The sequence below is a fragment of the Rhyacophila brunnea genome, unplaced genomic scaffold (genome assembly GCF_057557595.1).
Source record: "Rhyacophila brunnea isolate RB1 unplaced genomic scaffold, BYU_Rbru_1.0 scaffold_3, whole genome shotgun sequence".
NCBI classification, from domain to species: Eukaryota; Metazoa; Arthropoda; class Insecta; order Trichoptera; family Rhyacophilidae; genus Rhyacophila; species Rhyacophila brunnea.
The window spans coordinates 17,419,864-17,534,195 of record NW_028232965.1 but is presented as its reverse complement, the minus strand read 5'-3'; the positions used below and the strand labels follow the sequence as shown (position 1 = coordinate 17,534,195).

The 114,332-nt window shown below is 32.7% G+C and overlaps 6 protein-coding genes across 6 annotated transcripts; 1 reads left to right on the top strand and 5 right to left on the bottom strand.

The window, feature by feature from the left end:
* Positions 1-7,279: 7,279 nt before the first annotated feature.
* Positions 7,280-15,859, bottom strand: TpnC25D (Troponin C at 25D). Its single transcript, XM_085952756.1, has 5 exons — positions 15,812-15,859; positions 13,663-13,834; positions 9,407-9,509; positions 8,969-9,117; positions 7,280-7,530 (listed from the first exon to the last, which is right to left on the bottom strand). Exons 1-5 carry the CDS (start codon positions 15,812-15,814, stop codon positions 7,502-7,504), a joined length of 456 nt encoding a protein of 151 aa, XP_085808882.1. The 5' UTR covers positions 15,815-15,859; the 3' UTR covers positions 7,280-7,501.
* Positions 15,860-29,561: 13,702 nt separating this feature from the next.
* LOC147067987 (basic juvenile hormone-suppressible protein 2-like) lies at positions 29,562-34,994 on the bottom strand. Its single transcript, XM_085952755.1, has 5 exons — positions 34,885-34,994; positions 32,112-32,245; positions 31,159-31,995; positions 30,906-31,063; positions 29,562-30,738 (listed from the first exon to the last, which is right to left on the bottom strand). Exons 1-5 carry the CDS (start codon positions 34,964-34,966, stop codon positions 29,700-29,702), a joined length of 2,250 nt encoding a protein of 749 aa, XP_085808881.1. The 5' UTR covers positions 34,967-34,994; the 3' UTR covers positions 29,562-29,699.
* Positions 34,995-43,558: 8,564 nt separating this feature from the next.
* On the top strand, positions 43,559-46,911 carry LOC147067986 (basic juvenile hormone-suppressible protein 2-like). The gene is made up of 5 exons (XM_085952707.1): positions 43,559-43,666; positions 43,960-44,093; positions 44,216-45,049; positions 45,144-45,301; positions 45,467-46,911. The coding sequence occupies exons 1-5, from the start codon at positions 43,660-43,662 to the stop codon at positions 46,503-46,505; spliced, it is 2,172 nt and encodes a 723-aa protein (XP_085808833.1). The 5' UTR covers positions 43,559-43,659; the 3' UTR covers positions 46,506-46,911.
* Positions 46,912-50,762: 3,851 nt separating this feature from the next.
* On the bottom strand, positions 50,763-71,471 carry LOC147067985 (uncharacterized). The gene is made up of 13 exons (XM_085952556.1): positions 71,369-71,471; positions 70,022-70,155; positions 67,183-68,016; positions 65,992-66,149; positions 65,200-65,447; positions 63,060-63,272; positions 61,932-62,316; positions 60,531-60,535; positions 54,999-55,106; positions 53,159-53,292; positions 52,212-53,048; positions 51,970-52,127; positions 50,763-51,862 (listed from the first exon to the last, which is right to left on the bottom strand). The coding sequence occupies exons 1-13, from the start codon at positions 71,451-71,453 to the stop codon at positions 50,902-50,904; spliced, it is 4,260 nt and encodes a 1,419-aa protein (XP_085808682.1). The 5' UTR covers positions 71,454-71,471; the 3' UTR covers positions 50,763-50,901.
* A 5,309-nt stretch (positions 71,472-76,780) lies between these two features.
* On the bottom strand, positions 76,781-88,546 carry LOC147067984 (arylphorin subunit alpha-like). The gene is made up of 7 exons (XM_085952043.1): positions 88,444-88,546; positions 85,669-85,802; positions 82,459-83,292; positions 81,414-81,571; positions 79,839-80,086; positions 78,025-78,237; positions 76,781-77,331 (listed from the first exon to the last, which is right to left on the bottom strand). The coding sequence occupies exons 1-7, from the start codon at positions 88,526-88,528 to the stop codon at positions 76,943-76,945; spliced, it is 2,061 nt and encodes a 686-aa protein (XP_085808169.1). The 5' UTR covers positions 88,529-88,546; the 3' UTR covers positions 76,781-76,942.
* An 8,450-nt stretch (positions 88,547-96,996) lies between these two features.
* On the bottom strand, positions 96,997-101,960 carry LOC147067983 (hexamerin-1.1-like). The gene is made up of 7 exons (XM_085953150.1): positions 101,853-101,960; positions 100,192-100,325; positions 99,266-100,090; positions 98,884-99,041; positions 98,538-98,785; positions 98,022-98,234; positions 96,997-97,594 (listed from the first exon to the last, which is right to left on the bottom strand). Exons 1-7 carry the CDS (start codon positions 101,932-101,934, stop codon positions 97,158-97,160), a joined length of 2,097 nt encoding a protein of 698 aa, XP_085809276.1. The 5' UTR covers positions 101,935-101,960; the 3' UTR covers positions 96,997-97,157.
* Between the last annotated feature and the right edge of the window lie 12,372 nt (positions 101,961-114,332).

Below are 114,332 nucleotides of genomic sequence, written 5' to 3'. Positions count from 1 at the left end.
CCGTAGCAGCAGTAGTAGCAGCATCAGCAGCAGCAGCGAGAGCCGCGAACGACGATTCAGGCGTAGAGGTATTGACAGTCGTGAGCAAAGACGTCGCCATGATATGTGGCGTCGATTCATGACACATACCAGAAAAGGTCGCAGAAACAGTGTGAGCCGTAGCGGCAGTAGTAGTAGCAGCAGCAGCAGCAGCAGCAACAACAGCAGCAGTAGCGAAAGCCGCGAACGAAGATACAAGCGCAGAGGTTTCACTAGTCGTGAAAACAGAGGAAAGAGAGGCCGAAGATCGACCAGCACAAGTCATGAACGCAGACGTCGGTACAAGAGTATCGAAAGCCGAGAAAGGCGAGGTCGACGTGATATATGGCGTCGATTTATGCACCAAGTCAAGAGAGACCGCAGCAGCAGTAGTAGCAGCAGCAGCAGCAGTAGCGAAAGCCGCGAACGACGAACCAGGCGTAGAGGTATTGACAGTCGTGAGAGAAGACATCGTCGTGATTTGTGGCGTCGTTTTATTACACATGCCAGAAAAGGTCACAGAAACAATGTGAGCCGTAGCAGCAGTAGTAGCAGCAGCAGCAGCAGCAGCGAGAGCCGCGAACGACGATTCAGGCGTAGAGGTATTGACAGTCGTGAGCGAAGACGTCGCCGTGATATGTGGCGTCGATTCATGACACATACCAGAAAAGGTCGCAGAAACAGTGTGAGCCGTAGCAGCAGTAGTAGTAGCAGCAGCAGCAGCAGCAGCAGCAGTAGCGAAAGCCGCGAACAAAGATACAAGCGCAGAGGTTTCACTAGTCGTGAAAACAGAGGAAGGAGAGGCCGAAGATCGACCAGCACAAGTCATGAACGCAGACGTCGATACAAGGGTATCGGAAGCCGAGAAAGGCGAGGTCGACGTGATATATGGCGTCGATTTATGCACCATGTCAAGAAAGACCGCAGCAGCAGTAGTAGCAGCAGCAGCAGCAGTAGCGAAAGCCGCGAACGACGAACCAGGCGTAGAGGTATTGACAGTCGTGAGAGAAGACATCGTCGTGATATGTGGCGTCGTTTTATTACACATGCCAGAAAAAGTCACAGAAACAATGTGAGCCGTAGCAACAGTAGTAGCAGCAGCAGCAGCAGTAGCAGCGAGAGCCGCGAACGACGATTCAGGCATAGAGGTATTGACAGTCGTGAGCGAAGACGTCGCCGTGATATGTGGCATCGATTCATGACACATACCAAAAAAGGTCGCAGAAACAGTGTGAGCCGTAGCAGCAGTAGTAGCAGCAGCAGCAGTAGTAGCAGTAGCAGCGAGAGTCGCGAACGACGATTTAGGCGTAAAGGCTATGGCAGACGCGAAAGAAGGCACTTACACAAGATGTGGCGCCGATTTTTAAGGCACGTGATGAGAGATAGCAACAGTAGTGGCAGCAGTAGCAGCAACAGTAGTAGCAGCAGTAGAAGTCATAAAGAAAGACGCAATCGAATTAATAGTGGAAGTCGAGAACATGGTGGCAAGAAATTGCATCCTGAGATTCATGAAATTCGGTTGCATGGGGCCTCTCCTGCAGGTGAAAATAATGGTGCTCATTCACAAAAGTCTCCATTAGAACTTAGCGAGGAAACCATGAAACGCCTTCGTACAAATGTTGTTTAATCGAATGCCGATTTGATCTCAATTAATTTCTAATACAATGTTTTTTATGACCGACCGCGCTTTGACAATTGATATGTGAACGTACTTTTTTATATATTTAATTAATTTCACATTATTTATGTGATAATATTTTATTTTAATGACGAATTGTATTGTTACATTTATATGTGAAACCCTATTTAATCAATAAAATTTCCTCTTACTAAACATATTTATGTATCGAGGACAAAAGTAACATTTCTTTTTTTTCATACTTGTGAATTTATGTTTATTTTATTTCTTTTGTTGAGACTATCTCAAATTAAAATTCAAAATTATCATATACATGTTCATCAATAAATGTATGATTTAGCACATTATTAACTACAACACGCACATCAGAGTGTTATTCAGAACTAAATATATTCCAATATGCATTGATTGTGTTTTCATTATGAAGTAATATTGGATTTACACATACACAGATTTAGTGTTGCCACACCAGTCAGTACAGCAGTAGGTTTTATATTAGTGAATATTCATACATGACAAGCTAGTCTATCCCAATTTTCAAACACAGTAAAACACCAATGTGACATAATAGAATCTGCCAATATTATAGGACTATAGCTCATAACCTCCAATTGGTACAGACAGAGGGGCCTGAATAAACTTTCAATATTCACGGAAAACCCTTGAGTCAACGCCGATCAATTTAGTGGACCAAAAAGTACGATGGTACTACCTAGATAGTTACTATAATGTTATGAAAATCAAGTGTAATAACTACATAAAACACCGGAAAACACAAATACCATCATGAATTCAGTCGATAGGAAACATAAAATCTTTTATTTTGCATCAGCCAAATCCTTAGTGTTTCTTTATAGATGATTTTAATCCTTAAAGCATTTTAATGATTTTATTAAGTAAAATATTATATTTAAATGACATCTCAATCAATGACATGACAATCTTAATATGATAAAATATATGAATCACTTATATTAATATGTAAGTCGTGTTTAGTGAAATCGATATCAAGCGAAGCAAAGGGAGTTGGACATAATTGTCATGCATGTAATAATGGTGCGTTCCCACTCATTTCGATAAATCCACCCTCGCCATTCTGATATTAATCCTATTTTTTTACCAACCATTAGTGCAGTGTTCCTAGATCGTGAGAAATGTTAATAGTAGATGACGGAAATAGTACCAGGGAAAATTCATCCCGAAATGCATTAAGGGAAGAACGATCCTTCTTATAATTACGATAAAAACTATTTTTTTATGTGGAGCGTTGCCTGTTGTAAATATTTTCAATGTTTATTATCTATAAAGATAGTTTTCAACATTCATAAACCATTTCTCGCGGAATTTCTCATTAGTCCGGAAAGGTATATAATCTCACCTGAACTATTTTGAGCTACACTTGAAGACTTATATAGATAGTTTGACTGAAGTCGCGAAGCAATCCTCATCTAAAGCTTTGTCTACATTTGACCAATTATTCATCTTACATTTTTATCTCAACTTCTTAATTATGGTTTCAACACCGAGTAGTTTTGATGTTTTCGACCGCGTCAACTGTCTACACTTGTATGTCAAATAGTTTTCAATTTTTCACAGAAAGCAGTGTTGTCGTAGTTTTATAATGTTGATTATAATATAAAGCTGTAAAAATTACAGTATCTAATTTTGGCTTATTTGGCATACAATATTATTATAGTATAATATGCTATTATACATTTTTCGAGGAATTATCCGGTTGGCAACACTTATGTAATGTTGAAAAGAAGTCCACCGGTGATGGTTCTACGCGCGCTAGTTCTTTAATCACGAAAAACGGCCATTTTGAAATCGGTTTGAGGCAGACAATGCAGTGTGTCGGTTTTTTATTTTTAATATTTTTATTAATTTTGGTTCTACCAAATTCAACTCCGTTTGATAGTTAAAAAATATTCAACTTGATTGTAAAGTCGGTTATATTATTTATATTTTTCTACCAATTTTAAACATATTTTTTTAGTAATTCCAATGGTTTTAAGATAATTTTATTTCACCATTTGCTTTTTCTAATTATTTACGTACCTATATGTTAGCAAAAAATAAACTATTCGCAGCTTTAAAATGTGCTTGGTGTTTTATTCCTCGATTATCTCAAACTGAAGGATTATGTTGGTAACCGACTTTGAAACCAATAGCCTCATATCTTATGTATGTTTGACGAAGCTATTTGAAGATTAAACCTGAGTCGGAGTGCTTTGAAAATCTGAATAATGTGTACAAAAGTGATCTCCCATTGTATCTAACATGTGAAATGATCAGCAAGTATGTATACGCCGTAATCATACAATAAAAAACAAAGATATACGATGTCATTGAAAATTTCTTTTATTTTGGTCGAAGTACGTGAACGTCCTCAAACTTGCGCAGCTTGCTTGGATCAAATCGGAAATGAAGAAATGGTACAACACCAGGGATTCGTCGAGTGTCTATGTGTTCTTTATTCATAATTTATTGACTAGCAGATTACATCCAATCGAATTTGATACCCTTGATTATAAAATTAGATCACATATTAAAAATGTAGTACATAAAACCTTTATAGCTCAAAAGAGTAAAATTGATCGATTGGTGAATGTAAAAACTACGTTAAAGGTGAATGTTAATATAATTGAGGAAAAAATAAAATTTTCTGAACGATTGGTGAACACAACAACTGTGGATTTTAATGAAGATGAAACGACTTTTTGAAAAAAAGGTCTTAAATATTGTCCTAATCTTCAGGTAACCAATAAAGATTTAGAAAACATGTGGGCATTGATGTTGACATCTCTTTAAAGTTGGACATGGCGACGCGATACTTGTGTTCTACTGTTTTAAAGAAGGAATTAAATAATATTAATAATAATAATTATAATCATTCAGAAATTAGTGCTGTAAAATCGATTAAAAATAAAATAAAATCTTGTAATTTAGTGATTTCAAAAGCAGATAAAGGCAACGCCACAGTGATTGTGAATAAGAGTACTTATGTGGAAAAAATGGAAGATCTTTTGTCGGGCCCATCATTTGTTGTCTTGAAACGTGATCCCACTATGGTTAGTGCAGAAACAGTAAAAACATTAATAAATGATTGTAATGCATGCCTACCAACTGAAAGGTTGAAAAGAGCATATAAACAAATGAATCCGCAGTGTCCTAGATTGTATGGTTTACCAAAAATCCATAAAGTAAATTTACCACTAAGACCAGTCGTTTCTTTTAATTCTGCGCCTTCATACAAATTAGCTAAATTAGGTAATAACTTGTTCAAATATAAATTACATTTTATACCAAAATTTACAATAAAGAATTCTTTAGATTTAGTTGATAAAATCAAAAATGTTGTGGTACTTGTGAATGCAAAACTCGTGTCATTTGATTTTGTGAGTTTATTCACTAGTGTCCCAATAATGGATTTGAAATCAGCAATCTTGAACTTTATAGACATGAAGAATCTTAATCCATTGTTGACAAAAGACATAAAATCTGTGATTGATTGTTGCATAGATTAGAATTTCTTTAAATTTAATGGAACCATATATCGACAAATTGATGGCTTGGCAATGGGTAGTCCCTTATCTCCTATTTTGGCAGATTTCTTCATGGATATAGTCGAATCTAAGATTAGCAATTTAAAGTCATTTAGAAATATCATTTACTGGTATAGATATGTAGATGATATCTTAGCTTTGTGGTCAGACACGGAAAGACAATTAGATATTTTTTTAAAAGACATAAATAGTATTAATAAGTCAATTCAATTCACAATGGAACTAGGGAACAGTACAATTAACTTCTTGGATTTAACAATCAATATTACAAATAACAAACATACATTTAGCATTTTTAGAAAGGATACCTTCAGTGATAACATTATTAATAACTCTTCTAGACACCATATCTCACATACATTATCAGTTTTCCATGCTTTTATACATCGTTTATTAATGGTTCCTATGTCCGAAAATAGTTTTGCTTTGGAGTTAAAGACGATTAAACAAATCGCTTTTAATAACGGTTATGACTCACGTTTGATTGATCGCATTCTGGCTAATAGATCTAAAAAAATAGCTTTATTAAATGTGACTTCTGGCTTAGTGATAGATGAAGCCAGTGTTAAAAAACGCTGGGTTAAATTATGTTTTCTAGGAAGAGTGTCTGAGAATATTTCAAGAAAAATAGATAAAAAACTTTTCAATGTAACATTTTACAACACACAAAATTTAAATTCAATACCGGTGAATACTAAAGATAGATTAGATAAACTTAACCAAAGTGGAATTTATCTATTAAGTTGTGACTCTTGTGATGCCAGATATGTTGGACAAACGGGACGTTCTTTTAATACTAGCATCAAAGAACATTTAGCCTGTGCCAAAAATGGTAATGCATCTTCAGCTTTTGGAAATCATTTAAGTTTAAATAATCACTCTTTTAATATCAGTAAAAATTTTAAAATCCTGCATTTGAATGAGAAATCTATAAAATTTGATACACAGGAAATCCTAAAAATTATAGGTATAAATTTTTGCCCAATTCTAATTTGTTAAATGATCAATTATATTTTGTGTCTTCTCCATTATTATACCCTATTTAATATTTGGGATTGTCATAACATAACTTTATATATTGTACATTATTTATTATTTTAATTTTTATTTAATTTTGACTCATATTTTGGTTGTATTTGTTTTTTATTCGATCTCACTTCAATTGATAATATTGTTTTATTTTATTTTTTATAAATTTTTTATTGTAAATTTTGACTAATCATAATTATTTGTTGATATTAATGTTATTGTAAGTGTAGATTGTTTCATATTTTGTGCTTTGTTAATATTTTAAATAATTTGTTTAATGCCCCTGACGTAGTATGAAATATTAATGTCCAACCTCATTAGTTTTAAATTAGTCTGTTATTGGGAAGGTATTATTGGACGGATAATTATTATGTACCTATTGTTATATTATTTCTATCGCTTTGAATTTTGTTTGATAAATATTGTTTAAAAAACATGTATTCAGTTGAAAATGTCCCACTGAGGTGGACGAAACCGGTCCTAATATATAATTAAAGTGGAATAAGTACTATAAAAAAAATGCGTTTTATTAAATAAAAACAACAATGTCTTTGAAAATTGAAATGGACAGGATACATGGCTCGAAAAAGATACAATCATACAATAATACCCAAAAACGTCTGGAAGACTTGCATACTGCGGGATAGACGAGAGCAGGACTTGTGGTGGAGGGGAGCGGACCGGAATATATCTTCGGTTCGTAAAACTCCTTGAGACTCTTGCTCCGTTTCGTTAAAAATGTATAAATTGGGTTCTAATTCGTCAATCATTATTAAGAAAATGTTCAATTCATTTACATTACCTAATTATTAACGTTTAATATGAAACACATGGAATTTTATCGAGCGCTCCAGGAATTAAAATTTTCCATTTCAAGCGCTGGATGAGATAGTTAAAATACGTGTCAAAGGAATGCACAGGACCGAGTGGAATATAAATAGGCTTGAAGAGGCCATTATACAACAGTGAACTGTATTGGTCCAGACTTTTAACGATGATTGTGGTTATTGATAAAGAAAAGTCTTCGTTATAACAAAAATATTTTTATTTTATACAGATTGACAAAATGCGGAGTTTAAAAAATTTGGTGGTCATTTATATAAAAAATAATGAAAAAACATAAATTTAACAAATACAATATAAGTCTAAAATACAAACTAATAACGAATATTTATTATTAATTCCTTAAAAGCAAGTACTTATTTGAAATGATAGAGATTTAGAATAATAAATTAGGTATCTTGTTGGTTTAGTCTCCAGTCATCATCTCCATGAACTCTGTTAAAAAAAGAGAATAAATTTATTAATATTAAAGAATTAAAGTATCTACATATAATATGTGTTACAATCTTATCGTTCAATAAATACAATCAGTAGGTAGCGTAAGTGGCTACATATCTATAAATGTTAATAATAAAGATTAATAATACGAGTAATACCGAATTTCGATTTGACATAAATAAAAAGAATTTCAAATTAAACACATTTTTATTTTCTAGGAAAATCGTTCTCTTTTTAAATTAAATATAAAGTACATCAAACCTATGCACCATTCAAAAATCTTTTTAACATATTAAACTATATTTTAAATATACAAATAATATGTAACGATAAGATAAAAACTTTTAACGAATGGATTTTTTTTAATATAAAAAAAATATTTATTTATTTTTATAATGTTTTGAGATAGGTATGTATTGATTAATTAATTACTTTAAAATGTAAACTATCAATAAACGGTAATACGTTGCTTCTTACGTATTCTGTTGATAAATCTTCCTAGTATCACTAGGAAAGTGCTATATACTAAAGTATTATACCAAGGCTGGTTCGGATTAGTCGAGTAGTTTAGGCGAGTCTCGAATGATTTAGTTACCACTAAATGATTTAGTACCTAACAAAAAAGTGTTCTAATACAGTACATAAGTGAATGACGTGTCAAAATGAATAAAGCACAACGTAACAAAGCAAAAATATATAAGTTAATAATTTCATTTGTAATGGCTATATCAGAAGAATTGGAGGAAGAAATTCTACGACAACTAATTAACTTGACTAAAGATTATGTATTCAAACTTGTTTCGTGGCTTGTTTGGTATTTGGTGAGAGGTGGTGGGAGCCATTACTCGACCGACAAATTAGAACAAAATGGATTGACTCGACTAAATTTGTCTGTTTATACGCGTTTAGTTACTAAATTATTACTCTTCACTCGACTGAACTACTTATCCGAACCGGCCTTAGTCATTTACATTTATGCATATAATATGAAAACTTGAATAGTAACGAAACTAACAAGTCGTGAGAAAGAGTAAATTATATAAAGCACAGAAATTACTTTAATTGAATATTGAATGGAAATCTATAAAGACCTAAGAGGTGACGTTGTCACATTGAAAGAAAGAATTAATACGGATGTGCCTCACTGGAATAATATAAGAATCGATACTTAGAATTGGTAATCAAATGACAAATTAAAATTCAAATGCGAGACTGTTTATGGTCCTCCCTTTAAAAAGCATTCATATTTTGTACCGATACTGATATTGTATCAAAATATCAGTAACTAAGTACATAATATAATTTTATATTGAATGGTACTAATAAAAGGTTTTGGGAGTACATTTTTTTGATAACAACACATTGCTATTTTTTTCGATATTATAACCATAATTGGGCCACTTATGTATATAAAAGTAGGTGTATTGAAACTAACCGTCGAAGTCCACAGTTCCTGAACCGTCAGTATCAATTTCAGCAATGATACCATCCAAATCTGTGCTTGAAAGCTTGTCGTCAAGGGCTCCAAGGATCTCCTTCAAGGTAGAGGTGGTGATGTAACCGTTTCCTTCACGATCGTACAACCTGGAAGAGTATCCAAACATTATTAACTGAATAAAAAAATAATTAAAGAGCCATAGAGCCAAAAAGAGAATATTATTTTGTATCTTAAAATATGATTTACAATAACACGGATATTTAAAAATGGTTTTATAATTTGTACATAATTATTATTGCATAACATTGCCACAGATTACGTGATCCTTACAAAAATACTCCTCTCTTGTATACTACAATTATATGTTTAATGGACGTGACAATTCTTTAAACAAATTGCAAAACGTCTAAATATGTGCATGGTATTTGTTATTACCTGAAGGCTTCCTTCAACTCCTGCTGCATAGCTTCAGCATCTTCTTCTTCAAGGAAGTGAGCGGCAATGTTGCAGAATCCATCGAAGTTGACCTTTCCGGTGTCTGTAAAGAAATTAAATATTTTTATCAATTAATTTACAGCATCAATTAATTTAATGCGATCGCTGTTTGGGTACACTCGAGGTGTTCAAGAGACAGAATGAAAATTTCTTCATACTGAAGGATTCTGAAAGTATCAGGTATTAATTAAAAATGTAAATTAATATGGTAGATAATATTTTTATGTAGGTTTTTATTTATTTATATATATATATATATATATATTGTATAATGTTTTTGATATTGTAATGTCTATATAATGGGTACATATTTCAATAAACTAATGTTCTTAGTATTTTCATCGTAGGGTTAAAGTAAAAAAGTAAATATTATGCTATCTTTACAGGCAGTATGTACAATATTAATTATGATGATGTCATTACATAGTCATACTATATTATGTTTACTATTTACAGAAAAAATAACATAATATTATAGTATATTATACAATACTTATTTACTTGAGACTTACTTGATGGGTTTGTCCATCTGGTTTATCTTGGGTATTCTAATTATAATTTTGTATTATTAATCTGACGATATAATATATTTTCCCGAAACTGTTGACTCGGTCAAATTAGGATTTTTTTTTGTTAAATCATTATATTAAGGCATTTCAGTTTAGAGGATTTAAAAAAAATATTGGAAATAATATACTGAATCACCAACAGGCTACTGATTTCAAAAGCGAAACTATAATAGGTACCTATTACCAGGTGTTTTAAAATGTATTTGAGAGAATAACCATCAATCAATATACCTAATAATACTTGTATGAAACTGTAGTTTATTTAATTTATACTATAAATACATATATTATACTGTAATATTACGTAGTTAATATTATAGATTAAATAAAAACCCTGATGGACTGCACTGTAAATACATAATATTGATGACCGGATATACTATGGTCCGTCACCGCTGCGACGTCTCCAGAGATAGATATAATCGACGCCACTCGACGCGTGACGCGTGCCGTCGCGGCGCTCCTTTCCACGCAATAATATTCGTCCCACTTCCAAGCTGACTAAAATAACGCCGAGTATATTTTCGGTTACTGACGATATTGACATCGTTTGCGAGATTTTCAAACCCTAATAATAATACACAGTCTTGTAGCCGTTGCGATGTTTTTTATAAAAGCTCTGCTCGTTGGCCTTGCGTTTTATTGCCGATTTTTCTGAAATATGCGGTTGAGGTATATTTTTTACGGCTTTTAAAAATAATACGAAGATTATTATATGAGTTTTCGAAAGTATCATTTATATAATCAATCATTGGAATATATCCAAATTTTCATTAAAGGCATTGTCATGTTTGTTCTGTAACAGCTTTTTCCGCTTTCTGTGATAGATTTCGATATTAAAACATAATATATATCTATACTACATATTATATCTACTTGTTTATTTCAATTTGTTATTTTTTTAAGTTTTAAGTTTTATAACTAAAAAAAATACAAGACAAAATATTAGTTTATGGACTATATTCTCCGTGGTCGGTTTCCAGATATAGATGTAAATAAAACATGGACCTCGCAGATTTACTTTTCGAGACAATTGACTGAAGTGTGTATCGGTAGTATCTTAATATCTGCATATCTGGATATTTAAGCTCAATAATACATACTATGAATACAATGGAGTATTAAAAAAATAATCAATAATTATATTTGGCAGTTCTTGTAGTAAAAACATTATTAAGTACATACACTCAAATGGATCATTTGACAATGTACATTTGAGTGGATGAAACGGGTGTGTTCAAACAAGTTCTAATCCCATAGACACGATGGAATTTATAAAGTTGGTTTTTTTATCATTATGTATATTGAACATACATGTCACATGTATGCACGAAAAAGTACGACACCCGACGGTACTTGAACCTGTAAGGGTTTGCGCTAATGTGCTTTACCAATTAAGGTACGGGCATCCTACTTAATTAGAACGAATTTAACTAACAGTTCTTAGATGAAATGTTTATCAAATTGCGTTAATATGAATAATGTAAATACTCTAATATAAAATGATAGTATAATAATTATGAGAAGTATTAAAAATGATTACAGATAATTGTACGTTTGAGACTACTAACGGAATTACATCAATCATAATAATAATCAATTATTGTATGTTTGTGATAAATGTTCTCGAGTTGCATTTGGTACAGTTTACTTTTAGAGAGAACACAGTAATAATTAAAAAAGTGATTCTGAAATCCGTCGACAGAGGAATGCAGATGATTCGGGTTAACTAAATTTTAAGCTTGTTGTTTACACAATATTCGATGTAATATTATTTCATCAAAGCATTAGTGAATCTTATAAAATAGTGTAAACATTACTTAACATTCTGGCCAAATTTCCAAGCGATTCATTCGCAAATATAAGAGTTATCAATGAGAAATTCCATTGCAAAAATCGTTCGGGAGTTTTATTAAGTCTTGGCATAGTTTTACATTTATTAATATCGTTTGTATAAACATTAAAGAGCACGTGTTAACACAAAAATAAGACCAGTCAATGAGTTGAGGATTATAATAGCTTTATCTATTATAAATTATAATGAAACTGTGTTTTTCGAAATTAAAATAATCAGAGATTAAATGCTGACATAAATGATTAAGAAATATCGTATATTGTGTGAAACTCAATTAAACTCTTTTGAAAATACGTAATAATTTGTCAATTGGAATGTTGACATCGGAAATGCCTCAGAGACTCATACCCATTAAAGAAATTCTATATGAAATCTTAGACAAAGTGGGATTCGATGACACATCTATCGCTTGCTGAGCGAGTGCTTTAACAAATTAAGCTACCGACTCATGTGGCCTTTTCGCAGATAAGTCCTAATAAATTATATATTCGTGAGGTTACTGCCAAAAGTTGATAGGTAAGTCTCAAAATCACGTTATGGAGTAATTACAATTTGAAGGTTGACGTGCCCTCTAAAATCAGTCATAATGCTAATTTATTTTTACTTTACATGCATGTTTTACATATCGGATGACCTTGATTTTTTTTCTATCATACATATTTATATATAGATACATACTCCGTTGTTAACTATAAATACCTAAATTACCGACATACCAACTTTTGGCATCAATCCCACGATATTCCGTTGACATATGGCTACCATAATTGTAATTTGAATCATTATTATTAACCAAAATTGATTCATAGATCGTGTCAGGATCGCTACACTTTTTAAATATCTTTGAATTTATATACATATATATTTATTCAAAACTGAATATATTAAACAACATCTAAGAATGTAGCCTTCTTTATTGAAACTACATAAACTTTGTATTTAATGAATGTGATTCTTTTGTATATTAATATTAAAATCAGTTATGCGATATAAAAAAGTTGTGCATGTTTAATTTTTTTTTATTTGGAATGATTCGTCATATTCTATTAGTTGGTGAAGTCAATTTAGTAGGTATATAATATGTATGAGTTTTCAAAACCAAAAATATATATATATATATATCTATTAATTACCCAACGAGCTACATTATTGTGACCTAACGCTAAAGTGTTAACATATTTTTATTGCATTTAAGCGACACCAAATGATTCCGTTTATGGTTTATGTTATTTAGGATGTAAGTATTCAAGACTGAACTAGAATAACAGACGGAGTAATGTGTGAAGTTTATATTAATTATACTGTTTGATAACGATTCCATATTGATTTTAGTATTGTTGAACTTTGAATTTAAAAGGACAAATAAATTTAATTATTTATTAATCTTAGTAATTTTTTTCATTTTTACTTTTGATGTAAGTATTAAAAAACTCAATCTGTAGAACAGACTATTTCTTTAACTACTTAGGTTTTCACCAAAAGCGCTTTCCTTAAAGCTTATAAAGCCTTAGTTTTTTTCAAAAAGTATAAAAATCTTCAAACGATGCGTATAAAAAATCGTGCGAATATAACTTACTATATTTGATATTATAATCAATGGTAGTTTATCACATAATATGCAACATTTACTTAAAGAGTCCTCCAAACTTGTCAGCACGTCTGACCGATACTGGATTTCACTATATGTAGTAGGTACCTACATTTTTTTAAATACTACCCCATTATCTGATGGTTAAATACCATTATATTGTACAATTAAAAATCGTGCTTACTTTCTGGGTCGTTCTCATCAATGAGCGCCTGCAGCTCGCTGTCATCGAACAGCTGTCCCATGGTGTTCAGGATGGTGGAGATCTTCAACACTTCAATGTAACCAGACTTGGTGGTGTCAAACATCTGGAAAGCCTTGCGCATGATGGCCATCTTCTGTTCATCATCGGAGTCCTGTAATAAATAACATAGGCGATATTGTTATCATCAAAATATATTACACCTACATACCTACTCGTGTACATTTTCAACATTGACTTATACACGGACACAGTATTACATTTAAAAAAAATTAAATTTTCCAGTGTACAAGTTTTCACACATCGACGTGTATTTATAAAATGCATTTTTATTGTAGTGTGGGCAGAATTAATTATGATATATTTAAGTAGGCACATTAGCAGAATAGGATAACAATGATATAAAAATATTAACACCGATTATTAGCAATATCCATTATTGAAAATTAAGTAAAGGTATTTTTTAAAACACAATCAATATATTGATTTGATGCCAGATTTATATGAAAAAGTTCGTACACGAAGGCGTTTTTATTTTTCAGATAATGTGTGTAATAATATGCAATGCCTTTCCACCAAGAATTGACAGTCAATACCATTAAAGAAAAAATACTGTGTACAAGTAATAAGTCAATGTTATTCAACACATATTTTAGTTCTCATTGGTGATCAAAACCTTGTTTTAATTTAGTCATGCGAATTGATTTAATTAGGTTGGATTGATACAAGTATTCAAAATGCTGTTATATACCTAATACTATTTCACCGAACACATAAATTATAAAATATTACATAAGTATTTATGTTAAATGTTATTCAACCACAAAAAACAGTAATGACCGTATTTAAATTAATTTCTGAGCTTCATTATGCATCAATAGACATTTATGATTACTGTTTTATTAAAAACAAACATAGCCGGGAGGTATCTACTTATAAACTGAATATAGAATATAAAAATTCAATTTCCGTAAGTTAAAAAAATATTTAAATTCAATTAAAGAACACAGTTTATTTGTTGATTCGTTTCCCTTTTAAAACCGCCGTAATGAGTTAGGTACAATACCATTATTAATACAAAAGTATATCAATATGTGGTACGGTTTTATTCTTTTATTTGTATTTTGAATGAATAGAAATTTTCTCACTTCATATTATTATCTATTCGTACGACAAGTATAAAACTATGTTATGTATACCACTTATGTAAGCAATATTGATATATTTCTTGAAACTAAACTGAACTGCACTTTACAGCTACAGTACATATTCACTTAACCGGTTAAGTGCCCAACGCGTCTTTGGACGCCCTAATTACACCAATTCTTATGTTAATTACTATCAATTAACTAATTGCGGCATAGAAAGGATTAAATGAGGACTGGTTTCGTCCGCATTATTTGATATTGTTAATGAATTGTTAAAGAATTTACGCATCTATTTATACAGAAAATAATTTGCTTAATGATATAAAATAAATCGTTAAATAAGACATCAAAACTAACTACATGAATTTATTTAAAATCATTCCTTAGGTTCATGCAATACATATTCTTACAGCTACATATTATTATGAAATAACGTCGTTTAAAATATCAATATTTACTTATAGATAATATTTGTATCATCACCTAAAGATAATATTTGGAGAATTAATACAATCGACCGAGGGTATTTAATAAAATTTAAACTCTAGTTGATTTAAATTTCGTGCTTTTAGATTTGAATAGTTTTTTGCAATCATGGTTTCACCTTTCGGTATCTTCATGCACTATGCACAACGGCGAAACACGGGTCGCAAAAAATGATCCAAATGGAAAAGTACACAATTTAAATCAAATATAATTTCATAGTATTTGCCTGTATTGATTAACTGTATTTTTTGTATTTTTAGTGAAGTTACACATTAAAATATATGAAACCGGTTCTGATCTCCATTAAATAATGTGGATAAACTAATAAGTATATTATATTATATTGTTTTTTTTTAATTATATTATCATTCGATGCTTCAATATTTCGCATACCACTGTAAACAATCCCAAATCATTTTATAAAATAACTCTTTTTTATCACAATTAGTTTAAAAAAAAATTGTGTCAATTATATCGCAGGATTTTCGATTCCTCACCATGTTTGTGAAGGATGAGTAGTCACGGCACTGAGTAATACAGACACTGGAGGGCCGCAAAGCTAAGTGGACCTTTATATGAGACGCCTCCGTTCCTACTAAAGCTCGGAGTTTTAATAAGAGGAGCTTTTTATTATTTAAAGTTCTTGAACACTATTTTAATGCAAAAATTACTATTAATCATGCTGAATTCAATAATACGATATATTTTATATTACATTTATGTACCTATATAGTTAATGTAAATAAATATTTGTATTTTTAACAAGAATTATCTATTAACCATTCTCTAATCTCTATAAATTTGAGCGATAGTATATAAGAGTATATTTACATAATATTAAGGCAAGTGTAATGTGTTATAACTTATTGTTTCTAATTTCATGTCAAATAATTCCATCATGTATTTACAACCTATTTTACTTTCCCTTAATTGAAAAAATAACTGTCAATAATATCCTCATTAATCGTACCATATCTCACTATGCTAGACATTAACACTAACCTAGACCAGGAAGAAATAATATTATTATTAAGTATAATAGATTTCATATAACTGTTTTTAATAGGTTGGTAGTAAGGATTGCAATCCTAGACAGAATTCATTTTGAATTGTGGCATTTTAGAATTGACGAGAAGATATAAAATTTTTTGCCTACATGTTTGTTGTATTTGTATTTACATTTAGAGATATATTTTTTATCGTAATTGTATTGTAATGGATGAAGTTTTATCTTTTTCTAAAATAAAATGAAATGTACAGGTACCGTATTCACGAGAAAATAACTATGTACATACTTCCTCAACCTTTAGTGTAAGTTATATAACAATACCCAATATAGTGATGTAATAATGTCTAATTAAATATTTGTTTTATTCAACGAACAATTTACAAGATTTGAGTATGTAATAAAATTCTATATATTTAAAATACATCATTAGAAAACACCTCACATAATATATACCTACTTAAAAAAAATTAAAAAAATACTACACCCGATGCGACTTGAACCTGTAACCACTGAATTCGCACTAAGGTAAAGCACGTAGGTGCGAATTCAGTGGTGACAGGTACAGTCTCGTCGAGCGTCGTATTTTTTCAAAAAAAAAAATCTAGTGGGTAAATATATTTATCTATTTTTTGTTTGTTTGGATGTTTTAATTAACAGATTTTTACGAGAAATTGATGTAAGCCACTTGCTCAACCGATAAAGACGAATTACTGAATTTGATAAAATTTTGTGTATTCTTGACGTTATATAGGTGCTTTTGATTCATAATTCATATTAATACTTTTTTAACCAAACAAAGTATATAAATTCAATCTAGAAATGCAGGGATTCCAGTATCTTTAATTCGTACTATTTAGTATCTACAATTTAATATTTTTTTTATGTGTCAAAGACGAATAACTGAATTTGGTAAAATGTTGTATTCTCGAAGTTATATAGGTGTTTTTGATTCATAATTCATATTAATACTTTTTTAAACCGAACAGAGTATATAAATTCAATCCAGAACTCCATGGATTCCAATATCTTTAATTCGTACAATTTAGTGTCAAAGACGTCAAAATATGAAAAGACGAATTGCTGAATTTAATAAAATGTTTTATCCTTTTAGATGCCATCGCGAACAAATATCGCGTGCCCAAGTCCACAAATAATACAGAATCTGAAATTATAATGGCTTAGTAAGAGGTGCCTTGAACGCCTCGCTTCGCCAGAGAATTGTGTGAAACGGGCTGTATTCGACGGAAATGTAGCCAAAGACTAGAGCGTGAGGGCGGGCGAGGTGAAGGAGAAGACATATGCAGGATCTATCTGTCAAAATTATTATTACGAATATGTTTTAAAGCAAAAATCGGTAACACTCTAATAACCACATTACACCGAAATATCTGATTCTACTTGCCGTGCGACGATCACATAATTGAGAATTTCGGTTTATATGGCCAAATCTCAAACTGCCAATAATCTAACTTGTAAATACTATCTTTATTTTTAATATTTATAAGTCCTCAATATATGTCATCGTCATCGATCCACTGTTGATTGAGGGCCTCCCCCAACTCCAATCCCTCTTCTCGTTTCCTAGTACTATGTTACCACGTATAACCACTGAACCGAGGTTGTCTATTCGGCAGGTTTTAGCGCGTCTCTATATTCGTTTAATGTACCTTTAGGTACCTTTACATGTCCAGTCCATTGCCACTTTATCTGCCAAACGACCTCTATCACATCGCATACTCTTGTATGTTTCATTATCCATTGCTTTCTTTTGTGTTCTTTCCGCGTTATGGCCAACATACACCTTTCCAAGCCATATTGCGCCGGTCGTAACTTTTAGATATCTATTACATTGTGAGTCCGTGTTTCACATGCATACGTTTATATATTATGCATGTATATTTATTTGCAAAATAATTCAATTATTGTAAGAAATGAGAACATAATAATTATACAAAAACATACCAATGGTCTATCATTATTGTGCCTTAACGATTAAATAATAAATAATTTATAATAATATCTAGTATAGAATATCTTTTATGGGAATAGTAAGAACATATAAACAAAAGGTTCAGGGTAGTAGGTAAACATACTAGCCTTAGATGTAAATTGTAGATAACTTTCTGCAGAATATAAACTATATTACAGTTAACATGACTGCGACTTTTCACTTAGATTTTGGTCTCCTGACAAATTGTATACATACCTACTTGCAGTCATCCCATCATAGACCCCTTATATTTTTCACGGATTCGATAAGGCCAGACCTAATTATTGTCTAAAATGGTTCAGTTGACAAATATTGGCTTGAATCGTCGCAATATGTTACACTACGAAGTTTTCTGAAATCGTCGCCATGTTTGTCAAATTGATATCTCGCATTTTCTTTTCTAGAACGTGGTCTTTTGTGTAATATGTCTACAATCAGAAAATTATTCATAAATATATACAATCATATTTGAAGGTATCTAAATCTTAAAATAGTCGCTCTAACTAATCATTTTTTCGAAATTAAAGTTTAGCTCGATTTGATTGGACACTGCGTCTTATTAAATTTAACGATTTGATTCATTGTCATAATAATATCAAATGTAAAAAAATAATCATTTATTTTTCTCAGACATAATTAGTGAGAGTGTATCTTGCGACTTTATACCGAGCATGAAATTTAATAAAACATTGTGATAATTTACATAGCGTTGGTATCTAAAAAGATTAAAAACAAAAATAAATATTTTCTATCCAAATATAAACCTTTTCTTTTAAACCATTATGAAAAGTTTATCTTTGAATTTAAAAAAATAATTACATCTTTTTGTTTTCAATATTTTAAGTACACATATTGTATTAATTAAATAAAACACTTTAAAATGTGATGTTTGTTGGAAAAGTGTATTAAATTATATCTTTCATGCTCTGTCGGTATTGACACTGTACTGACACTGTATTGACAATAATAATGTGTCTTCCCAAATTTATTACAAGGACATTATATTAATCTGCCACTGTATGTTTTTAATGACTTATAAAAATGGTAGGATTGTTTAAATTAAAAAAAAAAATCAATTTTCATTATTCGTTGATGTTGTCGATAGGTACATCTATACGTAATTTATGTAGGCTTTTCTTGAATGAAAATGTGAATGAATATATTATATTTAATATAACTATCATAAAAATATGTATCATGGGAAAATACAGAACGAAAAATATCTCAATTTTTACTATATTGTTATTTATTATTGAAATAAAAGGTATAAAGTTGTACACATTGTCATAGAGTGCTATAACCACGGACATCTTATGCCGCATAAATAATACGTTTTATCAGGAGCGCCGCATCCTTACGTGTAATGTGTGCGGTATACATCGGCGGCCTTACTAGGGGGGCGGCGGCAGCTGATATTTGAAATTGTCTCCCTTTGGTGTTATTTCATCATGTTAATTGATGACAGGTAAGTTTTTATCTAAATAAAAGTTTGCATATATAAGTGAATGCATAGTCATAAATATTGTTATATTTTTAAGACAAGCCTTTATTATAATTATCCGTTAACCATCTCATCCTTATGTAATATGTTGTATTATACGCAGATGTTATTATCATTTCGGTGTATACCTACTATAATTGTTGTGACACATTTCCTAAAAACACCGTTTCATAAAGAAACGGAGATATATTAAGAATTCCGAATGAGATATGCGCTTTGTGTGCCGTGTAATATGTTTTTATTTAATTTTTAGTACACTATTTTATCTTATGGTGGCATATTTTTTCGCTATACTCTCGCTGCAGCCCTGGATTCTTCATTTCAAACGACGACTTTTATTTATATATTTTTATGTAATTAATATATTATTATTTTATATAATCATATACTGTTAATTTATCTGTCCGATCTGGTCGTCAAAAAGGCCAATAATATTACTTTAAATATATATATATGACCTCATAATTTAAACATGAAAATCTCTTCACTTCGATTGTTTGGCAGTTTTATATTATCGTTTCATTTATAGTATGTTTTTCATTTTTGTTCTCCGTGCTTTTCTATCCCATGAGTACTATTAACTGAAAGTCATGTAGAATCATTCAAAGGACACTTGGTTGCACGGCGACCTTACTCTTGCTTCTGAGACATTTCCAGGAATAAACAACTAGTGATGCATCGTTTCGATAGGGTTGATTAAGACCGAGTATGATGCAGGACGGCTTGGTTTGAAGGTGTCAACAAGCGGTGTCAAAATCATGTTATGTACTATGGAGTAATCGCAGTTTGAATGATTGAAATGCCCTCTGAAATCAGGCATAATGTTAATTTATTTATGCTTTATATGCATCGGATGACCTTGATTTTTTTTCTAGCATACATATTTATATATAAACACAATATAATCCGTAGTTAACTCTAAATACATAAATTTTCGACTAACCAACTTTTAGCAGCAACCCCACGAATATAGTACAACTTTTCTATCAAGTTTACATTGTTCAGACTAAGCTCCCAGATATACCCCAAATTCATCACGTGGGGTCTTATGATATTATAATATTGATACTATACTACGATGGTATTAACTAAAAAGCAGTCGATATCCATTTGTAGATGCGACAAGTCACAATAAGTCGTAGGTGAGGACCCGTAGATATAGATGCAGCCCAGTGTTCATCACTGGATTGAAAGTGTTTGGTTACAGGTACGCACCCCAAAAAGTGCGGGGGTCCGCGGGACTTTAAAGAGCTTTAGATACATTGAATCTAATAACGTGACCGGTCTGAGTCTTCGCGCCCTCGAGACATTGTCTATATTGTACTTAAATTATCCGCAGAGTTCAGCAATAATACAGATGCACCTTTTTAACCGGTCCAAATATTCTTCGGATTTGTATTGTTTTCGAATACTTGGATAGCCTTCTCTTGTTCCTTTGTTTGGATCCAGTTTTCACACCTATATAGAGCGATTGGTTTCACAGTCACGGAGTTTTATGTCTTTGGATAATAGCTTGGACCTGAATAGACTCTTCGGGAATGGGACAACTGGGCGCCGCACTGTCGAATGAAATAAATTTTAATCAGTTTCTATCTACGACTTAGTAGTATTAATTCAGTTTGCTCTTAAGGGGGATCCTATGTGACAACAGAGGCACCTAGCGAAAAAATACGAAGCTTGCAATTTAAGACATTTTTTTGATAATTTACAATTTCAGCTGTATTAATTAATTAATAAATATGTGTCTTATCACTTCAGCAAGCTGTCACTTTTATTTTTATTATGGTTTTTCGTCTGGATTTTAGGACTTGAAGGTGGATAATTAACACAACGGAATTATGATGGAAACGACGAGTTTTATTTAAGTTAATATTATATAATAGTTACATTTTGAATAATTTATTTTACGGAGGACGAAATGTGCGTGTTCACTGTTTGGCTGTTTACAGCGTATTATCCGCCATCTTGTGTTTCGCTTTCAACGAGAGCGTTGTCGAAAAACGGCGACGTTGCAAATATTTTTCAACGGTCATAATCTACGGCATATTATTATTATTTATTTTCGTAATCGGCGCTTACTATTTGTTGGATTTGATACCGACTCGGGCCTCTCCAGATACACAGAGACATCCCTAAATGGGGACCATACGGGGGTGTAACAATCTGAAAACATTAAAAAGATTTTTTTAAGTCAAAGATAAACTTACAATTATTGTAAAAAATGTAATAAAATGTGAATTTATTGCAGGGTCCCGTCTTATTATTACATTATATTTTATCGTCATATTTATTATTAAAATTTAGTAATAATAAAACTAATACACTTTAATTTAGTAAATTTAGTTAAATTCGTCGTTACACGATATATTTCAAAATTCGACTCAATCGATAATAAAAAATGTTTATTACTTGTAGCATCTCAAAAGCAGGTCGTAAAACGTATGCAATTATGCGAAAATGTCATTTAACTTGTCTACGTGAAATTATGATTTATTTATGTTGGCGTCATGTCAACTTAAGACAATCCACTGTAAACCGGTGCAGGAAAATAGTGTGAATGTTTGCGGGGTATATTTTAAAATTAAATACTCTTCATATATTATAAACACACATAAAACGGAAAACGACAAGAATCTTATATGTGGAATATTACAGATGTCATAATACTACAACTCATCGACTGATTTATTATATTCCCATTTTTTTTCTTTTTTCGTGGAGAATTTAAAATTAGATCGAGATTTTCCTCTGATCAGCGGTGAACAGAATATCGAGATACGGCTTTGGATACATGGGAGGGAACATCGCGGAATATGCGCACACATAAGTGGAGGGATACATATTACTATTTAATATTTTATGATGGTGATTCCACAACATTTTTAGTGTGGTTGGATGTGTAGCCATAAAACAATTAATATTAATTTCATTAGTACATTAGAAGGCGGCTATAAACGCTTATTAAATTTATCAGATTCTTGTTTATGTTTTTATAATCAATCACTGTATTGTTTAAAAGATAAGACTTTATTATTGATATATTAATTGAAATGTGTAGGTTATATTTTTACGAAATGAAAACAGTAGCCATTTTGTTTACGTAAAATATTTCCGCATTGAAAATGTTATGATGTATTTTTTTGATTTGGCTAAAAATCATTTCATATACATACAAATTTTAAATTATGCATATTAAATTATTGTTGCTTACGCAAAATCCTCATATTATATGTAGTGAATATTTTCTATACCCAAAGGTTGGTAGTTCATGCCTGACTGTGGTTTACCGTGAGAGTTTTACTATTTTTCGATTTTCGAATCGGCTATGAAGCTTTGTGTTGCACATCGAACAGATTCACTCTACCGGTGGATTACTGCACCGTACGTAAAAAAAACTTTATAAAACTCTAGATAGAAATACGTATAATTTATATATAATCAATACAACTCAATAATCAATACCGATGCTAGTTTTGAACAAGGTCGTTCACACATTATTACGATCACGTAGTTTTAGTATTTATGTTATAAATCTATCAAGATACAGGTAAAGCTCATGTAGTCTTGGCATTCTGTAGTCTCATCCCATAATTGCGTTCTCAAGTCTTACGTATAAATTATGGCAACACTCATGTCATATTTCAATATTTATGTGAGACTTTTGTCACTGACCGTTGCAATTTTGTCAAAATTAGCCCACTGACAAAGAGCGTAACGGGAATAATCCAACTGGAATTTATTATTTCGCTCGAATATGCATACCTAACCTCGAGTATTTTAATAGACTCACTCTTCAATGCCTTAAGATTATTTTGATATAATATATACACTTAATTAGATATTTTAGTTTTGATATTATAAAAGAACATACTTATTTCCTTATCTGTCCGTATGGGAATAGATTCCCTACCAGCGTTCCGCGATTCATGTCAGGTGTTAAGAGAGAATTCTAAATTGTTAAAAAGTACAAACTTGAAACCTTCTTTATAACAGAGTAAAAAAAAGTAATACAATTACAGCACATTATTAAAATATGCTAAAATAATGGTGTATCTGGATAATATGTATGATGCATAATATGTAATAAATAACTTTATATATTATAGGTATTTATCAAAATAATATTTAATTATTATTTACTATCCATACTGGTCTAATCTTTCACAACATAGCGTGTCACTTAACGAACATGAATATCATTGTTGCTCCCTTCCATGACATAACATTTTACGGACGTAAAATAATATAGGATACTGTATCATTTGAAAGAACCTGTAGTATTTTATTATTTATATAATGCTCTCATCATGAACGAGAGATGGGACATTCGTTTCGAAAAGTGATATGCTATAAAATTAGTCTATAGCGACGCCCTACGTAGGTGGGAAGAGCATATTCTATAACGGCGGTAAATTAATGAAACAATGCCAATAATACAACATTTCAGAGTAGATTTTAGCGCTAATGGCTCATCGATGTTTTTAGGTGATATAATATATTGCTTGAGACTTGGCGTAGATTTATGGGTGTGTATATCAGAATTTTAATGATTTGTTTGTTGCGTATAAATCTACTTAAGCTTCTTATTGTTCGACCATGTCAGCTCCTTAGCTGTCAGCTGCTCCTTAACATTGACACCACACCGTGCTTCCGAAAATTCGCTCGCCAGCCTGTGCTCTTGCGTCATTGTAGGTCATGCCAGCATCTCGTAGCTCTACCAGTACTACTGCAATACTATCTACACTCTGTAGATAGTATTTAGCGGCCTTCCAGGATGTTGGAATATGGTTGGCTTGAAGAACACACAAGCCGGGTTGTAATCCTCTTGGGCGTTTGCAGCATGTGTCCATTGTCGCCTCTACCCTCTCAGCGTGATGATAAATTGCTTGGTTTGTTCTCTTATCTCCTCGTTACTCCTAGTAAATACTAAGTCGTATCAGTATCCGTCGCAAACATCTGTTCTCAAAGCTAAGTATACGGTTGCTCTGAGGCTTCGTAATGTATCATTATTCATTACCATAAAGCATCACCGTCAGAATGCAGATATTGAAAAGCTACTAAGCTAGCGGTCACGAGCGAATATTGAGTGGGCCCTCGCCACTGTATACATGAATTAAAAAAAATAGGAAGTGAGAAATTTGATATTTCATTCAGCTATTTATAATTCCTAAAAATTGAAATAAACTTAAGTTACTGAAAATATTGTGATAAAATAATTATAATTTGAATTGCCAATGCACTACAGATGGCAGCACAGTAGCAGAATATCGCCAGCTAGCGCTGGAGCTAGCGCCAGCCATACTGACAGCTCAGTCGGCGACAGCGCGGCGACAGCGCGGCGACAGCGCGGCGACAGCGCGGCGAACGAAACACGGGACGGATGTCTATTGTTTTTGCGAAGTTCATTTCGTATTGTGTTGTGTTGGACAGCGTACGCGTACGTTATTGTAATATATACAAAAATGGAAAAGTGGTTGAATTGTGAAAAAAGTGATGAAAATATAGAAGATATTTTATGTGACAAAAGTGGCCCTCAATGCGTGATTTGCTACGATATATTAGCGAACGAAAGTATGTGCGCAAGTAAATTGACGCGTCCTATAGAAACAAAGCATTCCAACGATAAAAACAAGCCAGTAGACTTTTTCAACCTAAATTGTTGAATATGAAATTTCAACAAATATTGTTTCCCATTTCGTCAAGATTAATGAAAATGCTGTATATGCCTCGTATATTATTAGCTTAAGGATCGCCAGATCAGGAAAGCCTCATACCATTGGCGAAGATTTAGTATCACCATCGATTAAAGATGCTGTTGGAACAATGTTTGGAGAAAAAGAAGTTAACGAAATCGAGCGCATACCACTATCCAATAATACTGTTGCGCGACGAATTGACGAAATGGCTGAATGGGCGGAAGATGAATTAATCCGGTGAGTAGTTGGTAGTAAATATTATACTCTACAAATAGATGAGTATACCGACGTGCAAGGCCTATCTCAACTGCTTTTTTTGTGCGTTATATATGGCAGAACGACGTGCATGAAGATATCTTGTTCTGCAAGCCAATAAGTAAGCTGAAGTAATTTTCAATACAATTGATTCCCATATAAAAGAAAAAGATTTACAGTGGAAGAACTGTGTCGGTATATGCAATGACGGTGCGCGGCAGTGCGCGGGCTATGTGCGCGAAAAATAGCAGTGTGGTTACGAGAGTTCTTGAACAAAGTCCCTGTGCTTTGTGGACACACTGTAGCATTCATAGAGAAGCACTAGTTTTCAAAGCATTGCCCGATGATTTCAAAACAGTACTTGATACAGCTGTGAAAATTATAAATTATATTAAAACAAAACCCTTACAAGCCCGCCTATTTCAAAAACTAAAATGGGTAGCCGCCATACATCTCTTCTTCTGCATACAGAAGTTCGCTGGTATCCAGGGGAAAAGTACTGACACATTCTCAAGCTCATTTATTTGGCGGATATATTTTTGAAATACAAACTTAATTTGTATTTGCAAGGATCAAACGGATCAGACATTTTTGCAGTTCACGATAAAATTCGAGCGTTCATGAAAAAGCTTATGTTGTGGAAAAGATGTATTGAGAATGGCAAGTATGATTTTTTTGAAACACTTGAAACTTTTGTTATTGAAAACCAAGTGCAGCCTAAGATGAACGTACTGTCTGAAATTTCCAGTCATTTATCACTGTTAATAAATAACTTTGACGACTATTTTGGGGAAGAGATGAAAAAGTTTGATTCGTTGCGTTGGATTTGTAACCCATTTCAAGACGACTTACCAACTAGTGTGTCAACAAAAGCAAGTAAAGAACTCATTGATTTATCAGAAGATACGTCACTGAAAAATAGTTTCAATCGTTAACAGTTAACGAAATTCTGGCTCTCAGTTGCTGATAATTATCCTTGCCTGTTCGATGAAGCTATGAAAGTCCTCCTTCTCTTTACTACATCATATCTATGTGAGGTCGGATTTTCGGCTATGGTTAACATTAAAACTAAATATCGAAATAAATTGGATATATATCAAACTCACTGCCATTAAAAGTAACTAAAGTTGAAGTTGATGAACTGTAATGAAGAAAAATAAGAAACAAATACATCCTTCCCAATGAAATAACTTTGTAAAAAAACCTTGCAAGTGTAAGTATTTAAGTAATATTTTTTTTTATTTAAGTTGTGTTTCTTATTTCAACAGATTTTCATTCGTATTGGTAACACTTATAAAAAGATTTTTTCTATTTCAATTAGAACAAATAAGACAGCATTAAGTAGTTCCACGACTCGCCACTAGGGAATCTGAGCATTACCAATATTTATGCCCTCTTTTCTCTAAGACAGCTAAGAGGTGGGTCCCAAGATTGGAAATTTCTGTTAGATGGGTCGGAGCCCAGTCAACTTTGGGAACCACTGATCTAGAGCGTTATTGCTGTAGTTTAAAAAACGTACTAATAATAGTATGAAATTCTACAGATTCAATTAAACCACACCATTACTAGACTGTCATCAAGTCACAATCGAAATAGATATTGACTAAATTATTTTTTTCTCAAAATGCGTAAAATGTGCATTTCGGAAGTTAGGTCTAGAATTTATTTGTTTCCTATTACCATACTATAGTTATCTCTCAGTGAACTCCCGATTTATACGCCGTGGAGAAAACCACTAGAAAAGCTGTGTTATATTGTGCCCTAGTATTCTAAAAAAGACACATCGCAGTGTATTTTTCCCTAACGACTTTATTTTTAGTTGCGGTAAAATCATATGAGAGGTAGATTTCGACTGCTCGGCTAGCATGCGAATGTAAAAACCGATGTTTATATTATTACATTTGATTCAAGTTTTTTTCCCAAGCGTATTAGCGGATGCAATAAAAATAATTGCTTTTGAAAAACGATTTAAAAATAAATATAATGCACGAAATATATAAATGAACACTGGCGATGGACGACTGATAATGTACGTACCCGTTTGTGATGTCGTGAGTCTCGGGTTTGAATTATTTTTAACGTATGTTTGAGCCCAGAGCATAAATTTGCATAGGTTGAGCAAATCATTCATTTTGTCATTCAAACAATCTATTACAAAACCACTTCGTGAGACGTTCAAGATCCTTATCGAAAAAAAAATATATGGATGGACTTAATAAAGATTGCAATCATCAATAGATTTTCCAATTCCGGGATTGGTATTCTTTATGGCAACCCAGAGATTGGAATAAACATGAAATTTTGCCGACCATTTTTTGGTGTTTATAATAAGCCCACATTATAATATTAAATCATGCTATTATGAATTATTTGCAAGTAAAAAGTTTAATTCCTGTGTATATTTTTTCTGATCCCACATATGACACCTGTCAAGATTTTAGTAGGTATTATTGATGAGTGTATTTTAAGGTGAAGTGACAGAATTACCTTTGAAGTATGCTGTTAATACAATGTAGTAGAGATGTACATTTTAATGTGTTTTTAATTATTCAATAAAATAAAATAGTAAAAAAAAAAACAAAGATAATCATGCAATAAAAACATATGAAAAAGGTTGACGTGATCATTTCGGTTTTAGTTTATTATTCCTTGTTTTTATGATTTAATAAAAATGTATAATTTTTAAAATGTCAATACCTATGTTTCATAAGTTCCCTCGAATGTGTAATGGAAGATTTGGAATAATTCATAGTTTTAAATAAACGTATCCGTAATCCTTATATGTAATTAATTTAGTCTAATATTGATTTTTCGGCACAAGCCTGTTTACTGGAAGCCAGGCGGGAACAGCGACAATTATCATAACCGATTTCGGCAAAATTCATGAATTCAAGAATGATAGCCTAACTGTCCTAACCTAACAAACGATCCAGTATATCGGCTATTTTCAAAATTTGTTTGCCACTTAACAGACAAGAACCGACTTTTCTATTAACCAATTAAACTCATGAAACGCATCTACTTTTTTAAAAGCAGTTCGCTATTATGTCGTCAGGTCAGAGATAATGATCTAAAACTTACTGTGTTATAATTAACAAAATTTAAAAAAAAACACATTGCTAAAATCATTTATAGTTCCTTTAAAATTCATTCTGTACATTTAGATACAAAATCCGTTAGAGGTGACATTTACTCTTGTGACAATCCCGTATAAGCTAGTATGGGTGATGTTCATGAATTAAAATTATGGGTAGAGTAACCTGGGATTGGAATTGTCAATAAATTGAGAGCTTTTTGTGCATGTGTTTAAAATCCTTGGATAATCATTTTCCCGTTTTAATGTAGGTAAATATTGAGTCAACATTGGAATATACTTGTCACTGTGGTAGATATAAAATCTATATTATTCTTTATTATATAAACATGTTCTTAGTCATTAAAATGAGAAATGTGTAAGGATGTAATCATATTGGAGAAATCCTTCACACTAGTTAGCAGAAAGTCTACAAAAATATGTCTGGATGATATCCGAACCACATATTTGGCACGAGGCCAATAGTAATATACTTATTTGAGATCGTATAACTTATTCCAGAAATTAAAATAAATCTTGAATTTTCATACAGTAGTTCTTTTAGATCAAATATCTACTAATTTAATAATCTAAATTTGATATGAAACATGTGGGCGGGTTTATAAATCGAACGTATGATCCAAAATTTATAATATACCTCGCACTTTATAATGATAACATATTATGCGTGTGTTTTTATGGTTATATAAAGGTAAAAATCAATTAAAATACAAATTTGTTTTATTGTTTATATAACAACAAATTTTATTAAATCACATGAAAAGCCATTATTATAGATAAGTTATTAAAGATAAATAGAGCATCAGTCAGATATTGCTTAGAATCATCAAATCCGTCAAATTAATATTCGGGGTTAAAATAATTCTTGTTGTCTAAGTTTAAATCTATAGATTGCATGTTGTCGGGGTTCATAAAGTTCATTTTGTTGATGCCCATATAATCGTTAAAGTTTCCCATAAAATCTTTCTTTGCAAAGTTTGACGAAATATCATTCTTTACCAGAAAGTCAGTGTGGAAGATCTTGATGTCGGTCATAAACATGTTGGGGACGAAGAAGAAGGTCTCATCAATAGGACGATCCAGAGGGAAACCGAAAGGCAGATCCTCGTAGAAGCGAGCTCCACTGCCGACTCCACCAGCATATTGTTGAGGAAATCCAGTTCCGTAAGGAACCTTAGATTGACGGTATGGTGACACCATAACGAACACTTGGAACATCATACCTCCCATCTTACCCTTGGGCAACAAGAGTCTGAGTGGCCATCCGTTGTGGGCTTCAGTCATATCAAGCTTGAAATCTCCGTTTCCACTGAGACCATTCATGACCTTGTCGTACAAGAAACGAGATGGGGTGCGGTCAAAGACGGTTCTGGCAAAGTCAACATTCTTGCGAGTGATCATGTTCTTTCCGGTCTTCAAGTTGTAAATGAAGTGATCAAGCTCAACAAAGTTATATCTGTTGTCATCGAAATTGATTAGGTGACCAAAGTTGTCAAACTTGGGACCCATGAACATCCTGACGGAGACATCGGTATCCTTATCGGACATAATGTTGAAGTTCACAGAGAATTGCTTGTGGTTGAGGCGCATCTGGCGAGCGAAGAACATGAATTTCTCTTTGTGGCTGTCGATTTCTTCTTTGTTCAAGAAAACTCCATTGGTGATGTCAAAATCAAATTCTTCAAAGAATGTGGTAAGAGGGGTAAATTCAACGTTCTCGACCTTCACTCCGGGGAAGAAGAGTTCTGACTTGGTGTAGCTGGGGAGATTATCCTTGAAACGGAGGAAGAACCTCATGAAGCGAGTATACAGCTGGTAGAACATGGGGTCACGCATGGTGGTATGGAACTGTTCAATGGCAGATGGTACATAGTTGATCCTGAAATAAAATGAAAAATAAGTATCCAAAAAAATATAGAATATATATATATAAAATAATAAGTAATTCTAAAGATTACAACACCAATAATATTATGCTCGAAGGTTATATAATCAATTTTAATTTAATATTATAATAAAATAACGACAAAATGATATCTGACTTACTCATCAAAAGTGTTCATGCCGCCGCCCAACAGGAATTTGGATATAACGGAAAGATAGTCGAAGAATTTGATATCACCCAAGTCCTTGTTTCCTTGGACAAAGCGACCCAAAATTTCGATGTCTTCGTAGTTCTTCAAGAAGAGTTTGGTTCCATCATACTGTGTACAATAAGTATAAATAAGACATTTTTCACCAAGTTGGTACCATTTTATAAGTATGTATTGTAACTATTATCAAATATAAAAATATTTACCAGAATAATGAATCCCAAATCGATAGCGTTTCTAATGCGTCTTTCGTAATCATCTACTTCCTGGATAAGGTATACATTGTATTCATTCTCCAGAATGAAGTCTTGTGTTCTCATCGGCATGGAGTATCCATTGTGGAATTTCATGTTGGGGTTGAAGCCGGTCTTGATTGGCATGTACCATGAGAATCTTGGGATCTCTCCGAGATTGTTTGAAAGTCTCTCAAGATAGTAACGGGCCAACAATTGTTGGTGAACGTAGTAGTAAAGCTCACCACGCCTGTCCTTGTTCAAGCCAAATTCTTGACCTCCCATCCAGAATGGATAGTCAACATGGAAGTAGAAGTAGTAGGTGTTAAGACCGATATCATTGGTGAAGTAGGACAGCTTTTGTTCGACATCATTATAATCGAAGCCAACGCTAAAGTTATTGTAGATTGTAAAAACATTGGGGTTTGTTGAGATGACTCCATTGAATTCGGCAAATTTGTTGTCCACGACGAATCCTTGTTGTTTAACAAAGTTAGCCTTTTGGATAACGTCAGAGCTGACGAAGTAGAATGGATAGATCTCATACGGAGCAGGAAGAACGATTCCTTGACAGTCGTTGCGATGGAGTACTGCAACGGTGAAAGAGTATACGAATAAGCCCTCGTTCATGTAATGACGAGCCCAGCAAGCGGTCTTGAAGAAGGTTTCGAAATCCTTGGCATAGAAGAACAGGTTGAAGAGAGCAACAGCTTCATCCCTATATGCGTCGAAAGTCAGAGAGAAGATCTTATACTTAGGGACAAATCCACGTTTCATGAAACCCAAGAAATCCATGAAAGCTTTATCGTTCTGTAAAGAAAAGTTTACTATTAATAATTTTAGTCACACTTAAATAACAACAAGATTTTTCATATTATATTTGATATATTACATAAATAGCTTTGAAGAACTGTTTTACGACTTACCATGAATCTATCTTTGTTCGCCTCCAGTACAAACTCTTTGCCGAATTTCACAATGTCGTCATCAACGTTGTGTTGAATAACGTGATTCAGTAAATCGAAAACCCTCTTTTGCTTCATAAGGAATTCCTTATCGGCTGAAAATTTAAATAATATCAAAATTGAGTACTAGTATTCTAAATTATGTGCCAAGACTGCCAAGCTTGTTAAAAATATTGATTTGTTAAATAAAAATCTGTTATTTTAATTTCCATTCAATTATTATTCAAAAGTAATACAATATATCTAACGACATAACATTTTAAGACTTTGACATTTCATTGTAATACTAATAATAATAATGGCGAATATCTAAATCATATATTTTTTTACGAATGACATTTATTAGTGAGTGACATTACTATCTTCTTACGAAATTTGTTACTAACTAATTAACAGAAAAACGCCACCGAGTACGCTTAAAAGTAATTTTCACGAAGACAAAAGTCATGATAAACCATTTAAAGACACCTGTAATCGAAGGTGTCTAATTAGAACATGGCTGTAGCTACATTTTTACCACGTTTTTCTTAACTCGTATTCTTGTGCGTCCGGTGGTTGTTTATCCAGTACAAATCTTGCAATCGATTTTGAAACCCGACTAGCTAGACATTTGAAACTTTTAGAATATATCAGAATACGATGCCAATGCATTCTTTTAATACTTTCAGCCATATTTAAGTAGAATTGAATTCATTTTCAGTTAATTCTGTTTTGTATGAAAAGTTATTTTGGAAGAAATCCGTAATCCAATCCACTATTATTGGTCCTAGCAACTGAATTATTAATATATACGTGCGTTACTATGGAAATCAAAATGACATTTCAGTAATCTAAAACCCGTTTCTTATGTTGGCGTCCTGTGTCATAGGGTGTCACAGAGTGTAAATACGATGTCATAGCTGTCATACAATATGTATGTATAAATGTTGGAATGGCATAGATATGATCATAGACACTAAAACGCTCTTAGCATATATGTGCCCGATCGTCATATAGTCTATTTGAACCTTTTGTTGCAAAATAGCAAAAAAAAAAATTTGACAATTGCCTTATTTTGTCAAGTTTATATGATTCAACAGAAAATTTACAAACGTGGTATATAAAAAGTTCTTTTTATCTTGTAATTATTTAAATATATCTTGGGCAACAAGTGTCCATAAATGATGGTATATATTATGACAAAATTGTCCTCCGAACAAACTTGTCATCGAGTACATTCGGACGTCTGAACGCCATTTTCAGAGCGACCTCTGATTGCGCCTCAAGTGCAGGATGTTTAACTAACGTGGCATGGACAGGTGTATGATGGATATGACGCACAAGACAGGACAATAATTTGCAAATTGCAAATTGAAAAATTGCAAAAAATTGCAAACGGGAGTCTGCGACCTAATTAAAAATGTCAAAACCCTTAAATAGTGATGGGCTGGACATATAGCTTGCAAAAAGGATGACCGCTGCACTAATGTGATAATCCATTGGTACTCGAGGGATATAAAACGACCGAAAGGCCGCCCCAAGGTACGTTGGATTAATAAAATATAGACGATCGACTGAATTACGTGGTAACGAAGAACAAGTAACAGAAAAGAGTGGAAAGAGATTGAGGAGGCCTTCATACACAAGTGAATTGAAATCGTCTCTTGATCATGGTGATGATGGTGATACACCTCTCATTCACACGTAGTGATGTCACATCGGTATTGAAATAATAGTATCGATTATTGAAAGTACCTAAGCATCAAAAACTTTTGATACTCGTGGGTCTATTATATACACAGGGTGACTATCGGCGACTATAGATGGTAGTTTACTGCAATATTTATGTATTGAGGCGGTTAATTGTTACATAAAGTTAACCGTCTAAACACTCTGAACTGTCAAAAAATGTTACGTTTTAACACCCCCTCTCTTGGTCGTGTTAACTTTTAAAGCGAGATATACAGTTTTGACAGTTTAGACGGCAAATTTATTGTGACAATTATACTACCTTAATACCGTCGATAGCCGCCTTGTGAATAGAATAGACCCGCTGGTATCGGTATAGTATCGAAGTATCAAAAAATCTGTCGATATTTTTTTGACATCCTTATGCCCCACAGGTATACTGAAATCATTATACAGTGGCACCATAGGTGATTTGCTTATGTATTGGTATTGTTTGCTACAATGGCTATTGCAATGCTTTAATTCGAGTACTTTGGATGTGTTCAGCTTAGAAAGATGTCTAATTAATGAGATTTTAATACCATTTAGTAAGAATTAGTTTTAGTGAACCATGTTACGCATCTTCAGATCATGTGTGTGTATATATCTACGGTATGTATACAACTAACATCTGACAATTATTAAAGTTTGTTACATTTTTTAATTAATTTAACAGGTAATTCATTAATACAAACAATTGCCCGTATAGTGGCAAACGTTAGGATTATTTTTAAACACACTTTAGTTATGAGCTTCCCACAAAATAAATTAATATAATAGCTACGGTATATTTAATAAATTTATTTATCATTATAAAACTACTTAGTATATAATATATTAAATAATCTAATATTATAAATTATGTCTCATTAGCTAGAATTTATTTAAATTCAATTTCCATCTAGTCGGAAAACCAATTTCAAAAATTTTTTTGTTTTAAAGAATCTTGAAAAAGATAATGGGATTTATAATACATTTTATTTATCTAGGCCTAGGGCTTTAAGGTATGATAGTGTTGGTTTCTTACCCTTCCTGAAGTCTTTGCTGGTTTCCATGAATGTGGCCGAAGCCAGCGCCAGAGTCGCCACGAATACCACGAGGAACTTCATCTTCCAGTACCTTGCAGTGTTCAACTGTACTAATCAAACAATTGCATGCCTTATTTATACTACCAAAAAATACATTATTATTGATTAGATTGACTCCTTATTAATGTATTTTTTTCTTAATTTTGAGGCAGCAACTACGAATCTTAAAAAAACATGTTATTGCATTTCAGTGGAGTATTCCAATGTGCAGTATGTCGATATTATCCACTTATGCACTTTTATCGCTATATTTAATATTTTTTTCTTGAATTGATGCCTCATTTACATTTAATATTTAGGTAGTACAGGTGATATTATATTTTAAAACAATTATCAGATAATACATAATTTGAAAACACGTGCTTCAGTTGTATAGTTTATTTCGTTGTATTTAGATAAGACAAAACTGCCTATTTTAATAAAATATTCAATGGATGCGGATTCGAGTTCCGCTTGATTCATTTTTTCTTCTAGAAGGTATTTTTTTGAGGTATGAAGTATAAAGTCAATAAAGAATGTTATAATCATCTCAAATCTTGTGATTTAGTCATTAAATAAAACAAAATAGTTTTAATTATCAGACAACAGACTAACAGATTTACGACAGATATTAATCTTTTTCTTGTGCCTTTCTCTATTTCTACATAAGGTCGGTCAGCATCAGGGCGATTTTTACTTTATCGTCTGCTACCTGGAACAGTAAGGTGGAGCTATACTCGTGGCATAATAGACGTTATGAAGCCACGAAGTGCGGCATCGTCTCTTAATAATAACAATGTTTGTTTGATATTAAAAAGGTTCTCCAATACCATTGGGTATAACATCATTGTGCAATACATTAAAATCTGTATCAAAAGGGGGGAACCGCTATGTCGATTGCGAAACCGATGATTTCAAGAATGCCAAATAGTGTCAGACTATAGTGTTGCCGTATGTACATATGTGTAATATAATCAATTTTGAAATTATCTACGATATTGGCAGATCCCTTTTCCATCTGCTCTAGGTTAAGGATTGTAATCTGGGACAGAATTTTCAATCCTAGAATAAGACAAAAATATGTAAAATTTTGCCAATGTTTTATTCTCTGTGCATATTATTGTATATCATTTAATGGTAATAAAACCAGCGTTCGAAATGGGCAATTTTACGAACCGGAGCACTCGATAGTTTTTCGAAAATATTAAAATATTTATGTAAGATTACTTATATAAAAAGAGTGTGTGTAATTAGTAGATTTTTTGTTATATATCTGCCAAGATTAGACGGTTTGCTGGGACAGTTTTGTGGCATGCAAGATTTGGGCATAATGTTCTCGGCAATGTACCTATATGAAAATTGGGTTAAGTTTACAGTTTCGTATAAACTTTAAAAATTATGTTTAAATATGTGAATGATTAATTCACGAATCATATTGCAATTTTTCATTTTTCCACGAGACGGAGCGATAATCTCGAGGAATTCACGAATAGGAGCTGCGCTCCGGTGCGTTCCGGTCCTTTTCGAGCGCTGAACAAAGCCCGTTGCAGATATAATATTAATATGACATGTGGGTATATTTACCATTTTATTAAAATATTAAAAGACATTATATAATGAGATATATATTTTGTTCACGTAATTGGAATGAAATAATTATATACGTAATTTTCAAATTAAACATCTTTATTGAACATACATCATTCGGAAAAATATACTATACACCACTAAGAACTATGCGTCTGTAACCAATAATTATGTATGTTCACAGTGTCGAGCTTAGCGAGGTGGAGGCCCTACACAAGATATCTGTCGTATTCTTGTTCAGCGGAGGATAGGTATTGCAGATGAAAGGCGGTAGTAGTAAAGTTGTTCATGATGATGGAGGAGGCGAGAATTTATTTACTGTTTCAAATAACTACAAGCGTACAACCGATGCAATATAATAAATATAACGGTAGTTCGTTGCGATGTGACTTTAACGGAAACTTGTAATCGAGTGAGATGTCCAATCGATTCTGACCCGCTATTTATTGACCGGCGCACTATGAAATAATATGTTGAAATTATTATGAAATAATATAAATTATTAAGATCCGCTATCTCATAACAATCATAACATTACGAAATCATACTGACTGATTGTACGTGAAAAATGAATATTTAATAAACAATATTATAATTGAGATCTGGGTTACATGAATCCGATGACAACCATATATCTACCAACCGGTCCAACTACAATTATTACTTATTTTAGCAATTATACTAATAAATTATTCATAAACCGAAAAACCAAGATATTTTCAACTAATAATATTATAACATAATTAAATGTTTCGGTGGCTACACCACTCTCCAGCGTGTCCTCTGATAGCCTCGTTAATCGAAACGATAACATGTAATTTTTATTGTTTTTCGATGCGTTTTTTTTACATTTTATAATAATTTAAATTATACCTATAGTATATAAAACTGTTATTTAATTTGGCAGAAAATAATAATAGTTTATAATGCAAGACTTGTAAAAATAATGTAATTACCTGATTCAGTAATTAGTTTGACGTTTGACACAGCAATACGATAATTCGATTTGCATGCCACCATGGTTATTGATTTATTGAAATTGTATTATTTATACTTTATGGTATAATAAAAAATGCAAACATGTCATCATTATACATATTTATATGATGTTTATAAGCTGACGAACTGACTTGGTCCCTATTAAATTATGTTGATCAAGTAATAATATAACATTATGTGTTTATTTTAAACAAAATAATTATAATATGTGAAGTAGATATATCAAATTATTGATGTTAATTTGCAGAAATATGAGTATTTTTCTGTTCACAGTTATTATACTCGTATGATTTGGATTATTAGTTATAAACGGGCAGGACAATTTTTTTAGTTTAAAAATGATATTTTATTAGTTATAAACAAAAAGTAATTGATATTATTATTATCTGTAAAAAAGTTATATTTTTAAAAAAATATAGGTAGGCACTAGGTGGCACTCGTGGTGCAGTGCTTAAGGAGCTGGCCTTCCATCCGGGGGCTCTGGGTTCGATCTCAGTGAGGACACAATATATATATTATGTGATTTTCTCGAATCCTGGGTGTTTGTGATTGTTTAAAATTTCAAATGTTCAAATGTTCAAAAAACAGCCACCTTCATGAAAAAGCAAGGACATGGTTGTTAATAATTAACGCTCTAACTATGTCATATTTTCTGTCAAAACTATCGAACTTCATGCTTATGTGGTATGTCTGCAATAAACTAGATCAATTACGATATGATTTCTCTTTGTTATATTGTGTTAAATTAGTTGGGAAAAGTTTACCATAATATAATACAAAAAGCACAACAGGGTAGGTACAATACGGAACTATACCGCTTATTTTTTTCCGACCATGTCCGATCCTAATAGGATCATATGGGCCTCCACAGAGTAGATGTTTGTATTAACAGATTTTGTTTTTTACGAGAAATGGATGTCAGCCACTTGCTCAACCTATTAGGTCCATACCCTGACTCACACACAATTTGAAAAAACAATATGCGTATTTTCCAGACCCAGGACTCGAACCTGGGACCCACGGCGTGATAGTCCAACGCGTAAGCCGCTCGGCTACCGTGGGTGTACCGCTTATACCAAGATTCAAAACTCTCCGCCTTTATAAAACTCCAGAGGCTAAACTGGGCAGGCTATGTCCAGTGCATGCCTGAGTCACGGATACCGTAAAAGATCCTCGAAGGAAACCCAGGGGAAAAAAGCCAGTGGGAAAGCCACGCACACGATGGGGTGATAACATTACAAAAGATGCCAACCAGCTGCTAACAATCAGGAACTGGAAAAGACGTGCGGAGGACCGTTCCGGCTGGAGGACGGCGGTGGAGCATTCCAGGGCTCGTCTTCAGCTGTAACGCCATCGAAGAAGAAGAATACAAAAAGCATACTCAAGCAATCAATAAATTATTGACTACACTACTCATTGTGTTTAACAATTAACCGATGTGTCACCATAAGAACATTTAATAATATGGATTGGAGTATCTCATTTATAATTTGAATAACTCGAGTGATCGGGTTATATATCAAATGAATAACACTAATGAATTTTTCAATTTCAAAGAATATTTTTAAGAATATAACAACCACAAAATAAACAACGAAATTTAAAAAATCTTTATATTAAAATAGTATACGGTTAATTGTCAGTTCGGTCAATTTATCGTGAATCTGTGTAAAGATACTAATTTTGATAGTGGTATCCAAACCATGGCCCCCATAAGGGGGGGCTGACAGGATTCTAGCCTGGGGGCCCGGACTCAGGAGGGGATGCCAGTCGACCAGATAAGTGAGATAAACACACAACACAAATTTTCTTTAATAGTAAAAAAAAGTCGACAACTCCTTAATTCAAATGGAATAATAATAATATACAGCAAAAAACATTAATTTTACCACGTAAACCATTTGAAAAACGCTACTGTAGAGCATCACACTGCTTTTATCCTTAGAGATAGGTAGAGTGGCCAAAGATCTTAGCATGGGGGCCCGGTTCAGGATGTGGGGGCCATGATCCAAACTGTGCACTATAACGCCCTGGGGTGCAACAACCAATACCAAACTGATGCCACCGCAGTGTTTCAAAAAAATGCATGAACACCTATACCCTACCTACCAATAGATCTCATTATTGTACTATTTTTTTCTTAAATGGTTCCTCGTACGGCATAATTTTTATCTCATCAACTGGTTACAAAAATATTTTCATGATGATTATATGAAAAAGGTCATGTATTGCTTGTGGGCGGAAAACTAAGAATTAATATAATGGTAATTAACATAATTTTCTAAAGCCATGGAGTCGACAATTTTTTCGACTGCGGCGCTAACAATATATTATGTATGTACTTATTCCAGATTAAAAAAAAAACTACGTGTATTCGTTAAAATTAAATAAATAATATAGTATAAGTATGGCCCCCACATCCTGAAGCGGGCCCCCAGACTAGGATTTTTGGCGGACCCCCTACCTATCGTTAAAGATAAAAGCAGTATGATGCTCTACAGTTGCGTTTTCCAAATGGTGTACGCGGTAAAATTAATGTGTTTATTTAGTATTTGTTGTATATTTTAATACATCCATTTGACTTTTTTATTATTAGAGAGAATTTGTGATGTGTGTTTATATCACTTATCTGATCGACACGCCGGGCCCTTCCTGAACCCGGGCCCCTAGACTAGAGCCCTGTCAGCCCCCCTTTGTGGGGGGCCATGAGTATATGGTCACATCGAATGGCTTTTAATAAAATTTGAGACTAAAAATAATATGGAGTGCCACTTTGCACTTGAGGTGTATCTAGTATGATTCCAAGATTAGAGAAACTACATGCAGAAGACCAGAAATATCTATCCTACTACTGGGTATTTTTAGAGTGCAGAAATCTTTAGACACGAAAGAGGCTCCAGCGCATCTATTCTATACACAAAACTGCTATAGGCGGCTATCGAGGGTAGTTTATCATATTTATGTATTATAATTGTCACAATAAGTTAGCCGCCGTCTAAACTGCCAAAACTGTATATCTCGCTCTAAAAGTTAACACACCCAAAAAAGGTGCTGTTAATACATAGCACTTTTTGACAGTTCAGACGGTTGACTTATTCCTCAATACATAAATTTGATAGACTACACTCGATAGCCACCGATAGCAGCCTTGTGTATATAATATATTATGCGCAGGACGGAAGAGTTTGAAAACCACTGAGTTATATTTTTTCCAGTAATTGCCGTAATGTCATGTTATTATGCTAAAATAATTTTATAAATATTAGCGTAGGTATGTACTGGAATATAGTATTATTAATATCGACTCTAATTAATTATTAAAATTAAATTACAATAAATTTAAGTGGGATTTTAATATTTGAGACCTATTGATACCTACATAATAATTTATTATGTACCTATGTAAAATATGATAATTAAAAAAAATCTATTGATATAGTGCGTCTTATACCAGTAAATGATTACCAATTACGTAGGTATGTAGTATAATTTATAATATTTACCGACGTAGTTTCAATAAAAATCATTTCAATAATAATTAATTTTATTAAGATAATATTATTAATTTATCATTGTTATGGTTGTAAGTATGTTACACGGTCACCTTAGAGTTGTTAGACTTTAGAAGATCGCTTGAACTGACTCAAATAAGATATCATCAATAAATATTACTATCGTCATCGCAGCCATTCTCGATTTTGGTTTTAAATCTAACGTTGCTGTTGATTATCCCATCGATCCAGCGGTATTTTTAGTATATTATTTTGAGTACCACTGAATGATACCAGGGAAAAATTAATACTTAATACCAGCTTAATTATAATATTTTTTTTAAATAACACTGCTTGCTTATTTTTCTCAACAAAAACACTTATTATTTTATCAAAGTCCATTCCAAACTCAAATTAGTATTAATGCCAATGATTTTAATCGATTTTGGGCAATGTTGTTGTATACTCCAATATTGTTTTGATTCGTGACTAGTTTAAGCTTTTTCGCTATTAGTTTAAAAGGTTTTCGAGTGTACCGATCTTATTACACCTTATCTGGTAAGTACTATATACAGTATGATAGTCCTACACGCATGGGTAGAAAGGCGTTTCCACAATATTCAACAAGTAGCAGGTATTAAATTTGCTTGGAAAGAACTTACGGAAGGGTTAACCGTTAACCCAGGCTGTGATACTGCTCTCACTTTTTGACATTTATGATCAGTATTATCTGGCAAATTATCATGAATAGAGTCACATTTGAACAACGCTACCAAATTATTCAAATTTACTTGGAAAATCAGTTGTAGATTTGCGCAACACATCCTTGCTCTTAATCATAACTAACCACAATTTTAATACGAACTATAATTTCTGATTGGAATGACCAAATAGAAATGATCAAAAAACGTAGTAAAACTGTATATCATATATCTCAAAGTTACAAACACTGCATAATTCGATCAAATACCGTAAATATTTTTTTTTTTAAGCGGAGACGGCTAGGGCACAAACCATAGCTAGACAAACTATAGCTAAGGTAGGGGGTCCGAAAATACATTGAAAAATTCATTTAAGTCGTGACTCGTGTGTTTAAACAATATTAGAAAATGATGCCAAAATTCTAAAAAAAATAACTGTGTATTTGTATTTTTCCAACCGTTCGCTTTGATTTTTTTCGGTATTCCTTAAAATCTACGAATCATCACGGCCCTACCCATGCGTAGAATGTATGCGGAATCAATGAGGTTGTTATTGCGGTGTTTATTAAGATCGCGCCTGTTGTATCACTTCGTCTCACTTAAGTGTATCTTCCGCTCTCTTTTGTGTACTGTCTAAATTATGAAACATAACTGGTTATGCGTTACTATTATAGTTCATACATAAGGTAAAGTTTTTTTTATAACTGATATAAATGTTCTATACCTATACACATTTCCTCTGATTTCTGCCTGAGCCTGATCTGATCCGAATTGACAACCAGTATTTTATTCTCTTCTACTAAAGTTAATATTATATTTTGACCACATCCAAAACAAATTTAATGATGTATACATTCAAAACATGCTTTAAATTTCATAGGCGGCATGAGGAACGAGAGAACGCGCGTAATGCATAAGAGCAGGCGGATATTTCTATATGCTGATTATAGTACAAAATATAGTACATCTGCAACTACAGAATTATAGTTTGTAATACAATAAGGTATGATATTACGGTTGGAAACACTGGGATGTCGTATAATACAAAATATGTAGGTAGATACTAGTGTTGTCAATCATACTATACTTTATTATATTAGAAACTATAATTTTGAAGGATCCAATACAAAAATTGTTTCCTGTATGTAATATGTGCATGTGTATAATATACTAAAAACGTAACATGAGACATTTCGAGACTAGTTTCATATCATGACTGCCACATGTAGAGAGCTATTGACTAATAAAACAATAACAATATGTAGAATTTCTAATAATTTATTATTATTTTGTAAAGTAGAATTCTATCAAGTAAACGATAATTCAACAAAGTAAGTCTTTAATTCAATTTGTGACCTTCCTTCACTAATGTTACGTGCCAAAACATTCAAACTTCGCTGCTTTTGATAGGGGACAATGATGGTTGATAATAAATAAACAAAAAAATGTTTTATATTTTGTATGGTTTATTTGCCCTCTGAACTATGTATATACGATGACATTATTAATGGAAACTTACTGTGAATATTTATTATTTCGATTGTTTTTGTTGAGATTATCATGTTAATGACATGATATTTAACAAATCCACAGATGGATAAAATCTTTTCGTGTTTTATTTTATGTACTGTAATAAATCTAAGGGGACAATATGTTAGGTACTCCAAACTAATATACAATATAATCTGGACAAATTAAAATAAGTACCAATTTTAATAATAATATGCTAATTATTATTACCGATATTTTAGAGATTCGCAGTTGCTACCTTAATATGTATACAGTAATAAACTACCTACGTTATCAAAACATATTGTTCAATTAGTATAAATATGGAAAGAAATTGCTTCTTAGGTGCAGTTGAGCATTGCAAGGAATTGTGAGATGAAGTTCCTCGTGGTATTCGTCGCTACTCTGGCGCTGGCTTCGGCCATGTTCATGGAGAACAACAGACTTCATGACAGGTAAAAGAAAATATTCCTTTATCAGAATAATTATATTACTAGCGATATGGAACTATTAAATATACAAAAGTTTAACTAAAATTATCTTGTATCTATGTATATGTATAAACAAAATATGATAAAGAGATATTTTAATATGCAAACAAATCCTTGATGCAACGTGTACAAATACTTTATTTACACATAACTTTGCTATGTGTAATCTTGCACAGATTTTAACTATAGTAACATACTTGAGTAGTAAAGAATCCATTAGTATTTTTACTAAAATCTATTATTTGTTCATTTTTCAGGCGATAAGGAATTTCTTTTGAAGCAAAAAAGAGTGTTTGACTTACTGAATCATGTCATTCAACACAACGTTGACGATGATATTGTGCGAATGGGCAAAGAATTTATACTGGAGGCTAACACAGACAAGTTCATGGTAAGAATAAAGTTTTTGCATACACATTAAGACTGCAGACATAACATATTGTGTGATATAATATAATCAATTACACATGTAGGTATGTTATGTTTAATAATATATTTTGTTTATAATTATAGAAACATGAGGTCGTTAAGGACTTTATGGGATTCATGAAACGTGGACTTGTTCCCAAGTGTAAGATCTTCTCTTTGACTTTCGACACATACAGGGACCAAGCTGTCGCGCTCTTCCATTTGTTCTTCTATGCCAAAGATTTCGAAACCTTCTTCAAGACCGCTTGCTGGGCTCGTCACTTCATGAACGAAGGCCTATTCGTATATTCTTTCACCGTTGCAGTACTTCATCGCAACGACTGTCAAGGAATCGTTCTTCCTGCTCCATATGAGATCTATCCATTCTACTTCGTCAGCTCTGACGTGATCGAAAAGGCTAACTTTGTTAAACAACAAGGATTCGTCGTGGACAACAAATTTGCCGAATTCAACGGAGTCATCTCGACAAACCCCAATGTTTTTACAATCTACAATAATTTTAGCGTTGGCTTCGATTATAATGATGTCGAACAAAAGCTGTCCTACTTCAACGATATCGGTCTTAACACCTACTACTTCTACTTCCATGTTGACTATCCATTCTGGATGGGAGGTCAAGAATTTGGCTTGAACAAGGACAGGCGTGGTGAGCTTTACTACTACGTTCACCAACAATTGTTGGCCCGTTACTATCTTGAGAGACTTTCAAACAATCTCGGAGAGATCCCAAGATTCTCATGGTACATGCCAATCAAGACCGGCTTCAACCCCAACATGAAATTCCACAATGGATACTCCATGCCGATGAGAATACAAGACTATATTCTGGAGAATGAATACAATGTATACCTTATCCAGGAAGTAGATGATTACAAAAGACGCATTAGAAACGCTATCGATTTGGGATTCATTATTCTGGTAAATATTTTTATATTTTATAATAGTTACAATACATACTTATAAATGGTACCAACTTGGTGAAAAATGTCTTATTTATACTTATTGTACACAGTATGATGGAACCAAACTCTTCTTGAAGAACTACGAAGACATCGAAATTTTGGGTCGCTTTGTCCAAGGAAACAAGGACTTGGGTGATATCAAATTCTTCGACTATCTTTCCGTTATTTCCAAATTCCTGTTGGGCGGCGGCATGAACACCTTTGATGAGTAAGTCAAATATAATGTTTTCGTTATTTTATTATAATATTAAATTAAAATTGATTATTTAACTTTGGAGCATAATATTATTAGTGTTGTACTTTAGAATTACTTTTTATTTTATATATACATTTTCTATATTTTTTTGGATACTTATTTTTCATTTTATTTCAGGATCAACTGTGTACCATCAGCCATTGAACAGTTCCACACCACCATGCGCGACCCCATGTTCTACCAGCTGTATACTCGCTTCATGAGGTTCTTCCTCCGTTTCAAGGATATGCTCCCTAGCTACACCAGGTCAGAACTCTTCTTCCCCGGAGTGAAGATAGAAAACGTTGAATTTACCCCTCTTACCACATTCTTCGAAGAATTTGATTTCGACATCACCAATGGAGTTTTCTTGAACAAAGAAGAAATCGACAGCCACAAAGAGAAATTCATGTTCTTCGCTCGCCAGATGCGCCTCAACCACAAACAATTCATGGTCAACTTCAATATTATGTCCAATAAGGATACCGATGTCTCCATCAGGATGTTTTTGGGTCCCAAGTTTGACAACTTTGGTCACCTAATCAATTTTGATGACAACAGATATAACTTTGTTGAGCTCGATCACTTCATTTACAACTTGAAGACCGGAAAGAACATGATCACTCGCAAGAATGTTGACTTTGCCAGAACCGTCTTTGACCGCACCCCATCTCGTTTCTTGTACGACAAGGTCGTGAATGGTCTCAGTGGAAACGGAGATTTCAAGCTTGATATGACTGAAGCCCACAACGGATGGCCACTCAGACTCTTGTTGCCCAAACGTAAGATGGGAGGTATGATGTTCCAAATATTCGTTATGGTATCACCATACCGTCAATCTAAGGTTCCTTACGGAACTGGATTTCCTCAACAATATTCTGGTGGAGTAGGAAGTGGAGCTCGCTTCTACGAGGATCTGCCTTTCGGTTTCCCTCTGGATCGTCCTATTGATGAAAGCTTCTTCTTTGTCCCCAATATGTTCATGACTGACATCAAGATCTTCCACACAGACTTTCTGGTAAAGAATGATATTTCGTCAAACTTTGCAAAGAAAGATTTTATGGGAAACTTCAACAATGATATGGGCATCAACAAAATGAGTTTTATGAACCACGACAACATGCAATCTTTAGATTTAAACTTAGACAACAAGAATTTTTTTAACCCCGAATATTAATTTGGCGGATTTGATGATTCTAAGCAATATCTGACTGATGCTCTATTTATCTCTGATAACTTATCTATATTATAATGGCTTTTCATGTGATTTTATAAAATTGGTTGTTATATTATAAACAACGAAACAAACTTTTCTTTTCAATTCTTTCAACATGAATCACGACAACATGCAATCTTTTGACTCAAACTTTGACAACATGAAATCATTAAATTGTTAATTGTTAATCGTTAATCATTCGGTAATATGAATTCTTTTAATCTGGATTATTAATTTGAACACTTTGACGATTCTAAGCAATTCTAAGAACTGATTGATAGGTACTCTATTTAATTCTGATAACATACTATGGATGACAATGGCTTTTAATGTGATTTAATAAAATTATTTAATTTGAATAGTGAAACTTTTTATATTATTTATATTTAAAAACCTTACTCCAATAGTTAACTTCTTATGGTATATGAGCTAATTACAAAATACTACTAATATCTATACCTTTATAAAACGATTAACTAAAGAATTTTATTGAAAACTAATTAAAATTTTGCAGGAGAATTTAAAAAAAAGTAATATTTTTAGTTCAACCTTAAACAAGTAAATATTGTTTTAGTGTTTCCAATAATAACTTAATAGAAAAACTATCTTTTTCTTGGTCATTCCCCCATGCCTGATGATCGTGACCACCTTTGATTTTTTTCATCTTTTAAACGACCAAGAATTTCTATCCCTCTCGATCCTGTGTTTCTCTCAGAGTGAATGCTGTCCTCATTCAGCTCTTTCACTTGGTCGCTCCAGCGCGCGTTTTTCTTCTGCTTTGTCTCGGTCACCCAAACCCACCGGTCTCTCCAGGTTGTCCGGTCCACGCCGAACAATATGTACAAAAATCTGCAGAATTCGTCTCAGACATAATACTGTCGAGACCTGTTCCTTTATCTGCAGTCTCTGGATGATTGACTGGTTTGTCTTGTGCCTGTCCAAGCATTTGGCACTGACACCACATCTCGAAGGCATCAGTTGTCTTCCGCTCCCTTGCCTTCAGAATCTATGACTTGGCTCAACATAGCGTTTAAATTCCCCGAAAAAAACTCAGGCTAATTGTACTAAAAATGCCATACTCACTTCTCTAAGGTTTGAAGCTTTCCTCTCTTAGTACTTAAAAAAAGACTTGAATCGTAAATAAAAATATAGCGAAGGAGACAATAATTTAAACCAAACAAAAAAAACTTAATTACTTAGTATTATTGTAGTATCACGACTTTGATACGCGTATATAGCGGGTGAGTACTTTGATAATTTAACTTTTATAGTTTCAAACTAAGTCATTTCGAAATTGGATGAAGTTGGTTGTTATATCATTGTGTTTAAATATTATTGAATATATCATCAACATCAGACTTGGTCTTGTATATATATATACACACAAATATATATATAGATTTGGTCCAATCGGCTCTCTTACTCTTAAATAAGACACATAATGAAATGGTAAAAGATAAGTTGATTCAAGGTATTTCATTGTAAAACTTTGTGCATTAGAATCATAAAATTATTGGTAAAATTCGACACCTATTATTATTCAAGAACAACTTTGCATTGTTGCTTAAAAATATATTTAGGACCACTACTACCTGGGAAAATACATTCAAAATCGGTAAGCATGATGGGGGATGCAGAACAAAAAAAATATTCTCATGAGAAGAAAGTATCATTTTGAGTTAATAGTTTATTATATGCATATTAATTATATAGTATTTATTGTAATATCCAGTAAATAAGTAAAGAACGGTAAAACACAATAGCATAAAAATAATGTCAATTTACATAATAAAAAAAGTTTTTCAAACGAAGGAAGATAAATAAATTACCATTTTTGCTTCTAAGCTGAGGGTATAAAGGTCGTATCGACAGGTTTCCACGAGAAATTTTCGTTAGCCATTATTTTTTTGCCCAACATCAAACACAGATTAAAAAAAAACAACATGCATTTTCCCCGCTATACATGGTTTCATAGACGGCCGCTCTACCAAATCGGATTACGTGAGTAACTAGTTAACGATTAGCATAGCTAAAGGTTATTCGAACTCTGTATAATGTACCAGTCGGTCTCACACATATATTCCAATAGGGTCGCACTTATTAGGACCGACCCTGATCATCTTCTCACCCACTTTCGATCCACTGCCGAACGAAGGTCTATGGTTGCTTTTTCCAACTTTTAAAGTCCGTAAGATTTCGTTAAAATGGTTGAACTTTGGCAAGAGGATATTGGTACATTTCCTGAATCATAGATTCTCATTTTGTGGTTATACTCACTAAGAGAGTGAAAGTTACAAAAGTTCGAATTTCACGGGGCTTAACTTTTAATATTATATAAGTACATGTGTTTCTAGAGTTAATTTAGTATAGAATAAAAAATAATAATTTATATTCTGTTATAGGTTTGTGTATGACATAAAAATATAAACATTTTTAATGTGAGATATTTTACCTGTCTGGTGAGTTCTAATATTGGATCTCGTCTGCAGGGAAAATTTCTAAATAATTAAAATTCATTTCTAAATCATCTGATTTTCTTCTGAAGCCAAACATGAACTTGAAGAAAAAAATTCTCTTCGAGAACAAAATTTGCATGCTGCGTCTTTTTTTGTAGACTACGCGAAATCAATTAAATGTACAGACCTAAAAGCATTCCATGATTAAAAGTAATTGAGAAACCATAGCCGACTATAAATACAGGCCGTTGCATTGATTATCTTTGAATGCAATGCGGTCACCTGTTTGCCATAAATAAAGATTTTCAATATAAAATAATAATCATTTTCTACAATCAACAAACAGTTTAATCGAAGTATTAGCAATATAATCACGATTGAAGTTTACTGTTTCGTGTCAAACGTTGATTTACGTTGAAACTGTGGACTAACAATAATATTATTATATAGGTAATAATATGATGATATGTGTTGGTACTTGCATTACAATTTTGTTTTCCAGCACTCATAGGTGCCGAATAAAAATAAAACACCTACCTACCACTAAAGAGACACGTTGTATTCAAAAAAAGTTTAGTAAACAAAATCACCAGAGTGGACTTTATACTACAGACTTTTTGGCAAAATAATAGCCATTCGCATCCATTTATTGGATTTTTGCGCAGGGTCAAACACGCATTGATAAAACAACATGTAATTTTTACCAGACGTGTGATGACGGCGTCAGAGACAGGTACTCCGCCAACTATTTCACTGCGATTTAATTTATTCCATTACCATTGACAATAATCATTTCTTATGACTTGGCCCAAAGGGAAGACACTCTCGATAAAAATATTAAGAAATAATAGTAGCGTGTTATTTGTGCACCCACAAAAATACGCTATATTGACCGTGACCGTGATGGTGACCGTACACCCACGATGGCCGCATGGCTTAAGCGCCGGTATCCCAGGTTCGAATGCTGGGTCTGGCAAGTACACATATTGTTTTTCAATTTGTTTATGAGTGGTATGGACCTAATAGGTTGAGCAAGTGGCTGACATCCATTTCTCGTAAAAATAAAATCTGTTAATACAAACCTCCACTCTGTGGAGGCCCATATGATCCTATTAGGATCGGACATGGAATAATAAAATAATAAAAAATAATAATATATAACTCATAATATATTGGTAATATATTAAAAAAACTAACTTTACGCTTATAGCGCTATTAATGTACCTATGTCGTTTTTTATATCTTAGTGAGGCTGTGTAATTTTGACAAATACATTTCTGAATACGGGTGTGATATTGGATTCAAATAACCTGAAATATGAAATGACTCGAATCTAATTTAATTATTAGCCTCATCTAACATTTTCAGCTTCACTTTCATGTATTCCTGAAGCTCCATATTGATATAAAAATGTTTACTTTAGTATATCCATTTTTATAATCATGATATCACTATGAAAAATCAATTAATGTAGGTATTACCATTTATTTCAATATGAAACAATCATCGTTTCTACAAATAGTTACATTCGAAGGATGAGCAATAACTGGCACTACCATCTTAATTTACAGTCTCGTGTCACGGCCTGACTATTATTAGGCCTTGGACTTTTTTCTTATGTTCAAAATGTCCTGTCTTTAGTAGATATCAAAAAACGAATATCTATAGGTATGTATATTTAAAATTTAGGTGACAAACATGATTTCAAAGCTAGGTGTTGGTGATTTATAAAAAAAATGAATAAGTTTTCAGTATTCAAAGAACATATTTATTAAATAATAACATACATAAAAATAAAACAATAAGAAAGGTCATTTCAGGGAGAACGGCGGATGAATTAAAATTGCTTTAGGTCATCAACACCTTTGTATGTGTAATCACGGTTGTATAAGTTCACTTGATCATATGTACTTATTAACATTAGAGCCGTAGGACTGCATGAAGTCTTTGTTCATGAAGTCTGAAACCATGTTTTTCTTGGACAATACATCAGTGTGGTAGATTATGACGTCAGTCATGAACATATTGGGGACAAAGAAGAAGGTCTCATCAATAGGACGATCCAGAGGGAAACCGAAAGGCAGATCCTCGTAGAAGCGAGCTCCACTTCCTACTCCACCAGAATATTGTTGAGGGAATCCAGTTCCGTAAGGAACCTTAGATTGACGGTATGGTGACACCATAACAAATACTTGGAATATCATACCTCCCATCTTACCCTTGGGCAACAAGAGTCTGAGTGGCCATCCGTTATGGGCTTCAGTCATATCAAGCTTGAAGTCTCCGTTTCCACTGAGACCGTTCATAACCTTATCGTACAAGAAACGAGATGGGGTGCGGTCAAAGACGGTTCTGGCGAAATCAATATTCTTACGAGTGATGATGTTCTTTCCGGTCTTCAAGTTGTAGATGAAGTGGTCGAGTTCAACAAAGTTATATTTGTTTTCATCAAAGTTGATTGGGTGGCCGAAGTTGTCGTACTTGGGACCCAGAAACATCCTGATGGAAACATCCATGTCCTTCTCTGACATAACGTTGAAGTTGACCATGAATGGCTTGTGGTTGAGGCGCATCTGGCTGGCGTAGAACATGAAATTTTCTTTTTGACTATCGATCTCATCCTTGATCAAGTAGACACCGTTGGTAATATCGTACATGTATTCTTCGAAGAATGTGGTAAGGGGGGTAAATTCAACGTTCTCAACCTTGACTCCAGGGAAGTACAGTTCGGACTTGGTGTAGCTAGGGAGCATATCCTTGAAACGTAAGAAGTTCCTCATGAAGCGAGTATACAACTGGTAGAACATGGGGTCACGCATGGTGGTATGGAACTGCTCGATAGCGGATGGAACATAGTTAACCCTGCAAAAACACAATAATCCATTGGTCAATCAATAAATATAATATGTACGGAAAGTTTCGGAGTTGTGTTAGATAATTTATAATATTTAATCATTAAAAGTACTCACTCATCGTATGTGTAGACTCCACCTCCCAAAAGGAATTTGGAAATAACAGACAAGTAATCGAAGAATTTGATATCACCAACATCCTTGTTTCCTTGGACAAAGCGACCTAACATTTCAATGTCTTGGTAGCTCTTGAGGGATAGTTTAGATCCGTCAAACTGAAAGAAAAATATAAATTAGGATATTTCTAAGAGGTTTTTGGGGATTGCTTAATGGATTTTAAGTAATGTATGAATAATTACCAGAGTGATGAAACCACGATCTATAGCAAGGCGAATTCTCCTTTCGTAATCGTCGACTTCTTGGATAAGATAAACATTGTATTCATTGAACATCATAAAGTCTTGAGTTCTCATTGGCATGGCATATCCGTTATGGTGTTTCATGTTAGGGTTGAATCCGGTCTTAACTGGCCAGTACCATGAGAATCTTGGGATCTCTCCAAGACCATTGGACAATCTCTCAAGATAGTAACGAGCCAATATCTGTTGGTGAACATAGTAGTAGAGCTCACCACGTCTGTCCTTATTCAATCCATGGACTTGACCTCCCATCCAGAATGGATAGTCAATATGGAAGTAGTAATAATAAGTGTTAAGGCCAATATCATTGGTGAAATATGACAGTTTCTGTTCCATATCATTGTAATCGTATCCAACGCTGAAGTTGTTGTAGATCTTATATTTATTAGTACCAATATTGTAAACTCCATTGTGTTCAGCCATTTTGTTGTCCATAATATGTCCTTGTTGTTTGACGTAATTGGCTTTTTCAATAACATCAGAACTGACGAAGTAGAATGGATAGATTTCATATGGAGGAGGCAATACGATGCCTTGGCAGTCGTTACGGTGGAGCACAGCAACAGTGAAGGAGTACACGAACAAACCTTCGTTCATGTAGAAGCGAGCCCAACGAGCGGTGTTGATGAAGGTTTCGAAGTCCTTTGCGTAGAAGAACAAATGGAACAAAGCAATGGCTTCATCTCTGTGTTTATCAAAAGTCAGAGTGAAGATTTTGTGCTTGGGGAGAAATCCGCGTTTCATGAATCTCATGAAGTCTTTGTAAACTTCAATGTTCTAAAATTAAAATAAAATGTTGTTATTAAAAAACAATAAGACTGCCCAACAATAAGTGTATTCACATTTATATGTTCAAAAATATTATCTGAAAAGAAAGTCAAACTCACCATGAATTTATCGCGGTTTCCTTCCAAAGAGAAATCTTTAACGATATGCAATTGCTCTTCATTGATGTTGGGTTGGATGACATGGTTTAAGAGATCGAATACCCTCTTCTGTTTCAATAGGAACTCCTTATCGGCTGAATGGAAAAAATACACGCAAAATTATAATAGGTATGTTATTATAAGAATGTTTTACTATGTACTAGTATTTTTCGAGCTATGAATTAATGCACTACTTTTTTGAAATCAAAAACTCGTCGCATGAGACAATAATAATAATTAATGGAATACTTAAAAAGTAGAGGAGTAATTTTTACATACATTTTTTGAAACATTCGTTAGTAATATTTCAATATTAAACATTTTTAGAAAAACTGGATGGTTACGATGGTTTACATCAGCAATTTATTGTAGCACGTCATGCATATTCACCGGATCGGCAAAACAAAAATGAAATCCAAAGATACATGAAAATCTATTTGTAGAGGTGAAAAGAGCTATTCTACACAAATTTTAAAAACCGTTTTAAATACCTAACCCTTTAAGTTTTAAATATCTATCAATTTGTATGGTAGTGAAGATAACTTAGGGACATTTTGATAGAAATATGGTTATATTACAATTGATATAGGTTCTAATACACAAACGCATGTATTAAGTAAGACTTCAAAATTTCAAATTCCTAAACCATATAATACACATTCACTACCAAGGTAACGTATTGAGAGTAAGTTTTATGGAAAAGAGAACTTTTTCAAAAACCATGCCAAATCTAAACGTCAGTGCTCATATTGCGTTATTTATCAGTTTAAGATGGGAAGAAATATAATAGAAAACAGCAGGTGATAAATTTACGAGTACATACAATTTTAGACAATAAATGGTAGAAGGTGGCATTGTATTTGACTAATTTTACTGATTTACATTGTTTAATAAATGGGTTAGCAATAAACTTTAGGGCCTAGTTATTTTGAAAGTGCACGACTAATTTATTACCTTTAATATATTTGTCTTATCTATCTATCTGTATGTCTGTAACGCATGAGAGAAAGACGATTGTAAATATGTAGCAGAGAGCGAGTCGGGGAGAAGGCGTATTAAAAGAGGCATGATGAGGGAAATCGTACACGTAAAGGTAAATGCCAAATTTGAAAAATCTGCCACGCAAATAAATGAAAGGGCCTGTCCCGCTCGGCGTAGGTCAAAATTGAGTTTTTATTGTATTTTCAAACCATGATCCTGGACACTACTTAAACGTTGTAGATAATATATTTATATAATTTTGAAGCCTTATTATCCTTTATATTTATTTTAAACATTTGTTGACTGGATAAAGTATTTTTATTACATAAAATAGTATTCTTTTAAACCTCTCGCTCTAATGTTTTAGAATATAGTCATATTTCGGTACATGAATGTGCAGTGGTGTTAAGATTTTTTACATTTAAATGTATAAATGTATAATTATATATACATTTAAATGTATAAATGTACATGTATAAATCAAAACGAAAGTGTTAAATCAACAAAGTGACATTTGGATAAGAAATTGATGTGCTATCCAATACACGATTAATAAAAAAAATAGAAAAATTATGAACGAAGAAGAACCATCAGCTATCAGCATCAGCTGCTTGACAAATGAACGAGTTCAGCGATGACTGCTTGGCAAAGCTTTTAATCAAAATAATTTATGTTGCAGTACTAAGACACATCCGAAAATGTTATCATTTTCTAGTTATTAAAGTAACATTAATCTTAACCATTTCACAATAAATATCTTTCTAACTATTGGTATAATATGAAAGATAGGTATTTAATGTTGTTTATATTATGTGTTCACCTTTCTTGAAGTTAGTGTTGGTCTGTAAGAATGCAGCCGACGCCACGGAGAATCCCACCACAAAGAATAGAGCGAGGAACTTCATCCTGGAACCTTGGCAGTATTCAACTGTGCCATCTCAAAAAAACGCCACCTTTTTATACTTGCACCATTTCGCTGACATATTAATTGAAATTCATATTGGTTATCGAATATAATTATTATAATTATTATTTTTGTGTTGACAACAGTTAATCATAAAGATGGAATAAAAGGTGCATTACGATAGCCTTTTCAATCACACATAAATATTTAATGCATTTTTTTTTCACCCGTTTACTTTATTGTTTACTGCGACAGTGAGAGATAACATTAGATAATGATTTTCAATTACTATTTGGTAGGTAATCATATCAATTAAAATTATTGAAAGGTATATATTTCAACCATGAGAGTTGAGGCTTTCGAGATGTGGCTTTATAGATGTATCCTCACAATTCCTTGGACTGACAATATGACAAATGTATACGTCCTCGAAAGAATGGGAAAGAACCAAGAAGTTCTAAGTTCTTCTTTCATAGTATCACAATCAGAAAATTACAGTACCTCGGCTACCCTATTAGAGAACAAAAGTATGGTATACCCCAAAACATTATTCAAGTAAAGGCGGCCCTCATAATTCAGTGTGTAACTCGCTGACCTTTCATCCGGGGGCCCCTAGTTCGATTCTCGGTAAAGTGACAATATATTTATGTGATTTTCTAGAAACCTAAGTGTTTGTGATTGTTTCTCTTCTATTACCAAATACACTACTGTCATTGGGCTGCATGACGTGTTGTAGTGTTAAAAAATAATAAATATAATTCATATACCGACATAATATATTTTATTTTTTAAAATTTTATTTAAAAATATCAACGATAAATGTAGCATAGTACGACGTCGAATATCGTGGCCGTGGTTGGTAAGAGTTCAGCCTTATTGAACTTATGAACTTTATGAAAATAATTACGTACCTATGTAAATTATTTTTACCGTAAAACCAACTGTCTTTACCCCCTTTGACCTGCTGTATGTTTTTAGCTGGGTCATATCGATGGAAACTTTTGATATATTGTTTGGAATAATATTAAGGTCCACAAAAAAATCTGCCAGTTGCGAATTATTCATCGGATTTGTAATATTTATACCACGAAACAAATTTCCTTTCCCCAGTGTGCTGTCAGTTTAAAAAAAATGGCAGACACTGGACTAATTAGATAGAGACTAGAGACTATCACACTCGTTTCCTAATCGGTGGTTTGCGGGTATGAAATCCGCGTTTCTAAAATTCACATTTTTCTTTCAATATACTCGTATATGTGTATATTTCTGGTATGGATCCAATAATTGTTTGAGAAAATGGTTATGAAATATTTTTATTGTAAAAGATCATAAGTTTCACCATTCTAGCGCATCTATTCAATAAGATTTCACAAGACTGCTATCGGCAGCTATCGAGGGTAGTTTTTCCTATGTTTGTATCGAATTATAATCGTATTATAATTGTTACAATAAGTTAGCCGTCTAAACAGTCAACACTGTATATCTCGCTCTAAAATTTAGCACACCCAAGAGAGGTTCTTTTAAAACATAGCACTTATTGTAACAATTACAACTAACTTATTGTAATTGTTAGTTAAAAAAATATGAAAAACTACCCTTGATAGCTGCCGAAAGCGGCCGATAGCAGTCTTGTGTGTAGAATAGATGCGCAGGAGCGGAAATAGTAATTTTCCGAAACCACCTGTCTGTTAGTAATGAAATGAAGACATTACTAACAACTGATCTCACAAAGTTGCCAAAAACATGCGATAACCCCCGTCAATTATTCACGTATTACATAATAATTATTACTTGGTATATATGTAGTTAAAGTAAAATGGTCATTGCCAAATTAAATGTTTCAGAGAGTTAATATTGATAAAAATATACGATTAATTCGTTCAATTTATTTTACCAAATTATTTTGTCAGCGAGTAATTCAATATAAATTGGAATATCATGAATGACATAATAATTATTGTATTGATTCATAAATATTTTAATTAAATACGCACATTTTTTTACAATATTCAATTTTTCATAATACATCGATACTTTGAAACAGAGCATACACAGTAATAATTTAAAAATCCATTTCGGGCTTCATTAATAAAGTATTTGTTATTAATAAATGAATGTCAGCTTTGCTTATAGTTCATTCTAATTTACATATATTTCGAAATATGACAATTATCTTGACCAATTTACTTTCCTACAGTTTAGAGGTTGGAAATATTGGATTTGTTTTTCTTTTCACTCTTTAATGACGTTTTCATTTTTGACTTTCCGCCAGTTCAGAGCTTTATTTAGTTAGTGACAAAGGTGGCTCGTGATGTGAATATTATGTAAATGGAATAATAAAAGTATTTTTCACAAAAAGTATTCAGTCTCGTTCAGGGCTCAGTATGTAACTAATATAAGTTTTCCAGCAAAGTTTTTGGAAACGATTTTTCTAAATTACCTAATAATATGTCCAAAATATCTTTCAAAATATACGGAGTTTGGCGTTATGATTGACGGGCATTATTGCACTTTTGAAACTGATGGCTGCAATTGTGTTGCTGAATCTGATAACAGATAAGATAATATCACTGACATGAAGGAAAACGGAGATAAGTCAAAACCGTATGAAACTTAGTTATGTAGGTATACTAAATACCTTGTATTGCCTATTAAAAAACAGAGATGTGTCAAAATTAGTTGTAAATTTCTGTTTTCTTAATATAATAAAAAATACTATGATGACTTATTACCTTAATTAATTTTTTTTATATGAATCAATAATTCCATATTTTTTTACTTAAGTATATCCCTTACATTAACATCAAAAATAATCTTTTAAGACCACAACCATTGCTTATTAATAATAAGTATAATAACAAGCACTTTTTAAATGTTTGTTATTGCCAATAAAATTAGTGGCTCCATCAAAAATTAACAGTAAAATTATTATAATAATAATAATAGCCACTAGCCTTCTGTTAATCATGTAGGGTCTGACAGATTCCAGCAATTGTATAAAACGTTTTTCTTTATGAATAAATTATTATTTTCGATTAAGCTTTTTTGTACCTTCCTTTCCTCCAATTTATTTGAACCAATTTAATAATTCCCAAGATGTAAAATATACCTACCACTGTCTTAAAGACACACACACATATATAATAATATATAGTTAGTGAAATTCTGGAATTTTAGACGCATTGTACACACCCTATTGGACATCGTAATAAAGTATAATATAAGTAAGTATCAATTTTAATGTTGGTTTTACGCCAGTATTTACGATATACTTTTTACGGAATTTGAGACACATTTAGTTGAAGACAATATATGACTTCTTAATAATGTATGCTTGCAAAGGATATAGCTTGCCTTGTCAAATTTGATGATTTATTTTTTAAAAATGAAATGTAGGTATAAATAGTTTTTAACCCACAATGTTGATTTTTATCATGCAATAATGTAATATGAGAGGTTGCCTATCAATAAAGAAACTATTGCGATAAGTATTCCAAAGCTTCAAACTTTCGAATGCCTGGCCAATATTTTTGTACTGCACACTCCTCAGTCACAAGTAGACAATCAGCGAATCATTTTTCATTTAGAAATCACGTCTCCAAAAGTAATCATAATTATTTGATGCATTTTAGTATCAGTCATATCTTTGAAATATTAAATTTATTACCAACCGTTTCCACCAATGTATGCATTTTATTATTATTAAATTATATATTATCATTTTTAGATATGTTAAATATAAGTCAGATAATTTTAAAAGGTCATGCAATTTTGAAGGATAAAATGTTATTTGAAATGCTAAATCATTAAAAGAATTTATTGCTCTTTATATATAATTACTGATAATGAATTAAAAATTAAAGATTTTCTCAACTTCACGAAAAAACGTTAAAATAATTAAGCATGTCCATTTCAAATTTGGCATATCAAAATTACATACATTACAAGTAGGGATTGCAATCCCGGACAAATTTTTCAATTCCGGGATTTTATGATTAATATTTTTAATTTTGATCCAGTAAAATCAATTACCTACTTACGTACATACCAACATATTAATATATATTTTTCACAGTTAGAAGATATTATGTGAAAGTTTTATAGACTACTTACACAAAAAGAATTACTCATCATAATAATCTCGAAAAAAAATCGTACATTATTTTATAACATAGGTATATTTAATTCACACAAACACGTTACCTTCATTAAAAATACACCGCAAATTGTCTGAAGATTGCAGGAGGATTTTTGAGCCCAGATATCGATATCGTGGCATCGAGCGATATCCTGGGTCTGCAAACCCTGATAATATTACATACCGAATATACATGCCGTATTGGAGAATATTTTATCTTCCGAACTGCCATTCGATAGTTTGCCCGACAAATCACGTGTTGTATAATTTTATTCTCTATGTCAATCTACGCGCGGTATTTTTTTGATATTAATTTTCCGATTTTCAAACCATACATTATTAAAAAAAAAACTATGGATTTTTAATAAAGAAACTAAATTGGATTGTTAAAATTTAAATGACACTGCGCTAAAACAAATGACTATCATCTAAAATACTTACGATTGTTGCTATAGTGTTCATGACAAAAATAGAATCATACAAAAAATAATATAATTCTTACAATAATACATGATCATAATGGATACTATGCATACCAAATCATAACAATAACAATTCAATGACAGTAGTTGTCTGTATTTATCAAGTTATTATTAACCTCATCTGAAAAGATCATGTGACTTATGAAAATGTAGAAACTACACTGGATTAGCCACGTACATATTGCGAAATGAGTTGCCAGTAGGGTTGGTTATTTACGCATCTTGGATGGCCGAAAATGGTATGGCTAAACTGCGCCACAGGAGATTTAAGAATGCTCTGTTAAAGTAATTGAAAGGTGTCGACGCTGGATCGTTCACGATGGAGGAAGTTTTTGAAGAAGGCCAAGCCCCGCCAAGGATTAAAGTACCAATAATGATGATGCTACATAATGTATATTAAAATAATAATAAAAAAACACACCTCATATTAAAAAAAACCGACTCAGAGATCAAAAACATATCTGAATTCATAAGAAAATCAACAATTATTGTACATTATGTCTAGTTGACGCTGAAATTATAATGAGCAAATAAATATGTCTAATTCGATGCAATGGTATAATATTTACAGACCTACAAACTTATCTGTAGAATTACCAAAACTGGAACTACGAACTACCATAGGACGCCATTTTGAAAATTTCATTCTAATGTCAGATTTGGTCCAGTTACGAGTCTTGATTGGGTAGTTTTCGACAGTGGCTCCCCATCCCATTCTAGGTTTGTACGATAGTATGTCGATCATTAGTTATATTTAAAAGATAATTCAAATGTAAGATGTGAAGGTAGTGAATTCCTTGATTGATTTTTTTTTTATATAAAATTTACCGGGGCTATAAAATGTATCGTAAATGATTAATACCCCGTTTACACGTGCATTGATTTACTGCTGACAGTACGTATTATCGCGGGTCATAACAAAAAAAGATTGCATGCATGGATCAAAAATGCTCAGATGCTTCTGAATTTTAGCTAGTCAAATGGACTGTGAGATATCTGCGCCTGCTCAGTAGAACGATAGTGGTGAACCTGCCGGTAAAAAACGAACTACACCACGCAGAGACTCATTTTGAGGTTAATCGATTTTCACGACCTGTAAAATAGTACCATCTAATGATAACACCGCGTCTCACGTACTCTTGAAGAATGAGATTGACGAGACAGTCAGAACTTTTAGGTGTAAACAGTCATATCGCGATAGTTTAAAATACACACTATTGGTGAAAGTAAATCCATGCACGTGTACATGCGCTATAATGACAGGTTTAAACAAAATACGTAAAAGCAGCGCAACGGTCAGCTTGTTTGCCTCTTGTTTTTTTTCCTTTTCTAATATATGTGATTCTTGTGATTGTTATACCGTTGCGACATGGGCCATGGATGCAGTGACAGTCCGGTCTTTATTTAAGATGATGTTTTCTTTAGATGTATGTTCTAAAAAAAAACAGTTTTGACCTATATTAGAAAACCGTTCATTATTTTTGCCAATCCTGATTTCTGACAGAATAATTTTGGCAGGCCGAAAAAAATGAAAAGAAAAAGTTTCTCTCGAAAAGAAAATCTCGTCTCGAATATTTTCAAGAAACAATCAGAAATGGCCAATCTCGAATCTAGAGAAATCTTCGATGAGATTCTTAAGAAATTATCACTAGGTTAGAAGAGCTTAAAAAAGTCTCGACAGTATTATTGGACTGACGTCTCAACTTTCATTGTAACCGGAATTTGTTAAATTTTACGGTAAAAAAAAAGATTGCCCAGAACATCTAAAAAATAAAGGTGGACAAGAAGGGGTAATTTTGCAATAATGATGAAAAATCAAAAAAATATTTTTGAATTCTTGAGAAAAAAAATATGAATCTCGATCAATGAAAAAAGTCAAGAAATCACAAGCTCTACTAGATACCAGGCGATGGACACTGCGGGCTCAATTGTGCGGATGGCAATGCAGGCATCGCTGAAGAAATAAATAATGAGGACATGTAACTGGGTTATACTCCTCAATAGTAATGAACTAAAATGAACAACAAGAAAACATAATATAACATGGCAGTAAAACACAAATTTGTTGATATTGAAATATATTTTTTTACAGTAAGTATTTACAACATACAATGTACAATATAAGTATATTGGTTTATAATAGCAGTGTATGAAACATCAACGTTTTTTTAATATGCAGGTTCTATTTTTCTCGTTGAATTACATTTGCAGACGTCATAAAATCTCTACTTATGGTAAATGAGCACATCCTCGAAGTGAAGATTGCTTGCGAGGAAGGAGCTTGGGTCGATGAGGCGATTGAAGGGGTAGCCGTATGGCAAGTCATCGAGGTTAAGAGCACTTGGGAGAAGGTAGCTAGGCAGGGTCTTCTTGGTAAGGTGGTATGGTGACACAATCACGAAAATTTGAGCAGGCATGCCTCCCTTCCAGCCTCGGGGCAGCAGCAGCCTTTGTGGGAGTCCATGCCAGTATTCGGGGAGCTTCAATGTGATATCCTTGTTCTCGTTAAGGCTGGTGTCAATAAGCTTGTACAAGTCTCTTGATGTGAAGCTGTCCTTGAGGTACAATGCAAAGTCATCGGATAGGCGTTGGACTGTATTCTTGCCGCTCTTCACTGGAAGTTAAAAAATATAAAAAAGTTACGCATAATAATAATGATATATATATTACATATATATTATATATATATATATTATAGTACAAACTCCATTGTGTTTAACTATTTGTTCAACAGTAACATAAATTACTTCGCTTCCATGTTTACAAAAATGTTATAATATAATAGTAGTAACAGTGAAAAATTGAAAATCACACAAGGTTCAAAAATTAAATACCTACTTCCGATCACACAGTAGCGGACCATATTATATGAATATGCTGGTCTATAGATATGTTCAAATCATCGAGATCTTACTTTCCAATAAAGCCCACATATTTATTTCCTAAACTAAGATTTCAATAAATCCCATGATCATTTTTGATTAATTTTAACATGAGAAAACGCCAGTTCAATTAATCAATATATATATATATATATATACATTAATTATATACACGGAAAAACCATTTGAAGTATTATTGCTAATCAAATGAATAGTTTTTTTTATGGATGAGTATACTTGTATCCTTATTATACGACATACTTACAATGAAATGTATAAAAAAATCTAGTTTTCACGAATTTAAGGTGAAACTTTTAAATAAATTATGTTTTGTAAAATTATTTTCCTCGCCACTTAAAAAGTATTTGATCAGTATCTATCATTAATTTTATAGTTATGGTGTAGGAATAAATAAATTATTTAAGTATTTTTTCTACATGAATGGTACGTATTATTTTTGGAGTTAGATACTTACATTCATATACAAATTTATCCAGCTCGACGTAATGGAGCCTATTTTCATTCAGGCTCTTATATAGGTCTTTTCCGCTTATCTTGGGTCCCAAGAAAATCCTGAAGACGTATTTGCCCTCCTTCTCAACATTCAAATTTGTTGTGACAGCGAATGGCTTGTGGTTCAGTCTGGATTGACGAGTCTTGACGATCAATTCATCGGTTTTCAAGGTAGCTGAAAATAAAGATTAATGAATAGATGTAGGCAAGCCATATCAGATATATGGCAGGAAAGAGGCAGTGTAGACCACTAGTTCTCAAACTGGGGGACGCGGCCCTCTAGGTAGCCCTGGAGCTCTTACCAGAGAGCCGCAAAATATTTCAGTATTTGAAAAAAAAATCATAAAAAACGTGGTTACTGGACGATAATATTTCCCAAACTTAAATTAAGACCAAAGTACAATTGGATAAGAACACCATTTTCTCAATCCTTAAAATATGATTATGTAACGTGGGAATTTCAAAAAGAATTGATGGATATTAGATCAGATAATTCCCTTGAAGTCGAATTTAATGAAAGAAGTCTTGCAGAATTTTGGATAAGGCGACAGCAAGAATATCCGTCAATCGCAAAAGCAGCATTGTTAATCACAATTCCTTTTGCAACAACATACCTATGCGAAACAGCATTTTTATCATTACTGGTAATAAAATAATAAACATATGTCGTATTTTTCAACGGAGACTTTGGAGCAAACCCTGCAAATTAGCATCTCAAACATTGTACCGGATTTTGATGTATTAGTAGATATATGCAATCACACCCTTCTTATTAAATTGTTTTTGATTTTTTAATAAAAATGTACCTTTAATTATAATCAATGGTAAATAAAGTACTGTTGGTCACTAAAGACTAAAATTTTTGAGAATAGGAGCCTTGGATTTTTTTTCTGATTTTGGGGGCCGTGGTATGAAAAAGTTTGAAAAGCACTAGTGTAGACTATGTATTTACGCCCAATATAATGACCACCATTGCTAATTATAATCCTGGAATAAGATATTGCTAAAATAATTGTGCATAATACGTAAAACGAATTTAATATAGTAAATTTTTCAAATGTTCACTATTTTGAATGATGGTTTAGTTTGTATAAAAATTTACAGTTATAGGTACCTACATATTATTATTTACTATTTCGCAATCTTATGAAAGTAATGAGATGAATAGTATTTTTCTTAGATTTTGTGTATATCAAGATTTAGGACGGTCGGATATCCTTATGTAAACTGATATTTTTTAGGATTTTAGAAATTTTTGGTATCCTGAAATTAAACTACATTGAATATATAACATAGAGCAGGGGTAGTCAACCGGTGCCTACCGCCCACTAGTGGGCGTTCCAGCTTTCATGGTGGGCGGTAGTGGTTCTAAAAACATTATTAACTTTATTAAAAACTTCGTTATAATCTATTAAAGAGAGAATTTCATCACTTTTCTGAATTGTCATCTATAAAAGATGATGTATCTAATTCCAGAGCATATTGACAGATTCAGTAGCCACCTCAACGAACTTAAATTGGACATGGAAAAACGATTTGAAGATATTTTGAAATTGAAAGTGTATGACTGGCTGAAAAATCATTTTACCGAAAATATTGAAGAGGCTGATACAAGTTGCCAAGAAGAAATGTTAAAAAATAGATATGATGAAGAAAGTAAATACAAATTCGATAGTGGTGGATATGAAAACAAATGGCAAAATAAAAAAAAATGCCTATCTTATATCCAAATATGTGGAATATGATATTCAGTTTATTGAAACCTTTCCCTACCTCATATCTTGTGGAATCAGGTGGGCGACTACTAACAGAGATACAATAGTGGGCGGTAGGTATAAAAAGGTTGACTACCCCTGATATAGAGGATTGCAAGACGGTTTATATGCCGTTAGCTCAAACTATTGTGTTAATGCGTTAGAACTTAAAATCTGACAATATTGATGAAAAATTAGCATACATTAATAATTAGTGTAAGTATGTGAATGTTGCAGGATTCGCCGTAAGCTTTTTTACTGGTAACAATTGGCAGTATAGCATTGAGATAAAATTATGCGTGAGATAAGACCATTTGACATTGGTTGGTATAGTTTCATTGTCGTTACCTTCTTTTTTGGTGAGATACAATCCATTTGTGATGTCACTGTCGTAGTTGTCGAAGTAGGTTAACAATTTATCTACTTCTACATTTTCGATCTTGAGACCTGGACAGCTGAGTTCTTCCAAGGTGTATGGCAGGAATCTACCTTGGTATTGTTCGAAGTAGCCAACGTAGTTCTTGAAAAGTTGATAGAACATGGGGTCACGCAGGCTTGTCTGGTAATTTTCCAATGCTGATGGCCTCAACAAATACCTGTAAATAAAAGATTGGTCTATATTGCATTATTTTAAAATTTGATAATGCTACCTGTTGTTTTCATTGCTGAGACACGTTACCTGTAGCCACAAAATTTGATTTTCATACCATTGACTATATAATTAGAACTCTACCATACAACATCTCAATACTAAGTGAAAACGTTAGAAAAATAAACAAAAAATATACGAATTTAAATTTGGATCCATTATGGGATCGTATATAGAATCGCATGTACTTTTGACGATCCAGAAATATTCACTTAAATTTAAATATATTATAATATTAAACATCGTGAACAAAAAACAGCATATTACATTTAATTGCTCAATATTTTTAATGTTAAAGGATACCGGATAGGAATACCGGTTACTCAGTCATCGTATTTTCTCCCAAAGAGTCAAATTATGTACTTTTTACCAAAATAGCGACAGTACGCTGGTATTATTGATAATATATTAATAAATTAGGTTCCGTCATTAGAAAAGGTAACTGTGGTTTCGTTAAATTTATAGTGATATTTTGATGCTATTAAACATACCAGGCGAGTGGCTTAGGAGAGGCTCCCAACAACATTCTGGCAAGATATTGTGGATTCTTGTAGTAGAGAGGGTGCAGAAGATCGCTGCTGGAGTCGAGAAGGTGTGCGAGGTATTCGATATCCTCGTAAAGACTAAGGTTGAGATGAGATCCATCTTTCTGTAAATGTAAAAGTAAAAGTACTTTATTATGCCACCAGTAATTAAATAACACATTATGGATCAATATAATAACAATTACAAATAATTAAAAATACTGTTTGGTTCATAAAACCAGTTTCAAATTATTCAGGTTGTGTTCACAATTGTGTGATATACACTAGTATTAAGGCAAATTCTTGCCTATTATATGCAGCTAGCCGATTAACATGAAGCTTTCAATTTGTGCCAGTTTAATTATAATTCCTTAGTTTCGGGGTAAAAGTGCATAAGTCAGTTTGATTGCAGCTGAGATAATCGGTTTTTAAATAAATCGCAGTTTTCAAAATACTCTTGCTTAGAAATTAATTGATGTTTTTTTATTTCTTTTACATTATTTTTGTATAATTAAGTTTTTGATATCGTGATACATTCAAAGTTTTGAATAAATAATTTTACTAGTGTTGAGTCAAAGATAAACTTGCAATTTAAAGAAAACTTTATATAATGCGCGTTTATTATATTATAATTGCTTTATATTATTTTATAGTCATGTCTATCTTCAAAGGATAGTCAATTGATTTATCTCTGCGGTTGATTTTTTTAATAATTTAATATTCGTAATGTATTTATTTTAAATTTCATTTATACATCATCAATTATTTAATAAAATAAAAAATGTGAATAACTTGAAATCCATTTTAATAGTATCGAATCAAGATTCGGTATGGTAACAATATAAAAGCTCGATAAGTGTACACGATGAGCGTGTTGCTATTTCTATAATGAAAATATAACAGGTTTTGGAATGTTTTAAACGCGGTGCGTGCATTTACAATCAAAACAATATCAAAGAATACAACCATTAATTAAAAGGTAATATGAATTATAATTAATTTATAATTTTAATTTCCATGATTGCCATTGTATTCCAAGTAAAAAATATTTATTCAATTATGTATAGGTTTTGTCGTTAGTTAGTTTTATATAACTTCGACATTCTATGCATCAGATCATACGGTAAAACTAAAAATATAAACAAATAGTATACTTACAGCAAGAATATAACCTTGATCGATGGCTTCACGAATGCGTAGTTCATAATCTTCATAAGAGTGGTGCAGATAGTTGTGGTTATGATAATCATTGTCAACCACGTGATAATCATTAGGTCTGACAGGGTATTCCAATCCATTAGGATACTTCAAGGATGGGTAGTATCCGGTGGTGATTGGCAAATTCCAATCTAATGTTGGTATATCTCCCAAATTCATGGACAGTCTTTCCAAGTAATAACGAGCCAAGAGTTGCTGATGAAGGTAATAGAAGTGTTCTCCGCGTCTGGTGTATGTTTCTCCAAGCATTTCACTGCTCATCCAGAATGGATAAGTCAGATGATAATAATAATAGTACATATTAAGACCAACGTCTTCAGTGAAGTATGATAGCATCTGTTCCTTGTTGTAATAGGAATATAAGCCTGAGTAGTTGCTGTTGATTAAGATACTGTGATCTTCCCCTTCGTAGACGTTGTCTAACAGATTATCTCCGTGGCCTTGCATCTTGACATTGTATGCCAGTTGAAGGACTTCGGAGTTGAAGAAATAGGATGGAGAGGTTTCATAGGCGTGGGGAATGAGGAGACCCTTGCAATCTAGACGATGCAAGAGGGCAACAGACAATGTGTACGTGAACATCTGTTCGTTGACGTATTCACGTGCCCAACAAGCAGTCTTGTAGAAGGTATCGTAATCCTTAGCATAGTACATCAAGTAGTAAAGTGACACGGCCTGATCCCTCTGTATGAGGTTCATGATCGAGAACACTTTTCCTTTGTGGAGAAGGTTATCCTTGTGCAAGTTGAGGAAAAGCTTTACAGCTTTCAAATCCTGCAAAAACTCCGTTTATTAATTTTGGAAAAGTAAAGTCTTGTATAAATAAACAATCTGGTAGAACATAATCTGCTAAACCATTTAATATGATTTATAGTTCTCAACGTGGCATCATTATCAAACACAGTTATACTTTACTGAATGTTTGGTATGTTAAGATTAACTTTAGCAGATACGATAGTTTGATAGATTTGATAGCGGTCAACAAATTGGTAATCCAGAGAAATCAAAATAACTGCCGCTAAACAATTAAACCGTAGATTATTTTAATCTCTTAAACAAAGTAAAGAAGAATAAATAAAGTGTTAATGTAATGAAAAGACGGTCACACAGAGAATGACTGATTTGATTTGTGTGAATTATATATTACTATAGTTTGACTTTTTGTTAAGCGTTAACAGCTGCCAAATGAATAAATAATTTAATATAAAAATAAATAATTACAAGATAAAAAGAACTTTTTATATACAACGTTTTCAAATTTTCTGTTCAATTATTATGCTAAAACTTGTACTTGATATGACGTAAATAAAAAACAAACAAACAAACGAATATAGAATACTGAAATGTCATTTTGATTTCCATAGTAACGCACGTATAATATATTAATAATTTAGTTGCTAGGACCACCCACTTAGCAACTAATAATAGTGGGTTGGATTACGGATTTCTTCGGAAATAACTTTTCATTCAAAACAGAATTAACTGAAAATGAATTCAATTCTACTTAAAGGTGGCTAAAAGTATTAGAAGAATGCATTGGCATCGTGTTCTGATATATTCTAAAAGTTTAAAATGTCTAGCTAGTCGGGAAGTTAGTTAAAAATCGATTGCAAAATTTGCACTGGATAAACAACCACTGGAAAAATAAGAAGACGAGCTAATAAAAACGTTGTAAAATAGGTTTAATGCAAAACACACCTAATCTTGTTTATACGGGCTTAGTGCTAATCATCAGTACTCACTACTCCCACTAATACCGACACGTGTAAACATGCCGAAATTAACTAATAAGCATTAGTATTCCATAAATTTATTGTTAAATAGTAAATCATATAAGTTGGTTTACGACATAGCGTGAGTTTAAACATGTTTAAATCAGTTGAAATATTCTTAACAAACTAAACCGATCTTCACCAACACGTGTTATTAATTTAATCAAGAAAATTGTCATAATTTGAAACATTTATCAGTGTTGACACTTCGGACTAATCAACATAAAACATTAATTCGTATGTTGAAGTCAATATTCCACCGAAAAACGAGATGATAGTTTGTAGAATATGCAGTATAACAGTGTATATTGTGTAATTTGGAATTGCATCAAAAATATTCATATTAGAAAATTCCTTGAAAAAAATCTTGCACTGAATAGTGTTTGTACATACAACAAAGTCTGGGCGAGAGCTTTAGTAATTAAACTACCATCCGAGGATTCAAATCCCGGACAGAATTTTCAATTTCAGAATTATAATAAATTCTTCATTCCGATATTGGATTAAATACAACATTTTCACATTTAGGTATTAAGTAGGTTGAATCCATGCGTTTAGAAACGTTTTTTTCCTTATATGTAATAGTATAAATATTGTACTGGATTAAGTTGAAAAGTAATGTCTGCTAAATTTTAAATATTGAGAAAACTAATTAAAAAAAACCGTTTCATAAAATCCTAAAATATGACAATTTTAATGTTTCTGCTATAAATATTTAATTATAATAAGTTAAATCGTAGTTTCCGTAGATTTTAACGTTTTAATGTAAAGTAAATTTTAGAAACTGTCAGCCTGTTTAGATAGGTACGTAAATAATTTATTTCTCACAAACTAATCCCGCGATTAATAAATCGAGAGGGATCTCGGGATTGCAAACCCCGCTACAAAGCCAAGCCATAATAAATGTTACTGATGCTGTTCCGTAGTAATATATTTCCGTAATAATGTTACATTCTGAGTATTATTCATATTTAGTCGTGATTAAAAATATTTCAAGTAAATCTTACAGTATATTTGTCGAGGTTTGATTCGATGCTGTACTCTTTTCCAAGCAGCACTTGGTCCTCATGAACATTTGGTTGGTAGACATGGTAGAACAATTGGAAAATTGCCCTTTGCTTTAGGTAAAAATCCCTTGTAGCTGTAAAAAGAGAGAGAGATTTGTGTTATAACTATTAAATAATATTTTGAATTTGGTGGTAACGGGAAACCAAATTGTGTTAATTAAATATTAAACACATATTATTCTATTTAATTTTAATTATTATTATATTCCTGATGATTTCACCGGTTTGATAGCAACGTAAAAAATGACTTAGTTTCAGGGATGGATATAATGGAATTGCTCTACAGTTCCACCGTGGACGATTCGCAGTTGTCTACTTGTTATGAATGCCGTTTTCAATGCTAGTAAAAAATACTAATACAATTATTACGAATCACCTTTACGGTGCCACTATAGAATTACTCCGGTTTGTACCTGTAATACCAGGCACCAGCGAACTATCACTTAGATATTGCCGGTCTAATCACTGCTGTGAATGAATAATGAATCCAAATATAAAAATGACAATTATAGCAGACTCGACTCGTACCGATCGTCAGGTTCGATCGAGAAATGTCATATTAAATCCCTTCATCGAGTCGTGAGGGAAATATACTCATTTTTATTATTGCCTGATCCAACCCGACGATTGTTACGAGAGATTGCTACGAATGCATTAGTATCATCCTACGCCTGTATCAATATCTACGCTCTCATATAAATGTATGACGTTATATCTTTCATATTTGACAACATTCATTATTTTAATAGACAATGAGCATGTTTTATTGCGGTATTTTTAAACTATTTATTTTGAATAAAGAATGTTAAATCCTCAAATCTTATGAATTTTATTATTCATTGAATAAAAAATACTTTATTTAATTATGATCAAGTGCAAGTACGTTAAGACTAAAGTTTTGAGAGATTCTTGACTCTCGCTAGTAATGAAGGAAAGTACCGATTATTGGTACATTGATTTAAACCACAAAAGTCAGTCGCCAATATTTAAAAAAAATATAAAGTGAGTCATTTGCATGACTACTAGTGAATTTTGTCGTAATTAAGTAGGACACAGGTGATTAAATAGATAAATGAAATTATCCCGAATCCGGTGACGTATTTTTTTAAAAATCAAATTTATATTTTGAAACTAATTATTTAATTTGAGAATATTCTTATTCACAAAAATATTTTATTTCAGAAATGTAAATCATATGAAAGCCGATCACAAAATCTCGGGATTGCAAACCCTAATGGCTACATCAAAAACAATACACATTAATAAGTTATTATGGATATTGCTTACCAGTGTCGAGTTCAAGGTGCGGCGGCTGGACTACCGCACAAGAGGCTAGGGCCAACCAGAAGAAGTGGACCAGTAAGTGCTTCATGACTATGCTGAGCGTACTAACATCCTCTAAGCGAGTCAACCTTTTATATTCCCCATTTAATCTGGCATTATGGAATCAAGAGAAAATATCACTATTCATGACAAACCTGATGACCCCTGCATCTCGCTCGTGACCTTAAATCATTCTCGTAAAATTTAATGCAATTAAATGTAATGCTATCAAAAAAAATATTTGAACTAGCAGACTCAGTTAGCGATAGCCAGCTATCTCGTTAGGTCTTGCAGACAGCTTGGAATCTTAAAGACATGGTGTTGAATTTTAATAATCTTGTAGTCTTGTCTAATATATTAGTGAGGCCTTTATCCAGCAGTAGATGAATTCAGGCTGATGATATAAATAAAAATATACTATCACTAATTCTGATATATATCACAATACGACTAGGAAAAATAAAATTAATTTGGGGATGCATTTGTCTAGAAGTGGATTGATCTAAACCAGGGGGGGCAAACTTTTTGGATGGAGGGCCAAATTCAAGAATTCAAAATGAGCGGCGGGCCGCAAGTAAAATACCATTTTTAGATATACCTACACTATTTATTATCACGAAAAATAAACATTTTTTTAAATTCAGGTGTTAATTTTGTGGTTGATATTCTCAAAACTGCTTGTAAATGGGCATCGGAGATATGTGATCGTAAAGAATTTTTATCGAGGTTCATGATCAAAAATGTAGGTTGATCAAAAAATAACGAACATTTTTCTTGCATAATTTTTAAGTTGGTCGAATTTGTCTGAATTAAGGGCATTGTAAAGTTTGGAGATTTCTTCACGACGATGCAATTTTCTTAAATCAGTGTCATACTGCAAATCAAAAATGTCAAGTTGTAGCTCTGTCGGTACACTATAAATATATATATTGAAAATGGATCGCGTACTATTGCTGAACTTGTCTCAATTTTTCGGAAGTCACCAAATCTTTGTGAAAAATCGTCATTCAGAGCTTTAATAATTTTACCATATTCTTCAAATCTATATTCTGATATATTCAGCAACTTCAAAGATGGAAAGTGGTCCACGTCGTTATTCGATATTTGTCGAAGGAATAACTTGAGTTTTAATTGAAATCCATTCAAACTTTTTACCATATCATGGGCATATATTTTTTTTCCTTAAAACGCGGAGTTAAAAGTATTTAAATGTGTCACGATCTTCAACGTAGAAAATAGTTGTTACATAGTGTGAGAAGAGGCGCAAGGAAGACGTACTGAGATAATACATTTACGAAACAACAAATTCTTCAAATTTTAATCTATTTTCAATATTTTTTAAAAAAAATTATACAAAAGTTATTCGTAATCAGAAGTACAATGATGGCGGGCCACAAAAAATACCCGGCGGGCCACATGCGGCCCGCGGGCCGCAGTTTGCCCCCCCCTGATCTAAACTGATGATGATAATGATTTGAAGATGTATATTATATCACCAATTATTCTTGAATGGATTTAAAATATTTTTGGATTCAATACTAGGGGAAATGCCGCCGTATTGTTTCACAGGTAGGTATTTAAAATATTAATATTACACTTTTCTTTGTGTTTATCGACAAATTAGTGTTGTTGTTTACAAAGATTATTCCACACGATAGTCGGCTAAATATTAGGATAACAAAGGAATAACAGCATTTCGGAACAATATATGTACCTACAAGATTGGTTCAATACCAATTATGTCAAACGTAAAAATGTCTGTTTACTGTCCAAAATGTCATGCGCCAGGTCCGTACTCAAAATAATATTTTGATCCCAAAATATATGATTTGTTTAAAGTAAAAATTGTTAGCGAGAAAAATAAAGTGCTAGTTAACGACATTCGTTATTTCTATAGATTTCTATTTAATTTCAAAGTTAGATGTATTTTAAGAATTCCAAAATCAGAAAAAATAGTCTAATGAAATGATATGTCAAAATATTCAGCTGACTTGTATAAACATATTATTTCAAATAAAAACATTTTGGTTTTAACTAATCCACTTTTTTTATTTGTATGAATATATCCATATAATATATACAAGGCTTCTCTGATAAGTTTATTAGAAATAGATAAATATTGCAATTAACTATGTAATCAAATGTTCAATATACCTACCTGTGTTTTGTGTCTAATAGTTTTATATTAACACTAAGTCATTTTAAATATAGACAATAATATATGAAAAATAGGCCCATATACTTTAATTCATAAAATGTTTTCCAAATACACCCACATGTTATTACTATAATAAACTATTTTTTTGTTGTTTTATAATTAACTAGATATGTAATTATTTTTCAACATACCTACATGTTTTGTATTATTTAACAGTTCTAAATAAACAATAATAATGTAAGTATAATTTTATATATGAACAATATGTAAAAACAGGACCATATTTTTTGTCCCAAGATTTACCTATTTGATTTGGGTTTAATTTTATCAATGTATATGTATTTTGTATTGCAATTAAAAATAAAATCCTTCCGTTTGCATGAATCTTATTTACCCTCAATCCTAATAAAGTTTAAGGGAACTTTTCATAATAAAAATACTCTTATCGTAATTTGGTTACATGCTGAAGTATTGATAAGAAAATACTCAGCGGGACTCTTTTATATCCAAGTGCGGCCTATTTGCGGCGGTACCTAATTTCATTATATTGGCATGTGTACTCACAAAAGTGCTTCAGGCTAACATTTTTGTGCTCTATCTGTAGGCACCATAGAGGTATTAAATAAGTAGGCACCGTCCAATTTTTTTGGTGCTACCCAAATAATAGTACAATTTCCTTTTTATTTAAATAACAGTTAAAAATGACAACTAGAACTTTTGTTTGTTATGCTCAGTTAAAGGGATATTAAAAATATAATATTTATTATGTAATTAACGTAAATAATGCACAAAACAATGAATAAAGTTTGTCGAAAAAATATTATATTGTAGGTATACGTGCAGAGTATTATAAAATTTAATCAATTTGCGAATAAAATCTCACCGGAACATAAATAATATAAAATAAATTATGTGAATCAGTCGATCATTGAATGAATATTTCATATATTTCAATGCGAATCTATAAGCACTAGCTATGTAGGTACCTACTAACAGTCTTTGGACGAGGAAATGATGTGTCATAGAAATGGATTGTACGCGTCGAATTAAAGAAGTGCTGTTTTTATTCTATCATTTTCTTTCTAATAGATAATGCAAGAGATAAAATATAGTGTCAATGCCTTAGTAATAGCATGATGTGCTTGTATATAATGACATTCTATCCTTCAAAATTGCATGACCTTTATGATTCAACTAATTATTTGGCATATCAAAAAAATGATAATATATTATAATATATAATAATAATAAAATGCACTAATTGTCCGTAATAAAATTAATGTTTCAAAAATATGACTGATAATAATATAATGCATAAAATAATTATAATTAAGTAATCCTAATTTGGAGACGTCATTTCCAAAGAATAAATGAATCGGCGAAAGAAATTGCCTAGGTATTCGAAAGTTTCAAACTTTGATAAACTGAATACTTAGTGGAATAGCCTTTTTTTATTGATAGACAATCTCGTTCAGAGATTCAATTCAATTCAATTCAAATTGTTCAATTTAATTATTGTCATATTTCGAAAAATATGTAATTTAGAATGAACTATAAAATAAATAAAGACGACATTCATTTATTAATGACAAATACTTTGATAATGAAGCCCTAAATATATTTTTAAATTATTACTGTGTGTGCTCTGTTCCAAAGCATTGATTTATTGTGAGAAATGGATTATTGTAGAAAAGGTGTGATAAGATTAAGCCTTAACTAAATTCTAGGCTGTTCTTATTATTTTGGAGTACGAATGGTGCTTTACTTGAATGAGCTTTTTATATAAAATGTAGTGAGGCTTTAAAATGTATCGTAACTGAGTAAGGTCTATCTCGGTTTATGTCATTTCCTTTAAGTTCCTTTGATTCTTGTGATTCTTGTTGTATTACGACATGGGTCCATCTGTATTTAAGAGGACGATATTTTTTTTGGATTTATTTTATTTGAAAAAAATCCACTTTTGACCTGTACGTTAGAAAATCGATAGATTATGTTTGACGATCATAATTACTGACGGAATAATTTTGACAGGCACGACAAAATTAAAAGAAAAGGTTTCGAGTTCGATTCTGTGAATTTATTTAGGAGAGTAAATGGGAAGGTTGCCTACTTGATGGTACTAAAACAGGGGTAGTCAATCTTTTTATACCTACCGCCCACTTTTGTATCTGTTAGTACAAATTTCTAACCGACCAACGGTTCCACAGTGATTTATAAAGTAGAGAAGTAACTTTACTTTTAAAAAAATTATAAAGCAGAGTTACAGCAAGTTAAATCATAGAATACTAATTATTTACCAAATACTTTATGTCAGACTTCCGCTAAGTTTGGCAGAATAAATCTTTACAAAAACAACTAACTGTAGTCAAATCAATCTTTTTTATTTTTACTTTGCATACATAGAAGCACGAAGTCAGATGAAATTACATTTAATTAATTAAATCATTAATGAGATCCCTGAGGCTGATGCTGCGAAACTAAATACTCGATATCTGGCTCAATTTGAGGAACTCAATGAAGAACAAACGTAGGTCTCCTCTTTCGGAAATATTCAGGCGGTTTATTTCTTTGGTCATAATATGATTAACAGCACTAAAGCCTGATTCCACAATATAATATGAGGTAGGGAAAGGTATCAATAAACTGAATATCATTTTCCAAATATTGTAATATAAAACAGTCATTTTTTGTAATGAAAATGTTTTTAAAACCCCTACCGCCCACCATGAAAGCTGGAACGCCCACCTAGTGGGCGGTAGGGACAAGTTTGACTGCCCCTGTACTAAAAGGTAGAAGTTGTGATCGAGAAATAATCAGAAATATCCAATCTCGAATTTGGAGAAATCATCAATGAGATTCTCGAAAAATCGAAAAATTGTCACAAGGTTAGAAAGCTAAAAAAAATCTCGACAGTATTATTGGACTGACGAAGTTTTATTGTAAACTGAATTTGTTAATTTTGACGGTATTTTTTTTTTGGCCAGAAGATTTAAAAAATAAAGTTCGGCAAGATGTAATAATGACGATTTCTTGAGAATATCGTTTATTATCAGAAAATAAACAAACCATTCTCGAAAAAAGAAATGTCGGAATGCAGGCATCGCTGAAGAAATAAATAATGAGGATATGTAACTGGGTTAAACTCCTCAACAGTAAGAAGCACTAAAATAAACACCAACGAAACATAATATATTACAAACATGGCAGTAAAACACAAATTTGTTGATATTGAGATGTATTTTTATTACAGTAAGTATTTACAACATTCTATGACGTATAATGTACATTGGTTGATGGCAGTGTATGAAACATCAACAATTTTTGTATTATGTAGGTTCTATTTTTAACGTTGCACTACATTTGCACACTTTACACAACCTCTACTTATGGAAAATGAGCACATCCTCGAAGTGAAGATTGCTTGCGAGGAAGGAGGTTGGGTCGATGGGACGGTTGAAGGGATAGCCGTACGGCAGGCTATCGAGGTTGTGAGCACTTGGGAGAAGGTAGCTCAGCTCAGTACTCTTAGGCTCGAGGTATGGTGACACAATCACGAAGATTTGGGCGGGCATGCCTCCCTTCCAGCCTCTGGGCAGCATCAGTCTCTGTGGGAGTGCATTCCAGTATTCAGGGAGCTTCAATGTGATGTCCTTATTCTCCGTAAGGGTGGTGTCAATAAGCTTGTACAAATCTCTTGATTTGAAGCTGTCATCGACGTAGAATGCAAAGTCTTCGCATGAGCGTTGGACGGTATTCTTGCCGCTCTTCACTGTAAATTAAAAATATTTTTTGATTTCAAAAATATAAATGTTAAATAATATAACGTATATAGAGTTTACATATTTTTCCAACAGTAAACACATAAATTATTTCGAATCATGAATATATAATAAAGTATAATAGTAGTGACAGTAAAAAATTATAAATCACACAGGTTTCAAAATTAAATACTTCCGATCACATACTATAATTTTGGATAAACATAGGCGACTATATAACTATAATATTATATGAATATGCTTTGAGTTGAAATTAGTCGAGTCGATATCTTACTTTACAGTGAAACTCACATATTTATTTCCTAAACTAAGATATCAATATATCCCGTGATGATTTTTATTTAATTTAACACACGACAGTTCAATTAATTAATATATATTTAAAAAAAACCCTTTGAAGTATTATTGTTAGTAAAATTAATGGTTTTTTGTGGATGAGTATATTTATCCTTACTTTAAACGACTTTCAATGAAATATATAAAAATAACTACTTATTTGTTTTCATAATTTTAAGATCAAACTTTTAAATAAAGTATGTTTTTGTAAATTATTTTCCTCGCCACTTAAAAATATTTGATCAGTATGTATCATTAGGTACTTATATTTTTATGGTTTAATAAATTAATTAAAGGTAAATTGTCAACACGAATATTACGTATTCTTTCTGGAGTTAGGTACTTACATTCATATACAAATCTATCCAGCTCGACGTAATGGAGCCTATTTTCATTCAGGCTCTTATAATAGTCTTTTCCAACCAACTTGGGTCCCAAGAAGATCCTGAAGACGTATTTTCCTTGCTTCTCAGCATTCACATTTGCGGTGACAGAGAATAGCTTGTGGTTCAATCTGGATTGACGAGTCTTGACGATCAATTCATCGGTTTTCAAGGAAGCTGAAAAAAAAATAATGAATAGGTGTAAAGCCATATCATATAGGGGGCAGGAAAGCTGCTGCTCCGAACTTTTAGGGGCTTGAATTTTTCAATTTGTTCTAAAGTATAATAACAAAACACATAATTTTACAAATGACAATTATCGCATAGTATTAATTATTGTATATAAGTTAAGAAGAAACAGCATTTAATATATTTATCTAGAATTAAAAATTTACGACCAGAAATCATTCGAGAGCAACTAAATAGTCTGGCGAGATTCCTAAAAATTACTAAATTTGCTGGTGCGAAGTAGTGTAAATAATGCTTTTGTAAAATATATTTTGTACCTAATTAATAAGTAGGTAAGTGATATTAATTATCATGAACAAAAATAAGCATTTTATATTTTATTCCTCATAATTTTAATTTTGGAAGACCGGCCTTAAACATACTGGTTCCTCGAGCCTACTTTGAAAGGCTCTACGCCCTTGTAGGCAGTGTCATTGCTGATTACAATCCCAGACAGCTTTTTCAATCCAAATATTACGAATACAGTATTTTTTTCATCCCGGGATTCAACAAAAGCAAGTGAAATATTTCCAAAATAATAGTGTTTAATACGAAAAATAAATTAAGTGGTAATCATAAAAATTTCAAATGATGTACCAGTAGCATATCATCACCTTATTATTAAAACCTCGTAAGTCTGAGAAGAATGTTGAGGGGAAGGAAAAAACGTAATAAAAACAATATTTTAAACATCTCTCTAATCGATGAATTTGCTAACACTGGTTATGAAATACGAGGTTTTAATTCCATGTTTGAAACAACGAGAATTACGAGATTTTAAAATTTGTCGATAGATGGACAGCCTAGAGTACCGAGGCTTTCATATTATGATTTAAAATGTTTTTTTTTAATTTTTTTAAAGTTTAAATTTTGTCGAACAAACTTCATTTTTCCATAATATCGGACTTACAAGGTCTGAATAGTAAGGTGACGATGATTAAAGTTTATATGAATTATTATAATTATGCGTATTATTCAATTATTCCCAATACTGCAAGCTCATGGTGATATGGGTGGTATTTTATATACGAATGTATAATATGAAGACGGTCGGATTTCCTTATCGAAGATATTTTTTTGGCAATTCATATTTTTTTTGGATAATGAAGGTAAACAATCGAAACTAGTGAAATATACGGGTAATATACTGTTCGCTGCGCTAGAACCTAGAATCTGACAACATTGGTAAAAAATAACACACATTAATTGACACAACGCGACCTACATGTCGTGATCACAATAGATTCGAAGCAACGGAGGATGTTAGTAACCATAGTTATAGTATAAACTGCAATAGGTGTAACAGTTACATGTAAATTGTAAATAATTGATTGTTTGTACCGGTAACAGATGGCAGTACATCATTGAGACCAACGCGTTGTTTGTGGAGCACTTACCGTGAAGTAATTTGTGCGTATTCTTCAAAAGGATAATACCTATGGTGTTGATTTTAGGTGCTACGCTTATTTTTGTAGAAAGTAATATTCCAATTATGTAGATTAAATAATAAGACTACGTGACATTGGTTGGTATAGTTTTATTGTCGTTACCTTCTTTTTTGGTGAGATACAATCCATTTGTGATGTCACTGTCGTAGTTGTCGAAGTAGGTTATTAATTTGTCTACTTCAAGATTTTCGATCTTGACACCTGGACAGCTGAGTTCTTCCTTAGTGTATGGCAGGAATCTACCTTGGTATTGTTCGAAGTAGCCAACGTAGTTCTTGAAAAGTTGATAGAACATAGGATCACGCAGGCATGTCTGATAATTTTCCAATGCTGATGGTCTCAACAAATACCTGTAAATAAAACATTGGTCTAAATTGCATTATGTCAAATATAATAATACCCCGTTTACACGTGCTCGGATTTATTGTTGACAGTAAGTATTGTCACAGCCATAACAAGAAAATGTATGGGTAAACATGTATTATCCTGCAGTTGGCAAGATTGCATGCATGAATCAAAAAAGTTTGGAAGTTTTGAATTTTCAGGCGACAGTAGGATTTTTCCGATCTGCACATGCGCAGTAGAACTAGGCGAACCTGCCGGCAAAAAAAAACGAACTACGAACGAATTTTCAGGTTGACCGACTTTTACTGTCTGTCAAATAGTACGAAATAGTACCATAAAGTCATAACATTGCGTCTCGCTCACTCTTAAAGAATGAATTGGAGAGACAGTCAGCACTTTTATGTGTAAACACTTTTTGTCACGATAGTTTAAAATACACTATTGCTGCCAGTAAATCCATGCACGTATACATGCGCTATAATGCTACGTGTTGTTTTCATTGCTGAAGGTTCAAATAGACTATATGACGATCGGGCACATATATGCTAAGAGCGTTTTAGTGTCTATGATCAAATCTATGCCATTCCGACATTTATACATGCATATTGTATGACAGCTATGACTTCGTATTTACACTCTGTGATACCCTGTGACACAGGACGCCAACATAAGAATCGGGTTTTTCGACATATATATGACCGATCGTCATAGAGTGTATTTGAAGCATAAGACACGCTATATGACTAGAAGTCTACCATACAACATTTCAATAGTAAGTGAAGACGTTAGCAAAATAAACAAAAAATACACAAATGTTAATTTGGAATATGCACCATTATTGGATCGTAGATAGAATACACGTACTTTCGATGATTCAGAAATATTCACTTAAATTTAAATAGGTATATTATATTATTATTATATTAAACACCATAAATGAAAAATAGCATATTGCATAATTTAATTGCTCAATGTGTTTAATGTTAAAGGACATGCTCTAAAATATCGGTTACCCAGTCATTGAATTTTCTCCCAAAGGGTGAGTCTATGTACAGTAAAAACGAAACAATAATGCGGTCGGTCATTGCCGGCTCAAAATATGGCGCTGGGTCGGTCGATAGTGTGCGTGCGTATGGGGAGCCGTGATAAATTCCTGGCATCCGATGACCGCGTATTCGTACGTATACGTACATATCCAATCAAAGAACCACATCGTTGTTTCGTTTTTACTATACCTTCCTTTTCCCACAATAGCGACATTACGCTGGTATTAATAATATATTAATAAATTTCATTTAATTTATAGTGACATTTTGATGCTATTAAACATACCAGGCGAGTGGCTTAGGAGAGGCTCCCAACAACTTTCTGGCAAGATATTGTGGATTCTTGTAGTAAAGAGGGTGCAGAAGATCGCTGCTGGAGTCGAGCAGGTGTGCGAGGTATTCCATATCCTCGTAAGAACTAAGATTAATATGAGATCCATCTTTCTGTAAATGTAAAAATACTTTATTATACCACCAGCAATAAATTTATAAATGATTAAAAATGCTGTTTGCTATTTGAAACCTCTTTCAAATAATTCAGTTTGTCTTCATAATGTTGTGATATACTTACACTAGCAGTATCAAGGTAAATTATTTGCCAACTAGAGGCACAAAGCGGAATAATATGAAGCTTGCAATTTTTGACAGTTTATTAATAATTTTAATTATTTAATGTGTCTAAAAACTTGAACAAAAAAGTAAATATTTTTTGAAGTCAAAGTTAATTTATTTACAATTTAAATAAAACTTTATTATTATTTTATAGTCATTTTTATCATCAAAACTTTGTTAATTAATTTCTCTCTAAATTGTTTTTCTTAATAATTCATAATCGTAATGTATTTTCAAATTTAGACAACTTCAATTTTTCTACAAAATAAAAAATTTGCATAAAGATTCGGTATGGGAACAATTAAAACGCGATACGTGTACACGATGAAAGTGTTGCCATTTCTATAATCAAAATATAATACGTTTTGGAATGATTTAACTGCGGTGCGTGCATTTACAATTAAAACACTATCAATGTAACTATTAATTAAGTTATTAAAAGATTATAATATGTATTAATATTATTAATATTAATTTATAATTTCAATTTCAATTATTGCCGTTTTATGTCAAGTGAAAATAATTTTCGGACAATCGGAATTTTAAAAAAGGCAACGCTTCCGCGTTAGTCACGGTTTTGGTACTGTTATTTCATAATATTCAACTATGCATAGTTTTCGTCGTTAGTTTTTTTTTCTAGGTTAGTTTTATATAACTTCGACATTCTATGCATCAGACCTTACGGTTAAACTAAAAATATAAACAAATATTATACTTACAGCAAGGATATAACCTTGATCGATGGCATCACGAATGCGTAGTTCATAATCCGCATAAGAGTGGTGCAGATAGTTGTGGTTATGATAATCATTGTCAACCACGTGATAATCATTAGGCCTGACAGGGTACTGCAATCCATTAGGATACTTCAAAGATGGGTAGTATCCGGTGGTGATTGGCTCATTCCATTCTAATGTTGGTATATCTCCCAAATTAAGGGACATTCTTTCCAAGTAATAACGAGCCAAGAGTTGCTGATGGAGGTAATAGAAGAGTTCTCCACGTCTGGTTAATGTCTCGCCAAGCATTTCACTGCTCATCCAGAATGGATAAGCCAGATGATAATAATAATAGTACATATTAAGACCAACGTCTTCAGTGAAGTACGACAGCTTCTGTTCCTCGTTGTAATAAGAATATAAGCCTGAGTAGTTGCTGTTGATTAAGATGCTGTGATCTTCGCCTTCGTAGATGTTGTGTGACAGACTGTCTCCGTGGCCTTGCATCTTGACATTGTACGCCAGTTGAAGGACTTCGGAGTTGAAGAAATAGGATGGAGAGGTTTCGTAGGCGTGGGGAATGAGGAGACCTTTGCAATCTGGACGATGCAAGAGGGCGACGGACAATACGTACGTGAACATCTGTTCGTTGACGTATTCACGTGCCCAACAAGCAGTCTTGTAGAAGGTATCGTAATCCTTAGCATAGTACATCAAGTAGTAAAGTGACACAGCCTGATCCCTCTGTATGATGTTCATGATCGAGAACACTTTTCCTTTGTGGAGAAGATTATCCTTGTGCAAATTGAGGAAAAGCTTTACAGCTTTCAAATCCTACAAAAACTCCGTTTATTAATTTTGGGAAAGTAAAGTCTTGTATAAATTAATCATAATCTGTTTAGTTCTCAACGTGCCATTGTCAAACACTATTATACATTACTGAATGTTTTGTATGTAGAAATTAACTTTAACAAAAATACGACGACGCGTTTCTCTGACGCAATTCAACAGAAAATTTAAAAGGTGGCGGCCAAATAGTTAAAACCAGTAAAAAAGTTATTAAATTATATTGAAATTTAAGAAAAAGATACGATATTTGGAAAATATTAAAATAGATTGTTTCTTTTTATAGTAAGGTGACTCTAATTAGTAGGGCCTTACGTCACGGTCCGTTGCACACGGGATACCGGTATCTAGACACCGAAGTATCCAGCCACTTGTCTCTGGCGTCAGAGCCAAAATTACATGTCCACGGTTTTGCACGAGTCACATTCCCTTTATTGTTTTATTTATATGAACGCCTCAACAGCGAATGGTATTTTTGCGTCATAAATTGGAAATACAAACAATGGAGACAAAAACTGGCTGTGGTAAAAAAAAAGTGTTTCGCCGGCTCGAAAATGAAGCCGCCGACGGGATGGTGTAACGTAGCACGTCACACGAGTGTCTCCGTCTGAACGTGCCCATTCATTTATGTGTAAATGCAGCCGCTCGACACACCGGTGATACCGGTGGCTTGATAAAGGTATCCCGTGTGAAACGGCTCTATCGCGCCATTGGGTTATCCAGAGAAATCCAAATAAATGCCACTAACCGATTACACTGTATAGTACTATAACTTATAACTATTGTCTTGGTGTCAAAAACATGAATAAACATTGTGCATGAGATAATGATACTAAGAATGACTGATTTGATTTGTGTGAATTGGATATTATTTTTTGTTAAGCACAAACTGCTGTTACATGAATAAATGATTTACTTAATATAAAAATAAAAAATCTGTGGTTAATTAATACTACACGCCAAAAGCTACAGGTTTGTTTACACAGGATTAGTACTAATAATGAGTGTTCACTAATACCGTCATGTATAAACAGGCCGACTTAATAATAACTTTACTAATAAGCATTTATGTTTAAAAAAATTATTGTTAATTAGTAAATCATATAAGTAGGTTGACATAACGTGAGTTTAAACATGTTTATGTCAGTTGAAATATTCTAAACAAACTAAACCGATCTTCATTAAAATCGTGTTGCTACTTTAATTAAGAAACATTTAATTCGTCAATTCTATTTTTCAAGCAGCGTTGGCATGTGTGTTAATTAATCATTTATTCGATCAACAACAGAAAGCATTAATTCGTATGTTGAACTTATCCCACCGCAAAACGAGATGACAGGAATTAATAAAAATAACTTGACATCATTATAATGAAGCTCTATCATGTATACTGCATTATGATTAACTCGTAACAGTGTATAATATATAATTTGTAAAAGCATTATATATAATAGCATTAAAAAAATACATATTAGAAGATTCTTTGTAAAAAATCTTGAACCGAATAGGCTTTGAAGTCATATATCAAACTTTGGGCGAGAGCTTTAATAATCAAGTTACTGACTGACCAGGGATTGAAATTCCGGAATAATAGTAAATTCTCCATTCCGATATTGGGGTAAATGCAATATTTTCACATTTAGGTACATAGTAGGTAATTAGAATCCATACGTAAAAAAAAATATTTCCTTATATGTAATGGAATAAATTGTGTACTATGTATGCTGGATTAAGATGAATAATAATGTCTGTTAATTGTTATATATTGAGAAAACTTATTAGACAACCCGTCACATAGAATCTTAAAAAATTACAATCGACAAAAATCGATAATTCTGCTATAAATATTAAATTATAATCAGTTAAATAATTGTAGTTTTCGTAGATTTGAATGTTTTAATGTAAAGTAAATTTAAAAAACCATCAGTCTCTTTTGTTACCTATATAATATGTTTAATCTACGATAATAATTTATTTTTCACAAACTAAGGGATCCCGGGATTGCAAAAATGCTACCAAGCCAATCCTACTAATATGTGTGTTTGGTGCTGAGGCTGTTCCGAAGTATATCGTCACTGTTCTGGCAGAAGACACTAATTCGAAAAAATGACATATTTAGTCAGTTATACCAAAATGTTCCTTATAAACAGTCTTTATTTTAAAGTCATCCTTTTTACGATTACTTAATAAACTCACATGATAGACCATTTCAAACATTTTAACAACTTCAAAGTCAAATTACTCAAAACTAGTATTCACCAGTTAGTGTGTTCTGCCAGAACAGAGACGATAATATATTTAATGTTACATTATGTGTATTATTCATATTCAGTCGTGAATGAAAATAATTTAATGAAATCTTACAGTATATTTGTCGAGGTTTGATTCGATGTTGTAATCTTTTCCAAGCAGCACTTGTTCCTCATGAACATTGGGTTGGTAGACATGGTAGAACAATTGGAAAATTGCCTTTTGCTTTAAGTAATAATCTTTTGTAGCTGTAAAGAGAAAGAGAGAGACATCATGCGTGTTATATAACTATAAAATAATATTTAGTATTTGATGATAAATCTCGTAGTTTTAGTTGTTATTAAATGTGTTAATTGAACATTATATTAGTTTAAATTATTACTATATTCCTCAGGATTTCTCCCCCCAAGATATTATGTTTGACGGGAGCGTAAAAAATGACTTAGTTTCAGGGACATAGATATATAATGGAATTGCTCTACAGTTGCACCGTTGTCGATTCGCAGTTGAATACGTGCCGTGAATATCGGTTTCAATACTAGTAAACAATACCAATACAACTGGGAAACGTTTTTCCCATACCCGTTGGTGCTACTGTAGAATTATTCCAGGATGTATACCCAATCGTGTCCGGAAACTTGTACGTATGCAGTTCGCCGTATCACACTTCACCGTGAAATGTTGTATCGGAAATATATGGCTGTATATTAAGGACCGTCCAACCTCTTTAGGTCATGTAGTACCAATGACATTATGAATATACAACGCACTCAATACAGTAGGTAGCAAGTAAATTCACACACAGTGACATTCGCACATGTATAGGTAGACGTCACGCAATTTCCATTTTGCGATATCACGCATAGGAAATTTATAGCAATATCACTTTTATTGTAATGGCGTTAGAACGGTGTTTCTAGTGTCAATGTCCATTTGAGCGAACCCGTTCGAGCCGAACCGTTTGGCAGACCCGACAAAAAGCATCGGGAATTTATAGCAATATCACCTTTATTGTCATGGCGTTAGAACAGATTATGCCATTCGGCAGACCCGACAAAAAAGTGAGTGTCATTTTTATTCCCAGATGCTTCGTCCATATTAATGTCATTGTATAGTACTGACATAAAATTCATGTCTAAATAAAATACTGTTTTTGTCCGTTTACACTTTACAGGAAGCCAGCAGTAAATAAATTTTGAAAATAGCCGATATACTAGATTATTTGTTAGGTTGTGTTAGGTTAGGTTAGTTTAGGTTTGGTTAGATAAGGTTAGGTTATGTTTTCATTCATGAATCGTGAATTTTGCCAAAATCAGTTATGAAAATTGAATTACTGTTCATATTGAATCTAATAACATGAAAGCTCACGGCGAACTGTGCCACGGTGAAACGTTTAACGTACAACGTACATGTAACCATTTCCAATAGCATCGCGCTCACCAGGCACCTGCGTGGTATCACTTGACATTGTCGGTCTAATCTATGTCGCTGCTGTTCATGAATAATCTCTCCAAATATAAAAATTACACTAGCAGATTCGTCTCTCCCAGTGACTGTCGGGTGTCACATTGAATCTCTTATCGAGTCGTGAGGGAAATATATTATATAAATATATTATATTATATAATATTATTTATATTATAGCCTAATTCAACCTGTCGATTGTTTTGAGAGATTCCTAAGAATGCATTAGCATCCTCCTACGCCAATGTCAATGTCAACCAGTGGCGAAGGGTGGCAGTAAGCTGATTGGAAATAAATAGTACACACTAAGCTTTACCATTCATACTTCTTTGTTTTCATTGAACTAAGAATACATTTTGCAGGTGGTACTGGTTAGTTTTCAAAATTCAATAATTAAACCCTTCCCAACATCGTTCATGTATGCTATGGGCGATCCGACAAAAATAGTGCACACTTTTTCAATGATACTTATTTGTTTTCGTTTAATTAAGAATACATATTATAGATGGTGTTGGTTGGTTTTTTTTTAATTATTAAACCCTGCCTAAACCAAACCACAATCGATATAAAATATTCTTATATCTATAAAATATCTAAAATTATAATTATATGATTTAATGGTAATAATAATTTTAGATATTTTATTGATAAATGAATATTTTTTTGAATGAATATCTACTATGGCTTGGATTAAGCAGGGTTTAATTGATTTTTAAAAACTAACAACCACTATCTACACATTGTAGTATTAGTTAAATAAAAACAAATACGTTTGACCGGCAATGTAAACAGCCTACCTCCACCCTTCGCCACTGATGTCAACGCTATCATATTATAAACGTTTGACATTATTTTGACAGACAATTGGTATGTTTCTGAGGTATTTTTAAACTACTTATGTAGAATAAAGAATGTTACATTCTCAAATCTTGTTAATTATTCATTGAATAAAAAATAGTTTATTAAATTATGATCATGTGCAAGTACCTACGTTAAGATAAAATTTTTTAGAGATTCTTGACTCTTGCTAGTAATCAAGGAAAGTACCGATTATTGGTAGTTACATTGATTTAAACCACAAAAGTCAGTCGCCAATATTAGCAAAATTTGTAAAGTGATTTATTTGCATGACTACTAGTTAATTTTATCGTAATTAAGTAGGACATAGGCGACTAAATTGATAAAGCAAATTGGTCTGAATTCGATGGAGGTTCATGTCCTGTCCGGTGACGTATTTTTTTTTTAATCAAATATATATTTTGAAACTAATTATCTTATTTGAGAATCTTGTTATTCACAAAAATATTTTACTTCAGTGATGTAGGTAAATCATATGAAAGCTGATCCCAAAATCTCGGGATCGCAAACCCTAATGACTACATCAAAAACAATACAAATTAATAAGTTATTATGGATATTGCTTACCCGTGTCGAGTTCAAGGTGCGGCGGCTGGACTACCGCACAAGAGGCCAGGGCCAACCAGAAGAAGTGGACCAGTAAGTGCTTCATGACTATGCTGAACGTACTAACATCCTCTTAGCGAGTCCACCTTTTATATTCCCCATTTTATCTGGCGTTTTGGAAACAAAAAAAAAATATCACTATTCGCGACAACCCTGATGACCTAGTGCATCTCGATCGTGACCCTAAATCATTTTCTTAAAAACCAATACAATCAAATGCTATCAAAAATTTATTTAAATGATGCGTTCTCGAAGTATTGAACTCACTGTTGTGATTATTTTCATATCAATTTTTTTAATGATTGTTAAAACAGGGGTGCCCGTTACGACTATCGAGAGCTGTCCTACCAGAGAAAGACTTACATTTATTAATTTTTGAAATAATTTATATTTATTCAAATCATAAGTCATTACATGTTGAAACAGAAATAATTTATATACCGATGAATCTGCGGATCTTGTGAATAAAGGAAAAAGGATTTTCAACCGCCTTAATTCGAAATTAGAAATGTAGCTATGGTCTTCCCAGTGATAAAATGAAATTTCATATATTAAAATGTTCGACCGGTATGATCGTGGATGATTATCGAATCTTGAAGCACTAGCTATGTAGATTCCTTGGTCGACATATGAAAATAATAATATGTAAGTCATAAAAATGCGTTGTACTCGTCAAATTGAAGAAGTGCTGTTTTTCTATCTTCTTCTTCCTCGTGGATAATGCAAAAGACGAAATACAATATCAATATATTAGTAATAGTTAGCATGCTGTGGCTGTATAGTGTATAAAGCAGCGATGGCGAACCGGTAGCGTGCTACATTTGGCACGCGTGGTAATTTTGCTGGCACGCGAAAGAACCTTAGATGAAATCAATTTTGTAAAATAAATTTGCATTTTTTACTAAAGAATATTCATCACACTTGCAATTGTGTGATTGAGTCGGCCAGACGGTCGTCATTGTAATTTATATGAACAAGCATTTTATTTAAATTGTTTGTAACCAGTAATTGTTTTTGGCTTATTTGGGTACTTGTAAATGTATGACAGTCGCATATAGATTTTCAATGGTGCGTTTTTAAGTTATTAAATTTCTAATAAAACAAGTATCTGATATAAATCGCTTATTTTCAGTTTTCTCATCAGCATGGTATTTTTTGGGTAGTTATATCTTATACTCATAAATATCGTATTTGTAGTGGTTTTTCCTCGGTTTCCTTGGTATGTTTAGCTGGTCAAATCTTCTGATTGTATAATAATAAACATCGCATTTGATTGAAATATCACCAATATGTATCATAATATTATCGCATTTAAAATTGTTTTTTATTATTTTATTTTTACTACCACTTTATGGAGACGGCAGGGCGAAAATAAAATAATTACAAGATAAAAAGAACTTTTTATATAAAACGTTTTTAAACATGACTTGACTAGCTTAAACGATCAAAAAAATTTGTACTTGATAGAAATAATACTGAAATGTCATTTTGACATGTCATATTGATTTCCATAGTAACGCACGAATATATTAATAATTTAGTTGCTAGGACCCCAGACCGCTAGCAACCAATAATGGTGTCGAAATAACTTTTCATACAAAACAGAATTAACTGAAAATGAATTCAATTCTACATAAAGATGTGCAAAAAGTATAAAAAATGCATTGGCATCGTGTTCTGATATATTCTAAAAGATTTAAATGTCTAGCTAGTCGGGAAGTTATTTCAAAATCGATTGCAAGATTTGTACCGGACAAATAAGAATACGAGCTAAGAAAAACGTTGTAAAATGAATATATCAGTAAATTTGGTACAGTTCGGTTATGAGGAATACAGTGAAAAGTACATTTTGAAAATAGCCGATATACTGAATTATTTGTTAGGTTAACCTAACCAATAACCTAAACTAACCCAAACTAACAAATAATCCAGTATATCGGGTATTTTCAAAATGTGTTTTCCGCTGTATTCCTCATAACTGAACTGTACGGTAAATTTAAATAATCATATAATGCGGTTCCTAATCTACATTGGCACGCCACTCACTATTTCGAATATTTTGGCACGTACCTAAGCATAAAGAGGTTCGCCATCGCTGGTATAGAGTATAGACACATCTTCAAAACTCCTTAAATTGACAGGATGACAATTCATGTTGGATAGATAATTTCTGCGTAGTATCAACAGCAGAGCACTACAGTACCTTGGTAGCATTATGAGAGGATAAAAGTATAACAATTCCCAACTCGTTATCAAAGGAAAGATGAACGGCAACTGTAGCAGAGAACGACGCCGCATATCCGTGATCGGTAGTTACTGTTCAGAACTATTCCACGTAGCAAATAATATAGCTAAGATTGCCCCGATGGTAGCCGTTTTCTGATAGGGTATGATAGCACGGAAAGAAGACGCTTGGATTTGATAGATTGGTTAAACTATAATTTAATCCGATTTTTTTTGTAATTAAGGGTAAGTATATAAATTACGTATAATATGAGACACGTGAAACATTTCGAACAAATTAAATTAGTAAATTTCTTTCGTACGCTGAATATGTTTGGGCAACCCTGACACCAATATTGCATACCTAATTGCCAAACTATAGGATTATTGAGTGAAGAGTAGTGCATGATAATTGTATAGGTAGTTAGGTGCTTAGTTTTATTTATATTTTTTTCGTTCAAAATAATCTTTCTATATTATAATATTTTCATACAAAAATATTCTCATCGTGTAATTTAGTGTACAAGCGATACAGATTAATCTTGTGAATTATTCGTTGAAAAAAAATAGTTTATTAAATTATTATCAATTATTGCATGTAAATTATTATAACTAAAATTTGGAGAGATCCTGATACTAGTTAGTAATTCAGATAAGTAATTAATACTTTCGTTTCAAATATAAAAGAAGAGCTTCAAAAATGTAAAAACTACTAGTTAATTTCGTCGTAATTAGATAGGACTCACATAACTTAATATGCACATAATACAAGTATTCATATTATTCTATATACGTACACTTCCTATTCTAACAGAAGTCAGTCACGATTAGAGCGATCTTAGCTCTATCGTCTGTTACCTGTAAGACTTCGGTGAAGCTTTACTGGTATCAATCACAGAGATTATTAAACTACGGTATGCGGCGTCATTCTCTGCTACAGTTGCCGTTAATCTTTTCTTGGATAACGAGTTGGTGAACGCTGTACTTTTATCCTCTCATAATGTGGGTGAGGTACTACAGTCTTCTGGTTTTAATACTTTGCAGAACTTTACTTCTCTGTCATTTCTCATTCGTCTAAGAACATCAATATTTGTTACCAATTCAGTCCAAAGAGATTTACTATACAGCCACATCCATAAAGCTCTCAATGACATAATATCCTGGTTGAGCTAATATAAACTACGTCTTCGTAGTTTACGAATCCGTAGAAGTAGATTTTAAAAAATGACTTTTACTTTTACCGCATTCATTTCTTACATCTAGAAGAGACCTCAACGAACCTTCTTATTTGCGTACCCTCATATATATTGTATACAAACCAAACTAAGAGTGCCACAGATTTCACATTGACAAAAGCCCACCGTTCCGCCGAATGGAGCAAAGCCATGGAGAAGGCTGTTAAATGGCAAAATTATTTGGATCATGTTCCTCAGTCTCAGTGACGTCCCGTGGGGGTAGGAAGATTGAGCGTCGCTTGAGGGCGGCAGTTACTCGAAGGGCGGCAAATCGAGGAAAATAATTAAGTATATATAGCAATGGCTACCTAAGTAATGGCCGAAATATCTTTCCATTAAAAAATCAGCAAACTGGTTGGAAACAAAATGTAATTAACGTAACAGTTTTAACAGGACTGTATTTTTTTCTCGGGTTCGCGATTTGTAGTTTACTTCAGTTTACATTTAACTCACATCCTTGGTGACCAGGAATGACACGTGCAGATTTGCGAATATATTTGCATTATGTGTAGGTACTTACTTACCTGAGTTAAGATGTATCCAAATATTTTTGCCAGTCACTCGTGAGTTTTGGAAGTTATCATGTGTATTTTTAAGTATTTCTGAAACTGTGGTCACGTAATATCGTCTATTGTAGCAGAGATTGCATTTAAATGAGATTTGGATGACATGGTAGTTACCTACTGACTTTGCAACAAAAAAGGCCAGGAAAGTTTATTTTTATTTTAAAAGTTGAGTGTTGAGATTAATAGTGTATTTATGATTAAAAGTAGATGTTGGAGCCATGAGAGGATCATAAAATATACTATATAAAAAAATGGGGCTGCATTTTGGCGCTGCCTAGGGGTGGCATTTTGTCTAGGGAAGGTCACTGCTCAGTCTTGGTGAAGAAGAAGAGAGAGTAAATTTTGAATATCAACATACAAGTGTTCGGCAATCTCCAATTTCAGCGGATCGCGACAAAAATATTGAAATCAGTTTGTATAATCTATCCGCACCATAATGTACCTTAATACAATAATAGTTTTGATATAATATACGGTTGGTTGACGAACTTCTACTCTCATTCCGACATTCTCTACGACTGTGTACATGCTATATCTATGTAGTAAATAAATTGTAGATAAATGCTGAGATACATGTAGATATTGATGATGTTGTTGAGTTTAATGTCATTTATAAGGATCGCTTTTGGGTCAGCAAAGCAGTTTAGTATTACTTTTGTGTTCGAGATCATCGATTATAATTATTGCTTTAAACATATTTTACGTACTTTACGGGTTTGATTTGCATCTACTCTAACCTGTCTTAGAATGAGTAGATACCATAATTTTACAGATAATTCAGACACATTGTAATATAAAATAGGTACATGAATAAACTAGAAAGTCAAACGAATGTAGGTAAGAAGGCACCTAAAGCCACAAAATAATATATTTTCAATTCAATTTTAATTTATTTTACATATTGTGGACATTACAAATCATAAGTTTAAGACGTTCACAACATGACATTTAGAAACAAAGAAATATTATTAAAACAGTATTATGTAATACTGTAATTATGCAATATTAAGTTATTCTACAGTATAAATGTGTAAATACAAAAAATATGAAGTATATAGGTACAAGGAAGTACACCGGATGAGTTAAGCAGACCCTATTTTAAGAATTTATAAAATAACATCCACCTATACTCATTCTCACGTAGATGGAATATATCAACATCCGAAGCAATTTGGTTGAACAGAGTTATTGCCCTCCCGATTGGCATCACCAATGGCAGGTTAGTTCAGTTCCTCGGGAGAACAGACAACTGATGCTCCCGATTTCTAAGATAGTTATCAGGGACACACAAGTCAATATTACCAAGAATGGCAGAGTTCTCATTCACACCACGTATTAGTCGAAAAAAATACGTGGCCAAATATTGATATCTTCTAGCACTTAAACTACAGTATGTAAGCATACCTAAGAGAAAGTCAGTTGGATAAAGCCACGGATAGTATCCATATAACCTCAAATAAAAGAGTCTCAAAAATTTCTTTTGAACTCGCTCCACCATAAGGTCATATTTCAACTGATGCGGGGCCCAAACAATCGACCCATTCTCAAGCCGGCTTCTCACTAAGGAATTATAAAGAATTATAAAGAAAATCATTATTGTAAAACTTCTAATAAATGAATGTCAAATTATCTATTTCAAGCCAGTTAAAATATTAGTCACTAGGAAATAAAAATACTTTACATCTAAAAATCGCACGTACATACAAGATTACCAATTCGGTCAAATGCTCCACGAGCATTGCGTGATTTGGTCTCATCGCTATTATATACCTACTAACTGCCATCTGTTACAGCTACAAATAATTCACGACGAACTGCATACGTATCATATAATTTACCGGAGACGCGATTTATCGCCTGTCAATTCATTATTCAAAGGTAGATACTTAAATCATTATATTGTTATAATAATCGATTAATTTTCGAAAACTTTATAGTTAATTTATTTAAAATTAGATATGTTCTGATGATGTGTAATAAACTGTAATAAAAATATCTTACCCGTGCATTCGTTGTGGACTTTTTTAGTGCAGCATTAATATTTCATTTTCCCTAATTTAATTTTATGGGTGAACTTATGTGTTATACTCATTTATGATTATGTTTAACAATATCATAATGCCATTATTGACATGCTTACAATAATATTTACATAATTTAACTTATGACTATAATTATATTGAAGAGAGACCAAAGCTATACACATTTGTGATGGTTATTTTAAAAAGCCGTTGTTCCCTCACACCAAGTTAGAAATGGTGTAAGATTATGGACGTACACCGTATACATTTATGCTGAGGGTTGGTTAGTAGTTATGGGCCCCAGCAAAGATTAGAATTAAATCACCCATGGTCTGAATCATAAATACGTTTGTTAATTTGAAAAACTTATGAAAATTTGAATTTGCCAAATATGAGTAGCACAATCTTTCTAAAATATCCCCCATAATCCAATACAACTCGAGAGCTTACTTTTTACAACGTTTTTCTTAGCTCGTATTCTTATTTGTCCGGTGGTTGTTTGTCCGGTACAAATCTTGCAATCGATTTTTAACTAACTTTCCGACTAGCTAGACATTTGAAACTTTTAGAATATATCAGAACACGGTGCCAATGCATTTTTTAATACTTTTAGCCATCTTTAAGTAGAATTGATTTAATTTTCAGTTAATTCTGTTTTGTATGAAAAGTTATTTCGGAAGAAATCCGTAAAAAGTAAAACTATTATTGGTTGGTAAGTGGGTCCTAGCAACTAAATTATTAATATTAATATATACGTGCGTTACTATGGAAATCAATATGACATTTCAGTATTAGTTCTATCAAGTACAATTTTTTTTTGATCGTTTAAACTAGTCAAGTCAAGTTTATATGATTCAACAGAAAATTTAAAAACGTTGTATATAAAAAGTTCTTTTTATGTTGTAACTATTTGGCTTACCTTTCCAAATATTTAAAAAAAATCGTCCAGGCGGTATCTTGAAATTGATGATGGTTTCTGATAACTTGGTAATCTTTATTATTAGTTCCATAATTCCAGTTCAATAGTTCAGAAGATTGATGGAATGCCATAATAAAAATTAAGTCAAGCTATGCGTTTCAGCCAGCGAGTACTTCAGTTGTATGACTACTAGTTAATTTCGTCGCAGCGGCTAAATTGGTAAAGCATGGCCGGAATCCGATGCATGCAGGTTCGAGTCCTGTCCGGCGTCATATTTTTTTCTAATAGGTATGCTTCAAAAATATTTTGAAATGATGTGTAGGTATTTATACTAAATTTCTCCGCGGCATACTCTCGTTTCACTCCCTCGAATCTCGGTAGTGAATTTCCTCTTTAAAACAATCTCTTATACTTTAATTAAGGGATAATATTTTTAAATCGGAATATTCTTAGGAAAATTAACTCTTGCGTCGTCGATGTCATGACATTTTTTTCACTATCTACTGGTTCTTCGTATCAATCTTACGAGTTTCTAGGCCAAGTTCTGTTCGAATCGTCAATGCATTGCTCGAAGATATATACACATTCAAGGGCAGCTCTACCTTAAGGGTTCATAGAGACCATCCCCACATCGTTATCATGACAAAAATACACCTCCAAAATTTTTATCATTGTCATAATATACCTACTTAATAACATGATTAAATGAACTAGGTATTTAATTTATTTTATCCATCTAAACCCGTCGCAATTTTATAAAGATTTTTATTATTATTATTATACAAATAAATAGAGCAATGATTTTTAATTATGTAATGATGATTACGTGGTATTAAAATAATTAAATACGCCTTATTTCACGTTGATACCTATTACAAATTAAGAAAGCTATGGAGTTTATTTTTCGATGACCGGGGTCACTCAGTCCCATCCCGCCAGCGTGGTACAAATCTTGTTTTACAAATAATGTGAATGCATCAGCGTTAGTATACTACGAATACTGGGGAGCGAATCAAATATCCTCTAGGTGAGTAAAAACGCTAGCTGTATGTTGTTGTTCAAAACTGATAATGTAAGTCTATAATAATTATTATTAATTAATTTATTCTTTTTAAGCATGCTTTTTAGATGTGATTAATACATTGGACGCTAAAGACGAACCTAGCGCGTAACGATTAGGTGGCCAATCGATTTAATTAGTATGCTATTCAAACGTGGTAATTAAAAAGTAATTATCAAGTCAGCAGTCAATGTGTTGTAACGACTTAGATAATCATGTTATTTATTTTAAAAAATTACTAATTTCCTCATTAATAAAATCATATTATTATAAATAGCTTGGTACATAATGCATAATATGAGAAAGTAAGTAGGTATGTATATTTAATAATTAATGGCCAAACCTCACCATCTAGAAAGTCGACAAGCCGCCACTGCATTCAGTGATACGTATTTTATGTTTTGTAAAATGTTGTCTTGGCTTGTCTGTAATATATTGCTTGTGTAAATAAATAATTAATTATTTATACCAAATGATAATATAAAAAATATTGTGTATCACTATAGTTTTTTATTGCTTTGTAAGGTTACACCTATTACAGTTTTTAATCGGGTAAACCTAGCAATAAACAGGCATAAGATGTCGTACAGTAGGAATTAAATACATTCAAGAAAGTATATTATCATAAACTAAGTTGAAGAACATATAAGCTTAATGGGCTTGGTTCAAATCAGCTTCTTGCTTGTGGAAGATGTATACATCCTCGAAGTGCAAGTTGTTGACATGGAATGAGTTCTCATCGACGGGCCTGTTGAAGGGATATCCCATAGGAAGTCCATCAATGAAGCGGTTTCCGCTGCCAACGCCGGTGGAAACAACCTTGTTGTATTCACCGGTAGCTTTCGGGGCCTCAACGTACGGGGTGATCATGACGAACATGTAGTAAGGCATGCCTCCCTTCCTTCCCTTGGGGAGGACGAGCCTCTGGGGGAAGCTGTTATGGGCCTCGGTCAGATCCAGATGGAATTCCTTGGTTCCTTCGATTCCAGCGTTGAAAGCCTTGTACAGCTCCCTGGATGGGGTAGTATCCTTGACGCTCCACATGAAGTCAGCTGAGTTGCGCTGGACGGTGTTCTTGCCACTCTTCACTGCAAACAAACATCATACAAAACGGTCAATATACATGACAGTTGACACTACTATCACCAATAATTGGGAATCGCTTTTTCGATTATAATAGCAATGTAGAAGGTTTTTTAATCTTGGACTTGGAATAGTTTACCATGATTTCAGAGATGCTTTTGAATAAAAATAATCATATATTTGGTTCCTACTTCAATATATAGGTATGGCATAATTAATCTAAATAGTAATAGCCTCATTTAGACTTATGGTTTTCTAATACAGCTCAAAACACTACAATAATAAGATTATGAATTTTTGTGGTTCTGTACCTACTATAATATGTTTATATCGTAGAGGAGAAACGAGTTGACATAACTGAATTTTTGTAAAAGTCAGACACTCAGAGAGGGTTGTAGTACAAGAAGAAGAATACGATAAGTAAGTACTCACATTCATAGACGAATTGATCAAGCTCAACGAAGTTCATCCTGTTCTTGTCCAAAGTCATAACGTGTCCCTTTCCATCATACTTGGGTCCAAGGAAGAGCTTGAACACAACCTTGGAAGCCTTCTCGGCAACGACGTTGGTGGTCACGGTGAAGGCCTTGTGGTTTAGACGGTGCTGGCGAGCCTTGATGATCATATCATCTTCCATCTTCTCGGCTAAATTGGGCAAAATAAATAATAAATTATCGTTAATTATGAAACTTGTATTAAAAAATACTCTTGAACCAAGTAACAATTATAATAATAACTCGTAATAAAATTACTTATCGTATAAATATATTTTCTATTTTAATATTCAAAAATTGCTATTTCGGTTAAAGGTATCTATTATCTAAAATAATAGTTCATTAGTATAAAGTATATTTTCTAAGTATTATAGTAGACTCAGGAGTCACAAATTTTGAGATAGGTTTTCTATCAATTAATAGCAATAGTACTGTATTCATTGTGATTAATTACCTTCTTGCTTAGACTGGTAAACTACATTAGTGATTTCGGTATCATAATGATCGAAATATGTGATGAGCTTCTCAACTTCAACGTTCTCGATCTTGACTCCTGGGTAGTTGAGTTCTTCCTTGGTGTAAGGCTCGAACGTGTTCTGGAACTGGATGAAGAATCCAATGTAACGCTTGAACAGCTGGTAGAACATGGGATCACGAAGGGAGGTTTGGTATTGTTCAAGAACAGATGGAGCCAGTTTTTGCCTGTAATAATAATTAATTTTCATCAATAAGCACAGTGATTAGACAGTATGTATATTATATTATTAATCTCAATGTTTTTGTAATAATTTATGTGTTACCAAGTTGTGGGTTTGGGTGAGTTTCCGAGCAACATCCTGGCGATGAACTGGGCGTATCTGTAGAACTGGAGATCGGGGGTATCGTCGTTGGATTCAATGATGCTAGCGAGCTTATCAATAGTAGTGTAAGTATCTAACTTGATGATGGATCCGTCTTTCTGTAAGATTGAAATAAAATTGCATATAATTGTTGTAATATGTTGGGATATTGATAACCAAATCGTTTCTGAACATACATCGTTTTGAAAATACTTCTGAGAAAATATATGTATGTTCAATAATTAGAATGTTACATTCTTAAATCTTGTGAATCATTCATTTCGTTGAATAAAAAAAAAAAAAATTGATATGGTTTGTGTTTATTGCGAAGATGTTTACTCACGTTTTCGAGGTGTCCTTGGTCGATAGCGTCACGGATGCGTCTTTCATAATCTTCGACTTGGGTAAGATGAGTCAAGTATTCTTCCTGGGCAACATGGAAGTGGTTGGGCCTGGATGGGAACTCCATGCCGTTGTGGTACCTCAAAGATGGATAATAACCGGTCTCAACTGGCCAGTTCCATGAGAAGTCGGGGATTTCTCCAAGTCCGTTAGACAATCTCTCGAGATAGTAACGGGCCAACAACTGCTGGTGAACGTAGTAGAAAACTTCTCCGCGCCTGTCGTTTGTGATTCCAGATTGCTTGCCCTCCATCCAGAATGGATAATCCAAATGGTAGTTATAGTAGAAAGAACTAAGACCAATATCTTCGGTGAAGTACGACATTTTTTGCTCATCGTTGTAATCTACATACCATCCGGTGTAGTTGGCATTGATGATGACTGAGCCACCTTCTCCAGTCTGGATGTAAGGAGATACGTGTTCGTGGTGTCCTTGCATCTTAGTCTGGTATGCCTGTTGGATAACTTCATCACTGAAGAAGAAGTATGGATGGATTTCGTACAGTTCGGGGAGAATGATGCCTTGGCAATCTGGACGATGCAAAACAGCAATGCTGAGAGTGTAGACGAACATCTGTTCGTTGACGTGCTCACGAGCCCAGCAGGCGGTGTTGTAGAAAGTTTCATAGTCCTTGGCGTGGAAGAACATGTTGTAAAGAGCCTCAGCCTCATCCCTGACCTGATGATGCATGACAGAGAAAATTCTTCCCTGAGGCAAGAGTTGGCCATGGTAATGATAAAGCCAACGCTTAACGGCAGCGGCGTCCTGAAAATAGTCAATAAAACATCCATATGAGCATTATTAAATCCAACAGTATTCTGGTTTAAAGAAGGCATATTATTCGTCAATGGTAAAGTAATTCTTACAGTATACTTATCCATGTTAGCTTCGATGTCATAGGCCTTGCCCATTTTTACTTGGTCACTGTGGATGTTGGGTTGGTGGACATGATAGAGCAGGCGGAAGATATCCTTCTGCTTTACCAAGAACTCCTTATCAGCTGTAAACGGAATTGATACAGAATTTTAATTTTCGCTAATGATTATAAAGTATTGGAGTGTGTTTTTTTTTATAATATCGCTTTACAACAATTTAATTTAAAACTATAAAATAACTACACGAGAAAAAATATAAATAGGTACATACTAATAATTTCTAAAAAATGGTAAAGGGGCTGTAGAAAATGACTCTAGTTGGTATCCGGTTGACCTAATAACTAGTTGGTTGTTGTATAGAATACGAAGCCGTTAATCACAAGATTGAACCTACGGCTGGTCAAAAAATGCATGTTGTTTTTTCAATGTACATTTGATCCAGTGTAAGGACCCAATGTATTGGGCGAATCGCAACTAATGTATATCCACTTTGTGGAGGCCCGTATGTTCCGTTTACTAGCGAACATAGTAATTTACTATATTATCACAGTTTCAATCAATATTCAAAGATTTTTGTGTTACCTATGCGAAATCAAATTTAATCTGTCTGTTGTCATCTTTTTCATCTTGTTTCATCATTTATATTGTCATCGATAATTATTATTATTTTGTCAATATTTCTAGCAATAATTGTTAAAGTTAACTACATATTATTATGTACATTAGATATGCCTTCCACTTACTGCGAAAATCCATTAACTCCAAAAATATATACAATTGAGATAAATTACTTTCAAAGTTTTCTTACATATTGTGCATACAAGTTAGTACTTAAAACAATACATATTTATATATAAGACCCACTATATTCAAGGCGCGGCTAGAAAATGTGAATTTCGATAGTAGTGCCATTGCTTGTACTTCGAATGCAATTTATGGTAAACTGTTTGTAGAAAATGACGATCGTTTCATATTATATAAAAATGGAAATACTTGAATTAATATCAAAATATGTAGTCGAAGATCTTCATTTACTACGAACAGGTTACCATGATGTGTTCGAAGTTACGCAATAACCTAGCACTACCATCGGAAACCGGCCTTTTAGTGCTGAGGCTAAGGAACACAAAATTAATGGGAACTGGCTTACTATAAATATCTCGAGTGTGGAAAAATATTGGATAAACTTAACCACGTGTTAAAGAATGTGCTATTTTCAATAGTTGATAATATGTATTTGAGTTTGTCACGTTAATATAACGTGCTTTCAATCTTTGAGAATAGTCGACGCGGTTTTATTTACTTGGGTTTTATGGCGGTTAGGCCATAAACTACCCTGCTTCAGAACTTCCATAGCGATGGATTTTACATAATATTATATATTTATTAATCTGTTCTGTGGCCGCGGCCTAGATTTATCAGAGATTTGATTTATATATTATAACTTAAATTTCTCTTGTTAGATAATAAATATGAGGTGATAGATTACTTCAATCGAAATATCTCGAAAGAAGATTATTTCAAAAAGACGTGGAGTTAACAGATCTTAGAGTTAGAGTTTTAGTCGAATATATTGATAGTACCGAGTATCTGGAGCGTAATTAATAGTAACAAGGGGAAACTAATGGTAAATAGGTAAAGGGTGAACTTACCGACTTTGGTTTCGTACTTATGCTCCACCAACGTGGCCGAAGCCAACGCCACCATAAAAAACAAAACCAGTAAAAGCTTCATTGCTCGACACTGTCGAATAATGCAGTAACAAGTCAACGCATCTGACTGCCTTTTTATATCAAAATGTATAATTGTGATAAGTGGTGTTACCTTCTGACCGTAGATTATAATGTTCGTTAATAATTTATCTTACTTCGATAACTTGATATAATAACAATATGTTGCCAAGCTAATAATTATGATTTAGTTGCATTTTACGTAATTAGTAATGATAAAAAAAAAAAAAACAAAAGATTATAATGGTTATTAAATTTTTCAAAAAAGCCAAATCATCATTTCCGCTCCGAGATATGGCATATAGACCTCCAGTGACGTCCCTAGAGAAAGTGCGTCCCCAGGGAATGGGTGCCACCATGGGAATTGAAATATCTAACGGGTGTGGAGTAACAGGCATCAGTTGCCTGTTATAATATTGATGTAAATTTTATAAATGCATGTTTTAGAAAACCATTTTGTAAAATTATAAGTAGGTATTATTATAATTTTTTAACATACCAATGATTACCATACCTAGTTCATCGCACGTAGATTTAAATAATGTTATATGTATAAAAACTAACCAATATATTTATACTTATTATAGATATGACCAGGTAACAGGGAATTAATGGAAACTGAAATAACTAACGGGTGTGGAGTAACAGGCAATTGATTTCGAGTGTGGAAGAATATGGGATAAATTTAAACACGTGTTAAGAATACGCTTGTCTTTCGTTTTGACAACTGCTCTCGGTTTATGTACTGACGCTCATTCAATATTGGTGTATTCGAAGGTTCGAACTCGATTCGATATTTTTTTATTAAAAAAGAATACGTAATTTAGATGTTTCAAAAACCGTCATGTCACCTTCTAAAAAAATGTGTACATAATTGTTTTTTAATTTGTAGAAACTTTCTTTAGAAAAAATAATTTTCTTTGTATTGGCAGTATTGTTTGTAAATAATACAAAATGGCAGTCTGTTATTGATGTCTTGCTTTGCTTATTTACTTGCGTGCCTACACTTTATGTGTGATGTTATAATTATTATAGCCCATTTAACTAAATAATGATGCTGTATTCGTATTGTAATGTTGAAGAAAACCCTCATCTATAGAGATGCCGACTAAACATTTGGAAGTGAAGCAAAAAATCATCCCTTGTCTATTAATTTTCATACAAATCTCGAGCGTTTCTAATCTAGGTATTCCTTATTTGTTGTGTATAAAAATTGCACTTACGATAAACTAAAACTTGCTTAAACGATTTCCATAATGTAATTACAGAGTCTATCTGAAAGAAGAAAAGTTTTTTTCAACATATTTAGTTATAACACTAATCCAAATTATTTTCATCTTAGTGTGGCCCTGCCAAATAAATCTCATATGATATGTGAATTTACACCAATATTCTGTACAAAATGACTAGCAGGCAATTTTAATCTTCGTAATCGCGAACGATGAGGTGATATCAACGTCCAATAGTAATTAAAACTAGAAAGATAACTATACTTTGGCAATATAAATTTAAACCCCGAGAAATCAACTTCTTCATATTTATTGCTCAAAGGAAGATTTCTGTCAAGCATGTCCATGGCGAAAGAACTTCTAGGTGTAAAACTCAATTTGTGTTGTCAGGGTTTTTAGCTCATCGCTCCAACCTGCTCAGATCACCGGTAGACAGGGAAAATACTTCAATCAAAAGCATTGCTGACGTCGGTAACGGAAATGGCACAACACGAAGAAAAATTAAATTTAAACACAATATATAAAAGCCAGGCCCGATCTTATAATGAATTAAGTTCAATCGGGTCTCACACACTAGAGGGCCTCGCACCTGTGTGGCTTGGAATGTCGCAATAGAAAAAAAAACAGAAAACTTGAATTTTCATATTAATTAAGTATTTTCTTGTAAACATTGAAAATGCGGGACACTTGTACAGTAAAATCTGACGACATTATAACATATTCATCGTGTTTTTGATGACGATATTTACAACCACTAACTACTTCGATAAACACATTCAAAATGAGCTCATTTTCATCATGGGTGATGCTATTGAAAACAATATTATTGTTAGGCTAATAATAACGGCTAACTATTTTGTTGTCTTCCAATTCTTATCTGTTTTTACTCATGTTGCTCTTCAGCTGGAAATTTATGTTTTCTAAAAATATATATTATTAATAATGCTGATAAAAGGGGAATTAATTAGACAAGTAGTTTTGTTATACCTATTATCAAAATGACCAATATATTGTTATTAGTATATATTATGTAATATAACTATCAGCGATCGAAATGGACAGGAACGCACCGGAACGCCGTTGTGGTTCGTGGAATTCCAAAATATACCGTTCCGGCTCGTGGATTCATTTAAAATTGCGTTGCGGTTCGTTAGATTGAGATATTTATGTGTGAATGTATCTTTTAAAGTTTTTCTCAAAATTAAAAATTAACGAAGTTATGTCATGCCGGGCGTGCAAGGGTTCAAAATAAAATTTATGACATCCCTAAATTTCTTTCAATTTTCTTTTTTGTGTCGATACATCCGTGTCTAAATGCATTGTCTAAACACTCCAAATAATTGAATACTTACATAAAAAAAGTAACTGCAGCTGCAAGCTACAAAAGAATTGTGCCTTTGCTGACATTGTTTGAAAACCTTTTGTACTTAAATAACTTAAATTTAATAAAAAATAAAGTTGGCACCTACATATTTGTATAATAATTTTTAAAGTATGAAACATCTCAGTACAGTCTCGCTTTTACCTTTGACTGGTATGCATTGCGAATTTACTTACCTACTAATTTATTACTTATATTTTATTGTGAGTGATAAAATTTATTTATTTTCATCGCCATCTAATCGCCGTGTTAATTTTATACCCACGTCTATTTTTGCGGGCAAAATTTTCGGTGGCAAAATTAATATGATAAAGTTTGGTAATTTAAATCGTACAATTCCGCTAAAATATACTTATTAGTGATAATCGCTTGTTTTTTAAAACATTTTGTATTATTTAAATTTGTTCTCTTAAAATTTGGTTAACCATCTCAACAGGCGATACCTTTCTATATATTAGGTACATATAAGTATATTTTTGTCGTTGGTATCCAAACTGATTTAACATATAATGCTGTTGACCAGTGGCCACAAGCAGATTTTTTTCATTTTGAAAATGATAAATATGAGTGGATATTTATAAATTTTATGAAGGTTTAATTAAGTAGAAGGTACTTCGTGTAAATCTGCTAAAACATTAAGAATTCACTCCGATAAGCATTTAAGATCGACAATACAGTTGAAACAGGGTTTTATGATTCAATGTCATTTCAACAATTGACTCGACGTGTTAAAAAATATTTATGACGTGTCGTAAACCCTTATTTTTACAATGAATAATGAATGAATGCACCATTATGCCATTTTCCTACAAAAATGTTTTTGGTATGAAACTATTGAATAGCCTACCGTAATTAGTTTATTTTTAAGGACGTTTCTATTGTGTTATAATTACATACGTTGTAACTTGCTACTTTAAAAATAATAGAAATAATAGATACCTACTATGTAGAGAACTTTTAGTTAATTTTTGTTTGTAAATTTGTTTTAAAAAAATAGGAATATCCTCCAATAAAATTTTATTACTATCATAATAATAAATTATTGTTCTGTATTATCATTATTCATCACCGTGGCAATAATAATGACTATAATGAGACTAGGTAAGGACAAACATCACAAATTGAATCGTTTAGTTCAAAATACACTCACAAATTAGGTAGGTACGTGTTCAGTGCGGACAACAAATAATTTTAGATGGTAGTCATAGATTAAATAAATACGGTGGTAAGTTCTTTAATCTGAGGTGGTAAGTGTACGTATATTACAATAATGGTAACCAAAGCATCATCATTGTAACATATAGGTCATGGTCTCCACAACGAGGGGCTGAGAGGGCTCTAGCCTGGGAGCCCGTGCTCAGGAAGAGCCCGGCGAGGCGAATCGACCAGATAAGTGAGATAAACACACATCACAAATTTGCTTTAATAGTAAAAAAAAGAAGTTTCTTACAATAATATTATTTATAGTTATGTGGTTATACGAAACAATTTTTAATTGTGTATCAATACTCGACATCTCCATAATTCGTATGGATGTTTTAAAATATACAATGAAACACTAAATATACAGATTATTGTTACCCCGTACATACTGCCTTTATTCTTAGCGATAAGAAGGGAGCCCCACCAAAGATCCTAGCCTGGGGGCCTGCTTCACGATGTGGGGCCCATGGTATAGGTATATACATACACAACAATATTAGTCCTTATAATGTTGAATATAGGTAGGTACCTACTGATTAATGACAATTTTATATTATTCTATAGGAATCGTGTTTAGCAACTCGAGTTGCACCTTCCGTCATGTTTTATCTTATATAATTAATGATACTTCCTCTTCTTCTTCTTCCACCCTGTCACGTCCCAATATTGGGGCATAGGGCAAGCATTGGCGCCACTTCCCTCGGTCCATCGCCATGCGCCTCCCGCCATGTCAGACCTGCAGCAAATAGGTCGCCTTTGTAGCACCGCTGCAGGGTGAGGGAGGGGCGGCCACGGCGATGGAACCCTTGAGGCTGTACCACAAGGGTACGAAGTGCCGCACTCTTTGGCGGCATCCGGAATACGTGTCCCAGCCACGTAAATCGTCTCTTCGTGATAACTTCAATCACCGAAGGCTGTTGTGTCTGCTCACGAACTCGGGTATTTGTAACGCGGTCGTACCAATGTACCCCTAAGATTCGGCGGAGACATCGATTCTCAAAGCTCAAAAGCCGATAATTAATGATACACCATTGGTATAATTACGTAGTTTGGTGATGATGGCTTGAAGCTTTTCTTAGAAGTAGGTATGGCCTAATGGCCCTTATGGTGGAGAAGGTTCAAAAGAAATCTTTGAGGATCCTTTGTTTGAAGCTGTGTGGATACCATCCATGGCTTTATCCGATTGATTTATCTTAAGAACGCTTACATACTGTGTTCAACCAAATCGCTTCGGATATTGGTATATTCCTCCTGCGTGAGAAAGAGTTTATGTGAACGATTTATAAATTCTTTGTTTTATAACTTCTTAAATAATTAAATGGCGTAGTTAGCTCTATCGGTGTACAGATATGTACTGTATAAATTTTGTATTTACTCGTCTCTGTATAGGTACTTACTATTTTTTCTAATAGTTGCTGCATCTATTTCTTTATTTTTTAAACACTATTTTAATACTATTTCTTTGATTTTTTTTTAAATATTCTGTGCTCGTCTTGAATCTATAATCTGTAAAATTTGCTATATGTTAATTAATTTTTAATTTGAATCTTTATGTTAGGTATGTGGATATGTTGTTTTTTAAGTTTAATTAATTAACAAACTGAACTATCCCAAATGAGACAGTAATATAAGTTATAAGCAGTGACGAGTGGTGGTAGAAGTAACATGCCTGCTGATTATGGGTGGTAGATAAAGTAAGAGTAAAGAATAATACAATTCTTGACGGTATACTTTGTTGAGACGAGGTTCTTTCGCCTGCGGCGCTGACAATCCTTGCCCACTTGCTCAATATACATCCACGTAAGAAGTTCAAAGTTTATTGTTGCATTTATACATCCAACGTACGTACGTATGTAACGAAAAAAATTAAGCATACCTTTTTTTCGGAAAATTATAGAGCGTTCCTGTTTTTTCGAGCACTGATAACTATACTATTCGCAGCGCTCTGAATGGAGCGGAACTCACAGGAGCACAGTTCTGGTTCATAAAATTTGGAATAAAATACTATGTAGTGAAAAATTAAGTACCTGCCGAAAGAGATGAAATAAAATAAGGGAGGTTTTCATTCAGGACGGATCGACCAAGGTTGAGTTAATGGTTAGATCAGTGATTCCTAACCGTATTTGTGCCATGCCCCACTTAAACGCTACAAAAATATCCATGCCCCCCCACCCCTATAGAAAAGGATCATAATTTTTATAGTTACCTAACAAATACTGGAAAAAATGAATTTCTTCAAGTAAAAAATGCACATAGGCAATAGGTGCTATTTTTAATTTAACTTTCGTAAGTAAATATGTATATTATTATGTTACATGTACAATTCGGAAGAAAATTAGTGCGATCATTATATTATCGTGTGAGGTGTTTTTATGTGAGGTACTAATTTGGTAAATTTTAATCTTAAATCTCCGCGGTTCGTGATATCAAAACGATTTTTTTTTAGTATGGGAATAAATCATGGGAATGGCAAAAGTAATTTTCTTGCTAAATTTGTCATAATTAGATATTTTATTTTTGTCTCTCGTATTTTTTATGTTGAATAGTGTTTTAAAAGACTTATCATTTTGCAATTCTGAGAGTTCTTCTATGTAGTGCATGGCTCTACCAGTTATATCTAGCAACATCGGTTGAGATATCCAAGGTGGGAAAGCAATTTCTATTAAATCTGGAAATCTGTCTTTTAACTCATTGACCATTTTTAATGATCAGCGCAATGCCCTCCAAAATATTCAAATTGCCCCCCGGTGGAGCGTACGCCCCACGTTGGGAATCACTGGGTTAGATGCAGGGCTTTATTGTCATGCAACGCGGTGGAACGGCGTTCCGGCATCCTTTTTCACGGTATTTTTAATGTTTCAAAAGCAATTAGACGAAACAATGTTCGCGCTAATGAAATGAATCTAATTATTAGCCCAATAAGAGCTTCATTGAAGACCAAAACAGTTTCGGCACTTGTTTATCAAACTCGTTGGACTACCTTTGACACTTTTCGTTCCTTCAAAATACGTTGATCGGTGGTTACCCATTGGAAGACATTCGGCCATAGACTCTAACAGACGATTTGCCAGACGAGAATTAGACTGAACTTTGGAAATCAGCATGGCCCCCACAAAGGGGGTGGACTGGCAGGGCTCTAGCCTGGGGGATCGACCAGATAAGTGAGATAAACGCACATCACAAATTTGCTATAATCGTAAAAAAAATCGCCTGCGGCACTAATTTCCTTCAGACGTATTAACATTTTAAAATATGTCGTTGTGTTATTACATTTTTTGGTTAATGTTTGCTGATACACTGAATACCCTTAATTTTACATCGAACACCATTTGAAAAACGCTACTATAGAGCGTCACACTGCTTTTAACCTTAGTGATATGTAGGGGACCCGCCAAAGATCCTGGACTGGGGGGCCGCTTCAGGATGTGGGGGCCATGGAGATCACTATACACTTTATTCAAATATAAGATGTTTTTACAACTTAAGTTGTTTATTGTAGGTATTTGTTTAATTTTTTTATGCGCTTCGTGGTATAGGAAAAGTTGTAAATGATATTTGAATTTAATTTTCTTTAGTAGGTAAGAAGTTTGGCAAGAAGTGAGTTCCGGCACCTTTGTTTTTTTTTTAAAATCCCTGGTTAGATGTATTATTATTTCTCAATTATCAAAAAAACAATGTCCACCAAGACGTACCCTCGGTCGATAATTAATAATGCAATCTGGTGTTTTCTTCTCATGATGCGTACCTATGGAGAGAATTGCAATTTATTTCTCTTTTCATGTAACCACAGAAAAAATATTTTATTTATCATACATATAATTAGAAATGATGTCAAAATAAATAATTGCAAGATAAAAAGAACTTTTTATATACAACGTTTTTAAATTTTCTGTTGAACTATTATGCTCAATATGCTCAAACTTGGACTTGATATGAAATAAATAAAAAACAAACAAACAAACAAAATAAATATAGAATACTGAAATGTCATTTTGACATTTCATTTTAATTTCCATAGTAATGCACGTGTATATTAATAATTTAGTTGCTACCACCCCCTTAGCAACCAATAATAGTCTTTTACTTTTTACGGATTATTCTGAAATAACTTTCCATACAAAACAGAATTAACTTAAAATGAATTCAATTCTGCTTAAAGATGGCTAAAAGTATTGAAAGAATGCATTGGCATCGTGTTCTGATATACCTATTCTAAAAGTTGTAAATGTCTAGCTAGTCGGGAAGTTAGTTAAAAATCGATTGCAAGATTTGTACTGGACAAACAACCACCGGACAAACAAGAATACGAGCAAATAAAAACGTTGTAAAATAGGTATAATCACTACAGAATCCAATAAAAAAATTAAATGAAAATATTTAAAATTTCCTATTATTTCATAATTTCATCATAAGAACCTCAGAAACCTATTAGAAAGAAATATATACTTGATCCCACTATATAATATTATTATATATGTATGTATAATTATATATGCTTTAATTCAGGTTGGCATACTTATATTGAATAGTTAGTTAAAATATGTCATAATTTTTCAATGACATTAATATGGACGAAGCATCTAGAAAATAAAATGACACTCACTTTGTGTCGGGTCTGCCGGATGGCGAAATTCATATTTTAATATCGGTATCCTACGCTCAAATGAACATTCTGCTTGCAAGCGGTCTGGCGACACCGCTGGGTCTGCCCATACAAAATTTCTGACTGTCAGGTTTCGACTCCACCGTTATTATTGTGTTACAAAATGCCAATGTGCCTAGTTAAAAATTGTAAAAAAATCTACTAAACACTCCAAGAAAGATGGGATATCACTTTGCATGTGTTAGTATTATTTATTATTTATAAAATGCCATTTTAAGATATTGATGAATGTTTATTCAACGCAATTGAATGACAGGAACCATTGGACAGTCAGTCGCCTGTGATTCGCTGGGCTCACTTGCGTCTAATCTCCGAGAAGTCGTAAGTAACTGAGAATCTGTTTCTAACGCAATGAGTCATGACACTAATACGCCATTACAATAAAGGTTATATTACTATAAATTCTCTAAGCTTGTATCGCATAATGGAAACGGATACGTCAATGGTCACGTGACATCTACCTATACATCTGTGAATGACTTTCATGCACAATTTCTCATGCGCGCCGGGTATGAAGTGAGTCGTCCATTTAATATGTCATCGTAATTTTTGTTATAATTATTAGGTAGGTACCTAAAAATATCTTGATGAAAATAAAATGATTATTATTTTTTTTTGGTAATTTTATTATTATCTTCAGCACCCAGACGGTAGCTACCATTGGCATGGCTATGCTTGTATCTTGGTTACCAAGGAATCTCCACTCTGCTGTCCACACAAACTTCATGTTTTTCTCAATTACTTGTGAATCCAGTAGTATTAGTGTTTATCAATAATTATTTTGTCTTAATATTTTTCCTACTACAATAAATTAGAATCATATAAATGTAGGTACTTAAGTGCGTTTATTTATATTATTTTGTATAATTATTGATGTAAATTGTATAAATGCATGTTTTAGTAAACCATTTTGTACAATTATTATAAGTAGGGTGATACCTATTATAAATTTTTAATATACCAATGATTACTATCCCTAGTTTATTGCAGTAGATTTAAAAAATGTTAAAATTATAATGTACATTATATAAAAACTAAGCAATATATTAAATTTATACTTATTATAGATATGACCAATACATTTTGAAACATTATAAAGCGTTCCGCTTTGTGTAAGTTTTTATTTCAAGTACTGATTGTAGCTTTTAAAGATTTTTCAAGTAAATTATTCGCAACGGAAAGCAACCCTTTCCTTTTGTCAACCATTATTGCATCGTAAAAAATTACACAGCGGCGCAGCTGATTCGTCAGAAAATTTAAAAAAAGCACCGATGGGTTAAAACCATTTACAAAGTTATTAAATTATTCAATTAAACCCTGCTTAACCCAAGCCATAATAGATAATAATCAAAAAATATTCATCCATCTATAAAATATCTAAAATTATATCATTAAATCTTACATAATTTTACTATCTACCTACTTGCATTGTGATTTATTTTTAAGAATGGATGTTTGTATAATTTATACAAAATTGAAATGGTAAGAATGCTTGGATGTATTTAGGAAATTATTAAAATTAGATTGTTAATATTTTTTTATTGTAGGTGGCATCAAAACCAGTCAGTGCGTCGAGCTTCTACGTCACAAATGCACCTCTAGTTATATACTATTCACTGCCCTGATAATATCTACAATAATTAACATTTAGATCTTTCTTCAAATCCTTTTTCTTTTATTAAAAAAATTACAAACTCATATTTGGAACAGCAACAATTTGCATGTATCTACCTACCTTCCTACTGTGTATGTATTGTAGAAGTTAATTATTGATAAAACATACTTGTTTGCAATACATATCATCTACATATACAATAATAATTTTAATGAGAGATAGGTATATTTAGTTGAAAAAATATTAAAGTAACCAATTATTACTAAAATTCAAACACATACATTGTGTGGCCAAATTATATTATGTTATCTTATTTTTAAATTATATATTTTTGTATTGGAAACATTTTGATTCCATTTTTTACACATGGGTCAACGATTACATTGACTCATCTAATTACCTACATAACAAATAATATTAATTAACTAAAAGTTGTTTTTGTTAAATCTTTATAATATTGTATATGTACTTGATCTCATTTTTTTTTATTAATTATCTCAATAAATAAGCCAATTTGGCGATAAATTCAACAAATATCATTTTATGCGTTATGAAAGTGAAATTTTCCTTGATCAATCAAATAAGTATACGGGCCTAGGAAATAAGTGTACCAAGTGCACAGATGATTGAGACCTTAAATTTAAGCCGACTCTCACATCTAAACTCGCCTCATCTACCACACAGCCATAAATCAAACCTTCCAAGAACGTCGATCCTGTGTTGCATATGAAGACCGCGCAGATCTACCTAGCGAGTCGCACGTAACCTTCGAAACGTATAGATATTTGGATACGGCGATCAGCGAGCCGGTATAAGAATGACCAATTCGTGGGTGTTTGTATGCGTCCTGGCATCTTGTGACTCTCTGCCCGAGAAGCGTGCAACTTGTCGATTGCAACAGATGTTTTTTTCAAACTTAACAGTCGCATTCGACCAATCTGCGGAGCTCCATTTCGCAACGTGTTTTGTGAATAACAATGACGTCACATCTACGTATTCGACATGTTGCAGGCGAGACGAGTTTTGATGTGAGTGCCGGCTATATGTGCTATTCTAATTTTATTCTTACATCGTTATCAAAGATGTTGAAGAATAGACCCATCCCAAGGAACTAGACTGCCCATGTGGAAAACCTGAACAATATGTCATCAAAATATTAAAGTTAAACTGATAAGACGTATCTAATCCGTTACAAAGTAGATTTTAAATTAATTGTGTTAGTTAGAGAGATCTCAGAGGGATTGAAAATTATGTCCAAACACCAAATAAAAAGAAATGGTATATCAATATCAAATTTCTTTTAGTATGTAATAAAACATAATGATTTCCACGTTTTGACTATATTTTTTTTTTTAAGTACTATGGAGATTGGAAAAATCATGTGATAATAATTAACTACATTCTGGAAGTTTGTTTAAATATACATCACACAACTATTATAGCAGGGTTATAGCGCCTGTACACGTGCATGTGTTTACTTGCACCAAGTGTGTATTTTAAACTATCACGATAATAACTGTTTATATGTAAAAGTGCTGACTGACTCCAATCTCATTCTTCAAGCGTAAGCGAGATGTGATGTTGTTATCGTATTGGTGCTATTTGACAGATTCAGACAGGTTCAGACAAGTTCGTAGATAATCGGTAGGTGACAAATATTTTTTCCAGCAGATTCGCCAGTATCGTTCTACTGTGTATGCGCATCCATCATGCAAGTACCAATTATTATTGGGTGAAAATTCAGAAGCTGCTGAACTTTTTTGGTCCGTACATGAAATCTTGCAACTTGCACGATAATAGATATGAAATATCCAAAGCATAACAGCAACCTATGGGTTGGGAGCCTGTATATTAGAAGCTAATGAATGCACCCCAAATCTCGTCTCGAGCAATTATCAGAAAAGGTGAATCTCGAATCCTGAGAAATAAATTTTCTTAAATTTCAAGAATTCTTATTTTTCGAGAAATGATCATTGAGATTCTCAAGATAAGTAAAAAAATATAATGAAGGTAATTTAAAACAGAAGAATAGAATATAATATCTTAATAGCCACTAAAATTTTGTTGGTTAAAAACCTATTTGGACAAGAAAAGCTAATTCGGCGCTAAAAAATCTTTGGACAAGAATAGCTAAAAAAGGTGTTAACATAGAATTGGAACGGAATATCTTTTCGCCAGTAAAAACATATTGGGCAAGAAAAGCTAAGTTGGCAAAGTTTCATGGTGAAAACACAAAAAAAAGCTCTAGAGTTCTGAATTAAAAAAAAAAACACTGATCCTCAGTATGAAATCTCTTGGCACACCACCAACC

Excerpts from the sequence above, each read along its gene's own strand:
- TpnC25D (XM_085952756.1), bottom strand. Across the intron at positions 9,118-9,406 it reads GAGTTGAAGGAAGCCTTCAG|GTTGTACGATCGTGAAGGAA; the intron begins GTAATAACAAAT and ends ATACTCTTCCAG. Across the intron at positions 7,531-8,968 it reads AGGAACTGTGGACTTCGACG|AGTTCATGGAGATGATGACT; the intron begins GTTAGTTTCAAT and ends TTTTTTTAACAG.
- LOC147067987 (XM_085952755.1), bottom strand. The coding sequence starts at position 34,966 with ATGAAGTTCCTCGTGGTATTCGTGGCGACTCTGGCGCTGGCTTCGGCC. Across the intron at positions 31,996-32,111 it reads CGAACAAAGATAGATTCATG|AACGATAAAGCTTTCATGGA; the intron begins GTAAGTCGTAAA and ends TTTTCTTTACAG. Across the intron at positions 30,739-30,905 it reads GGCATGAACACTTTTGATGA|GATCAACTATGTACCATCTG; the intron begins GTAAGTCAGATA and ends ATTTTATTTCAG.
- LOC147067986 (XM_085952707.1), top strand. Across the intron at positions 44,094-44,215 it reads CTAACACAGACAAGTTCATG|AAACATGAGGTCGTTAAGGA; the intron begins GTAAGAATAAAG and ends TTATAATTATAG. Across the intron at positions 45,302-45,466 it reads GGCATGAACACCTTTGATGA|GATCAACTGTGTACCATCAG; the intron begins GTAAGTCAAATA and ends ATTTTATTTCAG.
- LOC147067985 (XM_085952556.1), bottom strand. The coding sequence starts at position 71,453 with ATGAAGCACTTACTGGTCCACTTCTTCTGGTTGGCCCTAGCCTCTTGT. Across the intron at positions 68,017-70,021 it reads CAAACCTCGACAAATATACT|GATTTGAAAGCTGTAAAGCT; the intron begins GTAAGATTTACT and ends GAGTTTTTGCAG. Across the intron at positions 52,128-52,211 it reads ATCGTGGTTTCATCACTCTG|TTTGACGGATCTAAACTATC; the intron begins GTAATTATTCAT and ends TTTTTCTTTCAG.
- LOC147067984 (XM_085952043.1), bottom strand. The coding sequence starts at position 88,528 with ATGAAGCACTTACTGGTCCACTTCTTCTGGTTGGCCCTGGCCTCTTGT. Across the intron at positions 85,803-88,443 it reads GCACCTTGAACTCGACACGG|CTACAAAAGATTATTACTTA; the intron begins GTAAGCAATATC and ends TTCTCTTTACAG. Across the intron at positions 77,332-78,024 it reads GGATAGATTTGTATATGAAT|TGAAGAGCGGCAAGAATACC; the intron begins GTAAGTACCTAA and ends TTTAATTTACAG.
- LOC147067983 (XM_085953150.1), bottom strand. The coding sequence starts at position 101,934 with ATGAAGCTTTTACTGGTTTTGTTTTTTATGGTGGCGTTGGCTTCGGCC. Across the intron at positions 99,042-99,265 it reads ACCAAGGACACCTCGAAAAC|AAAGACGGATCCATCATCAA; the intron begins GTGAGTAAACAT and ends TCAATCTTACAG. Across the intron at positions 97,595-98,021 it reads TGATCAATTCGTCTATGAAT|TGAAGAGTGGCAAGAACACC; the intron begins GTGAGTACTTAC and ends GTTTGTTTGCAG.